At 46.5% G+C, this 144,179-nt stretch overlaps 1 protein-coding gene across 2 annotated transcripts; it reads right to left on the bottom strand.

Moving 5' to 3' along the window:
* Window positions 1-32,161: 32,161 nt before the first annotated feature.
* Window positions 32,162-95,783, bottom strand: LOC133360004 (H2.0-like homeobox protein). Of its 2 annotated transcripts, XM_061578571.1 has the most exons (4): window positions 94,933-95,783; window positions 65,049-65,237; window positions 48,895-49,097; window positions 32,162-37,088 (listed from the first exon to the last, which is right to left on the bottom strand). In XM_061578571.1, the coding sequence occupies exons 1-4, from the start codon at window positions 95,270-95,272 to the stop codon at window positions 36,639-36,641; spliced, it is 1,182 nt and encodes a 393-aa protein (XP_061434555.1). In that variant the 5' UTR covers window positions 95,273-95,783; the 3' UTR covers window positions 32,162-36,638. The 2 variants fall into 2 exon arrangements, with proteins under 2 accessions (XP_061434555.1, XP_061434561.1); XM_061578577.1 differs by lacking the exon at window positions 65,049-65,237.
* Window positions 95,784-144,179: the final 48,396 nt, after the last annotated feature.

The raw sequence follows: 144,179 nt of genomic DNA on the forward strand, positions 1-144,179 counted from the left end.
GAGTGCCACCCAGCAGAGACAAACTTATACGAGGTAGAGCTGCAGCCCTATAACTGTTTGCGCACACCACTGCTAATGGGTGGGCTTGCACTACGGGGAGCTCGAAAGAGCCCCACTACTACAGGGCAACTGGCCTCATATTCCGCACATTTACTGTCCGTGAAATTCGGCTAATGCCTACTCTTGAACACTTTCTCGCTTGGGTGATGTTGCCATAGGGCAGTGATAAAACATCATCAGTGTGTTGGCCGCCACACATCTGAAACCATTGTTGGGTTTGACAGCACGATGATGATGGGTGTGTTTTCACTCTTCGTGTATTAACCTTGATTTGAAGTTTTCGTGACTGCAGGAATCCATACTCTTTGGTTCTTTCGGTAAAGTCACGTCGGTAGAAACATAATATATCACGACGTTTCGATCGCAACACAAGCGGTCGTCCTCAGGCGGAAAAAATATAATCCAGCAGTGGAACTGCTGAACTTATATTGTCGGGGGGGGGGGGGGGGGTCGCACGCCAGGGGCTGCACTCAAGGGCATCAGGGGCCTTGAGTGGCCTGCGGACCATGCAACGAGGAACACCCCTGGAGGGCAACAACGGTCATCTTGTACCGAGGTGGTGGAGCCAGGTGATTGCGAGAGGGGGAGGGGAGCGGTTGAATCATCGCTGTGACGATGCCTGCTGCTCCGTGTTTGCGCATCGGGCATCGAGTCATTATACTTTCCACGTTTTGTGTTCTGGGTGACCGCAGTCGCACACAAGAGTGTATTTAATTTCTCATTTGTGCATCATCATCGTCTATATCAAGTATCCCCATCTGCTGCTGCTGCGGCAATGATTTGTGCAGTGGATGCGGTTTAGGCAATGGTGGAGCCAGGATTTTCAGGTCGGGGGGGGGGCAACCCCTCCAGCAATGGAAAATGATAAAGGAGATGTTAGTGAGGACTTATCCCTTTCTTTTTATTCGACGCGTGTGCGGCGATGGCGCAGCCATCGATCGAGGGTCGAATTCAAAGCGCGTTGTGTGATTGGCATCGCGCTCGCTGAAGGTGAATGTCTTCAGGGAAGTCGTGTACTGTATACGTAACTGCGCACAATTCTGTGAGTCACTTAAAACTGCTTTGCCGTTACTTATTGCCAATTATGGACTCAGACTATTGTCCAATCATCTCATAGAGTCCCTGGCACATAATAATATGCTACACAATGGCAGTGGGGGTCGCAAAATGTCGATTTATAACTAATAAACCTCAATGATCCGATCGAAATTAGGGATTTCGATCGGATCACTGGGGGGGGGGGGGGGGGGGGGGCACGTACCCTCCCCCCTACTGGCTCCACCAGTGGGTTTAGGGGTTGTGTCTCAGAATCTTCGCTGAAGGTAGGGGATGTTCTGCTTTCGGATCTCTTAACCCCTGCCATGACTGCAACGCATCTGTAGCTGCCTTCATGGCACTGCAATTGTGCACGTATTGCACATACGACTATTACAATACACACATACACTTAGGTTGTACATACTCTTCACACTGCAGCGTCGAAGGTTTGCAAGTGGGCTGGGTGGGTGTGTGGGGAGGTGGTAATGGGTGGGACGATGGGGCTAAGGAATGGATGAACTTCAGAAACATGAGAATCTTTATTTAGCCAGTAGGAATCCCACGAGCAATAAAAGCTTTTTTTTTGTCACAGATGTCCAGCAGGGGCGGGTCAGAAAGTTGCAACAACAAACAACACGAAAACACGATAGGAGTGCAGAGTAAAGGACGGACAAGCAAATGACCGAGCAAAAAAAGACGTGATCAGAGAGATGCCCTTCCACTCCCTCGATGTACAATCCTTGCTCCCTCGGCCCCACCACCCACCCCTTCCAATCGCTCCCCATTGTGCCCCCCCCCCGCCGCGCCCAGCCCCCCTATTTATATAGCCCACGTCTGAAGGCCACGGTGGTGATGACGGTGCGGGTTGGTGCGTATCGCAGCTTGCCGGTGACAGCGAATCGGCGGCTTGAGGCGCTAATGAAGACGTCTTCTTCCTCCTCCTCCTTATTCTTCGTCGTGGTCTATCCGGGACTCTGGCGAGCGGTCGCGTTCAAAGAAGCAACAAACGATGCCAGAGGCGCTCGCGTCAGATGGCTTAATTACCTCGTTGAAAGGTGATTAGCCTCCAGCTGACCTGTGCGCCAAATTTCAAATATCCGCCCATTAATCGTCATACGATGCCCCTCCTCCCCTGCCCGTGCAAATCGTTTTCGTTTTATATATTTTTTTTGGTTTCCGTTTTCCGCTTCTCCTTGCTTTCCCCGGGTTTGTACATCGCCGGGTTTGTACATCACCCCGGGGTTTGTACACTCCAGCGTGCACGCGCACGTGCTCGCGCGCGCGTGCGCGTGTGTAACGTTTTGGGGGGCGGGGGTGGTGGCACCGCTGCCCGTTAATGATACAATTGCGCTGGGAACTAATTTGCGAGCCGTTGATGGATCACTTACACGCTTTTGGTTTCTTGCCTCAGTCGTGGCCGAGTATTTTCCCCCCTTCTCTCTCTCTCTCGCTCTCTCCGTTTCCACTGCTGGGCGTGACTCAATGAAGCTTCTCCCGCTCCAACTTTGGTGTTTGGCCCCATGCCTCTCTCACGCGCACGCACGCACGCATACGTGTATCGTGAAATAATGCAACTTGCGCCCTCAAAGTACATATCTATCAGCAGCTTCATTTTCTAAAATAAAAAAAAGATGTGATATTATAACAGTGTTTTTTTTCCTCTCCTACTGAAAGAGACGTGGCTTCACAATGCTTGCATGCTCTCTCTCACACACACACACATATCTCCCTCTTAGTCTGGACAAACTTGCAGACCCATTATTGCTTGTGAGCACCAATTATATGTGTATGTATATTTTCCTTCTTTCTTCGTATGGCAAGTTGAAAGTTGCGTGATTCACAAATTGGTTTCTGTTGGGCGAGGTCGTGTAAAATTGTGTGTTGTTAACCCTCTTCCGCCCGACACAGCCAACCTGATCATGCTTGATGTGATCGGCGGCGAAACGTCGGTGCCCATGTAAATGTTGTTTAGATTCCTCTCTAACAACAACAACGGCGGCGGCGCGGCGCTGAAGTTGTACCGTGCGCCTTTTGGCGTCATCTGGTCCAACACCATGTGAGACTAGGCTCTAAGAAAAGCTGTCTCGGGTGTGGACCAATCAATTTCAAGGACAGTGCATACATTATCAGAGTTGTGTTTTTTGTTTGCATTCCGACCACAGGTATTGTGGTCAATGCAAACATGACTCCTTGTAAAAAAAAAGGTGTCAGTTTTGTTGCCAGATAAAAGGGTAAAAAAACAATTATCATATTTTGCTCCTGGCAAAGGAGGTTCCAATGGTTGTACTGTGCAATCATACATTAGGCCCACCTTTTTTTCACGTGACACTTTTATTAATCGACTGCGCCGGGTGGAGGAGAGTTTACGACAACACATTTTGACAGCGACCTCACCCGAAAAGAAACCCATCATGCATCGTGATATATCGGTCGTGGAAATCTACGCGTAACACATTCCTGCGGAGGGAGCTGGTAGGAACGTTGGGTTGCTCGTTCAATGGCCAGGGTCAACGGCGGCGTGGTGTATTCCGCAAATATGCCCGACTGTGAGGGCGGGCACAAGCCGGCCTGAGTAGGTTAAACGTTGAGTTTTATAAGGGCACCACGGGGTGACCAGCCCCTCCCCACGGCGCAGTCTGAACAAACAAAAAAGACAGTGGATGAGCCACGGCCACCACCACCGTCACCGCTGAGTACGCCGCCGTCACGCCGTCGTCACGAGCGGAGGGCGCAGGAGTTCGCTTCACCCGCGCTCCGCTCGTCTCCCCAATTCAGCTGCTGCCCTCTGGAGACAGCGCGACGCCTCGTCCCACTGATTGCCACCGGCTCGCCTGTCCCCACGACGCACGCTTCGCATCGAAGTGACGCGCGCGGCAATATTTGTTTACAATTCGTGAAAGGTTTCGTGGAATTGCGTTCGCTTGACCCCCTCCAACCGATGGATGCCGCTGTGTTGATCGCAATGTAAAACAAAGAAAGAGTTGATTCTGAATCTTCACAAATTATTGAATCCTGGAGGTGGGGGGGGGTGTGTGAATTACTGTTCCACCCCTTATTAACCACACGCAGGTCGTGTTCCGTGGGCTAAAGTGTGGATACCTTTTGCAAGGAGTCAAGTCTGCATGAACCACACGTACTTGTGGTGAACATGCAAACAAACTTTGCTAATGTATGGCATTGCTTTTGAAAACTGATTGGTCTCCACCAGAGACAGCCTTCTTTATGGCCTTGCCTCACCAGTGTCAGACGGGAGAACGCCAACAGGCGAACAGTACACAGACAAATTTTGATTTAAAGCTTTCGTGACTGCAGGGATTCATATTCTTGGTTCTTTCGATAAAGTCACGTAGAAGGGAAATAATAAACTAATAAAAATATAAAACAATACACATTTTCGCGACGTTTCGACTGCAACACAAGCAATCATCATCAGGTGTGAAATCCACAGCAAGAAAAAAAATCTTAATAAAACATGCTCTTATTATAATATTGTCTGGTCGACTGTATGATCAGTGTGTGTTTATCTTTTCGCCGCAGGCATGTGTGGTGAATGTAGACTTGATTCCTTCCAAAAAGTTATCTATTTGATTCAATTGTGATTTGAAGCTTTCGTGACTGCAGTAATCCATACTCTGTGGTTATTTCGGTAAAGTCACGTGGGTAGAAATACATCTATTTTGTGTTTGGACATCTTAACACCTGTTTTATATCCGGGAAAGGGTGAAACCCGTTCTTAATTTTCACACTTTGATACTGGCAAAAAAAGGGCCCTGTGATAGAACTGGGACAAGGCACACGGCGCGGAGCTCGCTTTGAGCAGAGAGAGATATTCTCAGTTTCTTTCGCCCTGATTCATTGCCGTGGGCTCGCTGCCCAGTTGAGCCACAGCGCACTCGGGCAAATAAAGTGATTAATATTGCGGTCGTTAAACAAAATAAAGGGGGAAAGAAATGTGCATGTTTGTAGGGAACGTAAATATTTTGACATCGGCCTTCAGATGTCACCGTGTGCATGGGCACGCTAAACAAAGGGTGCTCTTCAATTGCCCAGGCTCCGCTGCTCCGTGCGTGACGCTGAGTCAACAATCCGCTCGTACGCCCTACGCAGCTGGGCTTTTTGTGAGTTAAAAAATTACGAACAATGTATACACTTTGGGGGGGGGGGGGTGGGGGGATAAATAATATATCCCTACTTCATCCCTCATCTTCTCTGCTCGGGCACGCGCTGGCTCTCCTCTGTCTATGTCCTCCACAGCTGCTGTTCAGAGTTGTGTTTGGAAACGATGGTGGTCGTCTATGTTGGGTTTTCTTTTGGCGTCGCTGAATATGCCAAACGAAACATTTTGGAACTGTTCGATCGCCATTTATCTACTTTATAGGCAACGCGTTTGGTGTTTTTTTTTTTTGCGCAATTATCATTGGACTGTGATGTCCTCTCTGGTGAGCGATCATTTCCACCTTCAGCAGCCAGCAAAACACGCAATAATAAAAGCAGATTTTGTGTTTATAAATTACATTAGAATTGGCCAAACATCCCATGCTGTGCATTCCAGCAATTGAGTCCCAGTTGAAGTTATTCAGAGTAAAATGTTCCAATTATGGTGTAATAATACTAACGATGCTAATGTCTTAAATTATAGACTTCATCATTGCGGTGTCAAGATAACTCAAACAGCTATGTAAAATTACTGAACCAGCTGCACTGAGATCCTAAGGATCCTAGCTTTTCCTCGGATCTCGGCAATCCAAGCAACAGCCGTATGGTTAAAAGAAACTGTCAAGGTGCCTTTGGTAGTCACAGATAAGTCACCGACAATTACACGCGAACAACCGTTGGGATATTTGATCTCAAGGGCGCCGAGGTGGTGAAATGTTAACTACCTCGCCTGGTATACAGGAGGTCGTGGGTTCGATCCTGACCCTAATGCCTGTATATTCAGAGTTTTCGTGTCTCTCTCCCCGTGGTGGCGTGGATTTTTCACCGGGTCCACCAGCTTTCCCATCCACATTTAGAATCAACATCACGCGTTTAGAGTATTTGGCTGCTAACAATTCCCACGTGATGAGCCACTTCTTTGAAATATCATTTGGGGCCAAGTCGCTTTCTAAAAAAATAGTTATATAGCTCAGTGTGCCTTACCTGGTAGAATATAAATGTTTTACGTGGATAAACGTGTCTGAAGCCAGCCGGGTGGCTCGTATGTAAGTGTGTATGTACGTTGAACTTCTTTCGCACTGTATGTAGCCAACCGTACTAATCGGAGGTGCAGGAGGGAGGGGGGGGATACCAAACTAAACACACACAAAAACAGTTCTAATCATGAGAGTTTTCAGTCTACATTTAAAAGTGGCTTCCTCATATTGGTAGGTGGAGCGTTCCAGACGGCTCGGCGTTAGAACAAATGGGAAGGTTGCGAGTTCAACTCCTGATTTGAGGTTGACTCAGCCCATCATCCCTCCCTCAGGGGGACGATAAAGTGAGTACTATTTTGTTATCTCATGGAAAGGCTTGCCCACGCCAAAGGATTATTCAATTTCCACCAGAAGATCAGGCACCAATGCCTCAATGCTTACTTGAGCAAAAAAATCACTCTGACTTTATTTATTTTTTACGTGAAGCAAACCACTGTTTACGGAGCACGGAGTGCTGTGTCGTGTCGGGTAACAGCGGCCTGTTGGAGTGACCGCAGAAGCGCTTCGCTCGTGTCATCTCTCCGGGCTAATCTCTGACACGCGATGCACTGCTGACTGCGTGAAGGTGCTCCTCTGGCTGAGAGGGTCCCAAAAGGACTTCCCTCCTCGATATATCGTACGACTCGGCACTTTTTTTGGTTAACTAAATACGTGCAATTTTTCGATTTAAAGCTTTCGTGACTGCAGGGATTAATCTTCTTGGTTCTTTCGGTAAAGTCACGTAGAAGGGAAGTAATAAAATAATAAAAAATAAAACGTAATAAAATAATTCTCACGACGCTTCGGCCACAACGCAATTATTTTATCATGTTTTATTATTTATTATTTTATTACTTCCCTTCTACGTGACTTTACCGAAAGAACCAAGAAAATAAATACGTGCAATGCTTAACATGTCTTGCCTACGACACTGCTGGAAGAATGGCCTCAGGCCATATTCGGGGTGTTTTAACCTACTCTACCATGCTGACCAGACGTCTCTCCTCCTGCTCCCCTCTCCTCCAGTCGTTGCCCTCAGAAATTCCTCGCAGTGGACGCGAGTTCAAACAGACACCCTTCGACTCGCACAGAGACCCAAAGGCTCGCGCTGAGATTCCGTGAGCTCACGCATGACTCGCGCAAATGTCCACACGCACCCATAGATTTACAGAGATGGAGAGACTCACACGGAGACCGATCGACTCACATGGAGATCTATAGGCTCACTCAGAGACGCATATGCTTACACAGACACCCATATGCTCACGCAGAGAAACACATGTTCTTAATATTTTTAAATAAAAATTGGAATGAAGGTGGAAGACGTGGGAATACTCGCACTTTACCCCCGACGATCGTAGAACTGTGTTGTGCCCGACTATACTGCTGATGGACGAAGGTCGGGAGATTTAATGAACTTTTCCGATTGCTTCAACTGCCACGCTGGGAAAGTGCAGTGTGCAATCATTGGGCCACAGAAGCATTTATGTTGATGACGTGATGCTATTATATGCCCACTTCATTTGCTAAAGGTATACACGATGATATAATTCGTAGATAGGACTTGTGTCCTCGATTTAATTAGGTCAGAGTTCGTTCAGGTGCAATTGAAATTGAGGTTCCAGAGGTCTGTTCGTAAGTCCATTTGTCTGTAAGTTCAACTTTACTCCTTTCAATTCCACACATATTGTAAGGCATGTACACTAAACACGGTGAATGGCTTTAAAAATTGTATAATCTCCTGTAGATGCCACTGGTTCTTCATGTTTTGCAGACGTAGATGTGACTTGTTCTTCATGCACTGCAGATGTAGATGCCACTAATTCTTCACGTTCTGCAGATGTAGATGCCAATGGTTATTCATGTCTTGCAGATGTAGATGTCACTGGTTCTTCATGTCTTGCAGATGTAGAGGTCCCTGGTTCTTCATGTTCTGCAGATGTAGATGCCACTGATTCTTTATGTCCTGCAGATGTAGATGCCACTAGTTCTTCATGTACTGCAGATGTAGATGCCACTGGTTCTTCATGTCCTGCAGATGTAGATGCCACTGGTTCTTCATGTTTTGCAGGTGTAGACGCTAATTCCATTGGTGGTCGTGTTTCTTCTCTACTCTCCTGAAAAACTTACCATGAGATGTTTGCACAGTTGCTCCCTTCTTATATTCATGAATCAACTTGTAACAGGCAATATCATTGTGAACAGCTGCAACTGGACTTACTGATAGGTTGGTTCGTATATCTGAAAGTTCGTAAGTCGAATATTCGTAAGTAGAGGAGCCCCTGTATTTGTATTGGGGGTACGGTGTTGTTAAATGTTACAATTTATAATACTATTGCATCAGTAACCAATTTAGGCTGAGTCAACCCATGAGATAAGAAGACTGGGTGACATTTACCAATGTTCACAGATATATGTTTTTTTTATTAGAGTGGCTGAGCACAGGTCATAGGCCCAAAATACTAATCGGCCAGCAACAAGCAGCAATCTTCAAGTTATAATCAATTAGAGCTAACTTTTTTTGTCTGTTATTGAACAAGGTTATGATAAGAACTTGTGGGGTGGTAAATACGACGGGAGGAAATCCCAAAGTACAGCAGTGGAGCGAGGGAAGAAGCAGCAAGCTAAGCGTTGAGACACGCAATGTGGTGAGTGAGTGGGCGAGGTGAGTGAGTGTGTTGTGATCTGCATTGTGGTGGTTGAACACAGTCTGGTGGACGAGACGGAAACAGTCGATGTCTGATAGACTGCGTCCTCAACACGGATGGAGGAATCAACGAGTTAATTTCCCAGGGACATCAACCATGGGAGGACGAGTGGTGAGAGAAGAGAGACAAGGATGTGACTGACTACCGGCGAGTGATGCGTGACTCGTGTGAATCAGGGAGTTCTGAGTTTTGCGTAGCCAGAAAGAAAATCTGGCATGCAGGGATTATAATGTCCTTACATTCATTGTTACACTACCACTGTGCTCCCCACAGCCACACGTATACAAACACATGTACTCTACGAGCCATCGGTGAACCCTGGCTGATCCCTCGCCAGAGAAGTAAAAAAGGTCCGATTGTATGCATAATTAATTTTGTGAAAACACTCGTTTGAATCTAATTAGGGGACTCAGTGTGCACTAAACAGTGTGCGCACTTGTACAGGATATTAACGCAGCAATGAGCAGCTGTGCATCCTGGTGGACAATATGCTCTAACACGTTCTCACTCGGTCAGCAGTTACACGAAACATTTCTTGGAGGAAATGATCAAAAGTGTACGGACATGCGGTGGAGGTTACAGGGTCAATTCTTCAACTTTTCTGGCTCGTGCCACTGCTGGCGGAAATGCTTCCACCTGGAGAGCGCCCCCCCCCCCCCCCCCATTGGTATTTTGGCCAAATATTCCAAGCTGTACAAACCTCTTGGGAGTGACGAGAGGACCCTCACATCACCCCACTACCTGTGACCTGCCGCTCGGCTGTGGGGCTTACCCATTAATGCCACTAAACAATGTTTTTGGTATTTTTACCAGGTCAGGCCCACTGAGCTGTATAAGCTCTTTTTCAGAAGCGACCTGGCTAGCACAAATTATATTTGAGCGCCAACAAAGTGGCTTATCACGTGGAAATGTATCGTAGCAGAATACGCTTGAAGGCGCGTTGATGCTAAATGTGGAGGGGAAAGCTGGAGGACCCGGAGAAAAATCCACGCAACCACGCGGAGAGAGACACGCAGACTCGAAATATACAGAAGGCGTCAGGTTCAGGGATCGAACCCACGACCTCCTCTATACCAGGCGAGGTAGTTAACATCTCGCCACCGTGGCGCCCTTTAGTGCTGAGATAAAAAAAATCCCAACAGTTTTAACGTGTAAATCGTTGATGACTTTCTCTGCGACAACCAAGGGCACTCTCCTCGGCAAAATCGCTCAGTGGGCCTGACCTAGGAACACCTCGGATCTCAGCAATCCTTGCAACCCGTTATGGTCGAACCCACGACTTCCTTGGAAACCAGGCGAGCTAGTTAACAACTCGTCACTACTAGCTGGATGAATAAAGGCAGCTTTGGGGGGGGGGGGCGGTCCGGGGGGGATTTATGAAACTTGCCACCTGTGGTTCAACGGCCACGCCAAGAGATCGAAATGAAGCTGCGACCTCCGGATTGCAAGTCCGGCGCGCTTAACGTTCGCAAGGGGCGGACGCGTCCCTGCCTGTGCGAGTCGATCGGAGCAGCTCCATTTTTTTTGTTTAAAAAGGCTGCGTGTAAAAATGAGAAAAAAAGTTTCCTCGTGTTCTCAGGGCTAAGGGGAAGTGTGCAACAACTGGGCCCGCGGTCACGACTCAATTATTGCAGCCTTTCTTAAACGTACCGCGAGCAAGAAACCGAATGCTTGGGCGATCTAAAAAAAAGACCCGGGTTGGTGAGTTGCCAAACAGCTGGAATAATGCTTTCATCACCCCCCCCCCCCCCCCGCATTTCTTTTACTTTACAAGGAAAGAGAGATTGAATATTCTTTTCCTCGGTACCACGTGCGCTCCTTGGTGTTAAACGTGGTTGCGATATGCAATCGTGAGGAAAAGACAATTGTGAGGAGCGGCACTGAACTGGAGTCTCCAAAAACTGTGATAGGACCGATCACGTGATTGCCATCCGTGGTATTTGCGGAGAAACGGATGGGCGTCCGGCAGAGAGCTCCACGAGTCCGTGTGTGTGTGAGTCCGTGTGAGTGAGACCGTGTGAGTCAGTGAGTCCATGTCAGTGAGTCCGTATGTGTCAGTGAATCCGTGTATGAGTGAGTCTGTGTGAGTGAGTGAGTTCATGTGTGTGAGTGAGTCCGTGTGTGAGTGAGTCCGTGGGAGTGAGTCTATTTGTGTGATTGAATTCGTGTTTGTGAGTGAGTCCGTGTGTGTCAGGGAGTCTGTGTGTGTGAGTGAGTCCGTCCAGAAAATAAAAAAACCCTACCTCCTCGTGGTGCCGGACGGCAATGTTGTGGTGGGAAGTGTTGTGGGGGGAGGGCCAAATTAGATTGGCCTTTCCCTTCATGGCGTTTGTAACCACCATAACGGCCAAATGGGGGCTCTGGACGGGTGTGAAGGGCTGGTAACCCCTCCACCTTCAATTAACTACCACTAAACTACGATGTAAAAAAAAATATTAAGCTTGTGCCGGAGGCCCCGGGGGAACAGGCATCGATGACGTCTCCTGGCCATACCCCATTTGGCGGAGCCAGGAGACTAAATCCTTACCCTCGGGGCTCCTCCAGAAACAACAAAAAGCCACTACGGATGGCCACTTGGAATGTTCGAATGCTCACAGCGGAGGAGAGGCTGCCACTCCTCTGTCGAGAGCTGGACCAGTACCGTCTGGATCTCTGTGGTATTCAGGAGGTCCGGTGGACCGGCTCTGGCTCCTGCGACCATGAGGGGTGGACAGTCCTCTACTCCGGGCAGTAGTCTGCCAAACAACAGGGAGTGGCTCTTCTTCTGAACAAAACAATGATGGGGACGTGGGAGCGTGGCGGTGAGGTGTGGGAAGCTGTAAACCCCAGGCGACTTTGGGCTTGCCTTCCCATCAACCAGAGGTGAGGAGTGGTAGTCATGGTTACTTATGCCCCCACCGAAGACTAACATCCGTGGAGGAATGCAGGCAAGGCCGATGAGTCAGATGCGTTCTATGACCTCCTGTCACAGGTGCTAGCTAAAGTGGCCCCTGGGGATAGAGTCATCTTGTTGCGTGACTTCAATGCCCGAGTTGGTCATGATGCTCGCACCTGGTCTGTTGTAATTGGAATGCATGGGCCAGATCAGCTCAATAACAGTGGTAGGAGGCTGCAACAGCAACATGCTGTTCCGGCATCGGCGCATCCACACAACATCATGGATGCATGCCGGGTCCAAGCAAGAACATCTGCTGATGGAACAGCAGATGTGGGCTCATGTCCTTGACACCAGGACCTACCATGGAGTTAATCTGCCCACTGACCATTGACTTATCATCTGTAAGATGCGCTTGCCATTCTTCCACTCTGGTGGTGGGTGTACATCCAGGACCCCATTCAAACCCATAGTGGCATGGTCTCAGCTAGCTGATGAAAGTTTCAAACGAGAATTTCATCATCGCTTGCGGCTGGGGTCTGCATCACCCCCCACTCCTCCTGAGGTCGAGGGGAAATGGGCGATGTTTAGGACTGTGGCACGTGCAGCTGCAATTGCTGCTTTGGGTACACGGTCCAGACCTCCTCAGAGGTCCTGGGGGAGGGGAAATCTCTCAGCCAGGAAAACATCGTGGGACAAAGTGGGGATGACCCTGCCGAGGCTGCGGTGCCTCAAATATTGGAATAAGTCACCCCCTGTGAGTGGCTGGCTGAGGTTCCATCTGTTGAGGAAGTACTGAAGGCGATCCAGAGCCTGAGACCAGGAAAGGCACCGGGCAGAGATGATCCTCCAAAGCGAAATGCTGACGGAGGTTGGTGTTTGTGCACAGACTCCCCTACATGACATCATAACAACTGTCTGGACCACTGGACGGGTTCCACAGAATTGGAAGGGTTACCTGGTGATCCCCTTCTTTAAGAAGGGGGACCGCACAGACTGTAACAACTATAGGGGAATCTCACTCCTGAGTGTGCCGGGAAATGGTCCTGGCAAGGATTAGTCAACATCGCCTTGCCAGGTACGCTGATGAGAGGCTTTGCGGAGCACTAATGTGGTTTCAGGAAAGGGTGGTCCTGCAGAGATGCCATATTTTCTGTCCGTCTGCTACAGCAGAGGTATAGGGAATTCCAACAAGACCTACATCTCTGCTTTATTGACCTGGTCAAGGCCTATAATACCATCAGTAAGTCTAGGCTCTGAGTTGTTCTTCATGCTTTCAGAGTTCCTGATCCACTGCTCACGATCAGTTAAGGACCTTCATGATGGTGAGCGGGCCTGGGTAAAACTACAAGGCCGGGAGTCGGAGCCATTCCCTGTTCACTTTGGGGCTGCGACAGGGGATGTCCTCTGGCTCCCAGCATTATTTAACATCTATTTCGACCACGTGGTTCGTGAAGCCTTCAATAGCTGTACCGGAGGAATATTCATCTGGTACAGATACAATGGGAGGCTGATCGATGCCTGGGTGCGGTCAAGGGATGGCTCCCTATTGCTTAACCATGTAATGTATGCCATTTATCTGGTAATTGCTGCTCAGAGGACGAGTTGGAGGTGCTGCTGCTGAACTTGGAGCTTGCCACTAAGAGGTGGGCCTTGCCATCAGCCCCTCCAAAACTAAGCACCTGCCTGAGTATTTTGTACCATCAGACACTCCACCCCCACAAATCCCAATTGATGATAGGGCAGTTGTAGAGAGAGTGAAAAGTTACCCATACCTGGGCAGTGTGCTCATAACCGGTTCCGGTTTGACAGCAGACGTCTCACTCGAATCAGTCGAACGGCATTATCTTTTCATTGGTTGCGTAACTCTGTGTGGAAGCTACCTGGTCTGTCACTCCGCACGAAGCTTCAGGTCTTCTCGGCTACAGTCATTCCCTCCATTCTCTATGCTTGCGAAATGTGGACCCCCTTAATGGAATATCTTTGCCAGTTAGAAACATTTCGGATGGCCTGCTTATGATCCATCCTGGGCTTAACCAGGCTGGATTGTGTGAGGAGCTCACATATCCTTGAAAGATCTAGACAAAGTCCCATCGGTGAGCTCCTCCGGCAGGCAAGGCTGTGTTGGCTGGGTCATGTAGCCCACATGTCCAGCTACCGCATACCTAAACAACTTTTGCTTGGCAAACCAAGGGGGCTAAACGGGCATAGCACGGGCTAGAGAAGAGATGGAGTGATTTGGTACACGAGGATGTGGAGCTTAGTGGACTTGCCTATGACTGGTACCAGCGGTATCAAGATCAGCCTCTGTGGAGGGACTCGTGAAGGACGCTACAGGGCAGTTGGAGGCAGTCGCCCTCCAACATCAAAGGAGGGCGGCGGAGCGACGCTCATAACAACGAGTGGAGCGCCGGGTGGCTAAAGCACAGCAAGTTGGCACAGTAGGGGGCACAGGTGGTGCATCAGCCAGTCATCTCAGTCATCTCAGTCGACCCGTGACACCAGGGTCTGCCCCGTGACCTCCTGCCAGCGGGCATTCGACACTTCACGTGGCCTCAACGTGCACATAGCCTGGCACAAGCGTCGTGGTGACGTCACCGCCACTTAGTGGCGAATGGCAGTTATTGTTGTGAACGAGTCCATGTGTCTCAGTGAGTCCGTGTTTGAGTGAGTCCGTGTGTGTGAGTGAGTCCATGTGAGGTATCAGCGCTCTAGGTGTGCACATTGGGTCATCAGCTGCGACGCGTCAAAGGGCAGCACACTTCCCTCAGAAGGAGCTTCTGAAATGGAAGCAGCGAGATGCGAGATGAACATTGAGCATCCTATCTGTGGAGCATTTGTGGCCGGTTTCAAAATGATGAAGAAATGAAGACTAGGCTTTACCCGTTCTTGCAACAACACAGGAGGTGTTAAGATGTTCAATACACCAAATAGATTCACCTATTGCAAGGCATCGTCTGCATTAACCACACATGCTTGTGGTAAAACATGAAAACAAACATGCTCTGATAATATATGGGCATTGTCTTTGAAACTGATTGGCCCTCACCAGAGACAGCAGCCTTCTTTATGGCCTAGTCACGCCAGTGTCAGATCAGAGAATGCCAAAAGACAAACTAGTACAAAGGCAACGCAAGTTTCAAATCATTAATAGCATGGGTGGAGCAGTTATATATATGGGACATTTTCAAAGACAATATTTCCATTCCCCTTTTAGGTGGGCTGGTTTTTTGTTCGTCTTTTGCGATCTCGATTAGTTCTTCTCACCGTGGCATTCTCGCGCGTGTTAACCATAACCCGTGTCGCGTGTAGCTGAGGGTGATCGTTCACTGCTGTGGTTCCTGACCGACATTTGGCCACTCATATCTCTTTGTGGGCAACTCTCTGGGAGTGACATCTCTAAGACACAATCACCCTGTACTCTACTGGCGGCGGTCACGTGGGGGTTGTGGTCACGCGGGGTCACAAATTGCAAGCATCTAATTGCTATTCAGGTTGTTTAGTGTTAATTAAATGCCGTGAGTCTTAACTATTTGTAAATGTAATATTACAATTATATAATTAGGAGCGTTATATGCTGGTTGGAGTACGCGGACAGTTGTTATTTTTGGTGGAAGGGGGGGTACATGACAAACAAAGGGTTGGAATAACTGAAAACAGGTCCCGACTTTAATACTCAAGAACTCACAGTGCAAGTGAGTAAAATACAAATATAATTGGTATTCAGATTATTGAGTGTTAACTCAATGTGGTAAGTGTTAATTACGTATAAACGAAATTTTAAATTTTTTTAATTGGGAGCATTACATGCTGGTACTGCTACGCAGGACAGCTGATATGTTTGGTAGTAGGGGTTACATGACAAGCAAAGGGTTGGAAACCACTGGTTAACTGCAAACAGGTCCCCGACTTGAACACTCAAGAAATCGCATTGCAAGAGAATAAAATGCTTAGTTTAAGTGTAAGCTGCAATAAGGCGAATACACAGATAGATTTCAAAGTGAAAAAAAAAACACTCTGGAGGCTCTGTTGTGGTAAGAGAAGAACAAGCAAGTTGAAAAAATCTATTCAGAGTTTGTTTTGATCTTGACGGGGAGGCTTTAGTTACAAATTGGCTTCAAGTTTTTAAAGCCCTCGCAGTCAAAACACGGCTCCTTAAATTGTGCAGATCTTTATTAAAGAAAGCCCGTAGATAGACTCTGCTCAAAGTGGACATCAAAGCAACCTTTTAAGATTTCCACTCTGCTGCGTCTGCTGCATGTTGGCCACTCGACACCATCGCATATCAGATCACCATTTATCTGCCTCAGGTATTTTAAGACACTGGGACAAACACGCATTCATTTAACTCTCCCCGCGAGGCCCACTTCCCATTGGCTGAGAGTCTGGAGGGGCGCCCACATTTGACCTCTGCCAACTCCTGTTTGGCACATCACCGCCAAGCGGCGGACACCAAAAATAAATACGCGCAGGCAATTGAGGAGCCTAAATCCTGCTCGAATGTGTTTAGTATGCGTTTTTAATGGCCTCTCTTTTTTTTACATTTGGGTAGAGAAAATTGCGGGTTGATTTGTTTAATTTAGACGTCTATTCGAAGGCGTTTTCCAGTTACATTCAGTTCAGCGCACTTTTCGTGACTAGCAAGAGCCTGTTAAGATGAGGCAGTTTATAATATTCTAAACGCACGCTGTATATACTTGGCTATTTCTGCGAGCGCAGTATTGCAGCGGGTAGCACGCTGCGCTACAAACCCGGTGTTCGAGTTCGATTCCCGCTCAAGGCCCAGTCCTGGGCCTCCCCTAGATCGACTCAGTCCTCAAATGAGTACCTGGTGCAATGTCTAAACATCACCACTGGCAAAGGCGGCCAGGTGTGGTGCTGGCCAGCCCACCCCCTTAAGCGCCGTGCCGGCCTTCATATGTGCTCGCGAACAGCACTTGCCCCAACAGTCTGTTAAGGCTATATGGGGGATTTTTGTCTTTGTATTGTATACTGCCGATGACTGGTACCAATCGAGTCAATTCCGGCCTCTTTGAAGGAAGCTCGTGAAGGACAGAGGGCGGCAGGAGCGATGCTCACTGCAACTAGCGGAGCGCCGGGCAGCTGAAATGCGGCAACAGGGGGTGCATCTGTCGTTCATCTCGGTCAGTCAGTCCATGACACTTGGGTGTGTCCTGTGAACTCCTGCCAACGAACCGTCAACCCTTCACGTGGACTCAACGTGCACCTAGCCTGCCACAAGCGCAGTGGTGATGTCACCGCCAGTTTGTGGCGAATAGCGGCTGTTGTTGTCTACACGTGTGTGTGTGTAGTGGGGAGGAGTTGAAGTTTACTACACTGCTCAAAAGCCCCACGGACATAATGGCATGCTTCTGCTGAAAGGACATCTTGATGTGCTTAATCGCTGGCATTGCACTGCAACGACATAACGCCCACCTCCACGCCGGGACATCTCGGAGCACATTACATCGTCGCATCTCATCTCAAGACAACGTGACTGGCCTGCCATTGGGTAATAGTCTGCCAATAGAGGACGACGATGATCACTGTTGTGTGTGCGTGTGCGTAGACTGTAATCTCGACTGAGTAATTTGCGGTGTCATTAATCGAATTTGGCAAACTTTCGACCCTGACGCCGACAGACAAAAAGGGGCCCCCTTTAACATCTGCCGTATTACGGCGAATACGCCAACGACAGTAATGGGGGTGGCCGCTGGATTCGAACCGCGAACCTCTGTACCTCCCCATACGCTGCGCTGCTCCGTACAACGCCTTCCGACTCGCTGCGATACTCGCGGTGTCCGGTGTTGGTTCACCGGGGGTCACATGGCGGCATAAGGAGGCCCTTGCCATGGGTCTAAGAGAGGAGCCGGGAGTCACGTGATGGAGTCAAGGTTGCCTCGTGTGTTATTTTCTTTCGCCAACGAGGAATGTAATTGACAGCGGCCGTCTGGAGAGTCTCGAGAGTTGTTCACCGGTGGCGTTGGTGAAACTCACAGAAATTAAAGTGTAAATATAAGCACGGGGGGGAAAGAAAAAAAAGCCATCTCAGGTTCGTTCTTGGGCGTGGAGCGATGCATGCTTGGAATTGCAAAAATAGGCAGAAAGAGGACGGCCGGTTACGTACGGTGAGAAAGAAGCTCAACGTCAAGTCTGTTCTCTTATAACGCGTGTTTTCATAACGCGAATTGGTGGTAAACGCGATTGAATGTGTTAGAGAACACATTTTTTAAAACGCAGATGCGAATTGAATAGAACGCGATTGAGCGAACATAACTACTTCACGCAAGTAAGAATAAGCAGTTGTGCGGCTGCCTCGGCGTAGCATCACACAAGGCAGTGGGATGCTGCTGGATGCTTCTAGATGCTACCCCACAAGCCTCGGTCTTTGTACGGCCTGCGTTACACATCACACGTGTTATTGCGGACTGTGCTTAACCCCACCTATATTATATACTTTTGTCATAACGCGATTTTTCTATAACGCGGTGTTCTTCAGGAACCCAACTACTACCGCGTTATAGGAGATCAGACTGTCGTAGACTCTACACGAGTTAGAGACGTCATGTAGACATGGTGCTTCGCAAACCGGTGTGACGCTGTCGTCTTGACAAGAATGCCCACGTGCCCCCAGTAGTTTTTGGAATTGTGGGAAAGGAAAGAACCTAACTGTTCGCAAGTGGAGGACAGACAAACTCTCTTCCGTGCCGTTCAGTGGCCGATCCAATCACAATAATAAACTAGATTTGTAAGGCGCATTTTAACCATAGATCCCAATGCATCCACCCCCCCCCCCCACCCTGCCCTCTCCATTAAACTATAAACTACTAAACTATGTTTTTATTTTACAAGATAAGGCCCACTAAGCTTTGTAGTTCTTTTTCAGAAGCAACCTGGCCACAACGAAGCGGCTTATCCCGTGGAAATATATGTGTTGCACACTCGAAATTAAGGACGTGGGGCAAGTGCTCCAAATCGAGGGCAAACACATTTATTGTGGTCAATCTGTAAAATGCAACAGCACGTGTGTCACACACAGCAATCCTCAACCGAGTCGCCATTAACCACGTGACTGGTGTTCAAGTCCGGTTAATCAATTACCCTGCCAGCCACCGACAGGCCCAACTCAGTCATCGCATGCTGGTGTAGACACGTGCATTGATGTACTGCACAGCACATAAGGACTTTCACAAAACCACACTTTACTCCCCCCTTGCTGCACTAGGAAATAATGAAAAGAGTGGTCCATTCCTAATGTGCCACATATGGTAGCCAAATACTCGAAACGCGTGACGTTGATTCTAAATGTGGAGGTCAAAACCGGAGGACCCGGATAAAAATCCACGCGACCACGAGTAGAACGAGAGAACACGCAAACTCCAACTATACAGGCATCTCGATTTAAAGCTTTCGTGACTGCAGGGATTCATCTTCTTGGTTCTTTCGGTAAAGTCACGTAGAAGGGAAGTAATAAAATAATAAAAATAAAACATAATAAAATAATATAATAAAATACTATAATAATTCTCACATTATTTTATTATGTTTTATTTTTATTATTTTATTACTTCCATTCTCCTGTGACTTTACCGAAAGAACCAAGAAGATATACAGGCATCGTCAGGGTCGGGGTCGAACCCACAAAACCTCCTGCATACCAGGCGAGGGAGCTAACATCTCCTTAGCACACCACGGCGCACTGCCTCTTTGGTCGCGCGTGCGCAGTGGGGCGGTAGACGGACGTCCGTCAGCCCCCACCCCCAACCCTCTCAACTCCCTCGGCCGCGCACACGCAGTTTGGCAAGCGGTGTGCCACGAAAGAGTTCTAAAAGCGAGCGTCGTGGAGTACAAATGAAACGGGTTGAGAAGCGCGGGCATAGACCGTTGAAGAGATGCACGTGGGCTTGTCAGCGGGGGCACGTTCAGAAATGTTTTGAATGCTGGTCGTCGAGACTAAAGAGTCGAGTAGTTCGCCAAAGGAAGGGATCACGCGCCGAAGAGGATGCCCGATGTGGGCATGGCACAATGAGGTCAGCTCGTTCGCAAGAGCTATAGATGGGAGTATTGCAACATAGGACCGCGAGTGGTGGCGCCAGTGTTGGGGAGGCCTTCGTCCAGCAGGGGATAGATCATGGCTGATGATGAGGATGTGGTCATGTTATGTTTAAGCTCATCAAGCAACTAACCGGACAGACGAATGACGAACAAAAGTGTGGCACAAGTACAAACGAGATGGTCAAAATTAGACGAACAAAATATGAAATGATTTAAAGCTTGAGTGACTGCAGGGATTCATCTTCTTGGTTCTTTCGGTAAAGTCACGCAACGCAAGCAGCCGTGAGGACGGCTGCTTGCGTTTTGGCCGAAACGTCGTGATAATTATTTTATTATGTTTTCTTTTTATTATTTTATTATTTCCCTTCTACGTGATTTTACCGAAAGAACCAAGGAGATGACTGCAGAAAATCATACTCTTTGGGTCTTTCGGTAAAGTCACCGAGATAGAAAACTAATAGATCACGACGTTTCGATCGCAACACAAGCAATCGTCTCCACCTGAAGACGATTCTTCACCTGAAGATGATTGTTTGTGTTGCGATCGAAACGTCGTCATCTATTTATTTTTCTATCTACGTGACTTTACCGAATCACCCAAAGAGTATACAAAATGAAATGTTGATTTGAATCGCAGCCTAAACCCGACACTAGCCCCAGTTCGTTCGAATGGCTGCGATCGCTTTCGATTGTCACGATTCTCACGTAGATCAAGAGCAATTATGTATACACACGGAGAACATTGACATTGTTGGTAATGTATAAATAAATTGACGTACAACGTTTGAACGAATATTATTGTGTTGTGTTTTTGCGATCAGTTCTGGCCACACCATCTCATTTGCACTGCTAATCCTCGCAAACAGCACCGGCCCCAACAGTCTGTTGAAACCAATGGTTGTGAGGAGCGGTGGCGCAGCGGTTAGAGCGACGCGAGTTCAATTCCCGCTCACTTGCCAACACCAGTGACGATTATCTGAACCGGTCCTGGGCCTCCCCAAGATCGACTGGACACTAGGGAGACAAAGGCGGCCTTGCGTGGTGCTGACCAACCAACCCCTCTTCGCGTGACATGCCCGGCCTTCACCGATGCTCGCTATAACTGCACTTGCCCCCCAAAAGCACGTTAAGGCTATACGGAGGATCTTTGTCTTTGTGCATTTGGTTGTCTTCACGCAGCTATGGCCTACGGTTATGAAAAAAAAAAGCAGGCTTGCGTGGATTGCTTTATACTTCTGGACAAGCAATATTGGTTTTGGACACAGCGCAATGTAAACCAATTGGTTGGGATCAACACCACATTGTTCTAATGGCCCGTGAATGATGAATGCTCTAATCTAAAAAAAAAACGCAACATTTTGCGTGTTTTTTTAATGTTATTTTTATTCCCCAGAGAGAGGAAACATTGGTTTGCGCTCATGGATGCAATGTAAGTATATATGTAATCATGTATGTGTGCATTCAAGTATCTGTGTATAAATTCAAGTGTGGATGTGTGTGTGTGTATGTAAAAAAGTATGTTAGTTTCATCAATGCAATACACACACACACGGACGCATATGCGGGAACTTTAGTTTCTTGCTCACGCCACTGCTGGGAGAACGGCCTCCACCAGGGGGAGTTCCACCACTCGAGAATGTAATTGGCCTACTCTTCCACATTTGCCACATATCGTGGGAGAGGTACACACGACTTTGATTTTTTCTCACGGCCTCCACTCTAAAAGGTATTTGACCTCCTCTTCCACGTTGGTCAAATATTGTGGGAGAGGTGGAAGTTGCCCACACTTTACCCTATCGTGTACTACCTCCGGTTGTCAACGTAGGGTGCGCGAAAGATCTTCAAGATGCAGTACTTGCCTACCCATGCAAACACTTGCCCATTGTTTAAACTGCCGCGCCAAGAGATGGGATCGAACCGCTGACCTCTGGATTGAACCGCTGACCTCTGGATTGCAAGTCCAATGTGCTGACCACTACACCACGGCAGCATCCGCATGCATGAAGTACAATACTACTAATAATTTAGATCAGTGTTTAGCCACCCCTTATATGTTGCCCATTATAGTGTATTTTATTATGGGCCGTAATTAAAACATTTTTGGTTTTTCCCAGAATTAGCACCTTTGATCTGTTGGTAGCGAACGCGAAAAAAAAGTTTTCATGTGGGAACAGTTACATATTTGACATTGCGAAGTCGTTCTGCAATGCAGGATAATGTGCCGGGTGTGCACAAAGCCAAATGTACGGCATCACAGTAATGTGTTGTTGTGAGCTTGACCGGTTGATTCTCCACGTGAATTCTATGCATCTCATTAGGGGTCACTTTGCTTGGCTCTCCGAGTCCTTGCATCGAGGCATTTCCTCCATGTGGCAGAAATTCCAAGAATCCCTAAAACAAAAACAACAAAAAAACTCGAAAAAAATTATTCTTCCTCGCAGTTTAAAGGTTACTGGGAAGTGAGGTGACAAGGCGTTTGTGGGGCTTGGCAAAGGTTGCGCTGCTGCTTCTGCTGTTGCTAACGGGGACATAATTCCTGCTAATTGGACAGGTGTGTGGTGTCGGGTGTTGGGTCAGAGGGGTCACACGCCCGCTAATTCCCCATCCCCAAGCCCACTCACCGCCACTCTCCCACTGGAGCCCTCCACCCACGCCCCCGCCCCTCTGCCCCCCTCCTTCTCTCTTCTCTCTCGTCCCTCCAGCACGACAGCAACTTCAAAACAAAAGATCCGCAGAAGCCAAGGTACAACCGATGGCATCTGTAGACGGTGGGTGAATCCGAAGCGTGTAACTCGAATGCGCACAGCGGTGCCTCGTGGGCTCCGGACGGGCGTTTTGCGTGTGTGTGCTCGTCCCTGGGCGTAAAAGTTCAAAAGTCGATCTTGGTTTTGACCAGCCGGGGGACCCGCGGGTGACAAGGGGAGAGGCTGGCTCGTTTCGCAAGGATCGACCTTCGTCACTCAAAAATAAACAAACAAAAGCAATGAAGCAACACAAAGCGGCACGATTGTCCGAATATAAATCGGAGCAAGAAAAACAGCATTGCAGGAGAAATTGTGAATACTGCGCGAACATAAACCAACATTAAATCAGTGGTAGAGATTGTAATAGATTTTAAAGGTAAGGTTTACTTTCTCGAGTGGATCACTACAGTTGACCCCCCCCCCCCCCCCACCAAATGCATCTAATTTTATGAATCCCAAAGGGAGAATGGAGCAGAGTTGACCCTCCAAACACTTGGCTGGATTACGAAGGATTTAAGACCTTATGCTGTTTAAGATCTCTGTGGATGGCCGGATAGGCGACTGTTCGGCACACTTGCCACTTAGCAAGTTAGAGTAGATGTCCATCGCTCAATTCCTCAGGCTGTCCAATTAAAGCCTAGAATTGCCTAAGCGTGCCTTAACGCTGCGTAGGGAATTTAATTCAAGATTCTGTTACCTCATTGCTAAGTATAGGCTCTGGCGGGCTGAGGTCATCAGCCAAACTCTCCACTCGGCGACGGCGACCCAGATCTGTCTTGCATAAGCTTCAAACAATCTAGCGCAGTTTTCACCCAGGTTAAATAATGGACGTTTTCCCACTGGTCCTTGCGCGGAGTGATCATTCCAGCGGTGTTACAAGTCTGAGCCCCAACAAGTTGCTTGCCCTCCACCAACTGGCGGCAGGACACCCCTGCTGCTTGGTGGGTGGTGTTTGGCCTACTCCTCCAGGCTCGCCAGACCTCTTGGACGAGGTGCGAGCACCAAAACGTCACTCCGTCGTACGCGTTCTGCCGATCGACGAACTGTGGCATACTCAGACTGATGCGCCTGCAGATGACCCCTCTGCATAGAACGCCCGATGTGTTATGAAGAACTATTTAACAATTTATTTTTATTTTACCAGGTAAGGCTCACTGAGCTTTTTAGCTCTTGTTCAGAAGCGACACTGGCCACAATTGATAGCTCAACGAAATGGCTCATTATGTGGAAGTTTAAAGTAGCCAAATACTCTAAACACATGTTTATAAACGTGGAGGGTAAAACCGGAGTATTCGGAGACAAACCCACGCGACCACGGGGAGAGAGACATGCAAACACGCCAAAATATTCAAACTTGATTTGAAGCTTTCGTGACTGCAGGGATTACTCTGGTTCTTCTCGGTAAAGCCAAGTAGAAAAAATAAATATTCAACAGGCGTCAGGGTCGAGGTCGAACCCACGACCATCCTGAATGCCAGGCGAGGTAGTTAACATCTCGCCACCGTGGCGAAGGACCAAGGTGCCTGAAAAGGCACACGCGTTATTTATACCGTATACAGTATATGTTTACCTATTAAGGCAGTGTTATTGGCAAACGCATGGCGTATGTACACTTACAGGGTGGATCGCTTCCCTCGTTGACAGGAAAATAGCCAAAGATGCTGATACGATTCTTTAAACTTGTTAGAGGAGATAGATAGACTGTTTTTTTTTCCGCCATAGCAACGTGGAATTGGCAATTTCTCATCAGCGGCTGGAGACAAGCCAACTCGGCGGGGAGGCAACACGGCGCTCAGTCGCGGCACGGATCGCTTTGCTTATTAATAGGCAAGTATTAATTGTTGGGAACATGAGTGTTTAAACGTGGCGGGGTGGGGTGGGGGGCAGCGGGGGGGTGGTGGGGGATCGCGTTCCAAGCTGGTGCTCAGGGCACCGAAGAGGAGGCGGATGGCGAAGGGGACGTTCAGAAACGGCGTGCGGCAGGCAGGCAATGCCGTCGAAGAAAAGAAAACAAACAACAACAACCTTGTGTGTGTGTGCGTGACTGCTGTTGTTAACCAACGCTGCCCTATGATTGAACGCACGGAGGCTTTCGCGAGCAAGCTTTGCGGGTTAGATCGCGTGAATATGAATGTGATGATATAATCTTGCTCTATTTCAGACGGGAAAGCAGGACGTCTTCTTCACAATCCTGGCAAATCGCCTGATGAAGCTGGTTGTCATGACCAGCGAGCGAAACGTCGTTACTCAATTGTAAATGTTGTGTGTTTACTCGCGATCACACCGATGTGCTGAAGGAATAGCTCATACTGGTAGGAACCTCCTGGTTACACCAGCCCACAGGAGATTATTGTGTCCGTCCGTCCGTCGTGCAGGGAGGGGCTGGGTGGGGAGGGAGGGGCTGGGTGGGGAGGGTGGGGAGGGGCTGGGTGGGGAGGGTGGGGCTGGGTGGGGAGGGGCTGGGTGGGGAGGGTGGGGAGGGGCTGGGTTGGGTAGGGTGGGGAGGGGCTGGGTGGGGAGGGTGGGGCTAGGTGGGGGGTGGGAGGGGTGGGGCTGGGTGGGGAGGGGCTGGTCACCCCGTGGTGCCCTTATAAAACTCAACGTTTAACCTACTCACGCCGGCTTGTGCCCGCCCTCACAGTCGGGCATATGTGCAGAATACACCACGCCACCGTTGACCCTGGCCATTGACCGAGCAACCCAACGTTCCTATCAGCTCCCTCCGCAGGAATGTGTTTTGCGCGCTTTGTTCACGTGACAAACCTTAACGACCCTTTCCCGTTCCGAGACGTCTACAAGTTGCGGGGTGGGTCCCGTTCACCACTGAATCTCGGAACGTGCAAGCGGTGACTTGTATATAGAGAGACAGCTGCCTGATGACGACCCTGCTGATAACCACCAGCGAAACGTCGCCTACACAATTGTGAAATGCGCGTGGATTGCTCTCCAGCAAACACACCGTTGTGCTGAAGCTATTTTTTTTCACGTCGCAACTTTATTGATTGTCGGGTGGCGGAGGGCGTACAACACACGTTTTATTCACGCAATTTTACCCACGAATCAATTATCAATCATGATATTTGGTCTCGAAAGTCTTCGTGTTAAATTTTTTTTATATTGTTTGGAGATGTTTGCTTAGATATTGTTTTACATATACTCGTTTTCAGTAATAGTAAATTGAAATTATTATTATATACTCCTTTTATCCTTATTTTCCTCTTTCAGATGAAATTCATATTCTTTTAAGAAGCAGTATCTGAAAAAAATCCCTTGTATTTTACTGACACATCGTTCCACATTGGGTATGTTTGTGTTTTGACTGAATATAATTCGGAGTTGTAGCAGTCTGACATTGGTTCACACACACACACACCGCACTACGAACCCGGTGACTCGAGTTGTATTCCCTAGCCACAGCTGACATCAGCGGTGAGCTCCACTGCGTCGCTTTTGTTTACGAATGTGCACTATAAGCTCCGCATGCAGTTGCTGAACACAGGATCGCAGCACGTGGCAGCGAAACGTCGGACACCATGCCAAACAAACAGCACGAGGCCCAACGCTGAAAAGAAACAGGTCAGCCCTCACCTGGGAGTAGTTCTAGCTCCAACCGGTCACTAACCCTGCACTGACCAGCATGCGAAATTACGGTCAAAGTGTGGTCAAACAACCCCCCTCCCCACCACGACTAACGGGGCATGGAGAGGGTTGATCTTCATCCACAGCGGAGGAATATTTTTTCTTCCTTAATATTTTTTGTTAAATATCGCCATATTATTGTTATTATAAATACAATTGTGCAATGGTAGGTGCAAGAGTGTATAATTACTAATTCGGGACTGATGCCAGCGAAGCCTCCCACCCCCCCCCCCCCGAATCAGTTGAGTAAATTCCGAGTGATTATGCTCAAGCACTTTATAATGATTTACAAATGTTTAGCGGCCAAAGGATTTGCGCGCAATTATACAAGAGACCCTCAGAGACAAACGGAGTGCAGTAATTACGGCTACGCTCACGCGGAGGAAATCTGTCACTTTTATTATTTTTTAAATAGTGTAATGTCTTACATAAATCATTACGTGTTTCGTTGTTCGTTGTTGTAGCGTCAGCACATTTAAATATATATCTTAACGCATGCGCACACACACACACGAACAAAAACCCGATTACAAGATCGTTTAAAGTTGCGGTGAACATTCCTGAGCGAGACGCGCGGTTACGTCTGTGGACACGAAGCTGTCATGTTGATTACACTGGTCAACAAACAAAAAACATTTTTTTCTGGCCTAGACTTTGCAGCATTTTATACGAGGGTCTAGCATTGAGATATTTGTTCAAGGATGAACGATTCTGTTATTTATCACAAGCCAATTACTTCCCATTATCAATACAGCACAAATCCCTTTCAATCGATGGACCAAGTAATGTTCCTCCTGTGGAGTGTGCCGTGCAGTCCGATTACAATGTGTGCAACATGATTCCCACTTCTATTTCACTGGTCAACAAAAAAAACATTTCTGGCCTGGACTTTTTCAGCTGGTTTAGATTAATTTCAGGGTGCTGATTCCAAATCTGATCTCAGATTTGATCTATCACATCTCATTTTATGCTATCGGCATACCCAATTTTCATTGATTTTACCCGAAATTAACTCTGTCACTTACGATTGCAAGTTGTTGCGAGTCAGTGACTGCTTTAGTGTTAAAATATGGTGCTGTATTTTTAGGATAGTGTGTTTATAATATCATTTTATGTAGATATCCACATTTATTTAATATTTTTCAACTGCAGTTTTTATTGAAAATGCAATATTTGATATCTCAAAAACCTGATGTGATAGACAAAAACTGATGCCAGATTTGGAATCAGCACCCCAAAATTACCTTAAACCCATTGGAATACCTTATGCCAGAAAAAGTGTGTTGACCAGTGTTATCCCTGCTGGCGGGGTGACTCCACCAGTGGAAGCTCAAAGTTCAGAATTGCACCTGACCTCAATCGGGTGACTGGGCCCAATGGCGGAGCCAGCATTTTCAGGTAGGGGGGGGGCAACCCATCCAGCAGTGAAAAATGATAGAGAAGTTGTTAGAAAGTAAGGACTTGTCCCTTGCTTTTTACTCGACGCGTGTGCGGCGATGGCGCAGCCATCGATCGAGGGTCGAATTCGAACCGCGTCGTGTGATCGGCATCGCGCTCGCTGGAGGTGTTGATGCCTTCAGGGAAGTCGTGTAATGAAAACGCAACTGCGCACAATTCTGTGAGTCACTTATACCTGCTTTGCCGTTACTTATTGTCAATTATGGTCTCAGACTATTGTCCTATCATCTCATAGAGACCCTGGCACGTAATAATATGCTACACAGTGGCAGTGGGGGTCGCAAAATGCCGATATGTTACTAATAAACCCGAATGATCCGATCAAAATTAGGGATTTCGATCGGCTCATTGGGGGGGGGGGGGGGCACGTACGACCCCCCTCCCCACTGGCTCCGCCAGTGACTGGGCTTGTTGAGGGCATCGGGGGCGCTGCGACTGCGTCGGCTCGTGCGGTCGCGGCAGCCCGATTTTGCTCTGCTGGGTTGTGCCTCGCGACGTTCGGCACGCCGTCTGACGTTTTTGGCTCCACGCTCCTGAACAAGGTGCCAGCGCATGCGGTGGAACGTCGGGCACCGTGCGGCACAACGGCCCAGCGCTGTGCCTGAGTTCGTGGCTTGGGATTTGGGATCCCCACCAACCAATGAAGTCAGGATCAGGCTCGTTGCCAACCGATGGCCATGGACAAACAATAAGTCCATCATTTACGGTTTGCTTTTGCGCTTAGCTTGGCTTTGTCCAGCTCTGCCTGCTAGATATTGGACAGTCAGCATCTTTGAATTTGCTTTGTGCAGAATGGTTGCGTAACATAGAGCCATAAAAGAGACCGGCTTAAGGCGCATGCGTGGTACTTTGGAGTCATTTTTGAATGAGATATGTGTAATAGCAATACAGTGGAGGCTGGATATGAACACATCTAATATAAGCACAGTTCTGAGAATAACAACACATGTTTACATTGTATATATGTATGTTGTATGTATGTTGAACTTCTTTCGCATCGTGCTAATCGGAGATGCGGGGAAGGAAAACAAACGGAACACAAAAAAGTGCATAGCACCAGTGGTTTCTTGATATTGGAAGGAAGCGCGTTCCAGACGGCCCCAGAAGCGCATCTGCAAGCGCTGCGATGCGGTGGCCATCTTTGTTCGATAGTTAGCCAATGTTTCCCCAATCCACCCCTTGGAAGCAAGGCCATCTATGCTTAGATCCGAATTAGTATGCCCATATCAGAAGTTGTCCCTTACCTCCCCACCCCACACTGGTGGGAGGTAAGGGGCGGCTGCCCAGATTGATACAGGCACACTGCTTCGGATATAAGCACAGCCGGCCTTGCTCCCAAGGGGTGGCTTTATATCCAGCCTCTGCTGTATCACAAATACCGACTATCATAAACCCAGGAATGTCTGTCCTTAATGCTCGTGACGTCACTCCACATCGACCAGCCCCCCTCATGAATAATCATGAGCAGGTGACGTCCTCCAAACGGACACCCCCTCACCTCTCCTCATTAATAATCATGAGCAAGTGACGTCACTCCACATCGAACAGCCCCCCTCATGAATAATCATGAGCAGGTGACGTCCTCCAAATGGACCCCCCCCCCCCATTATTAGTACCTACTATGAGCCAAGAATGTCTGTGTAGGCAACGCTCGTGACGTCACTCCACGTCGACCAGCCCCGCTCATTAATAATCATGAACAGGTGACGTCACTCCACATGGAGCACCTTCCCCCCTCAATAACAATAAGTTTGGCGTCACTCCACATCGAACAGCCCCCTCATTAATAATCATTATAAGGTGACGTCCTCCAAATGGACACCCCCCGCCATTCATAATAATTAGCGGGTGACGTCACTCCACATGGGGGGCCGAGGCGCCTCCTCCCCCCTCCTCGGCGTCAACTCACAACCCTCACTACAAAGGCAGAACCCTCTCACGTCACGTGATCTCCGTCACGCTGTTGAGACATCAAAGTAAAAAGGACGTCATGATGAACAAGGGATTATAACCTTAAAATGAAATAGGTTTGTGTCACCGTGCCCTTACAAATTGCACACGCATTAATGCAAGTGAATATCACGTCGCGGTCTGATTTTCGCTTGCAAGTTTCAGATTTACTGCAATACACCCGTCCTTGGACGGGCAAAGGGCTAGTTGTACATAACAGTGAATAACATAATGGTAACATAGCACAGAGGGTTTACTTACATCTTAAAAATATACCTGAATCTAATTTAAACCTGTTCAACAATTGCAAATAATAGTTTTACCTTGATGGCTGTAAATGCTTTTGGCATGTAATTGTTAAAAGAGGACTAAACTCTAATGTGATATAATTAAATCGAATTAATTATACCGCAGCAAAAACATGGATGGCAAAATGTCCGCCTTTGTAGTGTGGTTTGTGTTTTTCTGGAGGAAGTTGCTATTTTTCTCTTGTAGAGATTCTGACAATTTCATTTTGGCTGTTTTTTTTATAATAATAATGTTACAATAATTAGTGATCACACAGAGTGTTGCCACACTAACAATCGCTTTGTTTAGTTCACTGCGGCAGACCAGTGAGCCAGCCCCACCAGGATCCTCAGTTTGATTCTGGGCAGGCGTACAAGATTAAACTGTGTTCTCAAATTAAACAGTGTACACACAACAGCACACAAACAACACACACACACACGAAACGTCCGCAATTTTACAATTGGTTTGTCACTTAATCTGGGAATATTATAGCTCTGAGGACTAACAGTTTTGGCTTGACCGCTGTGTAATAATGCCATGTAATAATGTGCGCCATGCAGTGAGGATAAGTCTTATCCTCATGGTTTTTTCGGTAAAGTCACGTAGGTAAAAAATTAAATTAATAAAAGTAAAATAAAATAAAAATCACGACGTTTCGGAGGCAACACAAGCCTCCGTCTTCAGGTGGAACCATCACAGCACGATTGCTGTATCAAGTAAGATAAATTCCAAGAGAACCGTCCTTGTGTAATAAAGGACTCCGTCACACGATGTTGATCTCCGTTGGTCCTTTATTGATGTTCTTCTCCTGGTCACCCCGCTGGCCTCCTCCTCGGCCCAGCGTCGTCTCTCCTTGCGCCCCGCGCACTCTGCAGCTACCCTGCTGCTCCGCCCTGCAGCTACACTGCTGCTCCGCTCTGCAGCTACCCTGCTGCTCCGCTCTGCAGCCACGCTGCTGCTCCGCTCTGCAGCCACACTGCTGCTCCGCCCTGCAGCTACACTGCTGCTCCGCCCTGCAGCCACACTGCTGCTCCGCCCTGCAGCCACACTGCTGCTCCGCCCTGCAGCCACACTGCTGCTCCGCCCTGCAGCCACACTGCTGCTCCGCCCTGCAGCTACACTGCTGCTCCGCTCTGCAGCCACACTGCTGCTCCGCCCTGCAGCCACACTGCTGCTCCGCCCTGCAGCTACACTGCTGCTCCGCTCTGCAGCCACACTGCTGCTCCGCTAGCCCTGCAGCTACCCTGCTGCCTGTGCAACCTCGCACCCTTTGCTAGCCCTCCGCTAGCTCTGCAGCTACTCTGCTGCTCCGTGCAACCTCGCACGCCCTGTGCGCCCGCGCACTCCGCTCTCTCCGCACCCCGCTGGCTGGCGCCGTCTGGCGAGCCCTATCAGCCTCGCGGCTGGGGGCATGGCGGCCACCCAACGTGGTCTCCCTCGTCACTCCCTCGACTCCTCTAGATGTCTCCCCGTCTCCTTCCTATAACCTCTCTCCCACGTGACCCTGACTCCACCCTCTCCCACGTGACCTTGACTCCTCCCTCGCGGATCGTCACATCCGGCCTGCCCATTTACGCTCACATTAAACTTGTATATATACTGGTTGAGGGTGGAAGGAGCCAAGGCAGGCTCCTGGATAGTATTATTAGTGTGAGGTTCGTGCGGCTGAAGCCGCTGCTAGGAATGAGCCTTTGTTGTGTAGACTGGTTGAACTGGGAGGTTCCAAGAGTTGTTAAGGTGCGGATGCTGTAAAGGTGCGGCTGCTGTAATTTTTTTTTACCTACGTGACTTTACCGAAAAAACCTAAGAATATTAATCCTTGCAGTCACGAAAGCTTCAAATCTAGAAAAGATAAGAGTCTTATTGAAGGAACCAATGGAGGGAGTCTTGTGATGACGCCTTCCATGTGCCACGTGCTCCTGCATTGCTCACTTCCAAGATGCTCTACGTCTATGATATAAACAACACCCACGTGACCTCTCAACGTTGATTACATGCGCGCCTGCGCGTGTGTGGCGTGTGTTTAGGGCACTCTCTTTGCGTATCATATGCGGTATTGTGCATCCCAATGCAATGTCTGTTATTTAATAGGATGACAACCCATTGATTTATAATATATCTTTCAAGAGGAGACCTTAAAAACCGTACACACATGAGATCACTTCAGTTGTGTTTTTGTTTTTTTATTTGCAGGCCGTTTTCAGATGTTGGATTTGGCCAGTAACACACACTCTTCACCGTCTACTTTACAGCAGCCGCTTCCGCATACACAGTCTCGCTTTCTTATAACGAAAAAATGAAAATATCGCTCGCTGCAAACGCAGACCCACTGCGTCCGAGTGGTTTGAGGATTTTAAATGACCTGGCAGACACACGAAGTGAAAGGCCTCTTTGGGTGAAATTCCTCGTTTGTTTTTTTTCTCCCCCGCCCCCTCTTTAATTCACACCGCGATGCAGAGAGGTTGTGAGTAGCCCCGTTAACCACACGCGATATGCATCAGGCACGCCGACCACCGTCGTAACACGCGAGTGTCGGCATGCCATTATGGAAACACAGGTGGTGGTAATGTTGGAACACATTCCAGGACATTTTCATGTTGTGGTTCGTGGGTGGAAGTGTGCACCCGAAATATTATTTTTCTAAGTGCCCTAGCCTTCCCATCATTTATTATTATTATTTTATTTTGAAAGTTTTTGTTTGGAAAGTTGCATGCAATGTTTTCGGGATCTGTCAATGTTGTGCTGTAGGCAACTCTGGTTACAGTAATTCAACATTTCTGAATGTTAATATATTGCAGTCGATTACAAATTATTTTCACCATTTCTAGAAACTCAGGGTCCCTTTTTGTACGTATACCCCTTCCCCACTGATACTACCAAGCCATCGCAGTACAGGTGGTTTTCCACTGGCTATTTGCCAGAGGTGGGACAAAGTCATTGTTATGCAAGTCCAAGTCGAGTCTGAAGTCATCAAATTCATGACTCGAGTCTGACTCGAGTCCAAGTCACATGACTCGAGTCCACACCTCAGAGGTGGGACAAAGTCATTGTTATGCAAGTCCAAGTCGAGTCTGAAGTCATCAAATTCATGACTCGAGTCTGACTCGAGTCCAAGTCACATGACTCGAGTCCACACCTCTGCTATTTGCCGTACTGAGCCTAAACCAAACCGTGGTATGCTGGTCTCACAAGAACCCGTCTGAATCTGACTCGGGGCCAAACAGGGCCAGCGTTAATGATGTGTTCATTGCATGTAGGCCGTCAGAACAGAGCATCACCGCATCATTTCTATGCATCTTAACTCATGGACTGCACTTGATATCGGCAGCACGGTTCAGCTTCGGCAGTGGAAAAACAACTTGGCCCCTCCTGAACCGTACAAAGCTGGCTCTGCACGACTCGTTGTAACAGTGAAAAAGAAGTATTCATTATTTGGCTTGGATTCCACTTTCCAAAAAGGAATTGAGGCCTTATCAAAGTCCCAAGTTCTGACAAGAATCAGTGAATGTTTTTAAACGACATCTTATAACATACCTTTTTTTAATTGTCTTTTAACTAGGATGCCGCGACTGTGTGCTTGTTATGCTTTTCATTATACTTTTAGTTCATCACAATGTTACGTCTTTTTTACGTATCAATCTTATTGCCGTTTAAATTGTGTCAGTCGCTTTTAATGTGCCTTGTTAAGCACTTTGTATTGCATTTCATGCACGAATCGTGCTAAAAAGTAAAGTTTGTTTTGATTTGACAAGAAAATACAGCAGTTGAGGCATTACACAAGTATAAACAAAAAAACAAGGCCCGAAATGTGAAATATTTAAGGATGCGTTTTCCAACTCAATACAATCAAATTAAACAAATTTACTTCCCAGCATACAATTTCCACGAGAAAGATAGTCGCAATATTTGTTTTTTTTGTCATAGCATAGGTGCTGCCCTTGACAAACCCACATGACCTCACGCCAACCAATCGCAGGGATGTAGAACATGTAGGGGCAGCAGTGCCGGCATGTTCCACAGACGTGAGCGACGTTGCTGCCACAATTTTATTTTCCCCCAATGTTGCAGCCCGTGTTGAAAACGAGGGCTGTTTTTTTGACAGTTGCGCTCCTGGCATTTCGTCCACCAGCTAGAATGGAACAAGAGAGATATTCAAAGTGTTGTTGCTTGCTGTAGATTGACTTAAGGCACGAACATACGAATACACTGACATGATTGTGACACACTAGTGCATTTTGTTAAAATGGGGAGAAAAAAAAATATCTCAAAATAAAAAAATGCACTCGCACACAACATCTGCACATGCACGGGGCTGTGAAAACACTAAACGCAGGAATTAACGTCTTAACACATGCGGCGCTAGCGTTTCCTCTCATAAATAACTCTCTTTATGTTTGTCTGCATGCGCCATTCACGGGGTGAATGTTTATGACTTTAAATACACTCGACAATTCATCGCGTCTAAGGCTCCCCATTGACGCCTTTACAACACACCGACCACGTGTCGCCCTGTTGTTGCGTAACGGCTTGTTCGGTGAATGTCGTCGGAACGCGACCCGTGAAAACTTCCCAATGCACGGATGCAGCTTCGATCTCTCGACGGAATAATCAGACTGACCGTGCGACCATCGACGCATAGTTTTCAACAACAACAACAACAATTTTAACTTATTTCGTCGCCTATCACAACGTCTCAAGGCGCCACACAAAAGTGATCCGTGGCGATGTCCGTGGGAAATTCAGCGAATGTAATGAAAGGCCGTCGGTTGACAACATCGCTCGCGAAGGAACAGCCACCCATTGCTGTGCCTCGGTACTTTAAGCGAAATTTCGCGCAACTGCAAGAAAGAAACGAAACAAAAGGAAGATCGCAATCGTTGCCACACGTAACTGCAGTTACCCGGGGCTCCCTTGCACACGTGTACTGAATGTGAACGGGTTTTTACTTGGTTAAATAAAGGACGATGACTAGAATATAAAGGATATATATATCGCTTGCCTTATGCTTGTTTACGATCATCAAAAAGCCAATTAAAGGTTAGTAGGGTAGGGTAGCCACTTGTGGGGAGCGGTGGCGCAGCTGTTAGCGCACTGCGCTACGAACCCGGTACCCCAAGTTCGATTACCGGTAACGGCCAAAACCATCGTAACCGATCCCGGGCCTCCCCTGGGTCGACTCAGCCTCAAATGAGTGTGTAAATATCGCCACTAGGAAGAGACAAAGGCGGTCGGGCGTGGTGCTGGCCACCCACTCCCTGGTTTACCGTTCCGACCTTCATAGGCAGTCTGTGAAGGTTGTGATGATGAGGGGGATTTTCCTATTTGTCTTTTGTGGCCACTTGATAGGCGTATGGAAAAAGGTGACGTGTCAGTTCGCTGGGATCACTCCCTCTTCTCGGATTGTTAGTTTTTGGTTGTAAAACTCAACAGCGGAGGATGTAAAATTCTCCTCGGTTCACACTTACACGTTGCTCGCTGCCCCCCCCACCTCCTCCTCCTCTCTTTCTCCTTCTCTTACGAGTCGATGCTTCTACTGCGTGACTCCACTCGCAAGGTGCATCCATTCCAAACTTCCGTTGAGCCGGCCGGTAGATACTGAGGCATCGTCGTCGCCACACTGAAGGCGGCTTCCGTTTAACGGGCAAATGGAGATATGCCACGGGAGGTCGGGCTTGGGAATAAGCAAACGTGAATTTGTGTTGAGTGGCAGCTGTTAAAGGTCAGTTGTTTTTTTTTACACGCCGATGTGATGACCAATAATATGTTTTTTTGTAACATTACCACGAGAAACGTTTTATTTGTTTGATGACCAGGTCGCTTCTGACAAAATGACACCTCGGTGGGCTTGGCCTGGTAGGATGGGGATGGTTTGGTTGCATCTGTGATTTGTTTATCTTTTAAATCATGTTTTTGCTTTGTTGTAACGTTCTATGAAAAATAGCTCATCAGATTCCTCCAGTAGAAAAAAAATATCCTGATTCTTAATGCGAATGTGAGAAGAGACGGGCCTCTTGTACGTTACGGCGGTCGATTTATTTCGTGTTAAAACCTCCTCGACATCACAGTCGGCTTGTGAATGATGGCGATCGCGATGACGATGATGATGGTGATAATGCTCACAAGATAGTTTGCGAAGTGGCTGGCCTGCTGAGGGACATCACGCTACGTCCGTGTTCGAGACACAGGAGCTGTGAGTGCTCCTCTGATCCCGCCTTCGAATTGCACTCGAGATTAAACCAGGCGACAAATTGTCATTGTGAAATACGTGGTCACAGTCGCCTTGATCGCGAACGAATAGACACAAAAAACGCGTTAATTTAGCTTTACACTTAAATCGACTTGACCCTGTTCCGAGGGCTACATTTGCACATATATATTTGTGATTACAGATACGTAGCAAGCGACTGTCGAGGGACTCCGGTCTTTGGGTTCTCGTAAGGCAGACGTATAAACAGCGGGGTGGGGGGGGGAGAGAAAAAAACAAAACACCTCCGTGGTCGTGTCACCTCACCGAGAGGCCATTCCTCGACACCACAACGTCGCCCTGCTCGCCACAGTTCATACGGCAATCGCCGCCACTTCCCCTTCTTCAGCTCCGTGTACGAACCCACCGCCTCCCGGACTACGCCATCGTAATTGTGTCGCGACCTCAAACTCCGGCGTGGCTTCTCTCGTCCGCTCTCGCTGGACACGCAAGGAGCGGCTCGGGGCGCGCGTGGACCGCGTCCTGTGGAGCGTCGTCGCCGCCGCCGCCGCCGCCGCAGCTGCTGCTGCTGCTCTCGTGCTCGTGGTCATCGGAGTTCAGGCCCTCGCTGTCTCCATCATCTCTGCCATCGCAGTCATTGTCGCTGTCAGCCGTGTCTTCTTTCAGGTCGTTGTCGTCGTCCTTGTTGTTGTTGTCGTCGTCGTCGTCGCGATCGCCGCGTCCGACTACGTGGGCCGTGCCCCCAGCGGACAGTGCTTCGACGGAGCCGGCCACCTGGGCACTCTCCGCGGGGACGTCCTTGTCCTTGTCCTTCTCCTTGTCCTTGTCCTTCTGCGCCTCGGCCTCCTTGGAGTGCCGCCACTTCATGCGCCGGTTCTGGAACCACACCTTGACCTGCGCGGAGAGAAATGTAGCAACGTCGAGTTTGGCCGCGAGTATCGTTGCTTAACTTGACCGCCCAGCTGAAGCCACGGCGATTTGCACATTCAACGCTTGCACACGCGACGATTTAAAGTGGTTTGGGTATGTCGGATGGTGGACGGTAACAAGACGAAAATGTGGCCGTGTTGTTAAGAGTCCCGACCCAACGATCTTATTGTGAATTGTTATATTGGCTGCTTAACATATAAATGGTGCTATATATTCAATAATTGTATTGCAGAGTATTTTTTCCCAACTAAAGAGAGGCAATTCCTGCTCAGGCAATCGTAAATACGTTGAATATATTTGAGAGAAGTGGCAACTTTTATTGTTCATTCATTTATGCAATTAATCATTCATATTCCGCCATTAAGTTTGTACAATATTAACTTCATTATGCTCTAACATAGCACCATTTTTATTGTGTTCTCGGAGGTCTCTCTCACACCACTCAATAATGTGTCCCCTGACTGCGTTTTCATTTTAGCGCAAATATTTTTTATTTTTACGATTCCGAAGTGGCTTCAACAGCTTGGAATTCCTTGCGCAAAAATGACGCCTCGATAAATTGGCACCTGCTTGCAAAAAAAGTGCCACGGATTTACGGTGCACATTACGTTCACTTCAGGAGTAAACTTTTATATCCCTTTCCAGACACGAGCGCTACCAGGATCCAAAAAAACGCGCCACATAAACATAACGCCCTACTGCACATTCACCCCCAGAGTAAGCACACTTTGTAATTATTATAATTAATTGCACTATTTCAAAAGGGTATAAATTCACTTGAACTTGATTCATAAACCTCTTGTCCAGCATTACATTCCGCATATTGGGAAACAACCACTTGTTATGTATATAAATGCTGAATTCTGTCGTGTGCGGTGCGTGTAAGTGTACACCTGCATGACATAAATAGATGCCGTGCAGTGCCTTGCTCTGACAGGCCAACACTGGGATTGTGCGATGTGTTTCAGAACGTGGCCACATCAATTAATGATTATTATTTACCTTCTTTTATTCGACTTCAACTGCGTCGTTACACGTGGTGCCTCCTAAAATTGATCCACCCTTAATCTCTGCAATAGCAGACGGACCTTTTATTTTTTCTTTTCACATGTTGTTGTTATTGCTGATGATCCGGTAGCCGTGTGTGTGTGTGTCACCAGATTTGCATGACATTAACATTATTGGAAAACGGGCACAGGTATGGGGTGAGTATTACTTTACAGAGTGTTTTTTTTTTCTTTAGAATACGAAGAAAACGGTACTTATACTGAGACACGGTTTTAAAATAAGTACAATTTGCTTGTGTAATTGCCGGCGAAATGTCACAGTACTCGAATTATAAATGTTACTCACCAACACACTGACCGGTGTGCTGAACCGGCAACTCATTGGCCACGTTGTGGTCACGTGACAAACCTTTACTAATTGGCTGTGTCGGGTGGTGACCGGTTTAACAACACATTTCTATCTACGCCATTTAATCCCCCCCCCGCCCCGCCAAAAAACGTATTATTTTTAATACAGGGTGCTTCAAAAATTGTCTAACACTTATATGGGACTATCGTTTTTAATGGAAAAATAACTGATAATACACTGTAACATGATACCAAATGTAATGTTAATAGCTTCAAAAAGTCAAAGAGTCTGCCACTTGTTCGCTATCGTTGTCAACGCGTGCCTGGAATCTTCTCCAGGTGGTCTCCAGAGCCCGGAGGCGGCACATTTCTCGTGATGTTGTTGCAAATTGTCGGAAGTGTTCACGTTTTTTTGAAGCACCCTGTATTGGTCGCCAAATCCTCCTGGTACGTGTTAAACCGAAATAAGTACAGTTCGGTTAAATTACGCTTTATAGTGTACGTGACAGCACTCCATACACACACACGAGTGTGCTACGGCCATTACACGTACTTAAATAACTTACGGGGCTTTAAACTGTGGGTTGCATTGAGCTCTGAGCTATAGGCATCAATTAGCCGTAGAGTGCGACGGTAAATTACGAAGGGGCTCAAACCGCATGCGAACAAGGGTGCATTGCTGCCAGCCCGCTTGGGCTCTCGCGTGGACGAGCGGTGTGCACAATAGATCCGTATGTTGGGCCTGCCAACGGAATGATGTGGGGCTTTGCCGGAGTGGGGGGGGACCGGAGCCTTCCACGCTGGTCAACACAGCCTCCAATCGGGCTGCTTGCCACTTCATGGGGGACTGCTGTTGGTGCTGGTGGTGGTGTCCCATCGGTTCCCCGTTCCGTTCTCTCCACGAACAAAGGAGATATCGACTCGGTTTCGCATTCTCAGGGAGGTGACATCCAGACGTCGCTGTGCCCTCCTCTCACTTGTGGGTTTACAAATCTGCATGAGGTTGCTTCGTTCTTAGGGTATGCACTTTGCACCATTTTACGAAATCAAGGCTCATCAATCAGCTGTAAAAGAAGATGCATTTGTAAAATAACACTGCCTGAAACTACGAATGATAGGCGACGTTTCTGGCAAAACTCCTTCATCGCAAATTATATGGTATAAAGAATGCCATGAAGCATTATAGTAACACTTCAGCCAGCTTCTCGGTTGTGTATATATGCATGCACGCTGAACTTCTTTTGCACCGTACGTAGTCAACCGTGCTAATCGGAGGTGCTGGGGGAAGAACAATACACTGAACACACAAAGCAGTTCTCAAGAAATGAGTGCGTAGCTCCAGTGGATTCCTAATATCGGGGAGAAGAACGTTCCAGACAGCCCGCAGAAGCGCATCTGAAAGCGTGCGATGCGGTAACCCTCTCTGTTCGTTTACAGAGAACTGATAAGGGAAATGCGTTCCATTTGTCTTGGGATTAAACACCCCATGAACAGTTGTGTGTGCTATGATAAAGTACCATTGCCCGAAACGTCGCCTGATATGTCTTTTTTTCGTTTAAGGTCACAGCGTTATTTATAAACGTTTTGAGGGTGTTTGTTTTGTTAATTATGCTTGCCCACCTCCGTCAACGCAGCAGCATCACCAAATAATTTTCCGATTCAGCTACGGGCCATTGCGTGCCGTGAATAGTACAAAACCAATCAAAGCCTTTGCTGCAAAGAGGCAGAGTTGCAAATGGAACAAGTGTCTGTTTTAAAACCTTGTTAACCAAATAAAAGGTGTACTTGTATTCTCTCAGGGAAATGTTTATTGGCATACAAAAATTAGGCGCCATATGAACTGCCGAGGAAACTCTCACCGTGCCCCAAGGAGTGTTCGAGGAGGCGGCCTACATTGGGAGATTTGCCAAAATTCATTTTCAGTGTTTTGGATGTTTTCAATGAGAGCGTTTTTTTAAAATTTACATTTTGTTTAACTGAGACAAAACACAGACGATACTCGTTATGGAGGCAGAGCTAACGAGTCGGGGGTATATATTCCGCATGTATTTCGGACGCGTAGGGTTTCCGTTTTTTAATCTTCGTTAAATAAATAGGACTGGGCAATCCCATAATGTTCGCAATGTCCGTGAAACCGCGTACGTCGTGCACACACGTTGCGTCAAAGCACTTGGGAATGTGCACGATAAGCCACTTCGTTGAGCTATCAATCGTGGCCAGGTCGCTTCCGAAAAAAGAAGCTAATTTCTCTCAAAGGTCCGCCAGTTGTATTTGGTCACCTGAGGACGATCGCTTGTGTTGCGATCGAAACGTGTTTTTTTTTACCTTTGTATTATTTTCTATCTAAGAAAGAACCAAAGAATATAACTCGACTCGTTCTTTACGCCGAGTGAACCTAGGGGACGTCCATGTCAGGCTTAGATCGTCCTACCGGTTGCTGGCACTGGTTTGGACGTGTACTGTAGGGTGGACAACAACAGCAACATTATAAGGGTGTTGTTCGGGCAAATGGAAGGAACCGGAAATGGAGGAAGACCTAACAGAGAATGGCTTCACGAGGATATAGTGAAGCCATTGGTGCCAGAAATAAAATAAAATACTTAAAAAAAAACTCGCTTTAATGAAATGTACTGTCCGAGCTGCCCCTCCCCCTGCCCCCTTCCCCCATCGCCCCTCCCCTCCTTCCACATCCCCCGCCCCTGGGCGTGGCTCCCCGAGACTTGCCGTGACGTAAGGGACCACGTGGTGATTTACAGGCAACGTCAGTTGAGCGTGGACAATTAGAGCCGTTAAAAAGATTGTTTAAAAAATATATATATATTATTTTTAATGATATAATATAGTATTGTCATCAGTATGACATAGCTATACGAAGTTTGCAGTTGATACGACATTGAATACGGCTGAAATCGAGTTACAAGATTTTTGGATACAACACATACAATAAGTTAAATAAAAGCGTGTAAAAATTTTAAAATATGTTTTGGATTTTTTATGATAGAACATCGTGTTGTCATCAGTATGACACACCTATACCAAGTTTGCAGTCGATAGAACATTGGGAAGTGTGTAAAAATTGAGTTACAAGATTTCTTTTTTGAGGATACAACAGACGAAGTGAGTTAAATAAAAGCGTGTAAAAACGTGGCAACTACTCGAGCATATTGGCACAAGGCAAAGAGGAAAGTGGAAACAATTTACGAGATATGCAGTGGACACCTACGGGGCTATTTCCCCATGAGTCGTGATGATGATGATGATGTTGACCGGTTGCTATCGGTGTCGTAATTAACGTTGCATTGTAACTTTACTGACTGTGGCTTATTATTAAAATCTCACACGAATGCTCTCTCTCATACGTGATTTTTTTTCTGATGGACGTAAAACACAACCAGCTCCCCAGTTTATTCGATGAGAAGATTGCATTGGGAAAGTGTTGTTAGCGAGCACCTATTTAAGACGGGGAGGGGTGGTGGTGTGGGTGAAAAACACATTCAGCCAAAGTATTCCTTCCCAATCGCTGCACACGTCCACAGATAGACAAAGATCTCCCGTATAGCCTTGACAGACTGTTGGGGCAAGTGCTGTTAGCGAGCACCTCTGAAGGTCGATACAGCACAAGAAGGGGTGGATGGCCAGCACCACGCCCGGCCGCCTTTGTCTCCTAGTGGCCATTTTTACACATTGCATACACACACACACTCACATTGCACCACTCAGCTTCATCAGCCGAGTCAACGCAAAGGAGGGCACGGGACAAGTTCAGATGAACTAAAAACAAAATTATATATTTTTTTATTTCACCAGGAAAAGCCCACTGAGCTATATAGCTCTTTTCCAGACGCGACCACTGGTGCTTGCGAGCAATGACTGTTCCAGCGGTGGTAAAAGTTGAAGCCCCAACAAGTTGCTTGCCCAACACCAACTACCAGCAGGACGCCCCTTCTGCTTGGTGAAAAATGTTGGCCTACTCCTCCTCCAGGCTCGCCAGACCTCTTGGACGAGGCGTGATCACCAAAACTTCGCTCCGTCGTACGCGCCCTTCCGATCAAATAGCTGTGGAGTAACCACCATTGGAACCTCATTTGCCAGTAAAAAATATGATAATTGGTTTTTTTACCCTTCTATCTGGCAACAAAACTGACACCTTTTTTTACAAGGAGTCATGTTTGCATAGACCACAATACCTGCAGTCATAATGCAAACAGAAAACACAACTTTGATAATGTATGTGTAGTGGTGGTATTGACGTGCGCCGGCAGTGATGGATCACGGGGCGCGGGGTTGGGCACGCGGTGTGGGCGTGGCATGGACGCGCGCGCCGGTGGTGAGGCGCGCTCACACAAGCTGGGAAAAGAGGATCGTAGCGAGTGCGCAGTGATTGGTCAGATAAGTGGGTACTCTCAGCGACGTCCGCAGGAGGGGTATAAAGGGGGACGCGCGAGAGCACTCGTGGTCAGTGTTAACCAGTTGAAGACCCAAGATGGGGTGGAGGAGGTAGGGGCCCGAGACCCCTAGTCCCGCCGTCCTTGTGGGGACGGGGCCCTGTGTGGCTCGGAGCCGAGACTGGGGGGACCGTAGCCCGACGCCCGTGTGGGTCGGGACGGTGGTACCCAGAGCCGAGACGGGCACCCCGGCTGGGTGTGTCCCGGAAGGCTACGGGGCGTAAGAGCCCGTGTCAGTACAGCTGAGTGGGTGTTGGTCACCCGTGTAGCTGAGTGGGTGTTAGTCACCCGTGTAGCTGAGTGGGTGTTGGTCACCCGTGTAGCTGAGTGGGTGTTAGTCACCCGTGTAGCTGAGTGGGTGTTGGTCACCCGTGTAGCTGAGTGGGTGTTGGTCACCCGTGTAGCTAAGTGGGTGTTGGTCACCCGTGTAACGAAGTTGTAGCTGAGTGGGTGTCCGTCACCCGTGTAGCTAAGTGGGTGTTGGTCACCCGTGTAACGAAGTAGGGTGTTAGTCATCCGTGTAACTACAAGTTGGCGAAAATAAAGAGTGTGCTACCCGTGAAGTCGTCTCCTGCCGAGTTACTACTTTACAACTGGCGTCAGAAGTAAACCTGTCTTCAAGGAGAATGGACACAAGGAAGACTTCTCGTTCCCACGTGCAAGACCGGGGAGACGACGACGTACCGGTGACACCACCCTCGGGAGGAGAGGACGAGGAGTTGCCGCCGATGCAGCACTTCGCGGAAATGGCCGATGCTCCGCCCGCCTCCGACACCAGCCTGCAGGCCGCACACTCCCGCCTGGCGGAGTTGCTGCTCGCCGCCGCTGCGATCTTGGCGGAGATCTCCGTTCCAGCGGCCGGTGGAACGCCTGCGGGGTTGGAAGAGGCGGTGCGGCTGGAGGGTTCCCGCCATAAGGCGTTTCGCGCCAAAAGTTTGGGAGTTGGCGCCATTTTTGAGGGTCCGCCTCCGGTTGGCGGGAAACGCGGACACCACGTGGCCAGAGGTCTCCACACAGCGCAGCCCGCGTCATCGGCGAGCGCCGGAGCTCTCCATTTTGCGCCTGCAGAGGGAGCCGACATTTTCTACAACCACAGCGGCGCGCGGGAAAATCGTTCCAACGACGACGACGACGATCGAGTTCTCCAGCAACGATTGCCCGCGCTGTCGGTGTTCAAGGCGGACGGGGGCGACTGGGGAGCCTTCCAGCGACGGTTCATCGTGCATCAAGAAATGTCGGGGTGGTCCGACACCACTGCCCTGCGCGCGCTGCCAGCGATGCTCGACGACGACGCGCTTGCGGCCTTCACGTCTGCCCCGAGGTCGTCCCGCTCAACGCTCCAGGCCGCGCTGCACCTGTTGGCCAAGGTGTTCGGGCCGCCCTCGACCTGTCGCCACCAGTTCTACGATCGGCGGAAGGTGGTTGGAGAAACAACGCTCGCCTATCGCACGGCGCTGCTCGCCCTGGCGGATTCAGCTTTTCCCCGCATGGACAAGGAGGGGAAGGACGCCATGGTGACGGAGCAGCTGCTGGCGCTGGCTCACGGATTGGGAGTTCCCATTAATACGGCGGACGAGATGGACATCTGCTCCCTGGGGATTGCCACGAGTATCCACGCTTACGAGGTCCTACAGCGGAAGCCGACGGTCGTCTGCGCATCGGTGGAGAACGGGGCACCGGCCGCCACGATCATCGGACCTCAGCCTGCTGTGCCTCGGGAGGAGGCCTTCGCTGGTTCGAGGCCGGGGGAGTGGAGAACGGGAGGTCGTTCGCCCACACGCTCCTCCCGCAAGCTGGAGCAACCGAAACCTACGACGTCCCTCGTCGTCTGCTACAACTGCGGCCTTCGAGGCCACGTCGCGTCCGGGTGCCGGGCCCCGCGTCAACGCACCGCGGGACCACGTCCGGACGACGACCAGGGACTCAAGACATCCCAACTGAACCCGGTGTCTCGGACCTGACGGCTGTTGACCGTCGGGAACCGGAACCCCGCGGCTCGCACGGAGCCCCGATGCCCGGCCCATGCCTTCCTGAACTGCCGGCGCCGCCGGATGGCCAACTGCGTCCTGTGCCGTACGACGGTCCGGCAAGGCGGACTCGGGCAAGGACGCAACACTTTTCATGAAACATTTTTTTTTCTTTTTTTGTTAAAGCCCGACTTCGTTGCCGGCTTCCCCCTCTGCCGGGGTAATGTCCCGTTCAAGGGACGCTCGGACATTGGGACGCTGCATGAGTCGGAGAGAAAAGAAGAGAAAATGATTAAAGAATTTTTTTTTATTGTTACTCTTTCCGCATACACAGTATCGTTGCCACTCGCCGGATTGTGCATGTTGTTCTTGTTGCGGGTGTGGCGGTTGCTGGGTTTTGCGGATTGCGGTGTTCATGTTGTGTTGTTAGGGTTTGTGTTATGTTACGGGGCACACATGGGAGTGAAGGGGTGTTGTATGTTTTATTAGCAGCCGGGTCGGCTGCGAGCTATGTGGTTGGGGGTGATGTAGTGGTGGTATTGACGTGCGCCGGAAGTGATGGATCACGGGGCGCGGGGTTGGGCACGCGGTGTGGGCGTGGCATGGACGCGCGCGCCGGTGGTGAGGCGCGCTCACACAAGCTGGGAAAAGAGGATCGTAGCGAGTGCGCAGTGATTGGTCAGATAAGTGGGTACTCTCAGCGACGTCCGCAGGAGGGGTATAAAGGGGGACGCGCGAGAGCACTCGTGGTCAGTGTTAACCAGTTGAAGACCCAAGACGGGGTGGAGGAGGTAGGGGCCCGAGACCCCTAGTCCCGCCGTCCTTGTGGGGACCGGGGCCCTGTGTGGCTCGGAGCCGAGACTGGGGGGACCGTAGCCCGACGCCCGTGTGGGTCGGGACGGTGGTACCCAGAGCCGAGACGGGCACCCCGGCTGGGTGTGTCCCGGAAGGCTACGGGGCGTAAGAGCCCGTGTCAGTACAGCTGAGTGGGTGTTGGTCACCCGTGTAGCTGAGTGGGTGTTAGTCACCCGTGTAGCTGAGTGGGTGTTGGTCACCCGTGTAGCTGAGTGGGTGTTAGTCACCCGTGTAGCTGAGTGGGTGTTGGTCACCCGTGTAGCTGAGTGGGTGTTGGTCACCCGTGTAGCTAAGTGGGTGTTGGTCACCCGTGTAACGAAGTTGTAGCTGAGTGGGTGTCCGTCACCCGTGTAGCTAAGTGGGTGTTGGTCACCCGTGTAACGAAGTAGGGTGTTAGTCATCCGTGTAACTACAAGTTGGCGAAAATAAAGAGTGTGCTACCCGTGAAGTCGTCTCCTGCCGAGTTACTACTTTACATATGCACTGTCCTTGAAGTTGATTGGTCCACACCCGAGACAGCTTTCCTTAGAGCCGAGTCTCACATGATGTTGGACCAAATGACGCCAAAAGGCGCACAACTCAAAGACAATGCACCATCAGAGTATGAGAGCTCGGGGTAAGCATTTACACCATTGGAACCTCATTTGCCAGTAAGAAATATGATAATTGTTTTTTTTACCCTTCTATCTGGCAACAAAACTGACACCTTTTTTACAAGGAGTCATGTTTGCATAGACCACAATACCTGCAGTCATAATGCAAACAGAAAACACAACTTTGATAATGTATGCACTGTCCTTGAAGTTGATTGGTCCACACCCGAGACAGCTTTCCTTAGAGCCGAGTCTCACATGGTGTTGGACCAAATGACGCCAAAAGGCGCACAACTCAAAGACAATGCACCATCAGAGTATGAGAGCTCGGGGTAAGCATTTACACCATTGGAACCTCATTTGCCAGTAAGAAATATGATAATTGGTTTTTTTACCCTTCTATCTGGCAACAAAACTGACACCTTTTTTACAAGGAGTCATGTTTGCATAGACCACAATACCTGCAGTCATAATGCAAACAAAAAAACATAACTCTGATAATGTATGCACTGTCCTTGAAGTTGATTGGTCCACACCCGAGACAGCTTTCCAAAGGACTTCAAGGACAGTGCACATTATCAGAGTTATGTTTTTTGTTTGCATTATGACTGCAGGTATTGTGGTCTATGCAAACATGACTCCTTGTAAAAAACGGTGTCAGTTTTGTTGCCAGATAGAAGGGTAAAAAAACAATTATCATGTGGAGTAACCAGTTATACTATATGTTTTATTTTAGCAGGTAAGGCCCCACTGAGTCTATATAGCTGTTTTTTTCAGAAGCGACCTGGAGTTTCGTTTGCTCAAATCATTGCCGTTTACTCAAATGTAAAATGTTTGCAAATTAAATAAATTCTGTCATGAATATGAAACGTTATGCCACCTTAAAAAAAGTGTCTGTCTTAAGACCACGGTAATTAAATTGCAATTGCCTTCTTATGATGCGGTCACTTTGTATTTGTGCGAATGGAGTCATTGTACTACTTTTATTTGAAGGAATGTTTTAATTTCAAAATTAAAATGAATCAATTGAAACTAATCAAGTAATAAAATTCATCAACATTTGAAAAAAATAATAATATAAAAATTGGCCAAATATGCCTGTGCCAGCACCCTTCTTGACAAATGAGTCTTCAGACTTGGCTGAAATACATTCGAATGAGTGGCGGTGTTAATTAGCTACCCTGTGATTAATGTCAGTGACCTGGGAATCAAACTCAGGTTTGCCAAGATCATGAGTACAAGTGTGCAAAACATTGGCCTCCCAAGAGATACACTGAGAGTATGAAATGTATATCTCTCACACACACAACGATCCCCCGTGTCGCCTAAATATCATTGGAACAAGTGCTGTTAGCGAGCACCTATTAAGGTACACGATTGTCGACTGGCCAAACCATATACGACTCATTTTACTTCTCTATCGCTGATGTTTACACACTTAACCAGGTACTCATTTGAGGCTAAGTATACATAGAGGATATCCAGGGTGTTTGTGCCACTCATGTTAGCTCTGGACAGCCATGAAACCCAGCCCTGCCGGGTGTGCAATGCAGTGCGCTAACCACTGCGCCACAGCTCCCAACCACACACGTACACACAATCCCCTGTTGTGTAGCACAGCGGTCCCCAAAATTTTTGTCACCAGGGACCGGTTTCGTGGAAGACAATTTTTTTCACGAACCGGGAGGGGGGTTCATCAATTGGGTCTTTCCCCCTTTCCAAAGAAGCTCTCCAGCGACGTTTGTTTTGTACTCATGTTGGCTACTAGGGGTTAGAGCTTGTGGGCTGACCAACACTGTGACTGAGACGAGTGTGCAGTGCGGGAAAGAGGCGCGGATGGAAGTGGTAAATAATAAAACAATGGGGGGGGGGGGGGGGGGGGGGCACGCGCGGACTCACCGCTCTCACCTCCTGCTGCTGTGCGGCCCGGTTCCTAACAGGCCACGGACCGGTACCGATCTGCGGCCCGGGGGTTGGGGACCCCTGTTGTATAGCCTACATAGACTATTGGGGTCAAGTGCCATTCGTGAGCACATGTGAGTGATGTAGCAAGTACTGTACCACACTCGGCTACCTTAATCTCCCCATTGCAGAGGTCTACACACTGCATCAGATACTCAATTGAGGCTGAGCTGGACCCGTTCAGATATTCGCCACTGATGTTGATAGTGAGCGGGAATGGAACTTGGGTCCCCTGGGTTCATAGCGCAGTGCGTGGACCACTAACCTCTACCACGCCCCAACACACCTGCATACTAGATCAGCCGCCATTCACTACTAAGTGGCGGTGATGTCACCACAGCGATTGTGCCAGCATAGGTGCACTTCGAGTCTATCACGTGAAGTGTCAAAGGCTCGCTGACAAGAGGTTACGGGACAGACCCAGGCGCCATGGGTCGAATGAAAAATGAGACGACCGCCAGATGCACCAGCTGTTGCCCCCTTACCGTGCCAACATTTTCGCCACCCAGCGCTCCGTTCGTTCCTCTGCCCGCACACCCACACGTGCACACACGCAGCGAGAAGCCCCGCTCGCCCCCCCCCCCCCTCCTCACCTGCGCATCCGTGAGCCCCAGCATGGCCGCGAGCTGCCGGCGGTCGGGCTTGGTCACGTACTTCTGCACCTGGAAGCGCTTCTCGAGTCCCTTGCGCTGCAGGCTTGAGAAGACGGCCCGGGACCAGGCGCGCTTGCGCTTGAACGCGGCGCCTTGCAGGCACGGCCCGCCCGCGTCCCCGCGGCACAGCGCCGCGTACGGACCTGCGCGGACGTCGCCACGGGTTTCGCCACGGGAGTTTAGCGGGCCGGCAAGAATGTGCGGGTACGGCGCAAGGCGTGTGAGACTCGTGTCCGTCCTGTCCCCCTTCCGCGTGGGAGAAAGGTGTTGGGGACGTTCGCGTGCTTGTGGGAGGGGGGCCGGGGGTGTTTACTCTGGGTTCTCCGGTGTCTTTCTCCCACGCGTATAATGAACACCGCACCAGTTGGCCGAAAACATCTTGATATGTAGAGAATTACAGATCATATTCTTAGGTTTTCTCGGTAAAGTCACGTAGGTAAAATTGAAATTAATAAAAGTAAAATAAAAATAAAATAAAAATCACAACGTTTCGGAGGCAACACAAGCTTCCGTCTTCAGGTGGAACCGTCACAGCACGATTGCTGTGTCAACCTGAAGACGGAAGCTTGTGTTGCCTCCGAAACGTCGTGATTTTTTTTTTATTAATTAAATTTTTTACCTACGTGACTTTACCGAAAAAAACCTAAGAATATGAATCCTTGCAGTCACGAAAGCTTCAAATCTAGAATTACAGATCAATTGTTGGTTTGGGCTCACCCGCCAGGCAGCCTTCCAGCTTATCCCTCAGCGATTGTGAGATGCAATTTGCATGAACGACGCAAGATAAAATTCGTCACTTGGCGGTGTATTATATAAACCTTTTATTTTTGAACTTTCAATTCGGTGGTCGCCGGTTCGTTTGGAAAAAAAATCTCTCACCTTCCGGCCCCACCTCCAGCATAAATACAAAGTCACAATCGGGAGAGATCCTTCCCTCTCACGCAATGTCGAATTAAATTTGGAGAGGCACAGACCAGCGATTGCGTGTCCATGCCACTGCTGGCAGATCAGTCTCTGCGGTTTGGCTACGTATGGTGCGAAAGAAGTCTTGGAAGCAGTGAGAATTGCCACCCAATTCATATTGTGTGGCGGACAGAGATAGTGGGTTTCCACTATTTCACAACTGCCGTGTCGGGATATTGAAATCAAAACCGCCAACCTCTATAAAGTACAGTAAGCTAAACTATATTTTATTTTACCAGGTAAGGCCCCACTGGGCTATATAGTTCTTTTTCAGAAGCAACCTGGTCACAAACAGTAGCTCAACGAAGCAGCTGTTCACGTGGAAATGTATAGCGGCCAAGTACTCTTAACGCGCGTTTCTAAATGTGGAGGGAAAAAGGGGAGGACCCGGAGAAAAATCCACGTGACCACGTAGAGAACACGCAAACTCCAAATATACATGCGTCGAGGTCAGAATCGAACCCACGACCTCCTGTATACTAGGCGAGGGGTTAACCTCTCATCACCATGGCACCCGTATTGCAAGACTAGTGTGTTAACCATTACACCATGGTAAGGCCGTAGCCATGGAGTCAACATTGGGGGGGACCAAATCTTCCAGGGTGTCTGGCGGTCCAAACCCAGAAAAATATCTAAATTTAAAAAGTAAATTTCCTGCCTAAAATATTAAAAAAATCACTAACACATGGGATGGACGTTTTATTTACTTTTTTTACAATAATGTCTAATAGTGTATTGTATTACATTAGCTCTGTTTGACTTTTTTACCATTTCTTGTTTCATTGTTTGTAATGGCAGAGATTAGGGATTAATAAAGTCTAACCATAAGCACAATCATATGAACAGAAATCTATGCATTGATTGATATGAAGACAAGTCCAGATATTGCGGCCAAGGTTTAGCAAATTATTGTTTTTATTTACATAGCATAGCAATTTTTTTATATATAGCAATATATTGGGGGGGACCTTTTGAGCATATTTGAATCCTGGGGGGATGTGTCCCCCCCAATAGATATTATAATTACGGCCTTGCACCATGGGCACTCAGCTTCCATATCCTACGTACACGAGATTGTAATCCACTTTGGATGCGTTATATTGTATTCACATGTCGCACATATTTGGTCTTCGAATAGACATGGCACATCTACAGACAACTATCATCGGAGCATCAGCATCACAGTTTCACAATTGATCAATATACGTATAAATACATATGTATTCGTACATTTGTGGTGTAAATATTTTGCGACGTGGACATTCACGTAAGAATATACTGTAGCAGAAAAACTAAAAGTGCACGAAGAAGCGTGGAGAGACGCAAGCCTTGGAAGTTGGAATAACATGGGAGACAGAAAGATGAACACGAAGATTGGAGAGCATACACCGGTTAATGATGCATCATTCAAACCGGTAAGTAAGTGCGTATGTTGAACTGCATCCGCGACGTGCAAAGCCAACCGTGCTAAACGGAGGTGCGGGAGGATGGACAACAAACTAAAGACAAAAAGTAGTTGGAAAGAAATGAGTTTTCAACCTAGATGTTTTAAAAGTGCTGAGCTCCAGCGCTTTCCTAATATCGTAAGGAAGAGAATTCCAGACGGCCGCAGAAGAAAAGTAAGTCGGGGACTTGGGCCGGACACCGTCGCAAGATAGAGTTGACGATGGCCGATGGTCCAGAATAAACAACGGAGTGTAAGGCCAAGGAATGGAACGCGACCCAAGGGGACGTCCACCGGGGAGATGGAGCGGTCAAACCAGTTCATGTTGCAAGGCGCCAGGTGGATTATTGGACAGAAGGATCGCGAAAGGTGGCGGTGGCTTGGGGATTGACCATGGCTGATGGTGATATGTCACGTGCTCTATGCGTAGTGCCTACAGGAATATATGTAGTGCATTGACACATACAACCACAGTGCACACATACTTGCATGTATCTACACATATGTAGTCTATCCTTCGTATATTTAAATTATATCGTGTGTTCGCGTGTTTGGCTGCTGAATAAATGTCCACGTGCCAAGCCACTTCGTTGAGCTATCATTCGTGATGGCCAGCTCCAGAGCTCAGTGGGCCTTACCTGGTCAAATAAAAACACTGGTCAACACACTTTTTTCTGGCATAAGGCATTCCAACGGTTTTAAGGTAATTTTTGGGTGCTGATTCAAAATCTGACATCAGGTTTTTGAGATATCAAATATTGCATTTTCAATAAAAACTGCAGAAGAAAAATATTAAATAAATGTGGATATCTACATAAAATGATATTATAAACACACTATCCTAAAAATACAGCACCATATTTTAACACTAAAGCAGTCACTGACTCGCAACAACTTGCAATCGTAAGTGACAGAGTTAATTTCGGGTAAAATCAATGAAAATGGGGTATGCCGATAGCATAAAAATGAGATGTGATAGAGCAAATCTGAGATCAGATTTGAAATCAGCACCCTGAAATTAGTCTAAAACAGCTGCAAAAGTCCAGGCCAGAATTTTTTGTTGTTGTTGTTGACCAGTGCAATAGAAGTGGGAATCATGTTGCACACATTGTAATCGGACTGCACGGCACACTCCACAGGAGGAAAATTACTTGGTCCATCGATTGAAAGGGATTTGTGCTGTATTGATAATGGGAAGTAATTGGCTTGTGATCAATAACAGAATCGCTCATCCTTGGACAAATATCTCAATGCTAGACCCTCGTATAAAATGCCACGAAACTCTGGAAATCGGAAATACATGTTTCATTGCACAATCGGTTGGTTGATGATTTATTATGATGAACAATATATTAACGCCACATTGTTGTTATACCAGATGTAGCAGAAAATGATAACACTATTGCTCACACAGCGGATGACCGTGCAATCCAATAGGCTCGCTCCTCCATCGTTTGCAAGAACTGCTCTTCATGTCTTTCGAACAGATTGTTGTATTTCGTTTGTTGTCCTCCCCACGCACCTCCGTAGAGCACGGCTGGCTCCGTACGGTGCGAAACAAGTTGAACATACTAATTGTGAAAATGCCTAACATCACAAAAACACACATTGAGAGCGCACACTGTAGTATGTGCGTCACGTGCATCATTCTGTTCGCATTAATGCACGCAATTGCGTGGGACGCGCCATTCACTTTTAGCAACGTGTGCATATCGAGATGGCCTACAGGATTTGCAAGTCGGCTTACGATCTCTCTACACCGGATCGCGTTTCAACCGAGTTAAGACCCGTGGCGTTGTTACCAAGCCAGGGAGCATGCCCCTGTAGCAGAGCTAAACTACTACACAGGCTGCATTATAGCAGCAGACAAACACTTGGGGCGGGAGTCATAGCGACATGGAACAACAAGCACACGAAGCTGCCACCCCCCCGACCTGCTCCTGCTGCTGCTACTGCTGCTGGAGGTGGTGGTGGGTAAAGCTGTGGGCACTGTGGGACCCGGATTCATTCACGCTTTCCATTGCGTAGCGGTAAACAACACGCGCTGAAGAAACTCCTCATTATGAGCAGCAGCACGTGGACGCGAAACGTCAGGCATCGTGCCCAACAACGCACGCGATACAGGCCGTGAACACATCGGTAGAGCGCAACAGCGAGATACTCATATTCTTAGGGTTTTTTTTCGATAAAGTCACGTAGGTAAAACATTAAAATTAATGAAAGTAAAATAAAAAAGCGAGATACTCCGCGGTTCAGTACAAGTCGGTTCCGAATGTTGAATGCTGCGCCCATGTTGTGTGCATTCTACGTTGAACTTCGTTCGCGTAGCCAACCGTGCTAATCGGAGGTGCTGATGGCCTCTATTACTGCATCGTTCATGAACACGCTGCCCTACGATGGTGCACGTGGTCAGTGTTAAATTACGTAATCTACACTGACTGTTATATAAAAGCGAAGTCCACTTTTTGTCCACGCGTCTAAATACCAAATGCTTTGTGGATGTTTTAGATATTATTTTAAGTGCGTCTGCATCTTAGCTTAGGCAGCCCATTATTATCAAGCGGCAGAATTAGTTTAAGTAAGCAAACTCTGAACCGGTTTCGACATTTTGGGTAGTCATCAGCACTCCGATATTCCACGTAAACTATGTAACAAAATTCTCACTCATTGCCATGGAGCAGACACCCATTTAACATTTGGGCACGACGTTTCGCTGGTACATAGTTACAACCAGCAGTATATATCATTGTGGCGTCACGGTGGCGAGATGTTAACTACCTCGCCTTGTATGCAGGAGGTCGTGGGTTTGACCCTGATGCCTATAAAGTTTGTGTGTCTCTCTCCCCGTGGTCGGGTGGATTTTTCTCTGGGTCCTCCGGGTTTTCCCACCACGTTTAGAATCAACAACATGTGCTTCGAGTATTTGTCCGCTATATATTTCCACATGATAAGCCACTTCGTTTGGTTTTCATTTGTGGCCAGGTCGCTTCTGAAAAAGAGCTATAGATCTTCAGCAGGCCTTGCCTGGTAAAATACAAAATTGTTTTAAGTCATGGGACCTTCTTTGCCAGTAGTTTTCCCATTTTTTTCTGGCAACAAAACAGGTGTTAAGTTGTTAAAACACTAAACTGAAACGTTTTACGAGGAATCATGTCTGCATTAACCACAATACTTGTGGTCAGAATGCAAACAAAAAACATACTCTGATAATATATGCATTGTCTTTGAAGCTGATTGGTCCACACCAGAGACAGCTTTCTTTGGAGCCTAGTCTCAAACGGTGTTAGACCAGATGCCAAAAGGCCTTTTGGCGTCCTCTGGTCTAAGTATGTTTTTTGTTTGCATTCTGACCACAAGCATTGTGGTTAATGCAGAGATGATTCCTTGTAAAAGGTTTCAGTTTGGTGTTTTAACATCTTAACACCGGTTTTGTTGCCAGAAAAAAGGGGAAAACCTATTCTCGTAGTTTTTAGTCGTAGGATTGCTCTCCACCAATACACTGAAGCAGTCACAGATTGTAACGTTTGTTCATCACGGGACAACTTTATTAATTGGCTGTGTCGGGTGGAGGAGGGTGTCCGACACACATTTTCTGATGCTCGCCAGGAGAGGGCGCTAAAATCAAGTAGATTAATAATTATCCGTCTGTTTCCATCTGTACGGGGATTGAGTGTTGCCCCCTTGCACGTACTTGGGGTTTTTTCTGCCCACTCCGGTGTCCTCCCACTTTAATGCAAACTAATTAATTAGCTAAAAACATCTTTAAAAAAAAAACACCAATACAGGATCTTCCCCAAAAAGAGAAAGTGTGGTTTTCTTGAATAAATAAGTAATATTATATAAAAGTGAAATCGTACGTACTTATCTTTATATTTTATGCGCTAAAGAGACCCATATGCCTGCCTGCAACAGCACTTAGCAACGTACCGAAAAAACCTAAGAGTATCACTGGATACAGTAAATCTAGCTGTGACGGTCCCACCTGATGACGGAGACTTGTGTTGCCTCCGAAACGTCGTGATTTATAATTTTATTTCTATTATTATTATTTCTATTATTTGTATTATTTATTTTTACCTACGTGACTTTAACGAAAAACCTAAGAGTATGAATCCTTGCAGTCACGAAAGCTTCAAATCTAGAACGTAACAACGTTTGTTTATTAACAAGCCTCACTCTGCTGATGCAGTGGCGGCTCCTGCAAAATCTCTCAGGGGGGGCAAATGTCTGGATGATTGATAAGGATAAGGTCCACCCATGCAATGGATAAATTAACAGCTTAAGCATGTAAAGGCAACTTCACTTCTTTAATATTAATGAAAAATAAAGTGACTCTTACAATACATCTTGTTTGTTTCTATACTCACTATTAATACAATCCACTCAAGTTTCTTTTATTAAAGATTCCACTAGGTGGCGACAAATTATATTGTTGGATGAAACGTGCTTACGTATGATGACGTAAGCACGTTAGGGCGAGCCCTCCCGGAAGCCATAGAGAATGCATTGCAGCGCCCCCCGGTCGAAAAAAAACATCTTTGAATGTAAGTCTATGGGGCCACTCGGGGCGATTCTCAGCCAGAGTGAAATCGCCCAAAAAGAGGCGGTACTCCACAGAACGTGACATGACGCTGATTGGACTATATCCAGAGGCACAGTGACGGCTAGCGTAACTCTGTGGTTGAATGACATTGGTGGTGCGTCGCCCAATCGCCCTAATGAAGAAACCGCCCCTGTGCTGATGAGACCAAAAAGGTCGAATCCGGGTCAGTGTTTGTCTGCTTGAACTAAGGCTGTAATTGAAAAAGACTCAACCTAAGTCCGGAGGCCTGTTGGTTGAATGACTCGGACATTTACATGTTCTTCACGTGGAGAGACTGGCTTTAATTCATCACTTATTCAAGTCCTATCATGCACATTTGGCCATGATATGAAATCACAGCATGTCTTATACGCTGTAATTTATGTTGCTCAAATGTGGCTATTTTTTAATTGAGTCCGTATGTTACACATGTAACATATATCTGTGCTACCACAGTTTATACCCGAACTATGAATACATATGATGATGTGCCTATTTGTTGCTGCATTTACGCAGAGCAGTATATGCACTTACCACTATAAATACCTTCAGTGGTTCTTCATTTATAGACTTAGTATAGATGCTACGATAACTGCTCTATGTGCACGAAGACTGCCGAGTAAATGTACAATGCTCAGTAAATGCCATCCGCTGTGGTGAGTCAGGCTGGTGTAGGTCGTGCACTGATTGCAGCAGCGGCAGCAGAAAGCCATACGCTTGGCCGTGTCGTGTGTATTGCACTCAATAGAGCAGTGGTTCTTAACCTGGGCTGCACGCTGTTACCCCCTGGGGGTGCAAGATGACCTTTCTGGGGGTGCGAGACATGACCAGACTTTTTTTTTAGAAGGCAAATCATCGGAAACACAAATTGAGCACGGGAACGTTAAGTACAACTACTTTAAATTCTATCGGTAAAGTCACGTAGAAGGGAAACAATAAAATAAAATAAAAATTTATAATAAAAATATATTTATTATTTTATTATTATTTTATTTTTTCCCTTCTACGTGACTTTACCGAAAGAACCAAGAATATGAACCCCTGCAGTCACGAAAGCTTTAAATCTAAATTTACAACTCCTTTGTTTCATCAAACCCTACGTATTTATTAACATTATACAACGGTTGAGAACCAACGGGGTGCAAGTCTGCAGTGAAGGGTAAGAACCATTGCTATAGACGATTGTGATCGGCGCAAGTTCCAAATGATGTTCTAGAAGCATTAGACTCTGGAAAATCGCGCACAGTCGATTCTTTGCTGACTTATAAAGCAGCGTCCTTCATTGTAAGGCCACCGCAGGCCACTGGCGAGCCCCTGGTGGCCTCGAGCGCGGCCCCCGACAATACACAACGTGTGAATGCACCCCCCATGTGACGGCCCTCACACTGGTGATATCTTATAGGCGAAAGTAGCCCCCCCCTTTGGAAAATGAGTGAAGAACGCTGGTTGTGAAGCATTACAAATAATGAAAGCTAATGTTGTTGTTGTTGAGAATTGGTGCATCCACAATAATCCTGAACGTGGGTTGATTGACTTCACTCAAAGGGGCAGCGTCTGCCCAAGCTAAACACTTACGACGAATACTGCACGTTGTATAATTCAATGTCAATGTAAAAAAAAACACACACACACCTTTTTAAGCGTAGGCTTTCACAAACAAAATTACGATTCGTAATTGGTTGATTTTTTTGGGGGTTAAATAAGGGGTCGGAAAACCTGCGGCTCTTTGAGGATCACAATGCACGTTAATACGAGACGGTGTTCATGTGCATTGCGGCTCTTGAAATATTGAGTGTTTTTTTTACCGATTTCGAAAAAAGGAATATGGCTCTTCCTATTATTTTGATTGCCGACTCCTGGGTTAGATCGCTTAGAGGTGCAAGGTTAAACTGCTTCACTTAACCATCCGCCAACAGACAGAGAATGATCAAATCCAACTTGACACGTGGGAAAATACGCCAAATAATAAATGCCGATCAATCATCGTGCAGACAGGGAGCAGACGCAAACTATCGTCTGGCGAGGCAAGTGCACGTTCCTTGAGAAAGGAAGCACCGCACGGACCACTCGCGATGTTCCGAGGGGCTCTGCTCACCAGGTGGTACTCGTTTTACCGACCCTGTGGGTAGAGGGGATAATGATGAAGGGCTGAGTCAACACTGACTCAAATTAGAATTTCCGTCATTGCTTATTACAGTTCAAAAATTCGCTGAGCTTCAATCTAAACACTGAACGCCAAGGCCCAAATATCAATAAATGAAGGAAGAGCTTCGTGAGTCTCGTGGCAAATCTGTTGCCGTGCCCAATCTCCAAGCGAGAACAAGGCAGAGAAGTGGGCCGGCATGAGACATTTCTCCAAATAACCTTCATAATGAAGGTTTTTTTAGGGTTCGGTGGCGTAAATGTATATAAGGTCGTAACTCTTGGGACTTCTCTTCACTTGATACAGATATTTTGCTGTGCCAGTTTCACCTGAAGACGGAAGCTTGTGTTGCCTCCAAAACGTCGTGATTTTATTGTTTTTATTTTTCATTAATTTTAATTTCATTTTTTTCCTACGTGACTTTACCGAAAGAACTAAGAAAATGTAAATGTGTCGTTAAATACCGCCACCAGCCGACACAGCCACTTAGTAAGATTTGTCACGGAAACAAGACGTGACCTAAATTGATACAACTTCAGCACACCAGCGTGTTGGAGAGTAAACCAGCTTCATCGGGCGACTTTGCTAGAATTGTGGGTTCACGGCGCATTCACATGTACGTGATTTAACCCATCAACGACGTTATTCTGTGTTATACTGGTCGCGAAAGACTACGTGTTAAACTCATAACATCCCAGTCCAGGCTCAAGAAGAACGAATCCTTTATTTCTCTGCCTCCCAACGCCTCCCCTCCCTCCCTCCCTCTCTCCTCTTTTTTTAAAATATAAAATAAAGACGGCCCTTGTCTCTGTGCAGCTTCTCGAGATGTGGTTACATTTAGGCGTGCGCAGTAAATCCACTTAGGAGTGTGTTGGTGTATTGAACTGTCAATCGGTTGATGTAGCGTGCATATTTTGGGCCAGGATGTTTACACTGGACGCTAATAATATCAAGGAAGTTGATATCTTTAGTTTGGCCGAAGACAGCTTGTGGCAGACTCGTGGCATCTGAAGACGCAAATTGTGAAGACGTGACTTTTCCCTTTAATACGTAGCCTTTCGTGACCAATATTTCGATTCACATTTGATTAGCGGATAAGGGTAAATTGTGTGTCGTGCACCCTCCTCCACCCAACACAAGTGATGAATAGGGTTATCAAGTCGCTACATATGCTACGGGCCCCGCACTTTCAAGCGCCCTGCCCTAAATGCTTTCAAGCTATCAATTCCGGTTCAGTGATTCTGCACTTGCTCTATTACTATAGGACTATACTGCCTTAAACTTTTATGAACGACTGGGTGTTTAAGGTTAGCGATTTGTCCTATTATCTGTCTGTATAGCAAATGAAAAAAATACAATTACTTTTGTATACAAGTTAAAAATGTGTGTTTTATTATTTAAGTGTTTATTTATGTATTTAGGACCCCTTTATAACATATGCTACTAGCTGAATCCGGCACTGGTCATACATCGGTGCGTTTGTTCATCATGTGACGACTTCAAACATTGGCCGTGCCGGATGGTGTTGATGAATCTTCATTTTACTCCTTCGATCTGACCCTAAAATGTACGATAAAGCGAATCTTTTCTCCATTGTATTTCTAATAACATAAACAATTTCACACAATCTTGTTCTCACGCTATTGCAGTGCCATAGCGTGATGTTATTCATTTCTATCTTTTTTTATCATTTCTGGTGAAACGTTTATGAGTTCTTCAGAGCCATTCAGTGGTAGCAAAATATTTGTTCATATTGGAGGAATCTGATGAGCTTTGAAGCTATTTTCTACAGGTGCCCAATATAGTTGTTCTAAATAGCTAGCTGTTGTTCGTTAAGGGGCCGTCCATAAATGACGTCACGCGATTTTGGACGAATTTTGATCCCCCCCCCCCTTCGTCACACGGCGTCACAAAAAGTCAGACCCCCCCCTCAAATATGACGTCACAAAGCTCTGCCCCCCCCCCCAAAAAAAAAAACCATGCTTCAAATCGCTTTAAACTATTGTCATTGTAGTGCGTATTTAATGTGGCGCTGCACTCTGATATTGTAGGAGAAAACATTTATTAAAAAGTCGATTTAATTAAGTAGAACGTGTTGTCTATCTTTATTTAAAGTTGCGCATTTTGATGTGACGTCACATTTCTCAACCCAGCCCCGCCTCGTCACAAATGTCTGACCCCCCCCCTCCCCCCCAAGTGCGTGACGTCATTTATGGACGGCCCCTAACCGCATGTGAGTATAGCGGTAAGCCTACAGAGATGTGTCCGACACCTACGCGTAGCAAGACAGGAGATTGCACGATGCATACTTTCTAAGAACCACATTACAGGGACAACTTCTTTCACCATCTTTAAATGTTTAAGATAAATCCAAGTTGTGCAACGAATATGGATATTAATCTTCAGTTTGGTGTTGATGAACCTTCAGTTCGGTGTTGATGAACCTTCAATTCGGTGTTGATGAACCTTCAGTTCGGTGTTGATGAACCTTCAGTTCGGTGTTGATGAACTTTCAGTTCGGTGTTGATGAACCTTCAGTTCGGTGTTGATGAACCTCCAGTTTGGTGTTGATGAACCTTCAGTTCGGTGTTGATGAACCTTCAGTTCGGTGTTGATGAACCTTCAGTTCGGTGTTGATGAACCTTCAGTTCGGTGTTGATGAACCTCCAGTTTGGTGTTGATGAACCTTCAGTTTGGTGTTGATGAACCTTCAGTTCGGTGTTGATGAACCTCCAGTTTGGTGTTGATGAACCTTCAGTTCAGTGTTGATGAACCTTCAGTGCGGTGTTGATGAACCTTCAGTTCTATGTCGATGAACCTTCAGTTCGATGTTGATGAACCTTCAGTTCGGTGTTGATGAACCTTCAGTTCGGTGTTGATGAACCTTCAGTTCGGTGTTGATGAACCTTCAGTTCGGCGTTGATGAACCTTAAGTTCGTTGTTGATGAACCTTCAGTTCAGTGTTGATGAACCTTCAGTTCGTTGTTGATGAACCTTCAGTTCAGTGTTGATAAACCTTCAGTTCGGTGTTGATGAACCTTCAGCTCAGTGTTGATGAACCTTCAGTTCAGTGTTGATAAACCTTCAGTTCAGTGTTGATGAACCTTCAGTTCGGTGTTGATGAACCTTCAGCTCAGTGTTGATGAACCTTCAGTTCGGTGTTGATGAACCTTCAGTTCAGTGTTGATGAACCTTCAGTTCGGTGTTGATGAACCTTCAGTTCGGTGTTGATAAACCTTCAGTTCGGCGTTGATGAACCTTCAGTTCGTTGTTGATGAACCTTCAGTTCAGTGTTGATAAACCTTCAGTTCGGTGTTGATGAACCTTCAGCTCAGTGTTGATGAACCTTCAGTTCGGTGTTGATGAACCTTCAGTTCAGTGTTGATGAACCTTCAGTTCGGTGTTGATGAACCTTCAGCTCAGTGTTGATGAACCTTCAGTTCGGTGTTGATGAACCTTCAGTTCGTTGTTGATGAACCTTCAGTTCAGTGTTGATAAACCTTCAGTTCGGTGTTGATGAACCTTCAGCTCAGTGTTGATGAACCTTCAGTTCGGTGTTGATGAACCTTCAGTTCAGTGTTGATGAACCTTCAGCTCAGAACCTCCAGTTTGGTGTTGATGAACCTTCAGTGCTGTGTTGATGAACCTTTAATTCGGTGTTGATGAACCTTCAGTTCGGTGTTGATGAACCTTCAGTTCGGTGTTGATGAACCTTCAGTTCGGTGTTGATGAACCTTACAAGAAGAAAATGCTTCCCTCCCAACTACAACTCTCACACTCGATACGCCCAGTCTCGTCCGCCTGCTAGCCAGCGGTCCCACGTCAGTGTCCAGAGTTTACTCATTGCAACAACAACAACAACGACAAAAACACGTGAAAGTCACTTCAAGGCCTATTTGTTTGTTTCTTTTTTATCACAAAGCCTCAAACTTGTCCCGGACAGCCCTGTCCAAATAGCCTCGGGCATACAATTACATGAAATACAAGGATCAATTGGATTTCGTGTCTGTTTGTTTAATAGTCTCTGAGTAACAGAATGTGATATTACCGCTGCGTGGTAGCCCTCTAATCCAGCACTGTTGAGGCAGCAGCGAGGGTTGTCGGGTCGCACAGATGTTGTTGTGAAACTGCCTTCGCGTAGGTGTCGAGGATGCAAGCCAAACTACCCTGACTCGCCAGGAGATAGGCGGTACAACAGAGACGTGGACTCCACCTCTTCTGCCTCTACGGGATAAAATGTTGTTTCCTCGCACGTGTGCGTTTTCTCCGGGTCCTCAGATTTCCTCATTGTTTGGCCGACGCCACCTTAATATATAGAGGACCGCAGAGCCTGGGCAATCGTTGGCACCTGCACACCGCGTGGCCGCTGCCTTCCTGCTCTGGGTCATTCTTTCTTTGCCACTATTACTGCAAATAATGACGACAGCTTCAGGGCGCTGACCACCCGGGTGCTGTTATCGACTCCTTAAAGTGCAAAGTCGGCAAACGAACCTCAATATAAATTTCGATTTAAAGCTTTCGTGACTGCAGGGATTCATCTTTTTGGTTCTTTCGGTAAAGTCACGTGACTTTACCGAAAGAACTCTACACGTGCGAGGGGGCAACGCTTTATCCCATACAGATGGAACAGGTGGGAGTTCACATCTTTGCTGTACTGCCTCCTCCTGACCACCCGGGGTATGACACCTCCTTAACGCTCACGGGAAGGGAGTTGAGCAACATTTGTGCGGTGATACGCCAACCCTCGCAGCCTGCACAGTGCTGGACGACAAGCCACATGCAGCGTAGCCACCACCACGGCCTGGATTTGTCGCTCGTCGCTTTTGACGAAATTTTTTTGCCACAGAAAATTTAAAAGTTCAACGTAGGTCTGGTCACAGAATCGTTAAATCTGCAACAACACTTGGTAGACGATGGAGAAAGGGGTACAAACTGCGGTGTTGGTACCACCCAGAATGGCAAATGCTAACAATTATTTTCTTGAACAATTGCCTTTCTAGATAACGAATATCTATGATAACAAGGTCAAGGTAGTAGTTTCTAATGGTACAAATGCCATTAAAGAAGTATATCAACGTATGCATTAATATAAATGATAGTTTTTGGGGAAAACACGAATTGCGCTATGAAACATCCACGGAATGCGAGAATTAAGAGTGTCCATGAAGCAGGATAAGGGTGTTGCTCACGGTGGATACTGCCCATGATGGACACTGCAGAATCAGAATCTTTATTTATACCGGAGAAATCCGATGTGCTATAAAGCTCTTGTTTACAGATGTCCAGTTCGGGCAGAACGTTTCAACAAACAATACAAAAACACGATAGGAGTTCAAAGTTTAGGAAAGTTGAATAAAATCACTTAAAATTACGCAAATAAAACTAAATTTGTTTTCTCTTATCAGTTAAGGCCTGTGTGTCTCCTTTCCTCGTGTTTTGTGTTTTGTATCTCTTTGGAATTTTCACACTTAAATTCTAACTTAGCAATCTTTGAAATACGTAATCGACCAGGCTATGTGTTAATTGTGTGTTAACCGACTCTCTGTGTTGCATTACATTACATTTCGATATTTTGCTGGGTTTTTTAATTTTAATTTGATGTGTCTCTCTCCCGTTCTCCTGATTTTCAGGCTTGCTTGCTTTGCCGCCCGTCGTCCTACCCATTGATATGCTAATTTTTTCTCTAACCCCTCCCTCTCTCCGCCCCCACCCCCTCTCTATATTTAAGGCCTCGTCACAGAGACTTTTTCTCTCTGTGTGCCTATGTGTTGCTCTCTCTCTAAGTATCTTGGTGATATCTGTCTGCTTATATGTCTGTCTATAGTTTTCTGGTTAGATTGTTGTTGCCATTTCATTTATACCTGATGATGATTGCTTGTGTTGCAATCGAAACGTCGTATGCTATTATTTAATTTATTGTTTTATCTTTATACGTGACTTTACTGAAAGAACCAAAGAGTAATTCCTGCAGTCACGAAAGCTCCAAAATTAAGGTAAAGGCCACTTTGCTATTAGCATCTTTTTTCAGAAGCGACCTGGCCACAAATGATAGCTCAACGAAGTGGCTTATCATGCACATTATCAAGTGCTTTGATGCTTAATGTGTGTACGACAAACACGGAACCACAGACATAGCAACAATACAAAATCTAGATTTGAAGTTTTCGTGACTGCAGGGATCCATACTCTTTGGTTCTTTCGGTAAAGTCACGTAGGTAGAAAAATCAAATCAATTAAATCACGACGTTTCGATTCCAACACAAGCAATCATCATCATCATCAGGTGGGAAAACCACAGCAAGAAAATGTTTGCTGATGTGGGAGAGAGAGTGGCCATGGTAAGAGGTTATATAGGTGAGGAGAAGGTGGGGGCATGGGGTAGAGGGAGGGGAAGCGTTGCGTGGAGTAGTAGTACCCGGCGGATAGGATAGACGACAACCACTACAAAGCGGTTAGGGTTTTACCTGCTTAGGAGTAAGGGAGGAAAGGGAGTACAAAGTATAGGTAAGGTAAACCAATCGCTTAAATAACATAGAAAAATAAATCTAAACAGTTCAACACGTATGCTTTCGCGACCAATATTATCCATAATAGAGGCTTTTGGGGTCGATCGCGTGAAGCAAATGCGTCGTTACACACGCAACAAAATTTTAAACAATCGTGTTTTTTTTTTAAATATCTTACCACGGTAACAATTTCTCCCACATGGTGGCAACCAGCCCAAAAGTCAGCCCCGTCACTCGTCACACGGACGGGGGCTGACTTTGGGGCCAAGCGAGAGACCGAACGCGGTGACGCGGCTTCGCGTGGCGTACCGGGAAACCATTTTACCACGGTAACAATTTCTCCCACATGGTGGTAACCAGCCCAAAAGTCAGCCCCGTCACTCGTCACACGGACGGGGGCTGACTTTGGGGCCAAGCGAGAGACCGAACGCGGTGACGCGGCTTCTCGTGGTGTACCGGGGAAGCCGTCGTGGTAGGGCAGCCCGAGGGAGGCGGCCGGGTGTTGGGTGGGCAGCACGTAGTGGGGGTCCGGGAGACCTCTTGCCCGTGGCCCCACTCCGGGCAGCAGTCGCACGGGGCAGCCCGTGGGGCCCGGCCCGGGGAACATGCTCGGGCACATGCGTTTGCCCGGGGCGCTGCATCCATCTGCGCAAACCCCCCCAAAAAATTAAGACAAATATGATATTGATTTTTTTTACCTTTAGGCGTCATCTGGTCCAACACCCATGTGAGTCTAGGCTCTATGGAAAGCTGTCTCTCGGGTGTGGACCAATCAACTGCAAGGACAGTGCATACATGATCAGAGTTGTGTTTTTTGAGTGCATTATGACTGCAGGTATTGTGGTCTATGCAAACATGACTCCTCGTAAAAAAGGTGTCAGTTTTGTTGCCAGATAAAAGGGTAAAAAATAATTACAATTTTTACTGGCAAATGAGGTTCCAATGGTGTAAATGCTTACCCCGAGCTCTCATACTCTGATGGTGCATTGTCTTTGAGTTGTGCGCCTTTTGGCGTCATCTGGTCCAACCCATGTGAGACTAGGCTCTAAAGAAAGCTGTCTCGGGTGTGGACCAATCAACTTCAAGGACAGTGCATACATTATCAGAGTTATGTTTTTTGTTTGCATTATGACTGCAGGTATTGTGGTCTATGCAAACATGACTCCTCGTAAAAAAGGTGTCAGTTTTGTTGCCAGATAAAAGGGTAAAAAAACTATTATCATAATTTTTACTGGCAAATGAGGTTCCAATTGAAGAAAGACAAAGACAAAGGTCCCCTGTATAGGCTTTAACACGCTGGCTCAGAGATGGGGCAACTACCTCGCCCGGATACAGAAGGCCGTGGGTTCGATCCCGACGCCTGCTGTATATTTGGAGTTTGTGCGTCTCTCTCTCACACCGTGGTCGCGTGGATTTGTCTCCGGCGCTTCCGGTCGAAACCCCCCACATTTAGAATCATTTGAGGCTGAGTTGACCTAGGGGATAATGCACTATGTCCTGATAGTGCATTGTCTTTGTGCCGTTCGCCTTTTGGCGCCCTCTGGTCTAACACTGGTTGAGACGAGGCTCTAAAGAAAGCTGTCTCTGGTGTGGAACCAATCAGTTTCAAAGACAATGCATATACCATTAGAGCAAGTTTTTTTTGCATGTTCACCACAAATATATGTGGTTAATGCAAACATGATTCCTTGCAAAAGGTTTCAGTTTGGTGTTTTAACATCTTAACACCTGTTTTATTGCCAGAAAGGGTTATACCTATTCTTATATTACCAATTCCGGTTCAGTGATTCTGCACTTGCTCTATTACAATAGTACTATACCGCCTTCAACTTTTAAGGTTAGCGATTTGTCGTATTATCTGGCTGTATAGCAAATGTAAAAATACAATTACTTTACTGTGCAAGTAAACATTTAACGTGTTTTTTTTATTAATGGCCCCTTTATAACATATGCAACAGGCCCCACACTCGCTTAATCGGGCACTGGATCGAGGGGAGATGGAGTGACGTGGCCACGCGTCACTACATGTAGTGACGTCACCACGCGTGGGGATTGGAGCGCAACGCTGAAACCACGTGTCCCCACCGCTCCACGAACGCGCGTTGTCTGGACCGCCTGATAGAGCATTCGCTGTTCGCGAGCACCTATTAAGGCTGGATAACGTTGTCACACAAACTGGTGGTGGAGGCACACCTTACCCCAGACACCCGGCCGGCTTTGTATTCCTGACACAGTACCTCATTACTTTTTTTGATCGCGTGACTAAACCAGCTCCTCATTTTAGGCGAAGCAAACTTAGAAGAGAGTCAAACCAGAGCCAGGTTTGTATTACAACCAGATGGATCGGAACTGAACTTTATTCGTCACCGATGTCGGAATCGATCTCGGGAGACCGGGTTCGCATGGCTTACCACTGCGCCACCTTCCCTCACCAAAGATTCCCCGTATAGCCTTAACAGACTGTAGGGGTAAGTGCTGTTAGCCGGCGCCTATAAAGGCCGGCACGGCACACGAGGGGGTGCGTGGCCAACACAACGCCCGGCCTCCTTTGTTTCCCGAGTGGAGATGTTCACACATACTCTTAGGTGTTTCGGTAAAGTCACGTAGGTAAAAAATAAATAATACAAATATAATTGAAATAATAATAGAAATAAAAGGATGTGATTTATTATTTTTTATTTATTTTTTACCTACGTGACCTTACCGAAAAACCTAAGAGTATGAATCCTTGCAGTCACGAAAGCTTCAAATCTAAAATGTTCACACATCGCACCAGATAATTATTTGAGGCTGAGTCGACATGGGGGAGGGGCCAAGACCGGTTCAGATAATCGTCACCGGTGTTGGCCGTGAGCGGGAATCGAACCCCGGGTCCCCAGGTTCGTAGCGCAGCGCAATAACCGCTACGCCACCTTTCCCTCGCCAAAGAACGTTTGTGCACACACACACCCGCACACGCACTGGACGACTAATTAATTACCAGATTAGGAAAAATGTGACAAATAGTTTACATATTCTTGGTTCTTTCGGTAAAGTCACGTAGAAGGGAAATAATAAAATAATAAAATTATAAAACAATAAAATGTTATTGATTTATATATATTAAATAAAAATTAAAAACAATACAATTTTATTGTTTTATGTATATTTTATTATTTCCCTTCCACGTGACTTTACCGAAAGAACCAAGAATATGAATCGCTGCAGTCACGAAAACTTTAAATCAAAATAGTTTACAGTTAAACAACTAGAAACTATTCTTTTGTATTCATCTATGAACAATTTGTCATGAAACTATAAACTATGTTTTTATTCACCTTTTAAGGCCCACTGAGCAATATAGATTTTTTTTCAGAAGCGACCCGGTCACAAATGATAGCTCAACGAAGCGGCTTATCATAGGGAAATTTATAGCCGTCAAATATTTGAAACGCACGTTGATTCTTAATGTGGAGGGGAAAAAACTGAAGAAAAATCCACGCGACCACGGGAAGAGAGACACGCAAACTCACAATACACAGGCGTCAGGGTCGGGATCGAAGCCACGACTTCCTGCATACCAGGCGAGGGAGTTAACATCTCGCCACCGCGGCAACCCAACATACGCATACAGGCATCGCTTTTAAATGACAGATGTCCATTTAAAGATAACATTACATAGATCACTTTTCCATTTAACACTACATAGCGCATTAATGCGTCGGAGGTATTTTTTTTGTGTTATCAATTCATCAATTAAATTCCCCTTTTCGTCCTTATTCCAACACGTGCAGCTCGTTGAGATTGATTTGCCGATTAGAGTCGAGGTTGAGTGCTGCAGTGGTTGCGATGGTGAGCAACGCGCTTGCCTTGTAAGATCAACGTCGCCGGTTCGATAGCATTGAACAGACTGTTGGAGCAAGTGCTGTGAGCGAGCACCTATGAAGGCCGGCACGGCACACGACGGGGTGGGTGGCCAATACCACGCCCGGCCGCCTTTGTCTCCCCAGTGCTAATGTGGCTGCACGTGCACACACACACACACACCGCACGTGATGCGTTTAAAGTGACGTGAAATGTTTGGAGGAAGGAGTAGTGGCGCAATGATTTGCACCAAGGTCGTAAATATAATATATAATGGGGGACACACACACCCCCCTCCAATATTCAAATATGCTCAAAATGTCCCCCCCCCCCCCCATATATTGCTATAAAATAGATTTCTGTTTATATTATTGTGGTTATGGTTGTACTTTATGAATCCCTAATCTCTGCCCTTGCATACAATGACTCAAGAAAAGGTAAAAAATAAGTAAAAACAGAGCAATGTAATACAATACACTATTAGACATTATTGTAATAAATACATAAAAAGGCCATCCCATGTGTTAGTGAATTTTTAAAATATTTTAGGCAGGAAATGGCAGGAAATTGGTTTTAAAATTTAGATATTTTTCTGCGGGGGGACCCCCAGACCCTCTCAAAGATTTGGTCCATCCAATGTTGACTCCATGGCTACGGCTGTGCAGTGTCTGAGCCGGCCCTTGGCATCCCCTCTTCGTCGCTAACCCGCACTGACCAATCGTGGTGAAGTATGGTCAACCACACCCCCACGAAAATCATGCAGAGGGTTGACAAAGAGCTTCAACGTTTAAATTAATACCGTATTACTAGAGATGTATTTATAAGGGGCCGTACATAAATGACGTCACGCGATTTTGAACGATTGTTTACCCCCCCTTCCTCGTCACACGGCGTCACAAAAAGTCAGCCCCCCCTCAAATATGACGTCACAAAGCTCTGCCACCCCCCCAATCATATTTCCATTTTAAAAATAAAACACGCTTCAAATCGCTTTAAACTATTGTCATTGTAGTGCGTATTTAATGTGCCGCCGCACTCTGATGTTGTAGGAGAAAACATTTTTTAAAAAGTCTATTTAACTAAGTAGAACGTGTTGTTTATATTTATTTAAAGTTGCGAATTTTGATGTGACGTCACATTTGTCTAACCCCCCCCCCCCTCGTCACACATCGTCACAAATGTCTGACCACCCCCCCTCCCTATGTGTGTGACGTCATTTATGGACGGCCCCTAAAGACTCTTGTATACGTTCAAAAGTTGTGTCCTTACCTCCTCTGCACAAGGTCGGTGTGGCGCAAATCCATCAAATCATCACATCCATATTCTGCTTTGATGGCTGATGTGGATGTGTACACAGCTTGTTGACATTACTTCGCACCATACGTAACCAACCGTGCTAATTGGAGGTGCGGCGGAAGGAAAACAAACTAAACATGAAAACAAAAACTTTTCTAAAGAAATTCGTTTTCAATCTAGAATAAAAGTGCATAGCATCAGTGGCTTTCTAATATCGGAAGGAAGAGCATTCCAGACGGCCGCAGACGCGCATCTGAAAGCGGGCGATGTGGTGACCGTCTTTGTTCGATTGCTCGCCAAAAGCCGCTGCGAGGATGACCGGAGTTCACGTGATGGGTTATGCTCCCGAGACGATATGAGCAAGGTGGTATCGTGGTTCATTTCTGGCAAGCACTTCGCGTGTGATGAGTGCGACCTTTTAAAGAGCAACAGCTGAAATTTCACATTGAGGCGGCTCAGCCAGATGATTGCGTCAGGAGTGGCCAAGTGGAGCATCGCTCTGACGAAGCCTCCTCCTTCTCCTCTGTAATTTCTGGACCGGGCAATGAGTAGTCAATTACATGTATCAGCTCACAATACTTGTACCGAATTGTGTGTGTGTGTATAATCGATTCATATATAGGTCGATCTCAGCCTCAAGTGAGTAGCTGATGCGGTGTATAAACATCGCCACTGGGGAGACAAAGGTTGGCTACGTACGGTGCGAAAGAAGTTGAACATATATACATACACAGGCTGTCGGGCGTAGTGCTGGCCACCCTCGTTTACCGTGATGGCCTTCGTAGGTGCTACTCGCTAATGGCACTTGCCCCATCAGTCTGTGACTGCTTTAGGGTTGTTCTTTGTCTTTGATTCGTATCTACGTCACGTCACCCCCTTGCATCACTACTTTTTGTGTAAAGTTCATTGACCTTCCCCACCCCCGCACCTGCGATTAAAACACGGTTGGCTCCGTACGGTGCGAAACATGTTCAAGATACATACATAATGCACTCCCTGTGTGCCACTACGGATCCTGTATCGATGAGCACGTGTTCAGACTTGTCCGTGACCCCTTCGAACGTAGCTGCAGACACTATCAGGTGATATTAATTAAACGTAGTGTGTGTACTAAGACCTGTTTTTTGCTTTTTAAGACATTCGGTGCAAATGGCGCTTTGAGAACGCGATAGTATGTTTTATTATATATTGGTGTAGGCTTACAGTCAAAATGTCTACTCTTGCGTGTGATAGGCAATTTGTTCAGGAGATAATTGTCAATGTCGAGGCGGTCTGCTAGCCACATTACAAATGATTCGTGCAGACGTAAAGAATTAGTTCTACTCAGAGGTACACAGTTATATGCACGCACTTGCAGTGTGTAAATATCGTATAGAGCACTTTACTGTAACTGTACACATATACAAGATGTACCAATAAGAAAGTTGAATAGTATTGTTATTCGGGATACTGGCATAAATATGATATGAATGTATGTATGTATGCATTCGACTTATAAAATGTATTGGTACGTTCTGTTTCAGGAGAAACCCCATTTTCTGATATCATCACAAGCCCTCAAGAAAAAACAACAATTGTGAGATTTGTACACGAACGCTGTTCAATAGTTCAAGTCCCAAAGCCCTTTCCAGCGTGAAATGAACATATCAGCGCCTGAACGCCGCACGATACGAAGATGGGTGAATCAGTTTGAGGCCACAGGATCTATCCAGAAGGGGGACATCTTGTAGATCAATGACAGCGAATGATGGACGAAACGTAGAAGTTCATCAACAATTCCAGATTATAAAATACACATTCAGCGATCTCGAATTACAACACCACTATTCGACTTTTTAGTTTTTCGGCACGTACGTTTTGGGACGCACTGGACAACGACCCGATTCGTCGAGAGGTGGGACGCTTCCCACCGCAAAACGCGAACACGGCTTCAATGGCCGCGCGTGTAGCATTGCTGCTTTGTCGGCTCGGTAACGCGGTCACTTGGTGCATACCAGTGGCCAACAAAAAAACGAATTCTGGCCTGGACTTTTGCACCTGTTTTAAACTAATTTCAGGGTGCTGATTCCAAATCTGATCTCAGATTTGCTCTATCACATTACATTTTTATGATATCGTCATACCCCGTTTTCATTGATTTTACCCGAAATTAACTCTGTCACTTATGATTGCAAGTTGTTGCGAGTCAGTGACTGCTTTAGTGTTAAAATATGGTGCTGTATTTTTAGGATAGATAGTGTGTTTATAATAACATTTTATGTAGATATCCACATTCATGTAATATTTTGCTTCTGCTGTTTTTTTTGAAAATGCTATATTTTATATCTCAAAAACCTGATGTGATAGACAAAGACTGATGCCAGATTTGGAATGAGCACCCCAAAATTACCTTAAAACCGTTGGAATACCTTATGCCAGAAAACGTGTGTTGACCACTGTTATTCGCAAGTTCACCGTATATAGTCGACTTTATTTACACAGAGAGAGGGGTGTGGGGTGTGCGCCTTGCTATCCACACGCTAAAACACTCATCGCACGCTGCACCCTCACTACGTTCGTTTACAGAGTTACGTGAGATGGAGGCACGTGTACAGGAGATGTTGTTTAATAGTAATACGATGATTAATTTGTACTTATTCAGTAGCTTATACACACACCGTTGTTAAAACGTTGATATGTGTAAGGTTGTACGATACGGACTCGGAGCTGTGTGGATTCACTACGTCGAAGGATCGGGAGGGAGATGTATGGTGACAGTTTGAGGAAGTCTTCGTCCAGCTGTGGATTGATCATGGCTACAGCTGCTACTGCTGATGATATAATAATGACAATAATGAAAAGAGATGTTTTTTTTCGATTTAAAGCTTTCGTGACTGCAGGGATTCATCTTCTTGGGCTCTTTCGTTAAAGTCACGTAGAAGGGAAGTAATAAAATAATAAATAATTTGCTAATTATTTTGTCAAGACGCTCTTTGCCCCTCCATCCCAGCATAAACAGTCGCTCCAAGCCTGGGGCGTGCCATTCAGACTCTGTCTACCTGACAGACCTGTTCTCCACCTGAAGACGGCTGCTTGCGTTGTGGCCGAAACGTCGTAAGAATTATTTTATTATGTTTTATTTTTCAAATTTTATTATTTCCCTTCTACGTGACTTTACCGAAAGAACCAAGAAGAGAGATGTTGTTGTTTAGTGGGAGGAGGGGAAACGAGAACACAAATGCTCATAATGTACAGGTTGGCCGTGAAGTCAGGACACGTACGTTTTAGTTTAACAAATCACGTTGAATTATATCATTTGTTTTAACAAATGCGCAGACTGATTGCAATTAGCATCAAGTCAGCGATGCATGGATTCTCTTTTGACACGAATTTATGACTTTATTAAAAATGTGCAGCTGCCTTATTTAGCACGCTTACAAACGAATGTATCTCGTTCGCCTTTAGTCAGTTTTATTACCATTTTAAAAGTCATCTGAAAAGCAAAAACAACAATAGGCATTAATAATACATCACATATTTACCTTAACGAAAAAACTAAATGTGTTCGTGCCAGTGTTAAATTAAAATAACCCCATGTGTCCTGTCTTTTGGGGCACCCTGTACAACGATGAGTGCCAGCCACTCTCAATGGACAAGGCCATCCAACCCCACGCCATGTAGTAGTAGGCCATCGGGGTGTTTTGACCATACTTCACCACACCGCTCATTGCGGATTGGTGAAAGGGAGGAGAGGAAGGGGACAGCACCGGTGCCGATATCACTCGTGGCTGATTGTCAAACTGCGGACAGGAATCGAACTGGGAGTTCATTAGCGCCGTATACTACCCCGCTCATCGTACCATCACTCCATGCACCATGCTGGAGACAGGGGGGGGAAGGGTGGTAGGGTTCCGGGAGGGGGGGGGAGGCTGCAGCAAACATTTCGAATGTGTTCAGGGAACGACGTTATGACTCGGCCTCGAATGAGTACCTGCTGCGGTGCGTAAAAGAACATCGCGGCCGGGCGTGGTGCTGGCCACCCACCCCTCGTGTGCCGTGCCGGCCTTCATAGGTGTTCGCTAACAGCACTTGCCCCAGCAGTCTGTTGAAGGCTATACGGGGGGATTCTTCGTACTCTTAGGTTTTTTCGGTAAAGTCACGTAGGTAAAAAAATATATAATTGAAATAATAATAGAAATTAAATAATAAATCACGACGTTTCGGAGGCAACACAAGTCTCTGTCTCAAGTGAGTAAATATAGCTGTGACGGTCCCACCTGATGACGGAGACTTGTGTTGCCTCCGAAACGTCGTGATTTATTATTTTATTTCTATTATTTCAATTCTATTTATTATTATTTATTTTTTACCTACGTGACTTTACCGAAAAACCTAAGAATATGAATTATTGCAGTCACGAAAGCTTCAAATCTGGGATTCTTCGTCTTTGTTTGTGTGTACCGAATGAGGCAACGGTCCACTCGTATGAGACGCGCGGAGATGGATGTAGGAAACCTGCCGCTTTATTTGAACGGCCGCGTAGAGAGAACGCACCGGCGAGCGAGCTTTGCATTGCAATGTACACAACGTACCCTCTGCAGAACTTCTTTCGCACCGTACGTAGCCAACCGCGCCAATCGGAGGTGCGGTGCGAGAAAAAAAACAAGGCAACAAACTAAACGCACACAGAGAGCAGTTCTCTCGAGAATTGCGTTTTCAATAATAATTACGTTAAAGAGGGCAATCTTTCACAGCGCCGCTGTTTGGAAACGTCTCTTTGTGTGTTTGTTTAACGACGTGTCCACAGTGGCCAACCCACGCAATACGCAAACGACGGGTCTGCGGGGCCCAATATAGATGTGAGGGTTTGATAGCGAATGTGTCACGGCACAAGCGCCCCAGTGTTTGCCGTTGCGTTTCCTCGACTCGAGAGCTCTAAAGATGAACGGCGAGTTGATTGTTATTCGTGTTGTTGTTGTTTTGTCGCACGGTCAGAGGATTGATGTTTAGCCCCGGCTCGTTACGTTATTGCCATTGCAAGCAAAGCGATGGCGGTTTCGCAAAGATAATGAGACGAACGAGAGTTGCTTCATGTTAAAGGAGCGATACGCTGTTTCGTTAACGGGTATGGGGCAGTCCATAAATGACGTCACGCGATTTTGGACGATTTTTGACCCCCCCCCCCTCGTCACACGGCGTCACAAAAAAGTCAGACCCCCCCCTCAAACATGACGTCACAAAGCTCTGCCCCCCCCCCCCACCCAAAAAAATAAAACACGCTTCAAATCGCTTTGAACTATTGTCATTGTAGTGCGTATTTAATGTGGCGCTGCACTCCGATGTTGCAGGAGAAAACATTTATTAAAAAGTCTACTTATTTAAGTAGAACGCGGCTGATGATCGCATTTTTACGTGACGTCACATTTCTCAAACCCCCCCCCCCCTCGTCACAAATCTCTGACCCCCCCCCCAGGTCCATGACGTCATTTATGGACGGCCCCTATGTTAAAATATAACATGCTCTCTGTTTTAATATAATGTAGCCCGTATCCGTTTATCAGCATCGTCGTGAAACAGACACGTGCTTTTCATACTTCTACCTTAGAAAGAGTAAAACCGAATATATAATAGGCGACGTTTCGTGCAATGGCCCTGTTATAGTTGCGTTTTATTTTCTCTCTTGTAAGGCCACAGTGTTATTTCTGAATGTATTTAATTGTTGTTGTTAATTGTGCTTGTGCGCCACTGCCATCGCAGCAGAAGCAGCAGAAGCAGCATCGCCAAATAAAATTTTAGTCATAATCAACGTTTTTTGGTTTAGATCGCGTTATTTATAAATTTGTCGTAACCCTCCACCACCCGACACGGCCAATCAGTAACATTTATAAATAACGCGATCTAAACCCAGGAACGTTGATTATGAATAATATTGGTCGCGAAAGCCTACGTGTTAAAATTTTAGTGCGGTGTTATTGAGGAATGCGTTGAGTTGCGTTATCATTATTATATCATCATCATCAGCAGCAGCTGTAGCCATGATCAATCCACTGCTGGACGAAGACTTCCCCAAACTGTCACCATACAGCTCCCTCCCGATCCTGCGACGTAGTGGATCCACACCGCTCCGAGTCCATATCGTACAGCTTTACACATACCGACGTTTTAACAACGGCGTGTATAAGCTACTGAATAAGTACACATTAATCTTCGTATTACTATTAAAACATAATCTACGTCTCGAGTTTCGTGGCTGGCTGCTGGCAGGGCATCCCAACAATAACAACTCTGCTATTTGTAGCTGGCTAACTGGGTAAACGGGATCTTTTTTTTTATTGTCCGTGTGACAAAATAAATATCGAATTGAGTTGAAACGGCGGAAGACGTTTGGAAAAATTCTTCACAGATAGTGCCGCCGAAGAGGTAGGTGGAAGCAACGAATAAATAAAATACTTTTAATTTAAAATCGCTCCATCGTTCAAATTTGTGCTCCTACTAATGCAATGGTTTCGCCAGAATATCCTTTAAATACGAGATAATAATAAAAAAACCGTCTCAAAACAGTACATGTTATCTTCGCGTTTTTATAACATAACATAGCAGAACACTTGCAATGCTCCGACTACAGGAGGATTTAACAAGTAGGCGATATCAACATCATTCATAATACAGTTTTGTTTAGGGTACGATCGCGTATTCACAGGAGGATTGTGAGAAGAGCGGCATCACAATGACAGCTGTCTCTTTGTTTTCCGTTGCAGAGAAGCGAGTTCTCTCTGAGTTTATCGATCATCATAATACTGATGATGGTGAATAATATAATATAATAATGATGCATAACATAATAATGCATAATATAATACTAATGATGATGCATAATATAATATAATAATTATGAATACTATAATATAACAATAGTGAATAATATAATATCGATGCATAATATTATAATAATGCATAATACAATACTAATGATTATGCATTATATAATAATTATGAATAATATAATATAATAATGATGCATAATATAATACAACAATGATGCGTAATATTATATAATTATTATTAAAACAATATAATAATTATTAATAATAGAATATAATAATGGTGAATAGTATAATATAATAATGATGCATTATATAATATAATAATGATGCATAATATAATATAATAATTATGAATAATATAATATAATAATGGTGAATGCATCAAAATTCCACGCTGTGCTCGGCCGTGTGGCTCCGTCTGAGCGTGCCGCACCATCGCCGGTCACTGCGGGTCGGTCTGTGTTGGTGTAAGTTACTAAACACATTTATTAGACACCAAACTCAATTAAATGTTTACACGTTACGTTATATGTAGTTTTTTTTAAAGCATACACTGTGCATACATGGCATTTATTAAATACGTATACGATACCGATATCTTTTACAGCAAAGACAAAGATCACCCCCCGCCCGTGTAGCCTTAACAGACTGTTGGGGCAAGTGCTGTTAGCGAGCTCCTATGAAGGCCACAGTGAGTGGAGAACTAAAATAGAACGCCACGATCCACGGATGGAATTTGTTACAATTGTGCTATTGGCGTCGTGGTTACCAGATCGTGGAATCCGTTCGGAAATCTCGCCCCAGCTCGTCGGAGGAGCTGCTCAGGGTGAAAACTCAATCATTCACTTGGACTTCGTCGCATTTACACATTCCGGGTCACACTGCCACACAAAGACACGGATGGCCCGTATAGCCTTAACAGACTGTAGGGGCAAGTGCTGTTTGCGAGCACCTATTAACGCCGGCACGGCACACGAGGGGGTGGGTGGCCAGCACCACGCCCAACCGCCTTTGTCTCCCCAGTGGCGATGTTTTTTTTTGACACACCGCACCAGGCTACTAATTTGAGGCTGAGTCGACCTAGGGGATGCCCGGGACCGGTTCAGCTAACCGTCACCGGTGTTGGCAGTGAGCGGGAATCGAACTCGCATGTTCACCGGCATGCTGGCTAATATAGAGTAGTTAGGGCTGTAGAATGGCATAGCTCCAAGTGTGTGTTGACTCTCGTTGTCATGTCCTATTGAGTTATTGTCCCAGGCTAGGCGTCACTGGTCGGGGACTGTCGATCCACACCACGAGTCACCCGGGGGGCAACAGGAGCGCACAGCTTTAGCTCCTTATTGATGTATTGCTATCAGGACATCAAACAATGACATCGATTTAAGGATGCGCAATTTTAAACATAAATGGCGCAACAAAGAAAGAACGAAGAATGATGATTGAAATAACATGAAAATACAGCGTAAAGCTGTTATGTATACAGATATATACTGTATGCGTGAAAATATACAACAGACAAAGATCCACCCGTATAGCCTCGTGAGACCTTTGGGACAAGTGATGTTAGCGAGCAGCTATGAAGGCCGGCAGGGCACGAGAGAAAGTGGATTTTCCAACACCACGCCCGACCGCCTTTGTCTCCCCAGTGGCGATGTTTACGCACCGCACCAGGTACTCATTTGAGGATGAGTCGACCTAGAAGAGGCCCAGGTGAGAGTCACTCGTCTGGGCTGTGAGCGGGAATCGAACTTGGGTCACCGGGTTCGTAGCGCACACACTACCGCTCTCCATATAATATAAAAGTATATACCAGTACGGTAAATACACGTGTATACATGACAACGTATTATTTGCTGTATACAGCCATATACTTTTACACGTCAAAAGGGGAAGACCGACATAGTTCATGGACAGGTCGACGGATAAGGGAGTTAAATGCTATGATCGCTAGAACAACCAACACCACCACCACAATAATGATAGGGTACACACACGTACATTTACGTTTGCGTTGTTAGTACGCTATATGAACTCTGCTGTGGGTAACACTATATGCATAGACGCAAATTAAACAATGCGCTGTCTGCAACTAGACATCGATTCCCTCCTGCGTCAGCATAAGACTGTCGGAGCAAATGCTGTTGGCGAGCACCTATTAAGGCCAACACAGCGAACGATGATATTTTACATCAACTAAGCGGAGACCCGCAGTGGTAGTAGTAGGTTTTCACCCTTTAAACTGGTACAAAACTGACACCAGTTTAAAGGGTAAAAAACAGTTTAAAGGCTAAAAACCTACTACTATATTTTGCCATTAGTAAAGGAGGTCTCATAGTGTACCCGCAGTGGTGTTATGATCCCATAACGCTCTATCATCACGATGTGTGCAGAGGAGAGTGGCTTGTGTGTGAAGCCGCCTCCACAACAGTCGCTGGTATTTAGTTTGTTGCCCTTCGATTAGCACGGTTGGCTCCGTACGGCGCGAAAAAAGTTCAACGTAATTCAATATACACATACCTACGATGTAAACACGTGTTGCTTATTCCAGAACTGTGCTTACATTAGCTGTGCTTATATCCAGATTCCACTGTATTGGTATCACATCGATCTCATTGAACAATAACTCAGAATGATCATAAGCTCGTCTCTTTTCTGTCTCTATGTTATTCAACCATTCTGCAAAAGACAAGTTCAAAGATGCTGCCTGTCTGTACAATATTTAGAAATATACATACGGTGTTGATATATCCATCGGAATACCATCTTCTGCGGATTATAACACGCACAGGACCTCAACACGTGCCCTATACGTCAATAAATCAACACATACATCGTCTCGCACGCAGACACAGCCAAGACAGATTGTTGGGGCAAGTGCTGTTCACGAGCAACGATTACGGCACACGACGACGGGATGAGTGGCCACCACAACCACGACTAGCCGCCTTTGTCTCCCCAGTGCTGATGTTTACACGCTGCACCAAGTACGAGTTTGAAGTTGAGTCGGTCTCGAGGAGGCCCAGGATCGGTGCAGATATTCACCATTGTGATCGATCTTGAGCGCTAACCACTGCGCCACCGCTCCATCCGTGTCTTTTATATTGTCCCACAAAGACAAAGATCCCTCGTATAACCTTCGTTAGAATGTTGGGGCAAGTGCTGTAAGCATCTGGTGGCCAGCACCACGCGTGGACACCCTGTCCTTCACGAGCTTCCTTCACAGAGGCCGGCATTGGCACGATTGGTACCAGTCATTAGCAGTATACAAGACAAAGATCCCCCATATAGCCTTAACAGACTGTTGGGGCAAGTGCTGTTCGCGAGCACCTATGATGGCCGGCACGGCGCATAAGGGGGTGGGTGGCCAGCACCACACCCGGCCGCCTTTGCCAGTGGCGATGTTTAAACATGTCACCAGGTACTCTGTTGAGTCTGAGTCGACTTAGGGGAGTCCCAGGACCAGTTCAGATAATCGTCACCGGTGGTCGCCACGAGCAGGAATCGAACTCTTGTCGCCAGGTTCGTCGCGCGGTGCGCTAACCGCTGCACCACCGCTCCCCACGCACGCACGCTCGCAAACGCGCACAACTGTACCGGATTATTAGACGCACCCGCCCAAACCTTTGATGCACGGCCAAAAGCGCGTCTCTTATAATGCGGAGGATCAAGTAGTTGAGGTGAGAGCCACGGTGAAGTCCACTGCGTCTCTGCGCGGGGGAGGCTCGGCGACTCGTCAGATGGGTGATCATTTTGCTCACCGTAGTTTATGGGATTCATCCACGTTGCTGATAGATATGTTATTTGTAAAATATATAGACTTATTGAATCTATTATTATTAAATGTACGTTCATATTAATGTACGTTGAACTTGATTATACGTTGAACGTCTTTTGCACCGTACGTAGCCAACCGTGCTAATCGGAGGTGCCTGGGAAGGACAAGAAACTAAACACAAAAAGCAGTTCTAAATAAATTAGTTTTGAATTTAGATTGAAAATATGGATATAAATGAATAAATGATTAAATGGTAATCACGCAAGTATTTGTTTTTACTGCATTTACAATTTTGTTTATGAAAAAAAAAACCACGCAGATACGTTTATATTAATGAATTACGTAGCTGGATTCTAAAATTAGAACGTGGGATGTTGGCCAACACAATTGCCCTGTACCACCCCACGCGCGTGATCGAGGCTATTGGAGTATTTATCGCCGACTGTACCAGTGAACTGCGTGTGTGTGTGCGAGCGATGGACTTGTCATGCCTCGAACAAATACAAGCCAACATATTTACTACGATTATCAAACAAAGCTTTGATGTGGCCTTAGCCGGATCAGAGCGCTGTTCCGCACTTCTGTAGGACCTGAGTCCGAACTTGGGTGTTTAACTCCCCGGGATGATAGCCCTCGAATGTGGCGGAGTTCACGTCTCAACCTAAGGTGCCAATGGCTGCACGTCAACACAAAAACATCCACCTTATTAAATGTGGAAGTTTCGCTTCATTTGACCTAAATTCCAACTGTGAAATGCATCCGTTTCAATGGTATGCGATCATCTCAAAGAGCGTGCAATGTGTGTCTGTGTGTGTGGCAGGGTGGGAAGCGGCAGTGAAGTAGTTAGCGCGCTGCACTACGAACACGGCATCCCGAGTTCGATTGCGGCTCACGGCCAACACCAGTGAAGATTGTTGGAACCGGCCCTGGGCCTCCCCAAGGTCGACTCAGCCTCAAATTAGTACCTGGTGCGGTGTGGCCACCCACCTCGTCGTGTGCCGTGCCGGCCTTAATAGGTGCTCGCAAACAGCACTTGGCCCAACAGTTTGTTAAGGCTATATGATGGATCCGTGTCTTTGTGTGGCAGTGTGACCCCGAATGTGTAAAAGCTACAAAGTTCAAGTGAATTATTGATTGTTCGTGTGAACATCACCCGTAGCTGCTCCTGCGACACACGGGGCGAGATTTCCGAATGGATCCCACGCTGTCGTAACCACAACGCCAATAGCACAATTGTAACCAATTTCATCCACGGATTGTGGCATTCTATTGTAGTTCGCGGCTAACTTTTGATTACATTTCATTCTCTGAAGTTGGTAATGTAATTGGTAGTGACGCCACAAACAAAGATGCCCCGTGTAGCTTTCACAGACTGTTTGGGGCAAGTGCTGTTAGCGAGCACCTGTGTGACCGACGTCACTCCCGGCCGTCTTTGTCTCCCTAGTGCCGATGTTTACACACCTCACCATGTACTCGTCTGAGGCTGAGTCGACCTAGGGGAAGCCCAGTACTGATTCGGATAATAGTCGCTGGTGTTGGCCGTGAGCTGGAGAATCGAGGTCGGTTTTCCGGGCTCGTAGCGCCGAGCGATAACCGCGACCCCTACCGCTCCCCAAACGCAACACTCCGTGCGCTGTTTGGCGTACACACACGGCACCTCGGCCCTGTGTCCACATCACTCCCGGGGGCCACGAGTGATCTACGCACGCTGAATGCGTTTGTCCAAACGTCAATTCAATGACCCCCCCCCCAGCAGCATCCACCGTTCCGCCGTTTGCATTTGGAGCCACGCGTCCCCTAACACGCACGGCGCGGACTCATGCGGCGTTGGTGTCCGCGGTGGCGGATCACCGCCAAGATAGTTCGCGTTTACACGCGCACGAGACCGTCTAGATGCTTGCGCGTGTCACGTTTAATTAGCCGGCGAGAGAACACGATGCATAGGCGCGTCGGGTTTCGTTACCAACTCGGGCGGAGTCTCCCTTCTCACGTGCGCGAATGCACATTCGCAGCAGCAGACAGGCAGACAGACGGACAGACGGGCGCGCGTGTCGTCTGTGTCGTTCGTGAGACGTCGCCGGCTCGGCTTTGTTGTGTGCACTCTTTGCCCGTGTTGTATTACAGCGGCGTCAATTATAGCCGGTAATGAAAGAACAAGGGATGGACTTGTATGTAATTTGTCTGGAACGTGCTACTCTCACCCCCCCCCCCCCCGCCGCTATGTATATATAATTCGCATCGTGTTCTGTGTTGTAGGATAACGCTTCGACCGGACCCGCTGGCTAAAGCGGTAGAAGGGAGCGACTCACAATAATGGGAAGGTCTGTGTGCGAGTTAAACTCCTACAGTTCGTTGGGGGTTGGCTGAGACTATTATGCCGCCTGGTATGCAAGATGACCTGAGTTCGATCCCAACTCTGACGCCTTTTGCGTGTCGCGTGGACTTTTTTCCGGGTTTTCCGGTTTTTCCCTCCACATGTCGAATCAGCATCACGCGTTTGGAGTATTTGGCCGCTACACATTTCCACGTGATGATGATGATGAGCCACTTCGTTGAGCTATCATTTGTGTGACCCACGTCGCTTCTTAAATAGAGCAGTATAGCTCAGTGGACCTTACCCGGTAAATTAAAAAAAATGTATTTTATTATCCACCCGAGTTGGGAGTTTATAAATTTAGGACCACGTTGTGAAGGAAATCTACAGTGATGATCCGATGGATAGACTTGCCCCTGCTATATGAATATGAAATTTCGCCCACTGGCTTTGCAGGGCTGTCAACGGAGAGATGATCACCCTATGAATGCATCGATGTTTATTTTACGGAGTGCCGGAAAATTATTTTATTGGAGGGCAATATCCATCATTCGTTAAGCGTGTAACAATGAGCTGTTTGGACGCGTAAACTAATTAACTCTGGCAATTTGATTAATTGACACAATTAAAAGATTCGATTATTGATGCTTAACTCGTTAGTCCTGGCGCTCTTGTTTTGTGTGTTCGTGTGTGTTACGTCTGGTTTGATCTAATATACCTGATGTAACGTTGGTATTATATATATCAAATGACAGAGATTCCCCGTGTAGCCTTAACAGACTGTTGGGGCAAGTGCTATAAGCGAGTAGCACCTATGAAGGCCGCCACGGCACACGAGGGGGTGGGTGGTCAGCACCATGCCCGGCTGCCTTTGTCTCCCCAGTACTTTTTTGAGGCTGTGTCGGCCTAGGGGAGGCCCAGGACCGCTGCTTCGTAGCGTAGCGCGTTAACCACCACTGCTCGCACAAAAACGCACACATTGCCTATATATAGTGTACATATAAAACATCGCAATTCATCGATATTTACACACTCCCTTCTCGAGTCTCCATCGCCAGTGTCGGATTTCTATATAAACCGCTGAATTGATGGGTGACTTGTCATATGATTAGTGTGTACGACGCGGTGTGGGTGATTGCTGAACACGTGGATACATGATACGCGAGTTTAATTGCCTTTCTATTCAATTATTCATTGTTTTGCGAACCGGTCGACTGGGACAATTCACTTCCCTGTCTGTTCATACATAAGACCGCTTGCCAACGCACGTTTTTTAAATACATTGTTTTGGAAGATGTACACGTCATTAGTACAAATACGCAACACACCACCAGCGCATACACGGCACCGTATATGGCTGCAGAGAGCACGTGGCATGCAAACCTGCCATTGTTCATTCACTCGTCATGGCGCTCTATACATTCCGTTGATACGCGATAAGATAACAAGCACGCTTACTGTGGCACAGACGAATTTGTAATAACATTACGAAATAAACCAATGAATAAAGACACGTTTTTTCGATAGGGGGAAATGTCACCGGACTGTTTTGGCACGCCGATGAGTGCTTCCGAGCACGAAACCAATCCCGAGATGATCGTGCATCGCAATTGTCAATGGAAAAACGTGTTCCTTTATTAAGGCGTGCCAGCTGAAAGTTTCATTACAGTTTGCATTCAGTGAATGCGTTTTCATCGCTTGTCGTTGGCGAGCCATCGAACAAATGCGGTCACCGCACCGCGCGCTTTCAGACGCGCTTCTGCGGCCGTCTGGAACGCTCTTCCCTCCGATATTACGAAGCCACTGGATCTGTGCGCTGTTAAATCTAGATTGAAAACTATTTTTTTTTTCAACTGCTTTTTGTGTTTCGTTTGTTACCGTCCATCCGCACCTCCGATGAACACGGGTTGGCTACGTACGGTGCAAATGAAATTCAACATACATACATTCATACATGTGCATTCGACACATTATCTGCTCATGCTGGTGGTGTCCATACTGTACATTATGATATCTTGTCGTTGCATGGACACACGGTGTATATGTGTCTATACATTTGAGTCTTTCGCTGTTTAGATACAATGCGAATGCGTCTATACATAGTAGTTTCTTGGTCTGTCTACACACTGGGTATGTGTCGATAAATTGTAGTCTATTGTCGACGTATGCACACAATACATTCGCATGTCAATGTCTAGACACTTACACAGTGCACGGATGAATGGCAGCCTATCCTCACACCAAGCCTTCTCAAACTCAACTGCAGTATATATATTTTTTTCACCGTTTCAGTTGCGAAGTTATTCGTAGTGCATTACGAATCGTCACCGCCGCACGAGCCTCGACACGGACGCATGGAACGCGTGTTTAAACGAAATATATAGCCCCGTAATGAACGGGACGGTGGCCTTAAACACAACCCGTGCTGTTCCCCTCTCGCATGTGCAGAGTCCGTGTCGTTGTGCTGCGTGTGTGCAGTGCCGGATTATCCTCGCAGAAAAAGTAGCTACAAATGTAGTAGCTACATATGCTACGGGCCCCGCACTTTCAAGGGCCCCGCGCTAAATGCTTTCAAGCTATAGATTCCGGTTGAGTGATTATGCATTTGTTCTATTGCTATAGCACTATACTGCGTTCAACTTTTATGAACGACTGGGTGTTTAAGGTTAGCGATTTGTCCTATTATTGGGCTGTATAGCAAATTAAACAATCTAATGACTTTACTATGCAAATAAAAAACTGTATGTGTTTAAATTGTTATTTAATTTAAGGCCCCTTTATAACATATGCAACAGGCACCTAAGTAGCTTAATCGGGCATTGCGTGTGTGCAATAAGGCACAGCTCGTGTCCTTCGTGTACCGTTGTGGATATGCCTCGGGCAAGGTTTGGCAGAATGCATAAAAAAACTATCGTCACTTGAGACACACACGCCCCCTTCAAGCTATTCATCTTTACACGATGATGATCATGATTGTGCGCAGAAGCAATCGATGCACACCCGTCAAGGACACATTGGCCTTAAAAATAAAACAAATGTCATCGGCGACGTTTCAAGCGATGGCCCTTCTTCGCAGCGCACAAAATAGGTGCCGTGTGTCAATATCCAAAACGATCTGATCGTCTGCTGTGATGAAGGGTGGTCATTGCCCCAAAAAAGTTGCCAATTGTATATTTGATTACGTGTATATATATATTATTCCAAGTCAGTGTTGTCGACAAGTGAGCTGAGTTATTTTTTTTGGTTGTTGTTAATTATGCTCGCGACGTTTCGAACCATGGACCTTCTTCATATCACTTTAAGAACGGCCCCATTGCCCGAAACTTCTCCGATTATATTTTTTTACTTTAAAGCCAGAGTGTTGTTGACGAATGTGATTCGTTTTTATCACTTATCATTATTATTATTAAAATAAATGTTGCTTGTCCACCACTGCCATTGCAGCAGCATCAAATCACGTGGTGTGTTATACGCACAGTGCGGAAATATGATATTTGTCTGTACGTATAAAACATAGCTTAAACCCATCACTCTCCGTCACTTGCTCACAGGCAGTCAATCGCCTCCTTATCACTCGTCAATCGCTACCACTGCGACTACTACCACCATGGTTCCTGCACCGGTTCCTGCAGTTATGTTGAGAACCCTGCCTATCGAACTCACCCTTTCGTCGTACAACCACCACCACACTGCAAGTCAAATTAACACAAAGACAAATATCCTCCGTCTAGCCTCAACGGACTGCTGGGGCAAGTGTTGTTAGCGAGCACTCGTGAATTTCGGGACGGAACACGAAGGGGTGGGGGGCCAGCACCACGTCCAGCCGCCTTTGTTTCCCGAGTGGCGATGTTTACGCATCGTACCAGGTACTCATTTGAGGCTGAGTCGACCAAAGGGAGGTCCGGGACTGGTTCAGGTAATCATGACTGTTGTTAGCCGTCAATGGTGAATCGAGCTCGGGTCGCCGGCTTAGTAGCGCAGCGCGCTAGCGACTACACGACAGCTCCAAATAACACAGCCATTCATTCACATTCATTCAATCACCCATCTACTCACTCACTCAACAACTCACCCAGCCGCTCACTCACTAACTCACCCAGCCGCTCACTCACCACACTGCAGCTCAAAGGCTGCTTCTTCCCTCACCACTGCACCACTTTGGAATTCCCTCCTCCGATCGTTTACATTCTCAAGTCCTTCTAATAACCTTGTTCAATTCAAGGTTATAATGAGGCGTGTCTGTAGGTATAACACACGCGCGTGTCACTATACAGATGATCTGTCTCTGTAGGTGTAACGCACGCGCGCGTCTGACTACATAGTTGCACTGCACGAGCAACTGACTGCCTCGTCATCTGGAGGTTGAAGCGACGCCGGGAAAGCAACTCGTGTCGCGGGGGACAGCGAGTTGAGGGTCACACGTGACGGCAGAGAGTAGGTAGGTCATCGTGTGTGTGGAGAGGTGGGGGGGGGGGGGAGCGGTGGCGCAGCAGTTAGCGCGTGCCGCGCTTATAACCCGGCGACCCGAGTTAGATTCCCGCTCACGACCAGTACGACCAGTACCAGTGACGATCACCTGCAAAAAAAAAGATCGCCACTCGAGAGGCAAAGGCGGCCGGTCACCACGGTGCTGGCCACCTCACCAACCCATCCACTCCCGTTGTGTGCCGTGCCGGACCTGATCGGTGCTCGCTAACAGCACGTGCTCCGCTCCCCACCCAAACGTCTGTTAAAGGTTGTACGGAGAAGGGCGGGCGGGCAGGGGGGAGTGTGTGTCATCTTTGCCTTTGTGTTGTGCGTCAGGGTCACGGCCAAACGTAGATTGTGGTGGGCACGGTGGGAGGGAGAGAGGGAGGGGACAGGGAGAGAGACAGCCCGCGTCATCGTGAGTATACCACTGCGAAGGGACACGTCGGCACAACGGTAGCAACAGCAACAGCAGCAGAAGCAGCAGACGTCTCGGGACAATTTTACACGTCGGCTTTCGCGACGAATATTGATCAAGCAAGTTAATTAGAACTTGCTTACTCTTTGGTTCTTTCGGTAAAGTCACGTAGGTATGACATTTTAATCAATATTCGTCGCGGAAGCCGACGTGTAAAATTATCCCGAGACATCTGCTGCTTCTACTGCTGCTGCTGCTGCTGCTACCGTAGAGTAGGATATTCCTGCATTCACGAAAGATTAAAATCTCGATAGAACTTGTTTCTTTGTTATCCGCGTGTCCACTTCATTTGATTAGCTCTTTCGCGTGGTGGATGTTTATAAGTTAAAGTACATTGGCATTATAGCCTACAGGACGATTTCACTCGAAATAACCTTAGGAAAATAGCATGTAGACTGCACACATGATGTATGTGTACGCGTTAGCTCTCAGACGCAATACACACAGAATACTGTATCGCCTTATTTGTGTAGAGATTTTAATGCGTATGAAAAATGTTTTAATGGAATTACGCCAAAGAAAATATACAGTGTGTGTGTGTGAGACTCAACACGTGTCAATAACACTGCCCGAGAAAGGGAAAATAAGATAAATATTGTAATATGCGACGTTTCTGGCAATGACCCTTCTGCATAGCAGAGGGATTAAATGTAAGTCATTATGCATATTGAAATAAAAAGTGAACTGGCCAGATTTGTCGCTCCGCCAAAAAGCGATGTTGTTGTTGAAATCGTTCGGGAACAGTTGTTTTTTAAATCCTTTATATTAAGTTCGCTTGCTTGCTTGCTTGCGTGCTTGCGTGCTTGCCTGCTTGCTTACGACCGTGCAAATCTTTCGGTCGTTTTTTAACCCACTTCCCGTGATCCAATCGAGCTGACATTTTCCACACAGACTCGTTGTGCGTGACAATTAATTTTCGTGAAAAAAAACTTTCCAAAATTTTACACTTTTTAGGAAAAAAAAAATGATATTTACTTACCAATTGCTTAATGGTGGCAGGCAATCATCTGACCCATAGGTGGCAGCCATCTCAAGCCAGAGGACGAGAGGACTCTAGCCGCCACGCATATAAAGGATTTATAGTGAAAAACTTTGTTTTTACGGGTTAATTTTTTTGGTCTCAACTACAAAGGTTGCATGCAGAACGATGCCAACACCACACTTTGTCATTGCGTGAATGCTGCACGAGCGAACTTGGAGGGGGGTGGGGAAGATGCGTCCCGCACAGCGAGACGCGCGGGTTGACGCAATCACGCGGACGGGCAGAGAAGCGCCTTCATTCGCGACATCGTAACGCTGTTTGAATGTTCTCTTGCAAACCATCTACGATCAATATTGTCTCCCCCCACCGCCACCACCACTACCAACCCTGTCTCTCTCTCTCTCTGCGTGTCCATTGTCCTTTCTCAAAGACGTCAGCGATTGTTGCCTTAATTACTTCCGTTTAGCTTTGTCCTTGATATCACTCAAGGGATTGTTAGCCTATGGGCAGTGTTAGTCTACGTGCAGTGTTAGTCTATGGGCAGTGTTAGTCTATGGGCAGTGTTAGTCTATGGGCAGTGTGAGTCTATGGGCAGTGTTAGTCTATGGTCAATGTTAGTCTATCGACAGTGTGAGTCTACGTGCAGTGTTAGTCTATGGGCAGTGTTAGTTTACGGGCAGTGTTAGTCTATGGGCAGTGTTAGTCTATGGGCAGTGTGAGTCTATGGGCAGTGTGAGTCTATGGGCAGTGTTAGTATATGGGCAGTGTTAGTCTATGGGCAGTGTTAGTCTATGGGCAGTGTTAGTCTATAGGCAGTGGTAGTCTATGGGCAGTGTTAATCTATGGGCAGTGTTAGTCTATGGTCAATGTTAGTCTATGGGCAATGTTAGTCTATGTGCAGTGTTAGTCTATGGGCAATGTTAGTCTATGGGCAATGTTAGTCTATCGGCAGTGTTAGTCTATGAGCAATGTTAGTCTACGTGCAATGTTAGTCTATCGGCAGTGTTAGTCTATGGGTAATGTTAGTCTATGTGCAGTGTTAGTCTATGGGCAATGTTAGTCTACGTGCAATGTTAGTCTATCGGCAGTGTTAGTCTATGGGTTATGTTAGTCTATGTGCAGTGTTAGTCTATGGGCAATGCTCGTCGATGGGCAATGTTAGTCTATGGGCAGTGTTAGTGTATGGGCAAAGTTGATCCATGGGCAGTGTTAGTCAATGGGCAATGTTAGTCGATGGGCAGTGTTAGTCTATGGCCAGTGTTAGTCTATGGGCAATGTTAGTCTATGGACAAAGTTTATATATGGGCAGTGTTAGTTATGGGCGATGTTAGTTATGGGCGATGTTAGTCTATCTTTCTTGCGATCATGACCTTCCTTCCACTGATCTCTGTCCACGATATTTTCTCAATAACGCAACATTCGCTACTTACTCCCAGTTGCATCCAATTGTTCATGTTGCGTTTAATGAAACTTAATTCGCTGTCTTCCCCAGCTCGCCGTGACACCCATAATGTTCCAAGTCAAAGCAAGTGTGTATATATAATCAGTCTCTTAAAATAACGATCTCGTTAATTAGCCTCACATTTGTTTACACTCAATTATTGTTACATTTAATATAGACGTGTTACATTTACAATGCGTGTTTATATCATGTGCACTTAAAATAACTTCAGGATGTAAACCAAAAAATAATACTCAGCACATTCGTCAACGACAGTGCATATGTGGCCTTACAAAAACACGTATATAATAGGCGACGTTTCGGTCTTTGGTCCTTCTTCACAGCACTGAGAGAGAGGCCACTCAACCTCTGAATTGTCTATGGTGCTCTGAAGAAGGGACATTGCCCAAAACGTCGCTTGTTATATACATTAATTCTTAATGCCACGCAGCGTTAGTGACACGAAATTATTCTGGTGGGGGTTGTTGTTATTGTCAACTGTGCTGAACGCCACGGTGGGGAGATGTTAATTACTTCGCCCGCTACACAGGAGGTCGTGGGTTCGATCCCGATCCTGACGTCTGCTGCTGTATATTTGGAGGTTGCACGCTCTCGCCGTGGTCGTATGGATTTTTCTCCGTCTCCTCTAGTTTAGGATGAAGCCAATTCGTTGGGCTATCACTTGTGGCCAGGTCGCTTCTGAAAAAACTATATATATATAGCTCAGTGGGCCTTACCTGGCGAAAAAAATATGTAGTTTATAGTTTAGTTTGAGCATCACTGCCAACGCAGCAGCAGCAGTAGCAATGTCACCAAACGGAATGTGTTTAATTCTTGATGTAAACCCCAGGCAAACGTTTGATGTGTTTCTCAACGGGTTGATCTGAATCTCCTGGTTGAATGAACGGGACGCGATAGTTTCCATAATCTACACAAAGCGAGCCCTGGAAGGCGTTGACGTGTCTCACGCAGTCATCCCCTGCGAACACACCCCATGCAGTCCATTATTGAGGCCCCCATTTCATATTTCTATCCACGTTCGACACGAATGAATAATTGTAATTATAGAATTAATAACTCATTGCATAGTCTCCAAGCTGAAAAGTTTCCGGTGTTCTCGCCTCTGTGTTGCGATTTAGTTGTGGTTTTGTTTTGCTATTAAGATGTAAGACTTTAAATCAAACGAATATATATTATAAAAACAAAACCCAACACGTTGGACAATAGCACTAATGTGAATAAAATAGATCACGGCTGTTGCGTCTGATGGTGGACCCCTTGTTCATAGCAACGAACTTAAGAAGGGCCGTTGCCCGAAACGTTATCTACGTGGCGAATGTGGTTGCTAACCCAACGGCAGCAGCCGCACCACTTTTGTTCTTTAAACCAAAATCTATCTGTACAGTGTATTGATTTAGTTCTGAATGAGACATTCATTTGCATTAATTATATGTTTGATGTTACATAATAAATAAAACAGCTACATTATATTTATTCATTGAGTCTCGAACCAAACTGCGGCGAGGCAAAAAAAAAGATTACAAATACAGCAGTGGATTGTAGCAATTATACATTGATATCTAAACTCATATACGTTATATATGTGTGGATACGTGTTGCTGTTAAACTTGACTATATTGCGTGTTAATATTGCTTCACGTACGCATATTTATATATATATGTGTGTGTAGTTTAACGAACTTGACTGCTGATGAGAATCGAATGTCGAAATCGGTTCAGAGTCTGACTGCTTAAACGAAAGAATGCTGCTTGATCACGTTGGTCTGGAAAGCCAATAGGGTTGACGGACTAACATTCATATTAACATGTATATTTACAGACACGGAGTAGAATTATTGCTTTTAAATAAAATAAAAAATTGCTGCACGGCACTGCATAATGAATGTGTAAATACATTACTGGACGTTGACCTATGTCGCCTGTACTGTGCTGTGAATAAGGGTCATTGCCCGAAACGTTGCCGATTAAATAAATATATATTTTTTTTATTTTAAAGGAGTATTGTTGACGAGTGTGTTGAGGTTTTATTTTTTTCACGTTACATATGGTAAGACATCATATTAACTTTGTCGAGCCTATGTCCGAACAAATGTAACTCATTGTGTGCCTGGCTTAAAGAGCTGCGATTATGGATTTGCGCTCCCCGAATTCCAGCTACGGTGGTGAATCGAGACATCAAATGGAGGCGTGCACTTTGAACTTCTTTCGCACCGTACGTATCCAACCCTGCTAATCTGAGGTGTGGGATGCTTTAAATGTGAGAGGTTATTTTAGTTTTTGTTGCATCGTCGGAGCGTGAACCAAACATGCTGAATCGGCATTTTAATGGGAAATATCACTTCCATGCCAGGAACGAGTGTGTGTTACTTCTATGCACGGACCGCGTATGCACACGTGTGCACACGTGTTTTGTGGCGGCCATGCAAGCCAAACTGTGGGCCGTCTCGTAAACTCGTAGAGACTCACAGAGATACGTATACACTCACATAGATACATAGAGACTCACAGAGATACATTAAAACACAAGCTACAGCAGTGCGATTTTGGCCATGCAACCCAAACTATGAACGGTGTCGTAAACCCACTGCGGTCTACGCTCCTTCAACAGCGGAGGAGGAAGAGCAACACGACACGAACTCTCTCTCTCTCTCTCCTGAGTCCCCTTCGCCGTGGCCAGTAGCAGACCTCGACATTGGCACTTTGCACGTGAAACTGTTGCCTGCCATACGCAATAATATAATAGAACATGTCTATTCAGGCGAAGGTCCGTGGTCCTTTATATAAACAGACATGTGGGCTTTGTATATATATGTATGTGTTCGTGGTGTATTAACATGCATATGAGCAGTGCATCGTAAATTCGAAAAATGGACACCGCAAATTACTCAATTGGGATACGCATCTCAATGATCGCTCCTCCTCCTCCTGATTTCCTGACTAATGTCAGCTTGATTGCGGGCCACGTGCTGAGTCACCGTGTGCCACACAGGGACAGCTGCCACTGGGTGGGGGGGGGGCTTTCAGATGAGTTGGAAATAAGACGCGATGGAGGCACGCGGAGCTATTGTACAGGGGACGTTAAAGACCCGCGTGTGTCGCCATCGCAGGCATCGTGAGAAGGCAGGCTGCTTGGGCTGCGATGTGAGACGACCCGCCGTGGTATAATCGGTGAGCGATTGCATGAACAGCAAATCATCGTAAATCGTATCGTTGCAATGGCACATCTATCAACCGCGTGGGTAGACCGATCACCGCGTTATCTATCAATATAAAGCGAACTTAACATTCGTGTATTGTGGTTAACAGTGTACATTACCAGCACGCAGGGTTCGGTGTCTCTCCGTGAATAGAACATGTTATCAAGCCCTTTGTTTTATTTAAACAAAGGCTGCTGAGATAACTTGGTCCGGAAGTGCAATAAATATGCCCATGGACTAAATATTTACATTTACTCGTAGAAACAAACAGCAGAGTTGCGCTTCCATACACGCACAGACATTTATCAAGATTTGCTGACATGTTTTTTGTATTTGTTTTTATAACGATAAACTATAATAATCATTACTTATTAATCCAGGAAAGTTGTACGACTATTTTTCGGTAGGGTCTTGCTGCTGCAGTGGCTTTATAATTAAGATGTGTTTCAGTAGATTAATGACGAGCGTTTAACTTTTTGCACAATTCATAACTGCGATGTAAAGTGATATGCACGCGCCGTTTATACTGTACGATACAATTATAATGATAGGTCGTTAACTATGACACGGGCATTCCCAGCACACACGATAGGCCAGTAATGAACCTTCATGTATTCTCAGTGCGCTACAGACTGTGTATATACGTACACTGTTTGCATTTTTATTCATCAGGCAGAGAGCCTTTGGAGGAGCCATGCAACGCCGGCTTTTATTTCCACAAATAGGGTTCCGTAGCCATGGGGCGCACGAAACACAAGGTCAGATAATTGTGATTGTTTTTTTTGCAAGTCCATTGTCGATCCACTGCTGGATGAAAGCATCGTCGGTTACGTCGGTTGTTGGAGTATTACTTCACCAAATTTGGGTGGTGGCGAGTTGGTGAGCGGAGAGATGCCCACAAGCGGTGCAGATAGCACTCGCCACTGATGTTTACCCGTGGGCGAAAATCGAACTCGGGATGCCGGTTTCACATATAGCGCTGTGCGCTAACCACTGCACCACCACCGGTCCCAATGCCATTCTTATTTTAGTCGAGCGATACATTTAGAGTGAGATCGTAATGCTCTTTCATCGGTACGCAGTGGCCTAACATCAGCCGATTAGGACACGGGGTCTTTAACGTTTCGTTTTACTGTCGGCTGCGAGCTTTAACTCGTAGAAACGTCCAAGAGAATTAACGCGCAACCGGCCGCACAGAACCGGCTAGATGAGAGGGGGGGGGGTTGTTTGACCATACTTCACTACACTGGTAAGTGCAGTATAATACAGTGCAGTACAATGTGAAATCCTAAATATCACGTCTTATTGCAGTCCTAAGAAATACATTTTAAAAGGGTGCATCGAGACTGAGAAGTGAGAATTTCCGTGGTAAATGAAGGGTATAGTAGCTGTCACCACATTGCCGTGGTATTATTCGTTTTATAATCCTCATCGGAGGAGGAGCCGTGGCGCACTGGTGAGCGAACTGCGTTCGATCCCGAATCAGTTTAGAACATCACGCGCAAGCGACGATATCCGTGCGCTCGCTTCTCCAACTGCTGGCACTGACCGAGAGTGGCGAAGTATGGTCAAACAACCCCCCATGACCGAAAGGTGCGGTGTGGGGGAGGGGGGGTGGGGGTTCTTCATCCAGCAGTGGATTGAGAATGTGCTGCACATGATCATCTTCACACACACAGACCAAAACAACCCTCGCGGCACGCAACGCCACACCGAGACTCACCTTGGAACCTCAGGCATCCGTCGGCGGGCCGCGAGTGGATGTCTCCGGATAAAATTCGCTCAATCCCGAACTTGAGTTCCTTGCTACATGCGGGGGCCTGCCAGGGACCACCCGGGGCAGCTCCCGCGGCTGCCGGAGCCAGCACAGCTGAGGGTCTCGGCAGGCGAGCCGGCAATGGAACGACCCCGACACCACCACCGTCACCACCACCGCTAGCACCACCGCCACCACCGCCGCACCCGTGCTTCGCTGCCCGTGCACAGTCGGCGCCCTCCGCCGGGCAGTAATTGACGCCCCACACCCCGAAGCCGTGCAGGTAATAGGGCACGAATGTGTACATCCTCGCAGGAGACAGCCCGCAGCCACGACTTGTCACTACGCGGCCGCGAATTGCTGTCGATGTTGACGGTCGACGCTGGCGGGCTGGCGGGCAGGGCGGGCGGGCTTGGTCTGCTGGCTTCGCCTGCGTCACACGCCGCTCTCGGTGTGTGGGGACTCTGCTCTGCCACCAACTTGCTCCGGACCTCAACGCGAGGTGGGAGGAGTGAGCCAGCCTACAGCGGTCTCCCGCATATCGGCTGTTGCTGCTGCTGCTGCTGCTGTTTGTGACAGTCGTAAACGACGCTTTCGCGCATTCTGCGAGCGAGCGAGTGAGTCTCGATTGACGTTTTGTGGGTGTTGTTGCTGTTGTTATTTTTTATAGCGGAGTTGTGAGAAGAGAACTGCCCCACCTCCCTCCCCCTCGCTTACCCGGCCGGTAATGCTGCGGCAATGCGACGGAGCGTTGTTCAAGTCGGTGGCTATAACTGTGGTGATGCGTGGCTGGTCCGCATGCAAACCGGGAGTGTTTTGGTGGTTGGTGGTGGGGGGCGGAGTGGGTGGAAGGGAGAGGGTGCGAGTGGGGGTGAACCTCCCACCCCCATCATCATCATCATCCTCCTCCGTGTGGCCGCTATTGGCTGCAGCGGAGAGGCACGCGTGTCCAATGGCCACGACCACCACTCTCTTCAAGCCCGTCGGCTCGTCACCGGCGTTGGCACCGGCCAGGGGTTGCTCTCGCAGCAGCCGGCGGGCATCGCAGGGCCATTGCCCGAAACGTCGCCGATTATATATACATATGCACAGTGCGTGTGTTAAAGCCACAGTGTTGTTTGGCGAGTGCGTTGAGTGTGTTGCTCGTTGTGTTTGTGCGGTAACGCAGCGGCATCAGCAATTAAATTGTTTAAAATTGGCGAAATGGCTTTGTCGATAGAGGGAGCTCTGGATAGCCTCCCTGGAGGGTCATGTTGGGTCTACTCTTCCACGCTGGGGCGGGAGTTAGCCCACACTTTTCTCCACCCCGCGCGACCTGCCGATAGACTAACTGTGGTGTAACCCATTTATATATTTGTAATACAGTATACGAGTACTGTGTATATGTATGTGTGTGTGTTTGTTTGTGCCACGTAATGATGAACAAAGACGGCCACTGCATCGCGCGCTTTCAGATGCGATTCTGCGGCAGACGTGGAACGCTCTTCCTTCCGATATTCGGAATGCCACTGGAGGTATGCGCTTTAAAATCGAGATTGAAAACTGATGTCTTGAGAATTGCTTTTTTGTGTTTAGTTTGTTCGTACACTGCACGCACCTCCGATGTGCACGGTTGGCTAACTTACGGTGCGAAAAAAAGTTCAACGCGCAGTACATGCATACAGACACACCTGATCTATAGCCCGTGTTTCGTGTAATTTCGATATAAATGATCAATTGCTTTGGATATTGGAAGGTAAATGTCGATCACGAATTACAAATGTCCTGAAGGTACGTATTTCAATTACTTCCACCTCTGGTTTAGAGCTCTCTCATTTAAGTGGCTATGGAAATGTATCAGACGATATACTATTTATACCAGAGCTGCGCTGTTTTTGTATGAATATGATGTCTTTGAATAACCATAACCTCTTCAGATTCGTTATTTAATTTTTAACTGGAGATCTGATCAGCTGTATACTGTACATGTTTCCCTGGCTTCATGCGGGTTCGGTTTGTGCGATTTCGCGTATGTGCGGCGTACCAAATTCTACCCAAAATTCGCTATATGCGGTTTAAATCAACTCACTTGCGGCTACGCGGCCGACCTCGGACTAGATTGTACTTTGCGAGCTGTCTCGCGCTCGTCGGCAGGCAGCTGTTTCGTGCGGTTTCGCTTTGTGGGCACTTTTCTTGGAACGCATCTACCGCATAAAATCAAAGGAAACGTGTATATATGAAAAAAGAAAACGTCTGGCAACTCATGAGATTTTTCTTCAACAGACCTCGCTCTGCTGATGAGACACCCAAGAAACAGTAGTCGAGGAAGCCAATGTTTTACACCGATGGCTAAAAACACACGAGTCATTAGCAAGCATGTGCAGATAGAGTTGTGTTCATACATGTTTTAAAAAATTTACTTGCTTCGAGGCGCGCACAAGGTACGAATATGTGCAAGCGTTGGAGGCGGGGGGGGGGTGGATAATGCAGGGACGGAGCCTACACGAGACGCTCACCTACAATGTCTGTGAAAGGGTAGTACAGCAAGTGGGTTGCTGGTCCTATCTTGAATTATTATTATTCTCCAGCGGGCGTCGGTTTTCTCTGGGAACTCCGGTTTCCTTCCGCGAGCAGAACCGCGGTTTCTTATAAACGCCACAACAGGAAGGACGCTCCTGAATAATGAGCGTTGAGCGTCAAGGAGCATTTCCTCAATTCTCTGCGTCAACAAAGGAGAGTACATTGGTATAATGAGCATTGTTATTTGTTAGGGCGCCTGACTCACAATCTAGAACAGCGGTCGGGAACCTATGGCTCGCGAGCCATATATGGCTCTTCTGGTGACGGCATATGGCTCCCAGACAATTTTGAGTTGAAAAAAAATACAAAAATCAGTTTGGAACTGATTTTAAAATACTTGTGATATTGCTTAATAATACTGTGTCATTTTTAAGTAAACAGAAATTAGTTTTGAAGATAAATTTCACGGGTCACGGGGCCTCAACGCCTGCATGAAGCTCAACCTCACCACGTACGAACCAGACTACAAGGCCATCAGCAAAACCACGCAGCACCAGAAGTCGCATTAAAAGTGATACATATTTAATTTATTATACGTTAAAAATACTATATGGCTCTCAATGCAATATATTTAGAAATATTTGGCTTTTATGGCTCTCCCAGTCAAAAAGGTTCCCGACCCCTGATCTAGAAGATTCTTGAGTTTCAATTCCAGTCAGGCGAAGATTGGCTGCTGCACTAAGCCTACGACTTTGTGCCACATCAACCGCGTTTGTTTTGCGCATAGGTCGATCTTTGTCATTATAACGTGGAAATGTCCACGCCTGACTCACTACCGCCGAATAAAACGACAATGGGAGCTGATTATTTAATTATTGTTGGTCGATATTTGGAACATGGCACAAGCACCATCTTGAAATTGTAATTCGGAGTCATCTACCGATGACAGATATGGACCACAAGATGGATCCTGTACGCAGGCCTTCTCGCTCGATATCTTCCCGAGCGCTTTGAAGGCTGGCTGGGGGTAGTAATTAACGGTATAAAGCCCTACCACTGAGAGTGAAGGGTACTCTCTGCACGTGCCAAGGCGTCCTGTCTCAAAGACTTCGGCGATCATGGCCTTCTTCCATTTAGCTCGGGTTCATGATATCACTCAACAACTTTACATGAAAAACTCAACCCAGTTGCATCCTAATGTTCAAACCGCGTGTGCAACTTCTGTCACTGTCTTCCCCGGCTTCTTGTGCTACCTGAACATTTTCTCCAGCCAATAACAAGATTCATATTCAGTCTCTTGTTTTTCTCCTTACACGTACAAAAGAAAACCATGTAACTTTGCCTTTCTCGAATTATTTTCATTGAGTTTTTTTTCTATCTCCTATCCTAAATGATGATAATAATTGTTTACCACTGGACCCGTTGTTGCACGCCACGGCACACACACACCGCTGCCTTATCAGGAGGACAGAATGAGTGACGTGATATGAATGCGGCTGGCGTGGTGTGAATGATTCGAAGACACAGAGTTTTCTGGACTATCCTGGCCGAGGTTAAGCAAGGAGGCGAATGACTTCACCAATAAACAGCCAGGTAGCATCGTGTTATTCATAATAAATGTGTCGTTAAACCACCACCATCCGACACAGCCAACCAATAAGGTTTGTCACGTGAACAAAACGCACCAATTCGTTACCACTTCAGCCTACCGGTGTGTTGGAGAGTAAATTGACAACATTTACAATTTGAGTACCGGGACGCTTCGCTGCTAATTACATGCGACATCATCGGGCGATTTTGCCAGAATTATTAAACCGAGCATCATGTGAGCACTGAAGTTTGGATCTTGCTGCGGCACTCCGCAGGGCTTGGCGCGGTGAGTGCCGAGGCCACGACGCTATCCCACGTTCATCGCGTTGCGCGCAAAGTTGTCAGCGACAATTAAACAAACCCCCAAAAGAAAATGTAAGCTCTTATTTTATTTGTTTTATTTTATTTATTTTTATTATTTTGATGTTTTACCTACGTGACTTTACCGAAAAAACCTAAGAATATGTAAGCTCTTGTCAGCTGAGAGGTTTGCTATGGGTTTGTTTGGTTTGTTCAATCAGAGAACGTGCAATATGCTTGCTTTGCCGGATCACCCACAGACGATGAAGATTGCAGAACGTGTCAAACAATTGTATGTAAAAATGTTCAACGTTGAAAGGCGTTGTTTTCTTCAAGGATTATATCATGTCAATGGCAAGGACTCTTAATTAGTCTGCCTACGGTGGAAATTTGCTCATGTTTTGCTGCTGCTGCTGATTTGGATGCTGTGAGCGGTGGTGTAATGGTGAGAACACAAGACTTGCAATCCACTTAGATTCAATTTTCCAGGCGAGGCCAGTTGAAACGACGGGTGCGAAGTTTATTCATTCGATGCCCACGCCTCTGTACACTCGCCGCCGCTATAATAAATGGGTACAACCGCAGGCGACCGGCAAAGTCGCGTGTGTCGGGATAAAGTGTTGGGCAATTCCCTCCTCTTCCAAGATCCCGAGCAAGCATGGAAGAGTCGGTCAACAAAACCCTCTAGAGCGCCCTCTCGCGGACGCAGCTCCCCTTTAGCAGTGGCGTGAATCAGCAGTTGGGAGGGCTGCGCCTTGATCTTTTATAAAACATAGATCACGAGTCAACTCCTAAAAATTAGTGGATAATGACGTTCACTCTCTGCATTGGAGGCAATGAAACAGTTACGGAAAATCCACGTTCCTATGGCAGGGTCTGTCTCCCGTAACTGTGATGTGCGCATGTATAATGCTGGGCGGATAGAGGCGGTCGAGTTGAAGGAACGTGTCCCTTGCTTCCAATGCGATCGAACAGGCGAACTCTGGGTTGCAAGTCCAGGTGTGTTGGATGTATGTATACCTTTTGTTCGCAACCGTACGTAGCTGACCGTGCTAATCGGCGGTGCGGGGAAAGGACAACAAACTCAACTCAATAGTGGCTCTAAAGAAATGAGTTTTCAATCTAGATCATTTAAAAGTGCATAGCTCCAGTGGCTTCCTAACGTCGAAAGAAGAGCGTTCCAGACGGCCACAGAAGCGTATGTGAAATTGCGCGACGCAGTGACCGTTTTTGTTCGATGGCGCTGCTAATCATTAGCCAGTACCACACTTACAATTTGACAGTCATAGAGATACGAACGTACGTGTCACCTAAGATACGTCCTTTTGCAAACTTAGCTCCGTATAGTCAAGAGAGACGCTCTAACAAAGATGCCCTTAATGCAACTATTCTATGAGCCGTATCCCTATTGTGTCGGCATCGCGTAACGTTTGATGTCTATGGAGGATGAATCAATTCAACTTCACTTTATATCGCGCCCATCACAATTCAAGTAAACGTGACGTTACATCAATAACATTTGAGTTACACGAAACAAAAAAAACGTATTAACGGGTCAAAATATGTGTCCAAAAAAGAGATGATAAAATACATCCAGAGCCGCCGTTAACAAACCCGCAGCAGCTTCGTCACTCGCTGCACCATGAGCACAGTGGACGCAAAAACACGTGACCACAAAACCAGCAGCAACCTCGTGGTGTGTGACTGGCAAATATCTCAACTCTGTATGTAGAGGAGGGGTGAGGCTGAAATACGAGAAGGAAGAGGCGTGGAAAGAGAGACTGCAGACAGACATCAAAGATGTGATTTAAAAAAAAATGTGAGCAAAGCGAAAGAGAAACAATGCTTAGAGACATCTAGCAAGATATCCCATATGTTATACATATATATAGACCAATGGGTCCATGGGTAGTGGTGATAGACAGAGACAAGGCTTCCGAATTCCCCATGGAAGGGGGGCAGCGTTTGATGCAGCACAGATCTAATGGAAGTGGCCGCTAGCTCGGCCGGTGCTCTGCTGTTCTTGACACTGAACTGATGACGGAGACGGTGTGGGGTGGTGTGAGTGGGTGAATGAGTGGGTGGGTGAGTGGGTGGGTGAGTGGGTGGGTGGGTGAGTGGGTGGGTGGGTGGGTGAGTGGGTGGGTGGGTGGGGTGAGTGGGTGGATGGGGTGAGTGGGTGGATGGGGTGAGTGGGTGGATGGGGTGAGTGGGTGAGTGAGTGAGGGGTGGGTGAGTGAGTGGGTGAGTGAGTGGGTGAGTGAGTGGGTTGGTGGGTGGGTGAGTGAGTGAGTGGGTGGGTGGGTGAGTGAGTGAGTGGGTGGGTGAGTGGGTGGGTGGGTGGGTGAGTGGGTGGGTGAGTGGGTGGTGGGTGAATGGATGGGTGAGTGGTGGGTGAGTGGGTGAGTGAGTGAGTGGGTGAGTGGGTGAGTGGGTGAGTGGGTGAGTGGGTGAGTGAGTGAGTAAGTGGGTACAACCGAAGGTGTAATGAAAGGCTACGGGCAGGCGATGCCGCAGCTGTAAAAACACGGCTAATTTTAGTCGACACGGCGGAGGGGGACGCGCGTTGTTTTTCTCAACAGAAGTTTGCTCAACTCTGTCCCCGGGCTGACCTCGTATCGCGGCAGCGCATCTGGCCGGTAATTATGAATGAAATCACTCAAATAGTGCATCCTGTTTTTTTGAGAGGCTTTTCGACGTAAGGCGGCGAGCTACAGGATTTACCCAAAAATAGTTTCGGCGCTGTGGACGCTTACACACACGTATATATATCTTCCTGGCAGCTGGCGCGGGAGGGTGCTGGAGGGGGTTGAGGGAAGGGGTTATATGAGCTCTGCCCGTCTCTATTATACACTCCGAGGCGAACTCGGAGTGGATAATAGAGACACAATAGTGGAAAGATGTTAACTACCTCGCCCGGTATACAGGGGGTTGTGGGATCGATCCCGACCCTGGCGCCTGTTGTATATTTGGAGTTTGCGTGTCTCTCTCTCTCTTTCCCCGTAGTCGCGTGGATTTTTCTCGGGGTCTTTTCCCCTCCACATTTCGAATCAACATTCGTTCAAGAGTAGTTAGCTGCTATGCATTTCCATACGATAAGCCACTTCGTTGAGCTGCCATTTATGGCTAGATCGCTTCTATAAAGGAGCCAAATATCTCAGTGGGCCTTACCTGGTAATAAGTATAACCCGTAAAAACAAAGTTTTTCACTATAAATCCTTTATATGCGTGGCGGCTAGAGTCCTCTCGTCCTCTGGCTTGAGATGGCTGCCACCTATGGGTCAGATGATTGCATTGCACCAGCAATTGGTAATTAAATATAATATTTTTGTCCTAAAAAGTGTAAAATTTAGGAAAAAATTTTTCACGAACATTAATTGTCACGCACAACGAGTCTGTGTGGAAAATGTCAGCTCGATTGGATCACGGGAAGTGGGTTAAAAAACGACCGAAAGATTTGCACGGTCCTACACAAGCAAGCGAGCTTAATATAACGGATTAAAAAAAAAAAAACCTGTTTATAGTTGAAGAGTTTACTTATTTTGCTGCTGCTGCTGCTGCTGCTGCGAGACGGCTTTCCTACATGGGCAGCACATGTCGCATCGTGCGATGGAGCCGATTTGTCCGCACAGGATGATGATGATGGAGTCCGCAGCTGAGTTCAGATCTCACTCGCCACTTAGGGAAACGTGTCCCACACGCAGTGGATTCGAATCCTGGACATGCGTGACAAAAAGCTTCATAGCTCATCGGATTCCTCCAGTATAAGTGCATATTGCGATACGAGACGCAATGTGGACCTATACCGGCAAAATTGTAATCATACAGTCGTAATAATATCCATGGTTTCGATTTAAAGCTTTCGTGACTGCAGGGATTTATCTTCTTGGTTCTTTCGGTAATTATATTATTATATTATTTTATTATGTTGTATTATCTTATTATTTTATTATTTCCATTCTACGTGACTTTACCGAAAGAACCAAGAAGAGAAATATCCATGGTGTTGTACAGCTTTATCAATCGAGTGCTGCATGCCATGTCGGCCATATTTGATGTGCTATCACGAAGGAGCATTGCCCGAAACGTCGCCTGTTATATATTATTTATTTCCTTCTTAAGGTCACGGTGAGTGTTAGCGACGAGTGTGTCGCGTGTGTATTATTATTAGTGGTTACTGGCGCATGTCGGCCGCGTGCGCCGTTCGACCGTGCACGAAAGTTCCCCTGCGCCTTAGTAGTAAGGCGGGGGGCTTGTGGATGGGGGATGTCCGTGGCTGGTTCGCCAGCTGACCTTCGCCGTGGCCGGAAACCGATCTCAGGTCGCCGGGTTCATAGCCGCAGAGCGCTAAAAGCCCCTTGTGTGGTTAGGCGACCCTCGACTAGGATTCCATCTCGCACGATGCTGATCACGGGTCAAGTGCTGTAAGGTTTTCACCACCCCCCCCCCACACCCCCCAGCTGATCATCCTTAACTGCAATGAGTGATGGATGTACTGTTGTATTCTTAGGTTTTTTCGGTAAAGTCACGTAGGTAAAACATCAAAATTAATAAAAAATAAAATAAAATAAATTTAGATGTTTTACCTACGTGATTTTACCGAAAAAACCTAAGAATATGATTCCTTGCAGTCACGAAAGCTTCAAATCTAGAATTAATGTACTGTTGTGTTGTGGGGAGCGGTGGTGCAGTGGTTAGCGCACGAACCTGGCGAACCGAATTCAATTCCCGCTCGCGACGAACAACAGTGGCAAATATTTGAACAGGTCCAGCGCCTCTCCTAGGTCGACTCAGCCTTAAATGAGTACCTGGTGTGGTGCGTAAACGTGAGCATTAGGGAGGTAAAGGCGGCCGGGCGTGGTGTTGGCCTTGGTGTACCTTGTTGAGCTAAATAGGCTCGCTCGCTAACAGCACTTATCCCAACAGTCTTGAAAGGCTATACGGGGGATCTTTGCTGTATTAACCACAGGATTCGTTTTCTCGATCCCTCTTCAATCGTGAAAACGAACACAAGCACAATTAACGAAACAACTCAACGCATCACATCGATAACACTGCCACAAAAACAAAAATGAAAAAAACCGTGTGTAATCGGAGACGTCTTGGGTCAATGGTTCTTCCGCACAGACAGATATGTAGAGTAGATGAGGCGATTAAAAACATAGAACTGGTCATCGTAAAACGTTTACAAAATTAAATTGACATCGAGCTCCGTGGTGTGAAGGGCGGTCTACAACCCTGAGCCACTCCCGGACGAGTTGCCCTTAAAATATATTCTTAGCTCAATGGACTTTACTCGGGAAATACATTTCTCAATTCCGAATACGCTATCTTTCTGGCCTCGTTATTCATGTGCTAAGGAGGGCCATTGGCTCGAAACGTCGCCTCTTATGTACGTATTTTTCTCCCATTGAAGGCCGTGCGCTGTGTCATTGACGACCGTGCTGAGTTTGTTTTGTACGACTAAAACTATGAAGCTAAGCTCAACATTTTGTTTCTATTTTACCAGGTAAGGCCCCACTGAGCGATGCAGCTCTTTGTCAGAAGCGGACTTGGCTATCACGAATGAGAGCTCTACGAAGTGGACTTATCATCATCATCATCACGTGGGCATGTAGAGCAGCAGCCAAACACTCTGAATACTCTTGATTTGAAGCTTTCGTGACTGCAGGAATCCATACTCTTTGGTTCTTTCGGTAAAGTCACGTAGAAAAAGAATAATAGATCACGACGTTTCGATCGCCACACAAGCAATCGTCCTCAGGTGCGATAGACGAGCGAGACGAGGGATTGCATCGTCATAGGTGAGTGATCAAGAGTGTTATCATTTTATACTGACGTGAAGAGAGAGGAGATGTGAAAGACAAACGCGCCTGTGGAAGGAACGTTTGGACGAAAACGGGATGAGGTTCAACATCAAAAAGACGGAGTATATGGAGTGTGGCCCCCAAACCGACGGCACCATCAGTATTGACGGAGAAGATCTGAAGAAAGTGACGGACTTTAAGTACCTGGGCTCCACCATCAGCTCAGATGGTAGCATCACGACTGATGTGAGGTCACGAGTCAATGCGGCGTGGATGACATGGAGGCAAGTCACCGGAGTCCTCTGTGATCGGAAAATGCCGGATAGGCTGAAGGGAAAAATATACAAGACCATCGTCCGACCGGTGGCACTCTATGGATCCGAGTGCTGGCCAGCCACAACTGTACACGAACAAGCTCTCCACACCATGGAGATGAGGATGCTCAGATGGAGCCTCGGGCTCACTCGATGGGATCGTGTCAGGAACGAAGACGTTCGGAAGCGACTTGGTGTGGCCCCCATTGCGGACAAGATGCTTGAGGCAAGGCTTCGGTGGTACGGCCATGTGATGCGAAGTGAAGAGTCATCAGTGGCCAAGACTGCCGTGCGTATTGAGCCAGAGGGCCGCCGTCCACGCGGACGTCCGAAGAAGCGATGGATGGATCGAATAAAGGAAGACACTAAAGACGGTCAACGCATCCCCTGAAGATGCCCTGGACCGAGCCAAATGGAGAAGACAATGCCGAAAAGCGGACCCTGCGCCACAGCGGGAACAACGCTAGGAAGAAGACTGACGTATACAGGATATCATGAATATAACGTAACGGTAAATATCTGTAGGGGTGTTAAAGAGAGGGCCCGTTATGCATGGCAGCCTATGGAAAACAAACACAGTGGGCGGGGCTACGTAAGTGCACGAGGAGGTGCCCTCTACGACGTCCGAGCCAGACACCCTGAGGGGGGCTGGTTCGAACGTTATGATCCCCCGGGGCCCCACCCCTCAGGGAGGGGTTGGGTATAAAAGGGGATGTTCAAAGGGCTCGAGGCAGTTATGTTTAAGCTAAGGGAAGAAGACTGAAGACGTCTTAGATAGAGCCCTGGACTCCCCTAGTTCGATGTCCTTTTCAGGGCCGGACAGGACTGAGCCAGCGGCGTGGTCCCGAAAGCCAGAGCCGGTGCTCTTGTAAGAGCTGGTCTGGAACTCCGGGTACCGGGCCCGACTTACCAGTGTCGGGCCAGTTAGCCTCCCCTAGCCCATTAGTGGAGGATTCGGGGCTAGGACAGAGTTAGCTAGGGGTGTATCCCGAGTTATACGGGTGAGGGGGCCGATACCCCCTCGAGTGTGTATATGCCCACTGTCGTATTGTGAAATAAATATACGTGTGCCTCAACCTCGGCGTCAAGCGTCTTCACCGGTACTTCATATCTACAAAATAAGCTACACTGTGTGCTAAGTGCCAAGTAACATACCTATAAAACTAAAATAACATATTTAAAAGTAATATATAACTTCAAGTACACGTTCATTGTATACTTAATTATGAAATAAAATATTGTTTATTTAGGAATAATATATGGTAGGGGAGGAGGGTAAGGTGGGGGAGGGGCGAAAGAGGGTGAGGGTTGGGGAGTGGAACGGTTAGCGCACTGCGTTACGAAACCGGCATCCTGCGTTTGATTCGCAGTCACGGCTCACATCAGTGGCGAGGGATTATCTGAATGAGTCCTCGCTTGGTGCTCCCTTCAAAGAGCAGCGTGGTGAAGTATGGTCAAACGACCTCCACGGCTGACACGGCGTCGGTAGAAGGATGACCATTATCCCAGCAGTGGACTGACAGCGAGGTTTCAGAATAATACGGCAACACCCCGACTTTTACGCCTCTCCCTCTCACGCCGTTTCGCAAGTACGTCGTCGTCGCTTTAATAACACCGCAACCCGATTCGCGTCGTCACGACCCCACGCTTACGTCGCTGACAGCAGCGTCGTTCGTCTCGTTATCCGTCGCCTCTCAGCCTTTGCCTCCACCAGCACCCACCCTGTACATCGCTTCGATTTACGTCGTTTCGATATTCGTCGTCGCACTTTTGAGGAACGCCTTCCCCGACGCTGACCGGGGTACATTGCCTGCGTGTCGTTTAGCGATGCAGTGCTTTCGGCTTCGATACGGGCACCCGTACCCGCGGCATGCGCGCGACTGGCCAAGGCGAGACGCGAAGGTAATTTGACGATGAGTGTTGCTTTCTGAAGAGGCCTTGGCAGGGGAAAGTAGCGACTCCAGATGCTTAGCGAGACGTTTATTTCGTGCCATGGTTTCGAGGCAAACAGGTGCGGGCGAGGGGTTTGGGAATGAAATGCCGGACGTCGACCCCTGGAATTATATGAACCTGAGTGCTGAAATAAAAATTGCCGCAAAACTGGAATGCGTAACAGCAGACGTATCGATCAATTGAACTAACATCGAATAGTCACTGTGCTCGTATACGCCGGCTCTGCTGGTGAGAGCTGTAGTGTCGGAACGGGTTCACCTAAACAACAGGTGCTGCATGATAATATTGGGCTGGAAAGTTAATGGATGGAATAATGTATGCACGTTATATTTATGTGATTACTGGATACATTTTTCATGTGTGCAGGTGGAGGCGGTTGTATAATTGTTAGCGTGCTGCAAAATGAACCCGGAAATTTGGAGTTCGAATCCGGGCCACGGCAAAAAAAAAATCAGTGGCACGTAGTTTTAGCACCCCTCCCCTCCCCCCATTCAACAACCCACACTGACCCACGTGGTGAAGTATGGTCAATAACCCACAATGACCGATATGGCGTAGGGAGGAAGGCCTTTATCAGTTGTTGGTTTGAGAGCGGCTGGATGATTGTTGTCTGAGTGGTGACAATCTAAGGGCGTTCTATCTCCGGCTTATCTCCGCCGATAAGACAAAATAAATAAGCGAACAATGCCCCTCCCTCCCTCACACATATCCGTCTCCCCACACTCAGACATGAAAGTCATTATTACACGGCCCATCAGCCGCACACACTTCCTTCTGGGAGTGCATCATTTTCGCCTGTACGGCTGGAAGCTCATCGGCGTTGCTACGGGCAGGCCGGTCCACAGAGTTGCACTTCTCTTGACTCAAGGCTGCTGAAATCATGCACTCCCGTAAGGCCTTGCGGCTAATAGATTGTGTAGGATTTAAAATATATATATATACATTTATGCGTGGTGGAGAAACGTATACGTGAAGGAGACATTATGTATTAATTGTGTTATGTATACTTTACCACAACGATGTTAGGGTGCCGCGTTGGCGAGATGTTAACTACCTCGCCTGGTATACAGAGGGTCGTGGGTTTCGGCTTCGCCCTTGACGCCTGCTGCTGTATATTTGGAGTTTGTGTGTCTCTCTTTCTCCATGCTTGTGTGGATTTTTCTCCGTTTTCTCCCCACCCCTCCACATTTAGAATCAACATCACACGATTAGAGTATTTGGCTACTATAAATGCACACGTGATAAGCCACTTCATTGGGTTGTCATTTTGTAACCAGCTCGCTTCTGAAAAGGAGCTATACAGCTCAGTGAGCCTTACCTGATGAAATATATTTTTTTTTAGTTAATTGATTAAACAATAGTCAATTCACGCGTGCGTTGCCGATAGAGCAGGCAACACACGGCGTCTGTAATCTAACCCCAACACCCCTCCCATACCCTGCCCTCAAGCCCATCTCGCTGTGTGTATGTGTGTGCACACACAGAGAGAAAGAGAGAGCTATAAATGTGTGTTATAATTAAGGGGGGCCGCTTCCTTCGCCGGGACCTCTCCCCGCCCCGTGTTATCGCCGTGCCGCACGAGTCTATTGCGCGCGTCCGCTGACGCAAATCCTGGCTGCGTGCGCTGGCGCTTGCCACGGAGTGTTTTTTGTGAATGTATCGGGGCCGGCGCAGATCAAAACAGGATTTTAGCAGTGAGCGGCGACCGACGTCACGCTTCCAAGCGCGTATTATTGTTTTCGTCCATGAGTGTGCGTGTGTGCGTATCATCTCAAGTCAGTCGACCCATGGCACCTGCTGGGTCAGCCCCGTGGCCTCCTTGCCGGCGGGCGTTCGACACTTTCACGTGGCCTTAACGTGCACGTAGCCTGGCACAAGCGCTGTGGTGACGTCAACGCCACTTTGTGTTGTTGTTGTTGTGGGTCAGTGAGCGTGTGTGTGTGTAAGTGGAGCGGTCAGCGCGCTGCGCTACCAACCCCGGCCACCCGAGTTCGTTTCCGCTCACGGCCACCAACACCGGCGACGATTATCTGAAGCGGTCCTGGGCCTCCCCTTGGTCGACTCAGCCTTAAACGAGTACCTGGGTGCGGGCGGGTGTGGTTCTGACCACCAATCCCCTCCTTGTACAGTGCTGGCCTTCATATGTGCTACTCTCTAACAGCACTTGCCCCAACAGTCCATTCAGGCTATAGGGAGCGGGGCTTTCTATGTAAAGGTATGTGTGTGATTACATTGAGAAAGTGAAAGTATGCGTATATATAAGGCACGCGTGTGGATTTGTGAACATACCCCGCAGGTTAAAGACGCAACTTCAAAACTGTTTTGAAAAGTTCGTAGTTGGAGCTTGGAGCAGGCAGGACGCGTTGTTGCTGGGAGGGGTCATGGCTCACGTGTTTGGAATGGAACGCGTTCTCGAGGGCGAGATGTATTCGATAAAGTCACCTCGTATGCACGCCCGAGATGGATTTAGGAAACCTGTCACGTTGTTTGAATGGCCGCGTCGAGAGAACGCAGCCGGGGGAGCTTTGGATTGCAATGTTGAACTTCATTCGCACCCGACGGAGGCGACCGTGCTAATCGGAGGTGCGGTAGAAGGTCAACAAACTAACACAACGCGTCTCACATGCATAGGTGCCGTGTGCTGACCGTTACATAACTGTAGCAACTCTCGTCGATACAATGATCACATTGATCGCTGCAACTCCTTTTGCCTTACGCAGCCGACGAAGACATTTATTTAGAGAAGGAAGGACAGGATTGCCCACCCAAACGCAGGAACAGCGCCCTGGTTTGTCTCTGCCCCCCACGACTGCGGGGGGGGGGGGACAACTCTCAACAACCGTGTCCCGACAACAACGACGACGACGACCCATGGAGGAAAGTGTGTGGGTTATAGATGATCCATCAGTGGGAGACCCAATGACTCCACCAAAAAGCGGTGTGGTGCAAATCCGTCGGGCGCAGTGCCGGATTACCCCAGTAGCAAAAGTAGCTACATATGTAGTAGTAGCTACATATGTAGAAGTAGCTACATATGTAGTAGTAGCTACATATGTAGTAGTAGCTACATATGTAGTAGTAGCTACATATTTAATAGTAGCTTCATATGTAGTAGCTACACATGCTACAGGCCCCGCACTTTCAAGGGCCCCGCGCTAAATGCTTTCAAGCTATCAATTCCGGTTCAGTGATTCTGCACTTGCTCTATTACTATAGTACGATACCGCCTTCAACTTTTACGAACGACTCGGTGTTTAAGGTGAGCGATTTGTCGTATTATCTGTCTGTACAGCAAATGAACAAATACAATTACTTTCCCATAGAAGTAAAACAAATCGTGTTTTAATATTTACGTGGTTTTATTATTTTATTTTAGGGCCCCTTTATAAACATTTGCCACAGGCCCCGCACGAGCTTAATCCGGCACAGGTCGGCCGTGTCTACCACCGACGACTGCCCCAACACGGCGCGCGTGTCCGGCGTCGGAACAAAGCGAACTCCACTCGGCATACCCACACCGGATGACGCCGGACAGACGCAACAAATTACGAGCACAAATTGTGCTCTCGTTCCTTTTTTTGTTTGTTAACCACCAAACGAAAGAAGAAGTCGGCGAATCAGAGGGCTTCCAATGACTCATCCACCACCCCTCCCCCAGTAGAAAAAAGTGGAATTCCTTATTGAGTATAGTTTTAAAGGACATGTGATGTTTTTGGCAGCCTGTGGAGTGACCGGCTAACCTCTGCGAATCTTGGGTACGCGCCCAATTTATAGGTTGCACCTGCACCGTGTATTACGAGCCTCTAAGTCATGCGGGGTAACACGTGCGAGCGATCAGTAGCCCGGCATTCCGCGTGCACAAGGGTTATTTAATCAGCAATTAGCCTACCACGTAACTGTACTGACTCTCACACACGCACGTGTATGTGTGTATATATATAGGAATCAGTTCAGGATCATAATGGAAGCATTTTTCCCCCCGCATGACGGTTCAGCTGCAGCGTTCTCGCTCGGATATTCAAGAGAAATGAAGCATCTTCTTGGTTCTTTCGGTAAAGTCACGTAGAATAGAAATAATAATAAAATAATAAAACATAATACAACAATTATATTATATTATTTAATAATAAAAATAAAACGTAATAAAATAATTATATTATATCATTTCATTATGTTTTATTTTTATTATTTTATTATTTCCATTCTACGTGACTTTACCGAATCCCTGCAGTCACGAAAGCTTTAAATCGAGAAATGAAGCAGTTTGGATTTACACGGTGATCTATTGCCACACACCCCCCCGCGGATTGATAATGAGTCTCCTTATTCTCGTCTCAAACACGCGTTTGAGTATTGCGACTGCATGCGTCGACAGAGTTGCACTCGGAGAGTGCTAAAAGCGTTGTATTGAGATTGGTGGGCGATTCATCTTCTTGGTTCTTTCGGTAAAGTCACGTAGAAGGGAAATAATAATAAAATAGTTTTATTATGTTTTATTTTTATTATTGTATTATTTCCCTTCTACGTGACTTTACCGAAAGAACCAAGAAGATGAATCCCTGCAGTCACGAAAGCTTTTAATCTAAATTTGGTGGGCGATTGTTTAGATGCTTTGAATTAAAATGTATATATTCTTGGGTCTTTCGGTAAAGCCACGTAGATAGATCAAATAATGAAAAAAATATTTGTATTATCATTATTTGATCTATAAAAATAAAACAAGAATTTTCATTACAATTATTATTTTTATTATTTTTTATTATTTGATCTATCTAGGTGGCTTTACCGAAAGACCCAATAATCTGAATTCCTGCAGTCACGAAAGCTTTAAGTTAAAATGTTACTTCCTCTATAACACCTCTACTGGTTTTAGTGGAATATATATAAAGACGGATCACCCTGTATACGGGGCGCTACGGCAGTGAGATGTTAACTATCTCGCCTGGTATGCAGGAGGTCGAGGGTTTGATCATATTGACGCCTGTATATTTGTAGTTTGCGTGTCTCTCTCCCCGTGGTCGCATTGGATATTTCTCCGTTTCCTCCGTTTTTTCCCCCTCCACATTTAGATTCAACGCGCGTTTAGACTAAAATGTCCACGTGATGACGCACTTCCTTTGAGCTATAATTTGTGTCCAGGTCGCTTCTGAAAAAGATATATCCATATAGCCTTACCTGGTAAAAATAAAACAAATTAAAGCTCATAGTTTAGTTTTCATGTGCGTGCGTGTGTGCATGGCACCTGTAGCGATGTCAAGGTCGCTCTCTGTGGCACAGTACACAGAGAGCCGGTGATGTGCACGTCTTCTTCGAACGCTGGGGAGCCGGACAAGCCCCTCTCTGTACCAGCGTGGACGGTACCCTCGTGGTGTTCACCTTCTGAAGCGCTCGCTCGTCACCGTGGCGTGCGCGATGATCACGACAACCACGTGACTTTTCTTTCGTGTTGTGCGCGGTGCTTTTAGCGCCACAGCGCGTGGTTTAGTAGCGTTTATTTTCATTTGTTTGCTGGTGACTTTGTGTATTTCATATCGAAATCGCCCCCAGTGCGTTTGCTGCTGGCGGCAATAAAAGTTGTTAAGAAGTCAAAAGTCTGTGGCACAGTACTTACAATGTGCTACTGGGGGCGACTGGTGGCATTTGCCCAAAAGTTCAACTCTCGCGTAGTTGTGTTTTTGTTGTTGTTGTTGTTGTTGCAGTCACTTCAATTCGGTGATTCTTTTGCTCTAATTTCTCTTCGCTTCATTGCTGTCATGTGATCCAGGTCGCTCGTGCAAACGCGACGAGATCCTGGTCTCTTGAGGTTGAACAAAATCAACTTGACTTCACCGAAGAACGTGCAGAATCTTCCAGGTGGCTAAAACGAGAGCGTGCTGGCTACAGTCGGGGGGAGAGTGTGGGTAAGTGCGTCTGGCTCGTCACTCCGCCTCCCCTAACCCACAACATCGAAATTCCTTCCGTGACCTGCCAACGAGCCTTCCACCACTTCACATGACCTCAAAGTGCACCTAGCCTGGCACGAGCGCCTCGGTCATGTCACTGCCACATAGTAGCGAATGGTAGCTGCTGCTGCTGTTGTTTTGTGTTGTAGGGTTGGAGTCTGCTTTCGTTCACCGTGTCCCAGCAGCAAAGAACTCGGGCTTACAGCCTCCGCCGCGTGCAAAAAGTGGCAGGATATTGGTATTTGAACCCTACTTGCATGGGTTATCGCGAGATCGGCTAAGCCTCGAATGAATACACGGTGTCCTGCTCGTAGCAGGCAGCCTGGTCGGTGGTGCCTCTGCACGTGGCATGTAATCCAGCACTGTGCAGGCAGCGAGACAGTTGGTGGATCGTCACACAAACGACAAGATGTTGCGAAACTCCCTTCCCGTGGGCATCCAGGTGCAGTGCCCCTGGCTTGCCAGCAGAATGCAGAACATAAAATCAAGACCTATGTCATCTGTCCCTTCTGTATGGTATACAGTGTTGCCCCGTCGCATGTGTGGGATTTTTCCAGGTGCTCGCGTTTCCTTGCACACGTAAAGCTCATTAAATGGCCGATTGCACCTTCATATGTAGAGGACTGCAGAGCTTGGGAGCGTGTGTTATGCACCGGCTCGTCGCGTGGCTGCTGCCTTGCTCGTTCGTCTGTGCTTTCTCCTCGCGTCTTTGAGTTGTTCTCTTTCTTCGAGAGCGAGCACCTCTGATTAGCACGGTCGGCTGCGTACGGTGCTAAAGAAGTTCAACATACCTACATACATACCAGCCAAGACTGTGCGTTACAATCTGAAGTTATAGTAACGAATAACCGTCGAAAAATGACTTGTACGAAACAAAAAATCTCAAATATTTTTCTTCTTTTTTTTCGCCGGCAAAGGCTCACAGAGCTAATTAGCTCCATTTCAGAAGCGACCTGGCCACAAATGACAGCTCAATGTAGTGGCTTTTTGTGCCGAAATGTATAGTAGACAAATACTCTAAACGCACGTTGATACATTCTGGAGGGAAAAACCGGAGGACCCGGAGAAAGTCCACGCAACCACGGGGATAGATCAATGCAAACTCCAAATATGCAGCAGCAGGCGTCAGGGTCGGGATCGAACCCACGACCTGCCTCGGCTGTATACCAGGCGAGGTAGTTAACATCTGGCCACCACGAGATGTTGGCTGGCAGGTCACGTGTGGCCGGGTACAGCGTGGCTGCTTCCACCTCTTCCAAGACGTTTGATCATTTTTCGATTTAAAGCTTTCGTGACTGCAGGGATTCATCTTCTTGGTTCTTTCGGTAAAGTCACGTAGAAGGGAAATAAATAAAATAATAAAAATAAAACATAATAAAATAATTCGCCGAAACGTCGTGAGAATTATTGTATTATGTTTTATTTGTATTACTTTATTATTTCCCTTCTACGTGACTTTACCGAAAGAACCAAGAAGACGTTTGATCATTTGTGGAAGAACGAGCAAAGGGAGAGGTTGTTTTCTTTAAACCGCATCTCGTAAAGGTCACTCAGCCAGCAGTGGCACGAGCAACCAATTGCAGGGCTGCACCTTTACCTTGTATGTATACACAAACATTCGGAATCAGTATTCTTGGTTCTTTCGGTAAAGTCACGTAGATAGAAAATAATAAAATTTAATTTAAAAAAGCTTTTATTATTTTTAATTACATTCATTTTATTTATTTTATTTTATCATTGTTTTATTTTGTATCTACGTGACTTTACCGAAAGAACCAAGAATGTGAAGTTCTGCAGTCACGAAAGTTTTAAGTCAAAATTTTTATTCGGAATCAGAACAGTTATTTAACTACTTAGACTGAGATATGAAAAGTGATTTTCCACAGATGTCCAGTACGGGCGGGTCTGAAAGTCACAACAACAAACAACAGAAAAATAAACCACGACGGGAGTGCAAAGAATATGAAATGTAAGCAAATTGCTAAACAAATTAAAGTAAAAATAAGGAATATTAAAAAATATAAAAAAAAACGCTTTAATGAAATGTACCCAACTAGTGATGGCAGAACTTCACGACTCCAGGAAGTGGCCCCGAAGCTTGCCATAACGAAAGGGGACGTGGTGATTGACAGCCAACGTCAGTTGAGCGTGGACAATTAGACCCAAGCCGAAACATAACATATAAAAATGAACGTTTAAAAATACTTTTTTTTATATAGAATATGGCATTGTCATCAGTATGACTTAAGTATACCAAGTTTGCAGTCGATACCACATTGGGAAGTGGGTTAAATTGAGTTACAACATTTGATGATACGACAACAACAACAACGACAACAACAGACAGAGTGAGTTAAATAAAAGCGTGTAATAAAACGAAACTAGGTTTTATTCTACCAGGTAAAGCCCACTGAGCTATTCCGTTTTGGGGCAGTACGCTCCGTTAGCCAGCACCTGCTAATGCTGTACTGTCACACAAGAGGGGGGAGGGATGGTGTTACCAGCATCATGGTCACCTCTTCAATGTCAGGACTGCCCAGTGTGGTTGCCATTGAAGGTGTGTGCGTCTTTGCTCGCTAACAGCGCTTGCCCCAACAGCCTGTTAAGGCTACACGGGGGGATCTTTGTATGTGAACGTATGCGTGTGATTACATTGAGAAAGATAAAATTACGTGTATGTATATATAAGGCACGCGTGTGGATCAGTGAACATACCCCGCAGGTTAAAGACAAAATTTCAAACTGTTTTGCAAAGTTAGTAACTGGGGCTTGGAGCAGGCAGGACGCTTTGCTGGGAGGTGCGATGGCCTACTTTGCGTGTTAAGAATAAGTTGACCCGAATGATGGGAACGATAACAATCTGAACCCGAAAGAGGTCCAACTTGTCAGCGACAGACGGAACATTATACCCGAACCGATTTGACATAGCGGGTGGCTTTTGTGATTGAATGAGCCACACGCTATTTGTCGAAACTTGTGAATGAGGGGCGAGCTATTAAAAGACAATCGTGTATGACGGCGCATTGTAAGTGCTGTACGCGTGGGAATGTATTGACTACATGTCCCAGCAGCAGCAGAAGCACCAGCTGCGTGGCACATGCATGTACACGTGCTCAAAGCTCACCTTTTGTAATCCGGGAAGCCAAAGCAGTCGTCATGAGACGGCTCTGAGCCAATCCCGTGGCAGCGTCTGTCCGTGTTGGGTCAACGGTTTGATTCGCTCGAATACTGCAAGTCGCGTTACGACCCCACTCACGTCCCCACGTGCATCTCCATGAGATATGCTCAGTGCATGTCAGTTGTTGGGTTTGAAGGCAGCTGTGCAAAATACATTGCCCATGCTTGTGCCGTGACAGCGGTGTTAGAGCAGTGTGGTTATTGAAGAGTGTAGTGTATTGTTTTTATTGATGCCAAATGGATATGTTACTTTGAAGGACGTGGCAAGACAAGTACAACGATGTTCCATTTAGCCTTACAGACCAATGAGGGAAGGTGCTGTTAGCGAGCAGCTATTAATAGTTGCACACAAACGTACACAGACAAAGACCTCCCGTATAGCCTCAACACAATTTTAGGGCAAGTGCTGTTCGTGAGAACCTATGAAGGCATGCACGGCACACGAGGAGGTGGGTGGCCAGCACCACGCCTGGCCGCCTTTGTCTCCCCAGTTGCGATATTTACACATCACAGTAGGTACTCATTTGAGGCTGAGTCGACCTGGGGGAGGCCCGGGACCGGATCAGATAATCGCGTAACGGTTCGCGCGCAGTATACTAATCACGACACTACCAATCCCCACACACTGTCACAAACACGCACGCGAATGCGCGCGTTCATCTATATACATATAAGGGATGTGCAACATGAATCAACATCAAGTATGCACGAATTGCAGAGCTCAAGAGTAGCACTTTTATAGGAACGGGTCTTTAATGTGGACACACGGAAAGAGCAGCTTCCAACTTGTTTTTCATTTTCGATGTATGTCCACAGAGTCCAGTAAAAATTCCACATCTGCACACGCACACATATCCACAGTTGTGTGTGTGTCTAACAAGGTGGGGACCGGTAGTGCAGTGGTTAGCGTGATGTGCTACAAACCAGAGTTTGATTCCCGCTCACGGCCACCAACACCAGCGATGATTATCTGAACCAGTCCTGAGCCTCCCCTAGATCGACTCAGCCTCAAATGAGTACCTGGTGTGATCTTTCAACATCATCACTTGGGAGACAAAGGCGGTCGGGCGTGGTAGTGGCCACCCACCGCTTCGTGTTCCGTGCTGTCCTTCATATGTGCTTGCTAACAGCACTTGCACCAACATTTTGTTAAGGCCATACGGGGGGGGGGGGGGTCTTTTGTATTTGTTCTCCAAAAACGTGGACGTTCCAAATGTGAAATTGTCATTAAAAGAGTGCGTTTGCTAACAGGATGTAAAAGGTAAATGCGCAGCCCTGCAATTGCTCGCTCACGCCACTGCTGGATGAAGGGCTTCCAACTTAGAGGGAGCTTTCGAGGGCCCCCTCTCTAGAGGATGTTTGGCCTACTCCTCCATGTTGGCCAGACGACTTGGAAGAGGTATGAGTACACACACATGTGCGACCTGCAGACTGACTTATCTTTGGTGTGTCCATTCATACTTCTGGGTGGACAGAGGCGGGGAGGGGGGGGTCATTTAAGAAATGCACAAATATTTCAACTACCTCGCTCTCAGATCGAATTAAACCTCTGCTAATGAATTGGCTGCTTCGTTTATAGATCAGTTGCTTACAATTCACGCCATTCACTTTCTCACTGATGGTCTGTCGCCTCCCAATCACTCCTGTGTGGCTACTAACATGGTTACTGTTTCCTTAAACTTTACTCATCGTTTGTTTTTGTTTTCATCACCCACGTCTAAGACTCGATGGAGCACACTGGCTAATTTCATCTATTCTAAATCAATTCTGCGGATGACACGGTGTGCATCGAAACCAGCCCAGAATTTGCTCGTACTGAATCAACGCTGCTGCCATGACGCACTCGCAGATGAGAGTGCCTTGTGTAAAAAAAGATAGTTTATATTCTTTTCACGTGGGATTTTTTTTTTTTGCTTTTTTCATGCAGAAAACACAGATATAGCTATTTTTTTCAGGCAGAAAAAATATGTAGTAAACACAAATTTCATGCCAAAAAAATAGATTGTTTATTTCTTTTCATGCTGAAAAAAAAGACATCGTTTCTTTTTATTTCATGTTGAAAAAAATAAATAGTAACAAAAAATTCCATGCACAAAAAATATCTCGTTTCTTTATTTATGCGGAAAATATATAGTTGATTTTTTTCATGCCGAAAATATATATCCTTTCTCTTTTACATGCGGAAAAAATATGTAGTTAATTTTTTCATGCCCAAATAAATATAGAGTTTATTTTTTTCATGCAAAAACAAGTATAACCCGCAAAAACAAAGTTTTTCACTATAAATCCTTTATATGCATGGCGGCTAGAGTCCTCTCGTCCTCTGGCTTGAGATGGCTGCCACCTATGGGTCAGATGATTGCATGGCAGCATTAAGCAATTGGTAATTAAATATAATATTTTTGTCCTATAAAGTGTAAAATTTTGGGAAAAATTTTTCACGAACGTTAATTGTCACGCACAACGAGTCTGTGTGGAAAATATCAGTTCGATTGGATCACGGGAAGTGGGTTAAAAAACGACGGAAAGATTTGCACGGTCCTAAGCAAGCAAGCAAGTGAACTTAATATAAAGGATTTAAAAAAGACAATTTTTTTCCATACAGCTAAAATATATATTTTTATTTTCATTCGAAAAAAAAGATATCTAGTTTCTTTTTTTTTCACGCCGAAAAAAATATACTGTCAAAAAAATGTCATGCCAAAAATTATATTGTTTCTTTCTTTTCATGCGGAGAAATATATAGTTTATTTTTTTCACGCGGAAAAAATATCTCGTTTTTTTTTCATGCAGAAAAAAAGATGTTTATTTTCTTTTCTTACGGGAAAAAACGATGAAGTATATTTATTTATTTCCACGCGGAGTGACAAATTTGTGGAAGAGACGTTACGTGCGCTTGTTGATGTTGTGACTTTGTGCTTCCATGTCTAATACCCCCACACCACCAGAGCAAGCTGGTCTTGACACAATTTTATATTCATTTTCACGTGATAAGCCACTTCGTTGGGTTATCATTTGTGATAACCATGTCGCTTTTGAAAAAAAGAGCTACATAGCTCAGTGCGCATTAGCTGGTAAAATAAATAACAGTTCGTACACGTAGGACTGTGTAGTTATATGCTTGGTTCTTTCGGTGAAAGTCACGTAAAAGGGAAATAATAAAACAATAAAAATAAAACATAATAAAATAAAATTCTCACGACGTTTCGGCCACAACGAAAGAACCAAGAATATGAATCCCTGCAGTCACGAAAGCTTTAAATCGAAATGTAACTGTGAAGTTAGTTCATGATGTGGTCAATGTTGAAAGTCATTGGTAGCGATGAACTTTCTGCACGTGATTGATAACCTAGTTTCTATTTTCCTGGTTCTTTCGGTAAAGTCACGTAGAATGAAAATAATAAAATAATAAAAATAAACATAATAAAATACAATTCTCACGACGTTTCGGCCATAACGCAAGCAGCCGTCCTCAGGTGGAGAACAGGTCTGAGGACGGCTGCTTGCGTTGTGGCCGAAACGTCGTGAGAATTATTTTATTATGTTTCATTTTTATTATTTTATTATTTCCATTCTACGTGACTTTACCGATAGAATCAAGAAGATGAATCCCTGCAGTCACTAAAGCTTTAAATCGAAATCTAGTTTCTATTGTTGTGGGGGGGGGGGGGGGGTCAGGACTCCCACCCACGGAACCTCGCCAGTGCGGGCTCAGTGGCTCAGTGCTCTTAACAACGGCGACATAGCATTGGCCCCATGAGCCTCCCTGGTCACTTCCTCTGAACTTACATCAACAACTGTTATGGCTGGCAGCACCCTCAGTGATTGACGACTCTACTCGTCAGACACAATGGAATTTTACTCCTCGTGACAGATATCAGTTTTCCAACAGCACTTCCATCCTGCTTTGGTCTCTCTCTCTCTCTCCTTATTTTATTTGGAACTCCCTCCCACGACATTTATTTTTCACCAAAGTTCTCATGAACAGCACGTGCCCAATTTGAAGAGACGTAGTTAACACGCTTTAATGGTAGGGTTTTTATCCAGCTACGTGGAATTTGTTTGATTCTTTCGGGCTGTGTGTTCAACGACTCGCGATAAAAAAAATATATTAACCAGTGCAGATTTTAACAAAACATGATTTCACACGGGTTCACACATTGCTGATTAAGTGTTAAGTGACCACATTTTACAATCGCGCCCTGTAACAAATTAAGTTTGACTCAATTGCATCAACATATGTTGCGCCGCAAACGTCTGCCAACTGCTCTCTCTGTCTGCTCAACACTCCGCCATTGAAGCAAATGCTGGGGATTTTTTTGTGAATGGGTATTTTTAGTACAGCCACTGTGTCCACAATTCATTCTCACCACATTTTCACCACATGGTAAACCACTGGAGTCTGCACGTTCCTTCAACGGAGGAGGAATAGCAAAGCCGCCGCACAAACTCTCTCCTGGAGCCCTCTCGTCGTGTCGAGCAGACCTCGACATTGGCCATTTAGCTCCTGATCATATTGCTGCCATACGCCAAGATAGAAAAAAAATATCCTCACATATGTGAGATACTCATCAGTATCATGCCGGGACATAGCTAATTGCCCGTTATTTAAATGCACAGACGTTGAAAAATCAGACAATTTTTGTCAAGTATGGAAGTGCCTCTACATTGACAAAGTGTTTAATGAAAATGCACATTTAAATATACATTGAGAAATATTGAAACATATAGAGAACGTTTTTCTTATACATACATAACATATTTGCAAAAATCATAGTATTAGAAGAGAAAATATTTAACAAAACTTGGAAATTACACGCGTTAATGTGGAAGATGCAAAAATGTATGTTCATTGTTAAATGTGCACACGTATTATATAGAGTGCTCCAAGTCGTCTTGACACTCATAAGTATGGGGCCCAGTGCTTCTGGTGGAATCACCACATTGCTAAGTACGTGCCCAGTTTCTCCGTTACACAAAAGTCACGAGTGCTTACAAATAAAGGCACGTAAACATATATAACAAATAGAACACTTCAGGATACACGGTATTATCATGAAATTCAACGTCACATTATCAGCATAAACAAAATATAACCCGCCCCCCCCCCCCTAAAAAAAGAGCTCAACCGACTTCGAGGCTGGCAAAAACTTCCGAGGATTCTCATCTCTCCCTTCGGTCACGTGACCGCGGTGATGGCGAGACGGGAGAGGAAGCGAGACATGTCATCATGTCCCGGACACATGGCGCTTGATCCCCTCCCCCCCCCCACGGGCTCGCTGTTCGCTCAGCATCTCTCTACCTCTCTCCAGGGGCAAGGGCTTCCATCTCCACTCCTCGCTCCCTCACCAACCCAGCCTCCTTCCCCCACCCCCCAGCCACGCAACCTGCCGCCCGCCGCCCTCACGCAACAACGCCGGAGCCGCCTGCGATGAAGAATGGGAATGTTTCTTTTTTATTGGAGGAATCCGATGAGCTGTAAAGCTCTGTTTCGCCGATGTCCAGTAGGGGCGCGTTCAGAAAGTCACAACAACAAAACAATAAAAAAGACAATGGGAGTGCAAAGTATAGCAAATGTGAGCAAATCACAAAATACTTTTTTTTAATCAAGTAACGCCCACTGAGCTATTATCTTATTTTTCAGAAGCGGGCTTGGACACTAAGTACAATAGCTCAACAAAGTGGTGCATCATGTGGAAATTTACAGCAACCAAATCATCGGAATAATCGCATGGCCCCCGGTGTTTTTTGCTGGAAGATTTTGCAGTTATTTCCCTGGATTTTTGTTGTTGCGTGTAGTCACTTTAAGATGTTTTTTCGTCCATGTTTCTGTTTGTTGCGGTTGCACCCGAGTCAAGAGCCGCATGGCTCACAGGGCTACACCTAATGACCTGAAACTGAGGTTGAAACATCACGTGCTCGCCGCCTACGTCGGCAAATTGAAAGCTTTTCCGGTGGGCACAGCCGAAATAAAAACCCGCGAGCAATGGACTCGTCGTAAAACATCGTAGAATAGAGTGTTGGAAATTGCCATACGTATCTTCATGTAAAACACCGATTCACTGTTCATGACAGGACTAAATATAATGTTTTGACTGCGAAAATTGTAGGCACAAGAAGGTAGGGAAGACAGCGAACATTGACAATTTAAACAATGTTATGTAAATGCATGTACGTTGAACTTTTTTCACACCGTACGTAGCCAACCGTGCTAATCGGAGGTGCGGACATCTAATACGAAGCTGTTGAGTTAATGTCATCGCCGACGTCTTTGCAAAAGGACATGGCATGCAGATATGGAGAGAGAAAATGAAGGAGCGTAAATATGTACGCTCTGGAAATATCACAAATTTGGCTCCCATATCTTAAAGAGAGGGCCCTTCGCCTAAAAGACCTAGGCAGATCACCAGCATTGATTCAAGCAAAGTCTGACTGCTGATGAGACACTGCACGTTGAAACCGGTCCAGAGATTTGCTTGTACTGAATCAACGCTGCTGAAAATTTGCACATCCCTGAAGGCTGTGGATTGTGTAACAAAATCAATCAATCTGATTTTTTTCGTGGAGAGACAGATATACGAACGAGACAATGTCTTATAAATGTTGTACATATGCTTTCATCACTAATATTATGATTCATAAGCTAATTTATTGTGGGTCAAATCGTGTCAGTAGAATGTGTTTTCTAGTTATTAACTATAACCCATCCAACACCCGACAGAGCCAATGAAATCAAGTAGAGATGTTTGACAATTTCTTGCTTTTTGTACATTCCTTCGATTTGCTGAGTAAAAAGTTAATCAATTGCCACATTTGCCAACGTGATAACTTGATTGTATTTGCTCTGTCGGGTGGTGTAGGGTTATACTGCCGTAAAAAAATGTACATCGTACCTACACGACAATATAACCCAAAATAAACGATGTCTATATTAATCCTCACGAGTGTGTTAAACAGCAAAGTCGAGTACATTTAATATATGCGTACAAAGCCTTCGCCTTTGTTAAACAGCTGGGACCACGGGTGCACAGCGGAAGTTTGTGCTTCCGCGATCATCTCGCTGGGAAGACTCAGCTTTGGTGTCAATATCCAGATAAGGAACTCGATGCTATCTCGCAGGAAGTGGCATCTTGTGACGCAAAACCTGCCTCGACCGGCGTTCAGTGTCACTTCAGATGCTTTTCTCTGTCGCTGACGTGCGGAAAGTCGGTTGGCACTTGTTTTACACTGCTGTAAGCCGTGATAGCAAGTTCTATTCGTGCGTATGGCAGCAATATGTTCGGGAGCGAAATGCCAATGTCGAGGTCTGCTAGCCACGAGAGGGCTTTAGGAGAGAGTTCCCGTAAACCAACTAAAACTATTAAACTATTTTTTTAATTTTACCAGGTAAGGCCCACTGAGATATACAGCTCGTTTTCAGAAGCGACACTGGCCACAAACGATAGCTCTACGAAATGGCTCATCACGTGGAAATGCATAGCAGCCAAATACTCGAAATGCACGTTGTTTCTAAATGTGAGGGGGAAAAGCGGAAGAGCCGAAGAAAAATCCACGCGACCACGGTTCGAGAGACACGCAAACTCCCAATATACAGCGGCCGTTAGGGTCGAGATCGAACCCACGACCTCCTGTATACCAGGCGAGGTAGTTAACATCTCCTCGCCACCGTGGCGCCCTGTAGTTGTTTGCTATTCCTCCTTTGAAGGTAAGCAGACTACAGTAGTTTACGATACAGTCCATAGTTTTGTGTGGTATGGCCACAATCACACTCGGGTGGCTTTGTCTGTATTTTTTTCCATTCGCAAAGGAGATGTGCGCAGTGGCCGGTTGATGTTGTGATGCGGTTGGTAGTTACACCACCGGTTCTTCGAGTAAAGTCAAAGGCAGGAGGTGCGACCTTTGTGTCTTGAATGAGGTACCAGTGTGGTGAGGTATGGTCAAACAACCTTCACAGCCAGTGGATTGACAAAATGAGCATACATTACAATGATATTACCGAATTTATATTATCCTAATGTATACATTACTTATGGCGTGTCTGTCATGTTCCAATCTATGAAGGATTTCGCGCCGCGGCGTGCTGACTGGACATCTGTGAAAATATCAATATAGCTAATCGAATTCCTCCTCCAGTAAAACTAAATATTCTTAATTCTGTTGATGTCTTGATGCGGCTGATGGTCACACCGAGTGTCTTCACGGCTGTTAGCAAGTCATACATTGTGATTATATTTACAATGTGACAAAAGTATTGATTGTGTTTATATATGCTAGTTAACATTAATAAATGTTCCTACGAGCGCCAATGTTATTAAGGTCTAGAGTTATAAAGTAATGCCGTGTTTAATAATTCCATGTTCAGCTATATGGCAGTTTTCTGTATTTTGTGGAAAAAAACAAACCCAACCATTATAATTATTGAGACGCCAAATTTGGTTTCACTTACTGCTATTAACGAAGCAGAATTTTAGATTGTTTTATAAGGGGCGGGGCGAAGGTTGATTGCCTTACTCGTTAATGAATAAAACAAATATTGAATTCTCACAATTAACCGCACTTTGAGATACACCGAATTCAGTAAGTGCGTTGTGCTTAAATAAGCAGTCCTGTGGAATGAAGTGTCAAGAGATTTCATATTGTATGGTTCTTTCGGTAAAGTCACGTAAATAAAAAAATAAAAAAGTTCTATATTTTATAAAAAATAAAAATAAAGTGATATTTTTAATAAAAAATTAAGTGATATTTCTAATCACTTCATTTTTATTTTTTTATTATAATTTTGTCTATCTACGTGGCTTTACCGAAAGAACTATAGAATATGAATTCCTGCAGTCACGAAAGTTTTAAGTCAAAATGTCAAGAGATTTGTTTCCAAATCAGGCGACACCAAGTGACGTGATGGCGAGATGTCGCGCCCATTGAATGACGACCCCTCCAAAGTTGCCGGTCGGCCCCTGTGCTGTTGACGCTGTTGGCGAATGCCGAACGGACACGACCCGCGAGCGAGCGAATGTCGTGAGCGGTGCTGTTCGGGGCACACCGAGAAAACGGCGAGAAGCGGTTAACGGTTCGTTTGGTTTCAGAACGTTTGGCTTGAAAATGTTCTCTAAGCCGGTTACAATTTGTGACATTGTCGCGAAATGCGATGTAGGCTACGCGGGAGGTCTTTGATTTGCTACGTTTGCTATGTTTTCTTAAGATAAAATGGAATGTTTATTGTTGAGTTGTATTGCTTTTCGTCTATGTCTTATTGCAAGCATCAATCTGCGTGCCATTATTGCGTCTCTGTGTGTACTGCACGTGCATTGTGTGTGGCTCTGTATGTGTGTGTACTGTATGTAATGGGGAGCGGTAGTGTAGCGGTTAGCGCGCTGTGCTACGAATCTGGCGACCATGGTTCGATACCCGCGGACGGTCAACACCAGTGACGATTATCTGAACCGATCCTGGGCCTCCCCTAGGTCGACTCAGCCTCAAATGAGTACCTGGTGTGATGTGTAAACATCGCCACTAGGGAGACAAAAGCGGTCGGGCGTGGTGCTGGCCACCCACCCCCTCGTGTACCGTGCCGGCCATCATAGGTGCTCGCTAACAGCACTTGCTCCAACAGTCTGTTAAGGCTATACGGGGGATCTTTGTCTTTGCTGTGCGGATTGTGAGCGGTAGCGTAGCGCTACGAACTCAGCGAGTTCGATTCCCGCTCATGGCCAACAATAGTGACGATTACCCGACCTGGTGCCAGGGATTCCCCGAGGTAGACTCAGCCTGATGCGGTGCGTCAACATCGCCACTCGTGAAAGAAACGTGTTCGGACGTGGAGCGGGCCACACTACCTTGTGCGCCGTGCCGGCCTTCATAGGCGCTTGCTAACATCACTTGGCCCAACAGTCTGTTAAGGCTATACGGGGGGAGCGTTATAATTGCCTTGTGTTCATTGTTGTTGATCGACTACCGCATTAACATTACATTAAAAACCAAGGGCAACGTGGGGGTTATTGCCTTGCGGAGGCCAGGATGATACTACCGATAGAGACACGAAGTACCTTAGTGAGCCGACACTTTGTCAGGAATTTGATTTGAAATGTTTGTTCTGTTTTATTGAGACTAATGCAGTAAACTGAACCACTGCGACGAACTACTTGGCCCACCCGTGCTAAATGAAGATGCCTCTTTCACAGGACATGGGATATGCGTTGTCCCCTGTGGTTCTTAATCAACACGAAAAGCTACCAACAGAGCACCACGCGATGTTCCCCCGTGTGCGTGTCGGTGTGATTGCGTGTTTCGCCGTGCTCTCGTTTCACATATATTTGTTTGCGTTGCCGACTTCCGTCCCGAAAAATCCACAAACACGCCGGCTCACTTTAGCCGCCACGACAAAAATAACAACCGGGGGGTGCGCAAAATTAAGCCACGTTTCATGAAAAAACAAAAACAACTACAGGGACTCTTCTACTTACGAACATTCGACTTACGAACTGTTCGGACTGAGAGTCGTAAGTTCAACCGCCGCGCAATAGATGGCGGTGGTGGCATCTACATCTGCAGGAGATTATACACATTTTAAACCCATTCCCCGTGTTTAGTGTACACGCCGTACAACACGTTTGGAATCGACAGGCGTAAAGTTGGACTTACGAACAAATCGACTTACGAACAGAACACTGGAACCAAACTCGTTCGTAAGTAGAGGAATCCCTGTATTTACTTTTTGCGTAGTAGCATCATCGTTAGCCATGCTCAATCCACTGCTGGATGAAGGGTCTCCCCAAGGTGCCACCGTCATCCCTGAAAGGTCCTGCGATGTATCAATTCCACCCAGCAGCTGCACACCACGAGCCGATTTCATCGCTCCATCTCCATGGTGGTTGTGGCCTCGGACGCGCTGCATATCGTGGGCTCCCGCTCCGTCATTATCTTTCACCATCACCCATCATCATTATCACCATGAGCGACGTCCTGCCCAAGTCCGACTTACCCTTCTGAACAGTTTTTTTAGAAAGAAATAGCATGGCTGTACTTTGATGTTTGCAGGTGAGAAGAGGAGATGCGTATGCTCCTTTTGTGTCCCATTGTGACATTCTTGCGACATAGAGTTGACTTTCCGATAATCATCCTCACCGCGTCGTCCCTCACCACCGCTTTGAAGTCGCGCAAGCCCTTTTGGACCCAAGTGCTTAACCTTCAACAATGACACTTAAACCCTGATGTATGCGCGTACGTGCTAATTGGAGGCGCGGGGATGGATGCTTGGAAAGCCGAATGGAGTTCGCAAGAAGTCGCAGACAAATGGAGGCAGATCCGACGATGCACACGAATCCTTGGATTCAATGTTCCGTGAAGCTTCAGGGCCGCAACCCACAAACCGCATCCACTGCCCAACCCATGGCAGCGGCAGCTGATGTGGATACTTGACGCACCAATGGAAATTCAACATTCTCCGGCGTGCGACTGTGGTCACTTAGCCCGTGGGACATATGAACGAAACTATTTGTCAGTTTAACACGTCGGCTTCCGCAAACGATATTATCCATTTCGATTTAAAGCTTTCGTGACTGCAAGGATTCATCTTCTTGGTTCTTTCGGTAAAGTCACGTAGAACAGGTCTGTTCTCCACCTGAAGACGGCTGCTTGCGTTGTGGCCGAAACGTCGTGATAATTATTTTATTATGTATTATTTTTATTATTTTATTATTTTCCTTCTACGTGACTTTACCGAAAGAACCAATAAGATATTATCCATGCTAGAGGTGTCTGGGGTTAGATCGCGTAAAGGTCAATGTGTCGTTGAACCCTCCACCACCCGACACAGCCGACTAGTAAGGTTTATCACGTAAACAAAACGTGGCAATTCGTTACTAGTACAGCACACCGGTGTGTTGGAGAGTAAACCCACAACATTTACATTTGTAACCGTTCGGATAGCTACGGGCTTAGTGCTGATTGGAAGCGAATTATCAAGTGCTCCACTGTTTAACTGCATGCTTATACAGGTCACCCTACGTAAATGGTGATTAACTGTGAGCACACAATTACAGGTAGTGCGATTTCTTTCACCAAAAAACGGCAGGATGTACATGCATGGAGTGCACGCATAATGTGCATGCATAATGTAGGTTGATTACCCCATGAATAACCCAACCAGTAACGGATATCCATTTTAATTTATATGCATACATTAGCCCCCCACTTGACCCCCCCGCCGTCTTCACACTTGATTGGCACACAGGTGATGACATCACATTTGTCCTTCTATTTAAGAACGCAACAGGAGGATTTCTCCACAAATCTGGCTGTCGCCTGATGGTGCTAGTTGTAATTACTGGCGAAACGTCGTACTCCAATTGTAAATGCTGTGGGTTTACTCTCCAACACACCGGTGTATTGTACAAGTGTAATGAGCGACTTCTCGTGTCGAGGGCTTCTTCTTAATTATTCTCACACTGGACACAACACTGGATAATAGAAATGCGTCTCTACTTTAGCTACACACAGCCGACCTTTCTACATAGCCCCATCGCCTACATCCAACCACACGGCTGACTGACTGGTGTGACGATGACGGCGCTGGGAGCCGTGCGGAGGATCTTCCATGCGGCCGGACCACGGAGAGAGATGACGGCAAGCAGTGACGCAGCCAGGACCCGGGACCCTGCAACAACCCTGAACCCTCGGGTCCATCCCCCTTTTATACCTCTCGAAGGGGGCGTGGCCTCTGTCATCTGGTCACGCCCCCCTTCCAGAACCTTCGAGCAGGTTCCCGGAGCTTCTCGACTAACCCCACCTTTAACCTTTACCCCAGATGAACCCCCCTTCCGATTGGTTGTTACATAACCCTGCCCATGCCCGTGATTACCCGTCCAGGCCAACAGGTGTCACCCTGTCATTACACTCGTAACAAATTGTCATGTTTTGTTTACGTGGCAAACCTTACTCAGTGGCTGTTTCGGTGGTGGTAGTTTCAACGACACATGTATATTTACACAATATAACCCAAACATCTCTATTATGGATAAACTTTTTTTTATTTTACCAGGTAAGGCCCACTGAGCTATATAACGACTCAATGCCCAAATTCACAAATACTAAGGAGGCATCACCACAGCGATATGCTCTAACACTGACGTGGTTTAACAGTGTGAAATTAAAGCTGTTGCTCTCCGTCAACATCCACCGTGCGAAAGAAAAGAAGGCGTACAAGGTGACTAATTAGCATCGCGTTGTCCGTCTCAGCTCTGATGGGAAACACGGGGCAGCCAGCTGTGCTCCGTGTGTCTTGATGGCCTTAGTTGGTTCTCTCTAAAAGCACGCACCCCGCAACAGCCCTATACGGCTAAATATGGGGGGGGGGGGAGCCTGAGAGTGCGTGTCTGCGCGTGTCTGGTGGGAAGTGGTCGATGTCGCGGTTAGCGCTAAGCTGCGCTACGAACTCCGCTACCCTAGTTCGATTCCCGCTCACGGCCAACACCCAGTGACGATTATCTGAACGGGTAATGGTTCTCCCATAGGTCGACTCAGCCTCAAAATGAGTTCTTGATGCGGAATGTAAACATCGCCGCTGGGGAGACAAAGGCGGCCGGGCGTGGTGTTGGCCACCCACCCGTCTGTTTACATTGCCGGCCTTCATAGGTGCTCGCTAACAGCACTTGCCCCTACAGTCTGTAAAGGCTAAAAGAGGTTTCTTTGTCTTTGTGTCTGCGCATGTGTGTGTCTGCGCGTGTGCGTGTCTGCGTGTGTGTGTCTGCGTGTGCGTGTCTGCGCGTGTGTGTCTGCGCGTGTGCGTGTGTGTCTGCGTGCGTGTCTGCGCGTGTGTGTCTGCGTGCGTGTGTGTGTCTGCGCGCGTGTGTGTGTCCGCGCGCGTGCGTGTGTCCGCGCGTGTGTGTCTGCGTGCGTGTGTGTGTGTCTGCGCGCGTGTGTGTGTCTGCGCGTGTGTGTGTCCGCGCGTGTGTGTCTGCGCGCGTGTGTGTCGGCGCGTGTGTGTGTCTGCGTGTGTGTGTCTGTGCGTGTGTGTGTCTGTGCGTGTGTCTGCGCGTGTATCTGCGCGTGTGCGTATCTGCGTATGTGTGTCTGTGTGTGTGTCTGCGCGTGTGTGTGTCTGCGTGCGGCTCCGGAGTGCCTTCTCTTTAGCCACACCACAACAGGTGTAATGCGTTTGTAGATTTGTTAAGTTTCCGCTTGCCCTGGCTCCGTGATCGACAAACTTGACGTCTGTCCCTGGGGACTTTAGAGGAAGAGACGTTGGATTCCTGCGCTCGAAAAACACGTGTGCTTTTTTGTTGGGGCGGGGGGGAGTCGTTAACACATCTATCCGTATCTCTTTTGCAAGGCCGCTATTAAAATGCAATGCGCGTGCATTTTAAACCGATGTGCCGTGTTTACATTCGCAGTGGCGCGAGTGAGAAATGCCGCGTGTGAATGCGGTTAAAAGGTTACACGGCTTAAACAATTAAAAAAAAATAATTGGGATTACCTTTCTACGGATGTGCGTTGAACAGGATGGGGGGCGGGGGAAATTACGCAAATAAAGATTATGGCACGAATTGTACAAATATTATTAATTATTCATTGCCCTTAATTTTCCGAGATGAGCGTTGTTAAGATTCATGATCTCTTCTGCAAAAGAGCACTTCGGAAACCGCAGTTATACAATAACCGTTTGTAAAAAAAAAAATCTCCCCCAATTATATCTTCAAGCAATTTGCAAATTTACCATTGGGCTATGACTCAGTAAATGAAATTAATGTTGAATCAGACAGCAACGATTTCCCCATTAAATAGATATCTGTTAAATGCAAGATGACGTAATCTTTCTTGTATAATGTATTGCCTTTGGCACCGCATGTTATTAATGACTTTAAATTGGACAAACTAAGCTTGGTTGCTTGGCTCGGCGATGGTTTTTGCTGGGGCCCATGCTCAAGCCAATTTGATCTGGGAGGTTGGCATTTAAAGCTCTGTCAGTCTCCAGCCAAAGATATGAATTCCACGTTTGTATGGCCGGAAACCAGTCTTTTCCATCATTGAAGTCAAACACCACAGTTTGATTCCCACCATGTGATGGTGGCTGCCATATGATAATAATTTTACTGGCCCCAGAATGATGAGCTGAATTTACCTAAGTTGGGATTGCTAACTTCCTCAACTGGTATACAGAAAACTCATACTGGTAGGAACCCACTGGTTCCACCAGCCCACAGGGATTATTGTGCAGGGAGGGGCTGGGTTGGGAGGGAGGGGCTGGGTGGGGAGGGGAGGGTGGGGAGGGGCTGGGTAGGGAGGGGAGGGTGGGGAAGGGCTGGGTGGAGTGGGGAGGGGCTGGGTGGTGAGGGTGGGGAGGGGCTGGGTGGGGGGTGTGAGGGGTGGGGCTGGGTGGGGAGGGGCTGGTCTCCCCGTGATGCCCTTATAAAACTGAACGTTTAACCTACTCACGCCGGCTTGTGCCCGCCCTCACAGTCGGGCATATTTGCGGAATACACCACGCCGCCGTTGACCCTGGCCATTGACCGAGCAACCCAACGTTCCTACCAGCTCCCTCCGCAGGAATGTGTTTTATTTAGAACTGCTTTTTGTGTTTAGTTTGTTGTCCTCCTACGCCTCCAATTAGCACGGTTGATTACATACAGTGCGAAAGAAGTTCAACATACACACATGAGGTCGTGAGTTTGACCCTGACTCTATATTTGGAGTTTGCGTGTGTTTTCTTCCCGTGGTCGTGTGGGATTTTTCTCCTGCGCCTCCAGTTTGACCCTGTACATTTAGAATCAACATGCGTTTAGAATATTTGGCTGCTATATATTTCCAAATGATAAGCCACTTCGTTTAGCTATCATTTGTTGCAAGGGTCACTACTGAAAAATAACTGCATAGCTGAGTGGGCCTTTCCTGGTAATAAAAAAAATCGTTTAGTTTATAGTTCAAATTATGGTCACGGTTGGAAGCTTGCTGTGTCAGTCGAGTTATATACCCTGGTCAGCTATGATGACAAAATGATGTCAATGCATATCAGATGGCAGAGGATAAGTAGGGAAAGTGCTCGTCTGCCCAGCACGAATGTGATCCACCTCGTGGTTGTTGTGGCTATTGGTTGGCAAGGAGGGCCTGTTGACATTGCACGGTGCCCTTATGCTCCTGGAGTCACTCCCCAAAGTTTGTTCAACTTGGAGGCAACAACCCCCGGCTGAACACACGGGAGGCGGGGGACACTTTAATGATGATGATCACAAGGGCCCAGGTGTTTACACGGCGGCATTGGAAAGAGGGGACAACTCTCTCCCTGCATACCCTCACACCAAAGCTCTAAGGGAAGTGCTTCGTGTTCATGGCATTTCGGTGAATTGTTACAATTCAGGTGTGCTGATTGCAGTGTGTTTTTTGTAGCTGATGGGGAGCGGGTCACGTGAACCCAATACATGTAACAGAAATTGAACTAAACAGACGTTGATAATTGTTTTTTTACCCTTTTTATCTGGCAACAAAACTGACACCGTTTTTACAAGGAGTCATGTTTGCATAGACCACAATACCTGCAGTCATAATGCAAACAAAAAACATAACTCTGATAATGTATGCACTGTCCTTGAAATTGATTGGTCCACACCCGAGACAGCTTTCCTTAGTCTCACATGGTGTTGGACCAGATGACGCCAAAAGGCCTTTTGGCGTCATCTGGCTGTCTCGGGTGTGGACCAATCAACTTCAAGGACAGTGCATACATTATCAGAGTTATGTTTTTTGTTTGCATTATGACTACAGTTATTGTGGTCTATGCAAACATGACTCATTGTAAAGAAGGTGTAATTTTTGTTGCCAGATAAAAATGGTAAAAAAACAATTATCATATTTTTTACTGGCAAATGAGGTTCCAATGGTGTAAACAGACATTGATTATTGTATACTAGATCGTGAAACCATTAGTCAACATGAATCTATTTAATGGATCAATCTCTATTATGTACCAAGCTGTATCACACTGGTCTAGTTGTTGAAGGTGGGGAGCATATACAATGGGGGGCATAGAAATACAGTACAATTTGTTCCTGCAATACCTTCTACTGCTCACCCCGTAGCATCGCAATATCCTATGCCAGCCTGTTTGTACATGGTGCTAACCCATGCAAGTACAATTGTGGCTCAACCACGCTTAGATTCCAAGGTCTGACGAGATCACGAAGCTGCTGGGTGATCTTTTCATACGATCTCACAACGCTCTGCTGTGTTGCTTATATAATGTTCATCTTAGCATGAATCACGCGTGTAAAGTATAATCTATGTTTATGTTTTTCCATTGTAAGCTGAACTACGGGACAATTATCCAAACTAAATTGAGCAATAAGTAATATAAAAAAAATGTATACACGCTTTTATGAAATGTACTAGTAATGGAAGAACTCCAGGAAGTTGCCCTGAAGCTTGCCATAACGTTGGGGACCGTGGTGATTTACAGCCAACGTCAGTTGAGCGTGGACAATTAGACCCATGCCGAAACATAACATATTAAAAAAATGTTTAAAAATATGTTTCATATTTTGTATGATAGAATATAGTATTGTCATCAGTATGACAGTAAGTATACCAAGTTTGCAGTCGATACCACATTGGGAAGTGGGTTAAAATTGAGTTCCAAGATTTGAGGATACAACAACGACAACAACAACAACAACAGACAGAGTGAGTTAAATGAAAGCGTGTAACCAAGGGAATCGTTCTTCCACTAACTGGTGAGCTCAAACAATAATGGCCGGGCGCTTTGCACGCTTGTCCGCGTGACAATTTCATTTGTTTCGCTACGTCGGGTTTATGCAGGGCGGGGGGGTAACCCAACAAAAAATTCGGCCGCATTATTACGGGACTGAACTCAAAAACATATATTCGGACTCGTGATATTGGCTGCGGAAACCTACTACACGTTAAGCTGAACTCTAAATGGTAAACTAGATCAGTAACTGAGTTCATCATATCCGGATTCGAATGATCGACGTTCATTTCGCCGAGATATGACGATGTCGGTTGTGTTCAAGGTGACAGGACAACTCGGAACAGGTGGTGGGACCCGGCGAGAAGGTGCTACCAGTGTATGTTTAGTACCGTACTTTGAACTTCTTTCGCACCGTACGTAGCCTAAGCCGTGCCGAAGCCCTCTCTCGCCGTGGCAAGTAGACCTCGACAGAGGCGTTCAGCTCGTGAACGATATTGCCTGCCGCACGCAGATCAAGAATAGAAACTGAACTCAGGTCTGGCTGAATGAAAAACCATTTCACACCCCCCACCATCCGTCCCAAACCCTGACAAAAAAAAAAATCCCATGGTGTGTGGATCCGTTTAAACCAACGTTGCTCCCCGGTGGACTTCCTGCAGACTGTCTTCTCAATCGCCCCCCCACCCCCCACCCACCAACGCTGTTTTGCTTCAAACATTTGCGCATCCCCAGCGGTCACGAGACGGAGGAAGCGCTGGTGTTACCAGCCCGAGACACAATTCCCATCTTTTCCGGTCGCTGCCAAGGGGAATTTGGAAATGTTTAAAACAAATAGGCACAGATGCATTTTAAAGCTTTATGTGGTTTTCGCTTTGTTTCTGCGCGGTTTAGTGGTGGGCTTTTTATTTCTTTTCTCCTCCTCCTCTCCTTGTATTTTTAAGAGCAGAACGCCAATCGCTTTGCCATATGCTCGCACTTGGCTGGAATTTATTGCGAGGATGAGGATGGAATCGTATTAGGCTGTTTCAACCGCGGGATATTTTGACATATGCGGGGACGTTCATCATTGCCGCTCATCGTTCAGGCGGGGGGGCCGCAGTTGTTAGGCGCCGCCCGGCAAGTCGCTCAGAAATGTTTAATTCTGCTGCCACCCGCTGATGCATCTGCGGAATGTGCTACAAAGTGGACATCGATGACCGTGCGGCATTCGTGATCCGTCGGGAAGTGCGTATCACGCGCGCGCATAGTCATCATGATCACGCCAAACTCCGGGCATCCTCGCAGCAACGGCTTTAGGCTAACCATCACACCAAGCGTTCATCATCTGGTGTACGCGCACGTTCGTATTTCTGTGGCGGTCAAATTGAAGTGCGGTGCAGACTTGTGGATCGCAAACAATAACGGCCACTGCATCGCGCGCTTTCACGCGTGCTCCTGCGGCCGTCTGAAGCGCTCTTCCTTCCGATGTTGGGAAGCCACTGGAGTTATGCACTTTTAAACCTCGATTGAAAACGAATTTCTTTAGAACTTAGTTGTTTTGTCTTTCCCCCGCACCACCGATTAGCACGGTTGCCTACGTACGGTGCGAGAGACGTTCAACATACAAACATCATCACCCACCTTGGTCTGTCCACTGCTGGATGGAGGCCTCTCCAAAGCCGTCGCCATCTCCCAGGGTTTCACGATGCAACAGGAGTCGAGTGTGGCTTGTTGAGATTGCAGGTCAGTGCTCCCACCACCACTCGCTATGCCATCATCAACAACCATGACCAACCCGCTGCTGGATGAAGGCTTTGCCCAAGGCAGTGCCAGCCCTCGCGCGTCTGCGTTGCAATACCCCCATTGGCATTTTTTTTTTACGTACACAACTATACATCTAACATCTCGACGTTTCGGGCAATGGCTCTTCTTTCATGGCGCGTCTTGTAAGGCAGTGAGCGTTGGTGGGTTTGTTTTGCTTGTGCACCACTACCCACTCATTTGTTTATTTATTTCAAGTCTCGGATCAACCGTCATTACCGCTGCTCTTAATGAGCAACGAATGTCATCATCAGGCCAATTGCGTATTTGCCTCCTCCAACAGAGAGCTTTCCCTCTCGTCAGTAGCGTTGCCACTGTAGGGTACCACGGTGGTGAGATGTTAACTACCTTGCCTGGTATGCAGGAGGTCGTGGGTTCGATTTCGACCATGACACATGTATATTTGCAATTTTGCATTTTCTCCCCGTGATCGTGTGGCTTTGTCTCCGGGTCCTCCGATTTTTATCTTCACATTTTAGAAAACATGCGTCTCGAGTATTTGGCTGCTATGCATTTCCAAATGATAAGCCACATCCGTTGAGCTACCATATGTGGAAGCTCGGTTGCTTCTGAAAATGAACTATACATCTAAGTGGGCTTCCTGGTTAAAAAAAGTGAAAATATTAATAGTATCGAGGAGGCTGGTAATTATATAATTGCATTACACTCAGACCTGTCATGAGGCCCCGTCTGATGCAGCACGCTTATCCGCGATATATATGGCTTCTTGTGCTAATACACCACAGGCATGCGTATTAATTACACGGTCAGAGGGCGATTAATGCCAGTGAGCCATTGGTTCCCTTTGGAAGTGCACGTGGCAGCTGGCTGCAAATTGACATTTAAAGCGTCCCTCGTGGCACGGGCAGAGAGAGTTTGGGACCGTCCGAGTGCCCTCCGACATTGCCTCGTCTCGCAGCGCGCTGGTGCATTACGCGCAAGCGCTGGGTGCAGTCGCGAGCCGCAAACCTCCCGCTTACGTGAACGAGAAAATGCAGCGTTCACATATTAGTGATGGGTAATTTTTTTTTTGGGGTCAGATCGCGTAAGTAAAACAAAATGTGTGTCGTACAACCCTCCTCCACCCGACACAGCAAATGTATAAAGTTGTCACGTGAGCAGACGTGCCATTTTGTTACAGCTTCAGCACTACCGGAATTTTGGCATACTGCCTGATGATGCTGGTTTGTACCTGCTTGCCTATGGCATTCCTCGACGACACTGGCTGTAACCATCCACCGAATCAGGACATCAACAAGCCGATGCTGCACAGTGTCCCCTTAATGAACGGAAACATTCAAGACAAGCCAAAGTGGTACAACTGTGTCCATGAAACTCAAACTATGGACCTATAATAAACCGGTAAGACACACAAAGATACATCGAGACACACAGGGATACATAGAGACCCATGGAGATACATAGAGACTCATAGAGGCACATTCAAGACAGGCCGCAGTAGTGCCATTGCGGCCAGGCAACCCAAAACTATGGCCCACATAGTAAACCCACTGTAGTCTGCGATCCTTCAACAGAGGAGGAGGAACGTCAAAACGACACGAACGTTCTTTCTCCTGAAGCCCTCTCGTGGCTAGCAGACCTCGACAGTGGCATCTAGCTTTCCGAACATATTTGGCCTTTTGCATCACTGCCAACGTAGCAGCAGCAGTAGCAGCAGCATCACAAAATATTTGTATTATGAATAGCCTTTTGACTGCAATTTTTTTTATATATAGTTCAGTACAGTAGTGGCCTAAAGAATTAATAGGCTCCTGTTTATTTCAAAACGTTAATGCCCTTTGCATACCTTTGGCAGAGCAGCTCCTTTATTATTGTTATGATTATGTCTTGGCACGCCTGACAGCCATGGAATATGGACTGTTTTACAAACCGCTGCTCAGCAGTGATATTCTCATTAATATGAAACAAGTTAAATGTCCCAACACCGGACAAATTAATACTTGAATAAATAAAGCAAGCATAGTAATTTTTGTAACATTTATTTCAACTGTAATTATTAGCTCGAAAATAAAGCCTGCCATTGATTATAATTATTTGGTCAGTCCTGACATTTATTGTTGTGAATTCAAAAGTAAAACGCGTCTCCATGCTTAAACACACATTTGATTATGTATCTCGTTAGGCTTGGCTTCATCCCGTGGTGGGAGATTCCACATTCCTTGAGTGGGGACCAGTACATTCATAAAACAACCACAGCTGATTGTCCAACAAAGAGGTAGTTGGAGGAATGGTGGGCTGACTTCGGAATTTACATGATATTTTGCAGATGCGAATCGAGTGCCCTAATCGCATAGCCATTTGGCTATGGGAGACGAAACGAGTAAGGGATGGAGATAACACTGAAATAAAACGAGTCCTTGTAATTGCATTGAAAATTAGACTAACTTCCTTGAGAACTTGTCTACGCCTATTGAAATGATAGTTGGCCCCACATATGAATCACGAAGTGGAGTATGCTGATGCTTTAATAGACCTCACGATGCAATAAGTTTACCCACAATTCAATGTGCCAGCAATATTTAATCACTCTACTTTTAATACAAATTCATTTCATTTCGAAGTAATACTGTTTCATTATTGAAGAATGTGTCTGTTTTTTTTTTCTTCTTGGTTCTTTCGGTAAAGTCACGTAGAATGGAAATAATAAAATAATAATAATATAAAGCATAATAAAATAATTCTCACGACGTTTCGGCCACAACGCAAGCAGCCGTCCTCAGGTGAAGACCCGACAGACCTGGTCTTCACCTGAGGACGGCTGCTTGCGTTGTGGCCGAAACGTCGTGAGAATTATTTTATTATGTTTTATTTTATTAACCAGAAGATGAATCCCTGCAGTCACGAAAGCTTTAAATCGAAATGTGTCTGTTATTCAATAGCTACTATACTAATTGGTAACTATTAATATGTCACTATAAAAACTGTTCATCAGGAAACCTTTAAAAGTGTAAGGTAAGGCCCTCTGAGCTATTTCTTTTACCCAGCCATTGAACAAAGGTCGTTACGGCATCGCGCGCTTTTAGATGCACTTCTGCAGGCGCCCGGAACACTCTTCCTTCCGATATTAGGAGGTCACTGGAGCTATACAATTTTAAATCTAGATTGAAAACCAATTTCCTTATAACTGCCTTTTGTGTTTAATTTGTTGTCCTGCCTCGCACCTCCGATTAGCACGCTTGGCTACGTACGGTGCAAAAGAAGTTCAACATGCACACGTAGAGTTACTTTTCAATAGCGACCTGGCCACACATGAGAGGCCAATGAAGTGGCTTATCACGTGACAATGTAAAGCAGCCACACACTCTAAGACAACAGCAACCGCCATTCGCCACTAAGTGGCGGTGACGTCATCACGGCGCTTGTGCCAGGCTAGGTGCACGTTGAGGCGAAGTGAAGCGTCGCACACAGACCTACATTCTACGCCCAAGCATTCGAAATCGACGTGGACGTGGGACGTTTACTGCCACAGATGGTTGACCACTCTCTGCCACTCACCGAACGCCAACGTCGAGATCATTGTTGACGCGTTTTCCCCTCCCAAGCAACGGCACCTACATCACAAGCAGATGATGATTGCTTGATGTATGCAGTACAAGGGGCTATTAAAGATGAAAGGGCGATAGAGCCGACTGTTTGCATTGGCTGCGGGCTCGAGAACTGTGCGTTCCAGCGATGAAAACCACATGTTAGGGGTTCAGGGCACGTGTCCTGGTTGCGGGCCGACAGTAGGAGTGGCAAGACAAGAGGGCCTTTCATAGACTGCATATTTTAACAAATCTAATTTGCCAAATATGTTTTGTTTTTTTTAATCAGAAAAAAAAACCCGATCGCTCAAGTAAAAAAATTGCGTGTATAAAAAATGTCTCGGCATTTAATTTTGCCAATAAAGGCTTTTTTTCGGGTAATAATTTGATGTTTCATTGAAAAATGTTCCCATCTGGGGATTTAGATTATTTTTAAGCCAAAGCAACAACATAGGTATTTAGCAAATGACACGTGCATGAAAGTGACTCTGACGGTGTTAGAAAATGCCCCGGACATCACGGCATTGTTATGCCACTGTCAGTGCACAGTCACACTTTGTTTGAAGCACCATATACATGCCGCTACCAAAGCGCACACATCAGCGATGTATCAACTTCCAATACTCATCAACGCTCGTCCACGCAGTGCGTTTCCTCGCGAGCGGTTGGCGCAACCGCGCTCCGAGCCCAGCGACCCGAACACTGAGCAGGGCGTCGTGGCCAATAATGAGATTCGTAATTTATCTCTTTGGGTGAGGCCACTACGCAGTGCCCCTGACAATGTATAAGGTAATATATAGTATCGTAATTTTATAGTGAATATATAGCAGTGTGGTATACAGTTGAGTGGGTAGAACAAAACATAGTGTAATATGACAATGTATAGTCAATAAGCATATTAGTTGCTGCGGCGCCATATTATTAACATTCCTTCCCTTTATTAATTCTAATCTTACTCCCTCCCTTTGATACTGCTAATCCTGCATAATGCATGGGCATAATGACTTTAAACCCCTCGCCAAACCTCCTACGCATTTCACAAGTAGTACTAATCGCATATCTGCATTTCCCATAAATATGCTAAATTCCTCTTGATATGCAAATTAGTTTGTCAAAGCGCTCTTTGCCCCTCCATCCCAGCATAAATAGTCGCTCCAAGCCTGGGGCGTGCCATTCAGACTCTGTCTACCTGACAGACCTGTTCTCCACCTGAAGACGGCTGCTTGCGTTGTGGCCGAAACGTCGTGAGAATAATTTTATTATGTTTTATTTTTATTATTTTATTATTTTCCTTCTACGTGACTTTACCGAAAGAACCAAGAAGATGAATCCCTGCAGTCACGAAAAAAATCGAAAGTTGCTACTCTTGGAGCTCGCTCGCTGGCCAGTCGATGAGCACATCCTGAAAAACAAATGTAGTATTTGGACACGACGTTTCGTTTGGAAATATGCCAAATTAATAACACTTCCTGGATTTGCAATTGATCCACTGATGATGATGGTGGTGATGATGGTTGGCGTATTTCGCAAAACGAAACGCCGTGTCTTAATTGCTCAGTTTGGTTGTGAGGAGCGTCTCTTCAACTTGCCGGCGAGCTGAAACAACAATAGTTGACACGATAAAACATTTGTGCGCCATGTGGCACTTGCATTTATTTGGCTGTCAGCTTGGTAGAGGGTTTCACGACACATATTTTCTCAAAATCATTACGTGGCCAATGCAAAAACAAATTGCCAACCAGAACACATGAGTTTCATTCCTGACTATGGCAAACAAACAAAGCTTTGCTTCATTTGCGCTCGACCAAAATATGCTAAAAGGTGGACAGTACAGGGACGATGCAAATGCAAAAGCACTAAAATAGCTCTAATTAAGCAGTCACATCAATGGGATCGTTTTTCTCAGTATGCCATCATCTGAAATATCTTTGGATAAATTTTTTTTTTTTACATATTTGGTATTCGTAGCATTCTTTTCGTAGGCGCAAGGCTATTATGACGGCACTATACTTGACAGACAGAGTCTACAGTAGTTTGACAGTAGGGGCGATGTTGCCCCAACAATTTGTTAAAGCAGGGGTCCTCAACCCCCGGGCCGCGGACCGGTACCGATGCGTGGCCTGTTAGGAACCGGGACGCACAGCAGCAGGAGGTGAGAGCGGTGAGTCCGCGCGTGGCCCGCCAATTATTTTATTATTGACCACTTCCATCCGCGCCTCTTTCCCGCACTGCGCGCTTGTCTCAGTCACAGTGTTGGTAAGCCCACAAGCTCTAACCCCTAGTAGCCAACATGAGTAGAAAACAAACGTCACTGGAGAGCTTCTTTGAAGAGGGGGAAAGACCCAATGATGAACCCCCCCCCCCCGGTCCGTGAAAAAAATTGTCTTCCACGAAACCGGTTCCTGGTTCCAAAAAGGTTGGGTACCGCTGTGGTAAAGGATATGTATGTTGAACTTCTTTCGCACCATACATAGTTAGCTGTGAAAATCGAAGGTACGGGGGAAGGACAACGAACTAAACCCTCTATGGGGGAATCTTTGTCTTTTGTCTTTGCACAAGAGGGTTGCCGCTTCTGAAGTACAAACAACCGGGACATATGTGGAAAGTAAAATAACTCACAATACTCGATGGAGGAGAGAGACCTGCATGCAAACGCATTGTCTTGAGTGGTGTAGTAATATGAATCTGTCAAAAAAAACTCAGGACTCCTAATGACCTGAGAGAAGACTTAGAGATTTTCCTGACGAGCACTGCTGGGAAAGCCGTCGGCGCAAGATGAGTTTGATGCCTTCATCCTTCTGAGTTTCTGGCACTCTGCCCGCTGCTGATTTGGCTGCCAGGTCACGGACAAGATTGCGGCCCAAAATAACATCATCAATTTAGAGAGATCACTTTTCCAGAATTTTCATCGTTTGGCGCAATATCGGATTTTTTTTTTTAGTTCGGGGGTCTTCAGACGATTTGTCGTCCGATGTTAATGAGCTTTTTGTTTTTGGTGCAATGTTTCATTACATGTTTAGCTACCTACTTTGAGGGCCCACCGATTCCTGTAGGCACGTGGGTAATTAGACACGTCTCTACAGTGTTTGATGTACGCCACAGCCACGGTTGGATTGAGTGTTGCGTTCAGGTTGACCACCGATTTCTCTTCCAAGGCATTTTGGGGTGCATTCATTCAATTCGTGCTCATCAGACAAATTAACTTAGATCACTGATGCGCACTTGTGTTTCAAGGGTGGGGTGGGGGGTGGAGGGGTACAGGCCCATAGACATTGGGTTATAAACCATTCCGGTCGCCACCCCACCGACGTTTGGCACTGTGTACGACGTTCCGCTGTGCTTGCTAGGAGCTTCGTCAGAAACTGATTTCTCAGGGCACACGGGGCGACATGTCGGACCCATATAGGTGGCGAGATGTTAACTACCTCGCCTGGTATACAGGAGGTTGTGGGTTCGATCTCGACTCTGACATCTGCATATTTTGAGTGTGCGTGTCTCACTCCCCCATGGTCGCGTGGATTTTTCTTCAGGCCCTCCGTTTTTTATCTCCACATTTAGAAACACATTCCTGCGGAGGGAGCTGGTAGGAACGTTGGGTTGCTCGGTCAATGGCCAGGGTCAACGGCGGCGTGGTGTATTCCGGAAATATGCCCGACTGTGAGGGCGGGCACAAGCCGGCGTGAGTAGGTTAAACGTGACCAGCCCCTCCCCACCCAGCCTCACCCCTCCCACCCTCCTCACCCAGCCCCTCCCCACCCAGCCCCACCCTCCCCACCCAGCCACTCCCCACCCTCCCCTCCCCACCCAGCCTCACCCTCCCCACCCAGCCCCTCCCCATCCGCTCCTCCCCACACAGCACATCCCTCCCCACCCAACCCCTCCCTGCACGACGGACGGACGGACACAATAATCCCCTGTGGGCTGGTGGAACCAGTGGGTTCCTACCAGTAAAAGAGAGCATTTAGCTGCTTTAAATTTCCATGTAAAAAGCCACTTCGTTGAGCTATCATTTGTGGCCAGGTCGCTTCTGAAAAGAGAGCTCTAGAGCTGAGTGTACCTTCCCTGATAAAATAAAATAAAGTTTCTTAGTTTTCAGTTCATATCACATGATGGCGCTTATGCAACGCTTCTGCGAACATCTACACTTGAAAAAATATTGATATCTACTGCCACCCAGAGGCAGTTGTTAATATTGCTATCTTTTCAACTTAGTGGATGTATTTTGATTAAATCTTTGGTGACTGTCGGAAATAATATTCTTTGGTTCTTTCAGTAAAGTCACGTAGATAGAAAATAATAATAAATAAATAAAGTGAATAAAAAGAAGAAAAATTAAATAATTAACAGAAAAAACACTAATGTAGACTGTAGCCTGGTTCTTAATCGGAGTCAGTGTATTGGCAATATATAATGTAGACTGTAGCCTGGTTATTAAGTTTGGTGAGTGTATTGGTAGTCTATAATGTACACTGTAACCTGGTTCTTAACCTCGGTGAATGTACTGGCAGTCTATAATGTAGACTGTAGTTTGTTTTTTTAAGCTGGTGAGCGTATTGGCAGTCTGTAATGTAGACTGTAGCAATGGTTATTTA

Source organism: Lethenteron reissneri, chromosome 8, assembly GCF_015708825.2.
Source record: "Lethenteron reissneri isolate LAM-NWPU_2019-01 chromosome 8, ASM1570882v1, whole genome shotgun sequence".
NCBI classification, from domain to species: Eukaryota; Metazoa; Chordata; class Hyperoartia; order Petromyzontiformes; family Petromyzontidae; genus Lethenteron; species Lethenteron reissneri.

What these genes read in the sequence shown, in the direction of transcription:
- LOC133360004 (XM_061578571.1), bottom strand. Translation starts at nt 95,272, where the DNA reads ATGTACACATTCGTGCCCTATTACCTGCACGGCTTCGGGGTGTGGGGC. An exon ending in CTACCACGACGGCTTCCCCG is followed by an intron (nt 49,098 to 65,048) that starts GTACACCACGAG and finishes ACGTCCGCGCAG; the next exon opens with GTCCGTACGCGGCGCTGTGC. An exon ending in TGGGGCTCACGGATGCGCAG is followed by an intron (nt 37,089 to 48,894) that starts GTGAGGAGGGGG and finishes CTCTCCGCGCAG; the next exon opens with GTCAAGGTGTGGTTCCAGAA.